This window comes from Pinus tabuliformis, chromosome 1_2 (genome assembly GCF_031772625.1).
Source record: "Pinus tabuliformis cultivar Carrire ecotype Pingquan chromosome 1_2, CPIR1, whole genome shotgun sequence".
Taxonomy (NCBI): Eukaryota; Viridiplantae; Streptophyta; class Pinopsida; order Pinales; family Pinaceae; genus Pinus; species Pinus tabuliformis.
The window spans coordinates 173,043,322-173,187,500 of record NC_142298.1 but is presented as its reverse complement, the minus strand read 5'-3'; the positions used below and the strand labels follow the sequence as shown (position 1 = coordinate 173,187,500).

At 39.0% G+C, this 144,179-nt stretch overlaps 1 protein-coding gene across 1 annotated transcript; it reads left to right on the top strand.

The window, feature by feature from the left end:
* The first annotated feature begins 31,228 nt into the window (after window positions 1–31,228).
* LOC149205037 (putative pectate lyase 22) lies at window positions 31,229–141,110 on the top strand. The gene is made up of 5 exons (XM_089397278.1): window positions 31,229–31,606; window positions 137,906–137,995; window positions 139,805–140,215; window positions 140,306–140,409; window positions 140,963–141,110. Exons 1-5 carry the CDS (start codon window positions 31,229–31,231, stop codon window positions 141,108–141,110), a joined length of 1,131 nt encoding a protein of 376 aa, XP_089253404.1.
* The last annotated feature ends 3,069 nt before the right edge of the window (window positions 141,111–144,179 follow it).

Genomic DNA, 144,179 nt, shown 5'->3' with positions numbered 1-144,179 from the left:
CTTCCACATCAGGCATTGATTCTTCATCCTTTTCTTTCGATTCCCTGGTGTCGGCTTCTTGAGAGCTCCTCAAAGTTGGAAGATTGTCCACCTTGCTGACAGCCATATCTTCATCAAAGGTGACATCATGACTAATCACGACTTCCCTTTGACCGACTACATAGATTCTATAGCCCTTAGTATTTTGACCATAGCCCACGAAGATTCCTTTCTTTCCAGATGCACCCAATTTATTTCTTTTCTCTTTCGGCAAATGAAAATATATAGGGCTTTCAAAAATTCTAAAATGAGATACACCAGGTTTCTTACCGGTGAACATTTCTTCAGGAGTCTTGGAACCCAATGCTTGATGACGGCATCGATTTTGTACATATACAACAATGTTTTCAACTTCGGCTCATAGAAACTTCAAAAGACTTTGATCATGGAGCATGGCACGGACGGCTTCCACAATCATACGGTTCTTCCTTTCTTCCACACCATTTTTTTCAGGAGTATATGGTGTAGTAGTCTTCCTCTTGATGTCAGCCTCTTTACAAAAGTCATGAAACTCGTTAAATACATATTCAGTCCTATTATCAGTCCTTAAGATCTTGATCTTCTTTTAGGTTTGATTCTCAATCAAGGCTTTGAAGTGTCGAAACCAAGATAACATTTCATCCTTCTTCTTCAAGAAGTATATCCAAGTCTTTCAAGAATACTCATCTATAAAAGTAAGGTAATATAAATATGCTCCAAAGAAGTTCACAGGCATCATACCAGATATGTCTGAGTGAACCAGTTGTAATATGTTGGAGGTCTTACTTTGGCTTGAGGGGAATGGTCCCCTTTTGAGCTTTCCTTTGGCACATCCTGGACATACACCTTTTTCTCTACTCAAAATTCGGGCATCCCTGTTACCATTTGTCTTACATCAGGTAGAGCTTTATAATTAAGGTGGGAAAACCTCCGATGCCAAAGTTCGGACTGAAGAGATGTGTCACAAGACATGACACCTAGCGGACTTCCACTGACTTGATATAATGAATCAACTCGAAACCCAAGAGTGAAGGCATATTTAACATTGTTTTTCCATATACGTACCTTGCCATCACTGAAGTTCACCTTGTAGCCTTTGTCTTCCATTGCCGAGATGGACACCAGGTTATTTTTGAGGTCAGGTACATATAATACATCCTGTAAGTGCATCATGCTACCTTGATTCAATTTAAGAGAGACATTTCCTACTCCTTTCACGGGATATTTCATATTATCTCCAAGGGAAGTTTCCAGGTCAGTTTATTTCTCTATCAGATTATGGAGAACTTATTTGTAACCAGTGAAGTGCCTTGAGGCACCACTATCAATGAGCCAAATTCCCATTGAGTCTGAAGGAGTAGAGGTAGATAGAGCAGCTGGTAGATAATATTCATCCTGCTTATTTTGAACAATGTTGGATTCATACCTGGAATTTCTAGCCTTCTTGAATGGTTGTCCTCTTCCTTGATTACCAACACTCCTTTTACCTTTTCTATTGAATTTTCCATTCCTTTGATTGCCATGAGAGGGATTTTGATCATCTTCCTGGTGTGAGTCCTTTCTATCAGGGCACTCCCTTGCATTGTGACCTACTTTATCGCAAATGTAACATCGTCCTTTTCTTCCACCCTTAGGTCCAACCTTTATTTTTGATTTAGTCCCAGAATTTTTCCTTTTCTTAGCATGAGAAGAAAAAGCAGCAAGAGGACCTTTAGGCATGGACATTTCTTGCTCTTCAACCCTTGTTTCTTCTTGAATGCATATAGCCATTAATTCCTCGAAACCAGGAATTACATTATTGTTCAGAAGAGTGGTCCTCAACACGTACCATTCAGACAGTAATCCTCCAAGATTCATGAGTGCCATTTCCCGATCAGTAATAGTCTCCCCAATATATAGGAGATCGTTCCTGATCTCAGTGATTCTTAAGAAGTATGCTTGCATACTCTCATATTTTCCCTTCTTAATTTCCTTAAGCTTATTTCTAAGAGACAAAACTTGATTTGCATCATTAACTTTAAATAAACTCACCAGTCTATCGTAGATTTCCTTGGAGGTGTTCAAGTCAGAGATGTAGGCCACCAAGCGCTTGTCGATAGAGTCCTGGATGATCTTCTTTGTTTTGACATCACCAGTTTTCCATTTGTTCTTGGTAGCAATGGTTGCATTTGATGGAGGCTCAACAATATTTCCTCTCACATGGTCCAATACTCCTTAATCTTCTAAGGTTAGATTGATAGACATCTTCCATCCGTGATAGTCAGCTTTCTCACGGAGCTTGTCTTTGGCAAAAAAGAGTGTTGAGGACCCCATAGTTCTTTTAGGATAGCCTCGCCAATCTTCTCTTCGGTGATTTCTCTTGCTCTTGCTCAGGCTTTGTCTTCACCTCAGCTTTGATACCATGTTAAGTTATGGTATGTTCTATGCTTGTAGCAGTTTACTTATCTTTCTTATTATTATCCATAGATTAGCAATCACATGTACATAAAGTAAAGTGTAGATAGAACATTAAATGATCGACAAAAAACAAGCCAAGACAAGAGACACAAGATGTGGCAGCTAGCCAAGGACAAACCCCAATATGGGGAAACCCTTTGATCAAATCTTCTTTTATCTTCAATAATTCAACAGAGAGAAATAGTAAATAAATCTGATTTACATCAGCAGCAGCAAACCCTAAATCAGCCAAAGTAGGGCAGACAATATCTTGCAAATCGACTGTTAGATCGGCTTGATTCCACCACCAAAAAATGCGGCCTTTAGAGGAGATCTTGATGGACCTAAAGTGCAGTTCTGAGGAGGGAGTCTTCTGGTCAACGCTGGTCAAACTTTGGTTCTGCAGTTTCAGCCCTAAATTCTGCACCTTCCTTCCACACGTGTGAGAGAAGAGTCTCTTTCTGTGTAGTAGGAGAAGAGCCTATTTTCTGCACAGGAGAGAGAGAGAGATGTGATGAGTGAGTGAGTCCAAATGAGGAAAAGACCTCCTGTATTTATACACAACTGTTGATGTTTGAATAGATGTGACTCTTGGGCTTCTGAGCCTACATGAGTTGCTGGTCGGCTTGATAATTATTCCATAATCAAAATAAATTCATATCTCCATAAATACTTATCGGAATTAGATGATCTTTGGATCAATCCTACACCTCTCGATGAGAAGAATCTAATAAAAATATTATAAGGCATGCATAAGATGACTCACATGGAGTTGGGCCCTAGTTGCCAAATTTAAAAATATGTTATTATGGTTATGTTGTACATGGATCACGATGATTTGATGATCTTATAGACAAGGTATCCTCCTTGAGTATGCTAAGGTACGTTGATTTATGGTGATTTGGTTTAGCTGATATAGTATGCCTTGCAGGAAAGAGATCAGATGGCTAACAAGGTGGTAGACTACGTAGAATCTCCCTATGCATCATATGGGCAGCGTGGTTTAGGGTACTCTTCGGACTTGTCATACACATTGAGAAGCCTGAAGGAAGAAATAACGAGTTGCAAAGAAGACAATGAGAGAATCATGCAGGCACAAGAGAATCAAGTAGAGGTGAATGTGATATTACTTCAGAGTTTGCCAGAGTTGCAGTGAAAGGGACCCCTTCGAATGAACCATGGACACGAGGAAAAAAGTAATGGGGCATATGGTAGCAGGTCACATAGTAGACATAGGTCAGATATATCTGACACTGTTAGATATGGACGATGTTGGACACTCTGGATAGGAGGGGTGACCGACACAAGTATTACTCTAGTTTTGTTTCTGATAAACATCATGATCATCATCATTATCATCTGTACATGAGAAATAATAGGGAATACTTGCTGGATGAGTTTGAGAAGGAAAACCCAACTACCTTTGATGGAGAGATGAAGAAATCTTAAGATGTAGAGGCTTGGTTGCTTGGCATGAGGAAATTCTTTAGATTGCATGATTACTCAGAAAACATGAAAGCAAGGATAAACCTTTTTCAGTCTCAAAGGTAAAGAAAATATTTGGTGGGAAGATGTGGAAGAATGTCAAATACATACATGAGGATGATTTGACATGGAATTCATTTGAAAGGCTCTTCATGAAGAAGTACTTGTCTGAGAGGTACTATGATGATAGAGCTAAGGAGTTTTATGAGTCACAAATGGGTTTTATGACAGATGAGGAGTATACTAGCAGATTCTTGGAGTTGTTAAGATATGTGCCTTACCTCAAAGAGGAGAGTGACCAAGGTTCAAAGATTCATCAAGGATTTCTAGTTGCATACGGATATTGGATTGAGTTCAATGAGCTTAGATCGCTGGAGGAGGCCGTCCGAAAGTTGAATTATTTTTATGAGCAGTCGAAGCGCAAAGTTGAGACGAAACATGACTTGAAAATAAATGAAAAAGCTAAAGGAAAATGTCCACCAAAGAGAGGAAGACATTAAGATGAAAGTGGGAAAGATAATGTAGTTCCTTACAAGAGATTCAATACAACTAAGAAGGGACATGGAGAGAAGCAGGCTAGAGGCAGTGGTAGGGAAACATTGTAGTGTTGGATATGTGGTAAGGATTATAGTAAGAGGGATTGTTCGCAGTATCAGAGTGGTGGTAGACCTCAAATCTATAGTTCTTAGGAGGCGCATATAGTTGGTGATGTTGGTCATAACATTCTTCGGATTCATGCAGCTGTGGAAAATAGGCAGGTAGATCATCAGGCATCGATCATTAAGATGGATGGTAAGATTTGTGATCAAGTTGTTTCTATTTGGATTGATCCTAGATCTAACTATAGTTATATTAATCCTGAATTGGTGGATAAGTGTGGTTTGAGTAAAGAAGTGCATGCAGAATCTTGGTTGGTACAGTTGGCTACATGTATAAAGAAGAGAGTTCACCATTGGGTAAGAGCTTGTGCATTTGAGTTGAATGGTATGCCTACAACAACACATTTGAATGTATTTCGATTGGGATCATATAGTATGCTTTTGGATATGGATTGGTTATACCTTCGTAGAACCAAAGTGGATTTCTTGGACAAGTCCATTGAGGGTGTGGATGATAGTGGGGAAAAGATGACCTTGCAAGGAAAGAAGAAGCCTACATTAGTGAGGATGGTGTGGTGCAACTAAATTCTTAGTGTGCACACAAACAATTCCTCTAGCCCGAGAGAGCAGGTATAGCTATAGACAAACAATCTATGGAAAATCTCCTTAAGCTAGAATCAACTAAGAGGGCCTACCTCTTAGAACGCTATTCTGCTTGGTGATGATCCTGCTTCCTCACTCCATCTATCTTTCGTTTCCTTCCTTCAAATACCTGAAAGAAGCAAACAATGGCAACAACAAACGTGACAACATGCAATATTGTATTTAGCCTACTTAATAGGTCAAGGAACATTAATCCATAAAGATGTAAAATGACACTTCATGTAGGAAATCAATCGATAGTTGCATCAATATAAATCAGAAAGAGATTACAACTGGTGCCTTGACGTTGCTGGTCTCCTCTGATGTATCCGGGTTCTCACACTTCTGCTTGCACTTCATGGATAGCCCCAATAATGGAAGTTTTGAGGCTTCTTTCCCTCTAGTCTCAAACCAAACCAAAATCAAACTATTCTCCCTCAAACACACACTAGAAAGCTACAAGCTATAAATGACTTGTTGGTTATTCAAACTTGCTCCAAAAATCCAACTAGCTTTTGCTTGGGAAAAAAGAGAGGTTTTTATAGCTTGGATGGATGGGAGATGGTTCCTCTCATCATGGGAGAAGGTCTTATCTCTTGAGGTTGTTCAATCCTAATAGGGGAAACGAGCCCAAACTAATTTCCTCGGCTCTATCCGGCCCAACCATCTACCAGACTTTTGTTACGAAGCTTCTAGACATGGAAGCTTCAACTCCTTATTTAAAAAACCTTCCAAAAGAGGATCGACGCGACTGGAAAAGGGCTCAATCAATGCAATCAGCATGAGGGTTAGTTTTAACCTTTATAAATCAGCGCGAGGAGAAAGCTGGTCAGTAGCGTTGGTCTTGTAAACCGGGATAAAAGGAAGATTCTTGGGAAATGATGCAAAGGGGAATTATTCTTATCATGAAGAGGGACATACTAGGAGTTTCTTCACGATGGGAAAGCATGTTGGGTACACTGTAGAGTTCCTACAGGATCGTAGATGGGGAGTACAGGGATAGTGACAAAATGTTGTGTAATAGATGCCCCCTAAACCGTGAAGGCTGAACTAGAGTGAGGGGTGAAATGCTTTACAAGTGGAAGTAGGGAACCAGAGTGTGTCATAAGAAAACCTGCAATCAAGCATAGATACATATACATGACTGGAAATTCTGAATAATGATACATGAATCGTGGTATGGACATAGCCATCCAGAGAATGATCACGTAAAGTGATCCAAGGTTTAGGCGCAGCCATCCAACAAAAAAGATCATAATGAAACCAAGGTATGGTCACAACCATCCAATAATGAGAAGGATCACATATAACAACTCATGGTATGGTCATAACCATTCATATGAAACAGACATGTATATTAACATGACCATGTCACATCACCTCGCAACCTGGACTTATGTAATCTTAGCCCAGGGTCTTGTGCTCCAAACGACCCGATCTAAAGTAAAAATCCTAAAGGAATGTGTTGAAGTCAAACATGCTAGGAAGTCGCTTTATTACAGTCAATGATGTAAACCATTAAAAAGCACAAGAGAAACCACCAATCATGACAATGGTTCTCAAGGTACTGGCATCACAGTTCACAGAATGTGAATAAAAGAATGGATGTCGAACACTCGTGAAATCACCCAATCGAAAGCTAATGATGTGAACTTGTCATCGAGTGCGAAGAACTTTCCATTAGGGCATGCAAGCTCTGAGGTACTAGAAAGGAGTCTCTCGGCTAGCCTCCTAGATGATGAGCTGAAGTTGATAGGAGGTGACCGCGTCAAAGAAGGGCCATGAGACAAAGGGATGAAAATGTTTTCAGATGATATAGAGAATCAGGAGTAAGTGTAACTGCAGAAGGAATGACTCTTGAACATATCATTGACACGATTCTGGAGTTTGGCAGCTGTTGGATCCATAGGATAAGTGGTCATGATGACGTGGTAGAGATCAAATGGAGGAAAAAATGAGCAGCCCACCCCAGGAAGCTCAAATGAAAAGGACGATATCCCAACCCGACACGAATCATAAAGTGTGATGTTCAAGAGTGAGCTGCCGACACACCTGATAGAATTTCAAATTTTTTCCACACCATTTCTGGCAAGTACCCCAATTATTTTTTATTGCGAGCTTGAAGGGGATAGCATATGCTTGCACTATAAGTTCATCCTTCGGACGAATCTGACCTAGTACATTTAATGAGCCCTAGGAAGGAGAAGCTCACGTTTGTCATGGTGATGAATCTAATGTCGTTTAAAGTTTTAACGAGTCCGACAAAGGTGTAACTCAGCATCTTTTTCATGTGTAGAGAGTTTGAAAAAGACACGGAAAAGAAAACTCCACATGGTTTTTATAGACATATTTGGGCACTGCAACCCCAATCTCATATGTCCATAAACCAAGGGCTTCTAAGCCCCTAAAAGTGTTATTTCATACCCTAAAGGAACAAGGTCAGCTAATTACATCATCTCCCAGAAGTTCTCCTTGAAAAACTACTCAGAACTGGTCAAAACTGGACCATACAGACTACTTAGTACTAAGGGTGCGATGCATCTCACCTACTACATGCAAAAAGTGTGATGCATACTGAAAATCCCTTCTGTAGGGTGCGATGAGCGAGAGCAGAAAAATGGCAGAGGCAGTTGGCTAGGTGGAAACCTAGAGAATCTTCTAGAAACTGCCCATTTGACACTTGCCTCTCTGAATTTTCCCAGGGATGAGTAAGAGATCATGAAATCTCCAAGTGAAACCAAGAACTATCAGAGAAATGACACTAATCAAAATCCCAGAAGCTGACTCACCCACCTGCAAATATCTATATATGGATCCCTCACCTAGAGATCCAAAGGCTGGAATTTTGTATTTTGTAAGGAAGTGTTGTTGGTTTCTCTGTGAAGCATCATAGTTTTGGGTGATCTAGCTTTTCATGAGGTGAAGAGGGCTTTCTTATTAGGAGGATGGAACTGGGTTAGACCAATGGGTTGTAATCCTCTCTTCTACTACTTCTATCAATAAAGCTATTTGAGTTGTCCTCCATATTCTTGTATATTTCTGAATCTCATAATTGATATATGCATTTGTATGGTTAATATACAGCTGATCCTATATTGTTTATGGTTATAGATCTCTATGCTTTGATGGTATTATGCTGCTTTGACTCTACAGGTGTTCTTTGAAGCGGGACAAGTAAGGAAGGAGTGTCGTAGCTCTGTCAAAGGAGGGAGGAAACAAGCAAGGAGCCAAGCGAAAGACTGAGGTTGGTACTCTCTACTTCTCTCTCATCTATCTCTCATAAAGGAAAACACAAGTAACTTTAGTTTGTTTGTTTCTAAGATAACTACCCATCTTAGTGGGACTAGCAGCTTTGAATGGACACTAGCTTTCCTGATAACTATGGTCCCTTTTTGTACATTTGTGTCTCTTGAGCCCAAAAAGGTAGAAAACCATACTCGAGAGAACTGCTTGACTATTTCAGTCAAGGAGTACCTTTTTCGTAAATAGTGCATCCTAGCTCGAAAAATCGGTAAACATATATTGGGTGCATGACATTTCATAGCCTTTTATGAGTTCAAAACAACAAGAGCTCGGAAAAGAGCTTGAAAGTAGATCCCACATTTTATTCTCTTTTACGAGTCAAAAAGGGAAAAATACTCGTTGATCTTTTCATTTGAGTTTTACGAGTCGAGAAAAGAGCTGAAACATGACTCTAGTACCATCATCAAGAATCCATTACTTGTTGCTACACAACAAAGGTAAATGCATTATCCAGTTCTGAGGCAAAATAGGTCAAAAAATACTCAAAAACCCTAATATTTCATGAAAAATTTAATAAAATGATGCAAAATTAATAATTTTTTACCATTTACCATTTTACCTTATGTGAAGAGATTTTTACACACTTGTGCTCTCATTGTTCTAGAGTAGATTGCGGGAGATCTGGGAGGTCATTCGCCGAGCTGTTAGTTGCAGGTAAGAGCCAAGACCTTAAGCTCCATTTTTCATACTGACTTTTGCTATTTTTATCCATCTTTTTGGGTTTCATGGGGAGATTTTTGCAAAACGTTTTCACCCTTGGTTGGCATGATTTCCGGGCAAGGATGTTTCGGGAATAAGTACTCTAGGGCTTTGGGTTAGAATCCCAACAGAGCAGAAGCAAACTACAATAAGAAACACTCATAAAAATCAGGAAAAATGCTTATATAATCAGACTACGTAATAGCAATTGTACCTAGATTTCCTTCGTTTGAGTAGGTCCCGTAGGGTTCAAACCCTCTGCAACTCCCGATGTTCTTCAAACCTGAAAGTCATTCAATTCGAACATACATAGCAGTATAGAAGTAAAGCATATTCACGAAATTTGACTTTATATCATATAAACAAATGATTGATCATACATCAAAACAACATTCATATATGAATTACGACATAATTTGATGCATAAACAAAGTTAATTTTGGAAACAAGACAATGTTTCTTTTATTGCAGTAAGCTATAAATAACATGAAGAGAATTCACCTGAGTCTTCTTCTTCCGGCTCCAAGCGGAACCATCCTCTGAATTCGTCCTATCCCAGCCTTCAACAATCTTCTTCCATAACTAACACCATGATATCTCAAGCAAGAGGGAGAATATCTATAATCAGGGAAACAAGGGTTTCCTAAAGCTTGGGGAAGTGCATGAGGCACAAGGATTCATTAGACCCAGTCAGGGATAATCTCAGTATAATAACTCTATCTCTTCTCTGCTTTAGGCCCTCCTATAGAAGTCTATTTATACTTCTCCCAATTAGTTTTTTAGTTGGGAAATAGTTGGGCCACGAGTAATAGGAGGTAATCAACATGTAAAACCCATGAACTCCGCCCATAATTAAGCAAATTTAAATTTCTAAGTGTTTCAACACATATACGCTAGTCGGGTATTGACTAACCCACGTGTACACACTTTTATCTCAGGGAAAAGTAGTGTACAGGGAATAAAACACTGTTTTTAATATATTTGGACCAAATCTGGAAAGAGGGGTTGCCTTAGGCCATAAACCAAGCATCATAAATACCAAGGGTGGTAAATGGTGCTATAACAGATGCCCCCTAATATATGAGGTCAGAAGGGGTACATGATGGCTGAAATATATTAAGTGTATGGAAAGAATCTTGTCGAAACTAAGAAGGACTTCACCAGAAGTCAGCTTGCCAAGCCATCAAAAGAGATCAGAAAGAAACTACTATCTGAGGTGGGCATACTCATGCTCAGAGGAAGTAAAACATGTCTGCATATTAAGTACAAGCAGATCCAATATGTATACAAGTATAAAGAACTGAAAGTACATGATGGATCATCTGATCGTGATTAAAAAAGTACATGTCTGAATATCACATATAAGAAGACGATCAATGATGTTGAAGGATGACGCTGATCAGTGATGTCAAAAACTAATCCCAACAGTACCAAATGAACATGATGGAATAAAATGATACTACATTGCAACTCAGACGCCAACATATAATATGTCGTTGTGAAGAACTACAACATATAAGGTTGATGGTTTCAACTAGCAGCAATAGGAGCAACTAACAAGTGAACCAAAACATGTTGATGCAACCCAAGGTCTTCACCGACTATCGTAGTTCATTTCTACACAATGGGAATAAATGATCTGAGGTGGACCACGTGAGAAATCATTTGATTACTGGTCATTGATGTATATGTTAACAAACACGAGACTACTCATCGATAATGATAATGAGAGTCAAGGAATCCAGTACAATCTAACAAGTGCAAATAAATGAGCCAAAGTAGAACACCTAGAAGAATCTATCAATCAGGGGACAATGATGGTTTCCCACTATCGATAGTGAAGGAATCTGCCACTGATGATTGCAAACCACAAGGTGCTGCCAAATGGAGTCTAGATCTTTGTTCTAGAGCAAATGAGCTGTAGTCGATAGGAAAAGATCTGCTAGAAGGAAGGCATTAAGGCATCCTTCATCAATCTAGTGCGAGTGTAACCCGTAGGCCAAGAATGTGGAAGGAATCGAATGAAAAAGATCTAGTAACTCAACCGAAGCATGTTTCCAGCATACACAAGATGTAGCTAGCACACGATAGAAACCCTCTGAACCAACCAATAATGAAAGCTGACACAGAGGCGAGGAATCCACCAATAGGGTCAAATGGAAACCAAGGTACTCCACGAATCCCAACGTGTGATAATGAAAGCTGATATCGAACACAAGGGAAACCACTCAGTCAAATACCCATGATACTAATCGATGTTGAGCACAAGGTGACCTATCAATAATGAAAATGGGGCCAGGGTGCAGCTCTAGGCCTGCCCTCAGAGCAATATGTCGTCGTCAATAAGGACAAGGCCTGCCAGCAAGAAGTCAATGGAGACCTTCTCAAATCTGCACGAGCAAAGGACCAATATAATGATGTGATGACAAACATGACACTAACAAACAGGGACGACTTACTAAAAAATAGGTCAAGAGACACCGCAGAGAATCCAACTCAGGCTTACTTCCCTTTAACAAAAGCACGACTCAATAATGACTATATGGAAACATATGATAACTCTGTATAAGTTCGTCATGCAAGAGGCACGAGAAAACTCTCCATATGATTGGAAGAGGTAACCAATCGGAGGAGTACTAACTCAATAACAAGGTTAAGGCGTACTTAAGTCAAACTAAATCCTGCCCAAAATGGAGGAGAGACTTTCTTTTGAGTGCTTTGTTCAAGGGTGACATGACTGACTCTAGCTGCCAACAAAATATGGAAATGTTGACCCGTTCCTGCTCTTTTTGGAATATATATATATATATTTTTTTTTTCTTTTTCTTTAAGCTGGAAAAAGAATAAAAGAATGTTATAGTACATTGGAAAGAATGAGTGTCAGAGAAACAGATGATCTAGTTCCTGATAGGGGAACATTCCTATGCTCTATGCAGGGAGGCGAAACTGGTCAAGGACACTCAAAGGGATGCTATTTCCATGGGTAAAAGGATGCGTCAACTTGTAGAAGCTAAGTGATTGCATGGTTTATTTTGCAGAAGACATGGTCAAATAAGGGGCTTAAACATGAGTCCAAGTGAAGCCAACTAAAGGCCAAAAAGGTGTAAATAGTCAAAATGCAATGTAGTAGTACAACTCAACACAAAGGAGCCTCTAGGGTATAAGGCTAGAAATTAGCATATAAGAAAGGAGAATGTGTCTTCAACGCATAAGTCATGGCGGGACTAAAGAGGACTCCCGAGCCTACTCAGTATAGCAGCATGGGCAACCAATGTCAGCGAGGTTCTAACTAAGATGCCCATGTAAAGGATGGCTCTACCATTGCATCATGATTTAAAAAATCAGTGAGTGAAAATGGTTTGATAACTAAGATACGATGGGGTCGACCCTATGGCTAACATATCGCTGAATGGAGGCTAGTATGAAAGATGCAGCGGAAAATTGGTTTTCCTTAACCTAAATGCCAGTGAGTGAATGATACCTGCCATGACGGGTCAGCAGTCATGGGATGAAATAACATCTTGAAGAATTCACCAAAATATCTTGAAAAGACAACCCACTCTCGATAATCCAAGCCCACTGGTCAAAAAATCCACGAGACAAAAATCAATTTTTGAAAAATTATTTTGCAATTTCAAAGTTATATGATGAATTTTGGACTCACAATTTTTTCATTTCTGTTTGGAGCAAAGAGTTGTGGAGAAAAAAGGGAGCAAGCTTTCCTCTGAACAATTGGACCGTTCAAATCGCCCCAAAGTTATTAGGTAACCCGCAAATCATGCTTGTAATGTTTTGTGATAGTTTTTATAAGTTTTCTTAAAGTTATGACGTGGGAAATTATGCCCAAAAATCCAACTCTGCATACACGCGGGTTGGATGTGATCAACCCACGTATACGATGGCCCTACATGTGACTGTGTGTAAAGGGAACCCACGTGTACGTGAGTTAAAGTTTAAACACAAAAACTAATGGTTGAAACTCAAATTTTTTGCAAGATGACCATCACATGGAGGGAAGGAGAGCATACCACAATTGATAATGAGGTAATGAATGACCAAAAGGCACTAGTTGCTATGAGAGGCTGTGGCTTATTAAAATTCTTCAAAATTCCAAACATGAAAGCCAACACATCCCTGCTCAAACCACTGATCCACTATTGGAGTGCAGAGGATGATGCCTTCATGATAGACTAGATGCCTCTACAGATTGAGTTTGATGAGATCTACTTTATTATAGGTCTCTCCTGAAGATGGGAGGTCATGCATTTAACTGGCAGGACAAGAAGTAGTCTTTTAGTAGAAGACTATGTACATATATATATTGTCATGGAAACCCAGAGAAGATTGGAAGTCAAATTCCAATCAAACACGTGGAAAGTTTATCTCTGAGGATTCTACTATTTACCATTGCAAGGGTAAATGGATCAGCTTCACTGCATCAGGCATCATGAGTGTCCATGAGCCTGGTAGTGGAATGCCTTACCACGGTATTTGACTGGTGCACGCCTCTTTTGACCAACATGAAGATCCAATTGACCTCTATTTAGAAGGGTCAGATGAAGAACTTTGGATATGGGACTATCTTATGCTCATTCTTCTTCGAGAAGGTACCTGGGCTACATCCCAAAGTATCTGTCTCCATCAACAGCCCTAGAGATCCACGGATGGGCAGATGGGCAGACTTGATGAAACGCCTTGGAGGCGGGGATGTGCCTAGAATGACTTTTGATGATGAGTTTTTCACCTGCTGGGACCAACAGATCATCGTAGTCGATGACTACCGGTATGCTGGTATGGATTTCCAAGGAGATCCAAACTTAGTGTTACCACCAAACGTAGCATGGGGAGACATAGGTAACAATTTTTTAAGTTTTTTTAAATGTTTAAGATTTTTTGTATTTTTTAACATGAAATGAACTTAGAAATATTTTCGATGAGACAGAATACTGACAAAATTACCATGTTCTAGATGTGGGTCCAGTGAGACTGAATGGATTTCTGAGGCACATGCATTGCGGAAGAGGAGCCGAAGAGGTAGCAGCTGAGACAGAGAGAGTCTTATATGCAGTTCAGAGAAACTTGGTGAGACTAACTCACCGGGTACCTATGATAGCCATAGAGGATCTACCTGAGGAGATGTAGCGTCACGTGGTAGAAGTACCACAGGACTGTGTCCGCATACTTTGACCTGTAGCCAATGCAGTGGTTAAATTTTTAGCTGCTCATCCTGAGCCGGGTCGATAGACATACCTATGTATGACTGGACATGATTATGGGCATGAACCCAAATTTTGCGGGCATCTTATCCCAATTTTGTATATTATTTTTTGAACACTTTATCTATATATAAGCGATTTTATGATATATATACAGATTCGACTTTTGATGTTATTTAATTTGATGAATGATTAATATGCCAATCTAATGCTTGATTAGCAATAGAGTCTACTAATGAATTCTCAAATTGTGGAATGTGAACATATGTAATATAAACAAATGATCATTGCAACATTCTCACTCTAAAAAATTGGCGATATAAATAAGGATCACGAACCCAATAAATGGTATTTAATTGTGACACCACCAGTTGTGAGTCTAGGTAAAATACCAATGAATCAATCCCATAAGAAATTGCTTCAAATATTAAATTAAGAATGAAAGTATATTCGGCAATGTTATTCACGGCAGGGCCAATACATACTCCCCTTGACACCATCAACTGGCCAGATGGATAATAAATCACCCAAGCTGTGGAAGTGAGATTCCGAGTGTGCCAACTAGCACCATTGGCGAACCTGAAATATATCGAATCATCCATTAACATCTGCCAATGCAGATAAAAAAATGTCGATATCACAAAATTCCAAACAAATATGTACAAAGATACAATATATACAAACAAGCAATTACTCAGCCAAAGCCTAAGAAAAATACTTCTTAAGTTAGAGCCCATTTCAGGGCTCCACTAGCTTATTCCCTTCAAAATAAATTAATTCATATGCCCCTTTTCCCAAAACTCGCTTGACTATAAAGGGACCATACCACATAGACTTGACTTTTCCTGGCCCCAGGGCATCTTTGTCTTGGTCATAGACTAAGACAAGGTTGCCTTAAGAAAAAACCCGAGGACAAACAGCTTTCTCATACTGAGTTATAACCCTCTTCTTATGGGCTTCGTTTATTATGGCTACATCTCGATGTTGCTCATCGAGATGTTCCAAATGAAGGAGGCGTTCTTCGAGACTAGACGGCTCTGGAAGAAGTTATAAAGCTATATTAAGGGAAGGAATTTCACATTCAATAGGAAAAATAGATTCCAGCCCATAAACTAATTGAAAAGGAGTAAAAATCGGTGGCAGTCTTCACTAAGGTTCAGTATACCCAGAGTGCCAGGTACAACATGATGTGCTAATTGGATTGATTTTTGTCAATTGTCCTTTGCAGGATAGTCTTAAGGGACTTATTCACGGCTTCGACTTGCCCATTGACCTAAGGATAATATGGAGACGAATGCTCCTACCAGAAGCCCAATTTGAGAGCCAATTCAATCATCAGTTGATTCTGGAAGTGATTGCCATGGTCAGTGACAATCTCTATTGGGATACCAAATCATGAAATAACCTGGTTGAATAGAAACAAGGCTGTTGTTTCACTATCGTTTTTGTAAGTAGGCATGGCCTCAAACCACTTCATAAAGTAGTTTATGACCACAATGATGTACTTGTGATTCGTCGCTGAAGGTGGATTGCAAGTAGTAAAATCAGTGCCCCACTTAATAAATGGACCGACAGTGATGACAGGAAAAAGTGGAGCTAGATGCGCATGCATTTTCCGAGTATAGATTTGATAAGGGTGGCAACATTTGACCACTTCAATACAGTCTTTGAAAATTGAAGGCCAAAAGTAGCTTGTATGCAAAATTTTATGGGCTATTGCAAGCCCTAATAAATGACCGCCACAAGCTCCACTGTGGCAATCATTAAGTACAAACTCAACTTCTTCCAAAGTTAAGCAACACCTAAGGATTGAGTCAACCCCTCTGCGATATAATGTATCACCAATGATAACATAGTTTTTGGCAAGGTGACATAACTTTCGACGCTCATCTTTGGAGAAAGCAGGTGGGAACTTCGAAGTCTGGAGATATATAATGATATCTCCGTACTAGGGATCTTGTGAAGAAATGAGGAATAAATGTTCGTCGGGAAAATTTTCCTCATAAACAATGGCTTCCTCACAAGGCAGCTCTGAAATTAATTCTGCAAAAACCAATGACTTCTTAGATTTGGCTGACAAGAACTCGAGATCGAATTCTTGCAAAATAACAATCCATCGATTATAATTTCCCCTAATCACTCGCATGCTGAGGACAAACTTAAAAGGATTGACAGCCGCTAAGATGAACATTTTGTGCAGCAGAATGTAATGACGAAGCCACTGAACAACATGGACAGTTTCCAAGGCCAATTTCTTGATGGGAGAATAGCGTAGTTCAGGTCCTACTAAGCCTTGACTCAAGTAGTAGATTACATGCTCACTGAGAGCATCATCCTCCTGAACCAGAACAATACCAATGGTTGATTCTGCCGTAGTGAGAATCATGCTAAATTGGCAACTAGGGCCAAACTCCATGCGGTTCAGATTATTTATGGCAGCTGATATTTTTATTGGATCCCTCTTGTCGAGAGGTGTAGGATTGATCCAAACATCATCCGATTCCGATAAGTATTTATGGAGATATGAATTTATTTTGTTTATGTAATTATTATCAAGCCGACCAGCTCTTATGTAGGCTCAATAAGCCCAAACATCATGTCTATTCAAACTATACATTTTTTGTATAAATAGATGAGGATTTGATGTCATATCACAACACAAATTCTTGAGTGATCTCCTCCTCTCCACGTCTTGGGTTTTTGGAGAAGGAGAGAACAAAAGAATATGTTGGCCTTAAATGATGCCCTAGCAGCAGTACAATGCCCTAGCTGCAATGAAAAACATGGTAAAGGAGTAGGCATTAAATGAGCCCTAAATAACAGTCTCATGAAGCCCTAAACTCACCGAAGGAAAAGTACGCAGCCACTATATGCAAAATGAAAAGATATGTTGTCATCTATATGCACAACAATCTCTAATCCATTGGCAATGGAGACCTAGACGCATGACAAATTCTCTATACGCTGTCATGCATATACGTAAGATCAGGAAGACTCACATGCTGGAGACTTACACGCTGTAAAGGTAAACGCAGTCATGATTGCATATACGTTGGGCATTATATACGCTGTTCAATACGCTGTGTATGAGTTCATATATACGCTGGAAATGAATATGTATATGTAGAAAATAGAAATACAGTCATACGCATAGCATCTGAACACGGAAAATAGCAATACAGTCATATGCATAGCATCTGGATGGAGCAAATGGCAATACATTCATACGCTGTCATACGCATAACATCTGAACGCAACAACTGACAATATAGTCATACGCTGTCATGTCATCTGAGCACAGTCTTATACATGGAACATAGTCACTGGAACGCATACATGTATACGTAGCATATAGGAACACATTCATATATACACGCAGTCACATGAGGAATATGGAACCAAGTTCATATATGGAATATGGAACCACGTTCATATAATCTATATAGTATAAGGAACACAATGTAATGAACGCTGTCAAGGCAGTTAGGTAAGGAACATGCAGTAAGGAAAACACTGTAGTGAACACGGGACATAAAGGTTCTATACGCACCTTGAAGAATCATACACGTTATTCACATGCTGAGAAACCCTATAACGTTGTAATAGAAGAAACCTGTTAACACAGAAAGAAAGTTTAAGAAGTCTGCTAAATAGGATCTATAGCCTAGCTGTTTTGCTAGGCTGCAATCCATAGCAAGCAGCTAAGGCTGATATCAATAGAGGCAAATTGTTGCAGCATGATGAAGCAACGAAAAGGCAGAGGCAGCAACATGGTGGGCAACACTATGAGATCATGTGCATGGGCAGTACAATGACACATTAGCAGGGGCAACAACATGATGATGATGCACATTAGTTTGAGCAGCATTATGATGGATAAGAGCATGGACATGGGTAGCAACATGGTGTAGTATGCAGTGGTGCAACTAGAGGACTAGATGCAGCACGATGATAGGTATCAGCTGAAGCAGAATGTCTTCAACTGATCTCATCGTTATAGGAGATGATCTATGCTTAGATCTAGACAAGTCAAAGTGTTGACTTCTGTTGTAAATGTACTATCTCTCTCTCTCTTTCTCTGCTGAACTTTGAAGATAAAAGAAGATTTGATCAAAGGGTTTCCCCACGCATTCTGGGGTTTTTCCTTGGCTCACCCCACATCTTGTGTCCTCTTGTCTTGGCTTGTCTTCTGTGATTTATATTTATGTTCTATCTGTAGTTTACTTTATGCTGATGTGATTGCTAATATGGAAAAGAAATTAAATAAATTGCTCCAGCATAGAACATACCAAAATTTAACATGGTATCGAGCTGAGGTGAAGACAATGCCCAAGCAAGAATGAAAGAGCAATCACCAAAGACAATTGGGACAAGACAAAAGGATCAATGGTTTCTTCACAATTCACTTAGGGTGAAGTCGAAGCGGAGCATATTATCAGAATGGCGTAGCAAAACTTCTGATGGCATACCTAAAGATCACTTCATTGGGAAGTTCGGATCTAAGGGTGGAAGGAAAGGTAGATGTCTTGGTTATGAGTTTGGCCCTTATGCGAAGGAGTGTCCGAATGACAGAGATGCAGGTCATCAAAGACATGGCCGACTCTTCAAGGAAGCAAGGAACCCTAGGTAAGAAGAATCAAATATTGTTTCTGATAAGATAGAGAAGTGTTATCTTCTATTGGCCCTCTCCTTTCGATTCTTTGGGAATCTGGCATATTGATTGTAGTGCTTCAAGGCACTTCAATGTATAGAAGGGTGCACTCTCTAATTTGGTAAAGATGGAAACAATCGTGGGATTACACTTGGAGTCGATGCCACCTATCCCGAAAAGGGAATGGAAGTCAAAGGTTTTATGGTGGCATTCGTCAATGGAAAGGTACGTGTTTGAAAATTGAATTTTCGAAGATGTTTTTGAGTTCAAGGTTGTATCAAGTTGCAAGAAGTCCACTGGGGACCATGTCCATTGACACAACACCGGAGGTCTGTGAGTCAGATGGTGACAGAGATGCCTGAATTCAAAAGGAGCATGAAGGTACATGTTTGAAATGTATCGAAGGAAAATCTTACAAGGGGACCATTCCCCCTCATGTAGTAGGTCCACAGGCTTGGAACAACCTGTGGAGTTTGAGATTCATGAATAGGAATCTCATGTATACAGGTGGAAGAAATTCCTCTATGGCTTGAAGCAAAACACCCCGGGTGCAGTATGAGAGGATTGATAGCTGTCTGATGAAGCTGAGATTCACTAATCGATCCAAAAAATTACTCGAAGGTTGTGGATGATAGACCTCTCATACTGGAACCTATGTCTGACAAGTGTAGACCTTTTCATTTGTAGGAGACAGAGGGAGTTGGATTCCATATGTGGAATGATAAACTGTAAGCCTATGACTACCTCAAGGATATTAACTTTCAGAAGCTATATGGTAGTTCGCACTGGAACAAGATAATTCGCTCTCTTGTAGGGCAAGATGATTCGCTCTCTTGTGGAATAGGATGATTCGCTCTCCTGTGTAGCAGGATTGATGTGTTCTCCTATGAGGCCTGGATTGATGTGTTCTCCATGGTGATTATAGCAGGATTGATGTGTTTTCCTATGAGGCCTGAATTGATGTGTTCTCCATGGAGGCCTGGATTGATGTGTTCTCCATGGCGGCCTAGATTGATGTGTTCTTCATGGCGATTATAGCAGGATTGATGTGTTCTCCTGTGAGGCCTGGATTGATGTGTTCTCCATGGCGGCCTAGATTGATGTGTTCTCCATGGCGATTGTAGCAGGATTGATGTGTTATCCTGTGAGGACAAGATTGATTAGTTCTCCTGTCGAGGCATCCTACCCATGCAGTCTGGGACTCATGGGAAGTACCTCTTATATGATCAATGAGTAGGGAAATGAAGTTAGGGACCATAGTAGTACTGATGGATGCATCGTTGTATCTACCGTACTCCCTAAGCTAGGATGACCTCCATTGATCTGGGATCAATGATACTGGTCTGGGACCAGTGGTAGGAGTTGTAACATACTATGACACTGACTTCGGGTCGGTTGAGACTGGTTTGGGACTAGTGGTACATACTCTGAGACTGACTTCATGTGGTACATATTGTGACGCTGACTTTGGGTTGCTTGAGACTGGTCTGGGACCAGTGGTACACTCTCTGAGACTGCAATACTGGTCTGGGACCAGTGGTAGGAGTGGTACTTACTATGATGCTGACTTCGGGTCGGTTGAGACTGGTCTGGGACCAATGGTACACTCTCTGAGATTGTGATACTGGTCTGGCACCAGTGGTAGGAGTGGTACTTACTATGAAGCTGACTTTGGGTCAGTTCAGATTGGTCTGGGACCAGTGGTACGCACTCTGAGACTGACTTTGGGTCAGTAGAGAATGGTATGAGACATTCTCGATCAATTCTTCTTCTTCATAGTTCAGCAGAGCTAAGTTGAGCAGAGCCAGAGCTAGCAGAGCAGAGCCAACAGAGCAGAGCAATGCAGAGCCAACAGAGCTGAGCCAGAGTCAACAGAGCTAAGCAGAGTAGAGCAAAGCCAGCAGAGCTGAGCAGAGTAGAGCAGAGCCAGCAGAGCTGAGCAGAGTAGAGCAGAGCCAACAGAGCTGAGCCAGAGCTAACAGAGCTGAGCAGAGCCAACAGAGCTGAGCAGAGCCAGCAGAGCTGAGCAAAGCTGAGCAGAGCCAACAGAGCTGAGCAGAGCAAGCAGAGCTGAGCAAAGCTGGGTAGGGCAGTGCAGGGCATTGATGGCAGAGATAGTACAGTCGGACTTATGGATCAATGGATGGAGTTCTCCCTAGTTGAGAGGGAGTGTTAAATTGGAAACTAGGGCCAAACTCCATGTGGGTCAGCTTATTTATGGAAACTAATATTTTTATTGGATCCCTCTCATCGAGAGGTGTAGGATTGATCCAAATATCATCCGATTATGATAAGTATTTATAGAGATATGAATTTATTTTGTTTATGTAATTATTATCAAGCTGACCAGCTCTTATGTAGGCTCAAGAAGCCCAAACGTCATTTCTATTCAAACTATACATTTTTGGTATAAATAGATGAGATTTTGATGTCATTTCACAACACAAATTCTTGAGTGATCTCCTCCTCTCCACGTCTTGGGTTTTTGGAGAAGGAGAGAAAAAAAGAATACACTGGCCTTAAATGATGCCCTAGCAGCAGTACAATGCCCTAGCCGCAGTGAAAAACACAGTAAAGGGGTAGGCATTAAATGCAACCCTAAATAACAGTCTCTTGAAGCCCTAAACACAACGAAGGAAAAGTACACATCCACTATACGCAAAATGAAAAGATACACTATCATCTATACGCATAGCAATCTATAATCCGTTGGCAATGGAGACCTAAACGCACAACAAATACTCTATACGCCGTCATGCATATACGTAAGATCAGGAAGACTTACATGGTATAAAGGTAAACACAATCATTATTGCATATACGTTGGGCATTATATATACGTTGTTCAATACTTTATGTATGAGTTCATATATACATTGGCAATGAATATGTATATGCAGCAAATAGAAATACAGTCATACGCATAGCATCTGAACGCGGAAAACAACAATATAGTCATACGCATAACATCTGAATAGAGCAAATGGCAATACAGTCATACGCTATCATAGCATAACATCTGAACGCAGCAAATGACAATACAGTCATACGCTGTCATGTCATCTAAACACAGTCTTATACATGGAATGCAGTCACTGGAATGCATACATGTATATGCAGTCATATAAGAACACGTTCATATATACACGCAATCACATGAGGAATATTGAACAAAGTTCATAAATGGAATATGGAACCACATCCATATAATCTATATAGTATAAGGAACACAACGTAATGAACGCTGTCAAGGCAGCTAGGTAAGGAACACGCAGTAAGGAACACGTTGTAGTGAACACAGGACATAAATGGTCTATACGCCCCTTGAAGAATCATACACATTATTCACACGCTGAGAAACCCTATAATGCTGTAATAGAAGAAACCTGTTAACACAGAAAGAAAGTTTAAGAAGTCTGCTAAATAGGATCTATAGCCTAGCTGTTTTTCTAGGCTGCAAGCCATAGCAAGCAGCTAAGGCTAATATCAACAGAGGAAAACTGTTGCAGCACGATGAAGCAATGAGAAAGCAGAGGCAGAAGCATGGTGGGAAACACTATGAGATCATGTGCATGGGCAGTACAATGATACATTAGCAGGGGCAGCAACATGATGATGATGCACATTAGTTTGAGCAACATTATGATGGATAAGATCATGAACATGGGCAGCAGCATGGTGCAGTATGCAGTGGTGCAACTAGAGGACCAGATGCAGCATGATGATAGGTATCATTTGAAGCAAAATGTCTTCAACTGATCTCATCACTATAGGAGATGATCTATGCTTAAATCTAGACAAGCCAAAGTGTTGACTTCTGTTGTAAATGTACTATCTCTCTCTCTCTCTTTCTCTGCTAAAATTTGAAGATAAAAGAAGATTTGATCAAAGGGTTTCCCCACGCATTCTGGGGTTTGTCCTTGGCTCACCCCACATCTTGTGTCCTCTTGTCTTGGCTTGTCTTCTATGATTTGTATTTATGTTCTATCTGTAGTTTACTTTATGCTGATGTGATTGCTAATATGGAAAAGAAATTAAATAAATTGCTCCAGCATAGAACATACAAAAATTTAACAAATCAACAATGGAGCAGAGGTTGATGCCTTTTTCAAAGCATCAAAAGATTGTTCACAAAGTCGTCCCATAAAAATGGAACTCCTTTCTTAAGCAAACACATAAATCCTTTGGTAATCTCGGCGTAATTTGCTATAAATATCTTCAACAAATTTTCCTTTCCTTGGAGACTTTGAAGTTAACGAATGGAATATGGGTGAGGTAACTGAATTATTGCCTCAACCTTGAAAGGATCGACACGAATCCCTTCAGTTGATATGATGAATCCTAACATCCGACTAGATGTGACCGTGAAATCACACTTATTCAAATTCAAACGGATTTTATAAAAATTACATCTCTCAAAACTAACTGAAGGTGGCTGGGATGATCAATTATCTTTCGAGAATGAGTAGCTAAGTCATCCAAGTATGCTTCGATAACATGTTTGATGTCGTGGAAAGCATAAGACATGGCCCGCTGAAAAGTAGCTCCAACGTTTTTAAGACCAAAAGGCATCCTCTTGTATGAAAACGTGCCCCAGGGACAAATAAAGGTTGTCTTGTGCTGGTCCTTTGGACGGATAGTAATTTTATTGTAATTAGAGAATCCGTCCATGAACGAAAAAATTTCATTACCCGCACATTCATCAACAATTTGATCAATAAAAGAAGTGGGGTAATTTTCCTTTGGACAAGCTTCATTTAAATCCCCGAAGTTGATAAATACTCGGATCGTTCCTTGCTTCTTATCTACCCGGACTGGATTGGAAACCCACTTAGTTAGAGGAACGGGGTATATGGAACTCGCCTTAAGCAGATTTTCAACTTCAACTTTAATAGCTGCCACTTTCCAAGGATTGACCGGTCAAAGTTTCTGATGAATAGGTTTGGCGTTTTTGTATGTCTTGATCTCAAGCTGGACTATATATGGATCAATTCCAGGCATTTCCTCATAAGACCAAGCGAACACATCTCAAAAATATTTAAAGAGCTTAGTGTAGTTTTGGATTTATTCAGGGGAACAATCAGCTCCAATGAAGACATTTTCTATGACATTAGGATTCCTAGAGATGTTTATAGGCATAGTTCGTGAGATAACCAACATGTTACCTTCAGTAGAAAATTGTGCTGGATCCAAAGGGTTTGAAACTGTACAAACATCGCTAGTAAGTAGATTGGAGAATCTAGATTCAACTTCATGCAATGGAGGAAGAAAATATGAATGATGATGTAAATATTCCCATGGTCGATCCACACCCATCATTGCCTCCAAAATTGCTTCTTTAGATGGTAAGACTATATCCAAGCAATCAAGAGCTGAAGTAGAATCGAGGGTCCAAGCTGGAGCGACATCGCCATCTAACTCCTCTTGTGAAAAAGGAGTGGGATGATTTTCTGTAGATTTAATGACATATTGACAACTAAGTTTGTTGTAGACATGGGAAATAACATTCCACCAACCTGCTCTCCATCTAATGTGGTGGTAGATGAAGGTAAGGTCCAAGGGTCTGAAAAATAATAAGTTCGAAAGAACTCTTTCCGTGAAGGTCCCCTAAAGGATGAAATTGCACTGATTCTAGCTGTAGGAGCATGAAGGTCAAATATACCAATTAAAGAAGAGTACATCTCGACTCCTAAATTCTCAAGAGGTTGACGGGGATTTTCCACCAATGGATCGGTAGAATCTGAAATTGTGTGGAAGTCAACTGGAGAATAATCTAACTGATCAATTTTAATAATCCTTCCCTCATGAAGAAAACAGAGGATGCAGAATAAAGATGAAACTATGGCATCCATCTCATAAATCCAATTCCTGCCTAAGAGGAGGTTATAATCCATGTTGGCATCAACGATTTCTACCTCAATATTTATGACCTTTCCCCCAACACATATAGGAATGTCCGGGACAATCCCATGTGGCCTATGAGAATGTCCATCAAATGTTATCAAGAGAGTCGTTGAAGGAACAATTGAAGGTGATCCAATGGCCTTCCAACATGACATAGACATTACGCATGTGGAATCTCCCTCATTGGTAACTGTTTGAAAAATATTGGTCTTCGGTAAGTGGACTTTATCTGGAAAGTCATATGGTGAGGAAATCTCTTTTTGACATTCAGCATATCAAAAGTGAGCACTAAAGAATTCTTTGGATCTACTGCACCGATTGTCGAAAGAAAAGCACTTCTCTTAGTAGGACATGACTGGGGTACCTCCAATGCAGACATAGCACAAGGACTTTGAGCCAGATCTTCTACAATCGAGTAGTTCTAGGCTGCCCTAACATTAGGGTTAATAGTTAAGCGCTTTGCAGAACCTTTCGGTATCTAAGGTATAGACTCAACAGAGGGTCGCTCAATATAAAGTGGGTCTGTGGCTTCGAGAAAAGATTTAGCCTTAGATGTTTCCATTTCACCATAATCGAATGCTCGCGTAGCAACGTCGACATGAGAGTTCATCATATAAACATTTGAGGAATTTTCCCTCTCCTGGTTGCCCCCTGCAGAGGTACCAATGTTTGAATTCACTAACCCTTGGGGAAAAGGGTTAGTCAGAATAGCTTGGGAGCTAGAGGACCCTTGCTGCACTAATAAGCACTAAGCATATTGTATTGTAGGGTAGAGGAGAGTTAGATGATCTCCATTGCATAACTTGCATGGAAACTTTATCCTTTTCTTGGACTCTTTTCTTCCTTCACCGACACCATTGCAAGGTTTGTTTGCATTGCCTTTCCCTTCCTGGTTCTTCTTCTTACCTCGTCCCTTCCTCTTCCCATCGGATTATTGATTTCCTTTGGGGTTAGAGGCCTGGACGACGTTTATAGAGGTAGGTTGGGAAGGTGTAGGTGTAGACGGTGCTGCCTGGTTAGAAGAAGCAGTTTGTAGAGACAACTGTTGCAATTGATTCAAAAGGTTCACCGTATTAATGTCAATTGATCCAACTATACCATCGGCGTGGGGGCCTGGTTTTGGTTTGGCTAAATCTACCTTAGACCTCGGAGCATCAGGTAAAATTTTCTGAAGAGTCCCAGACTGAGAGTATATCAATTCTAATTTCTGGGTTTGAAAAATAGCTTGCTCTTCTAAATAAACACCGGAAAGAGAAACATCCTTTGAGATATCAGGCTGTAAAGATTTGAGAAACCATTTGAGAAGGAACTCTGGTGGAATTTCAACTTTGATAATCCTTTTCATCCTTCTCCATTCCTAGATGTGATCTGAAATGTGAGTTGCGGTGTCTTGCTGAAAGTTAGCCAGAAGTTCAGTTCCGGCTTCATAGTAGACATGCAACTGAAAATGGTTCAAGAAGATATTAGCCAAATCAGAGAAAGAAGTATAGGTGCCCCCTGGAAACTCTATATACCATTTGGCTGCATTTCCAATTAGGGTGCCTTGGAATAACTTCAACCTGATGGAATCATCTATTAGGGAGTTCGATGAGCACCATAAGTGAAATGTGGTCACATGGTCTCCTGGGTCTTCACCACTCTTCCCTTCAAACTTTGGAATATCCGAGGGAAGTTTAGTTGGGACTGGAGGCCAAGCCGGATTGTACCGAATCAGATCATTCGTTAATTTAGTTAAGTCTCAAAAGCTAGAAAAGGAAGTCGTGGGGGACCTCGGGAATTCCATCCAAAGCGAGTGGGGTTCCCAAAGGTATGAAAAGAATGACCTAGATTTTGAAAGGAACCAGGTTGCCCAAAGTAACTCATAGAGCCTGCTGAACCAAAAGGTGGTCCTTATGGTCCAGCAAAATTTGGAGTTTGACTAACTTCTGCCGAAAATCCTCCATAACCATTGAAGTTACCCCCTAACGAAGTATTGAAAGGAGCTGATAGCCCTTGATAAGGGTTCCATGCGTTAGCAACGGGTGGAAAAATCTGAAACGAATTAACTGAAGAATATGACACATTCCCTTGTTGGCCAAAAAATTGATTCCCAGCTCCTATCCCACTAACTGCAGGGTTTGTCCAACTCTGGAAGGGGTTACTACCTTGACTTGTAAAAGGAAAAGGCATTGACCATACTGTCAGATTGGAATGTGGTATATGACCACTTCCAAATGGGAAACCCTGAAAGGAAGTTGATCCACTAATCATGGATGTAGAGGCAGTTGATGGTATGTTCAAAGGAACTGAGGGAATCTCTTGAGATGACATTCCAAAAGAGAAAAATCCAAAACTGGATGCAGTAGCTTGAGAACTTCCACTTGTTGATGGAATGGAAGTAGACCCAAATATAGTCATGCTGGGGTTAATAGAAGGGATGGAAATAGTTCCTCCCCCTTGTACAGATATGGTAGTTTGCATGCTCAAAACACTCATCGTAGATGCCATGCTTCCAGCAGTGGTCATCGAAGAAATAGATGTATGTAAACCTGGGCTCGAAGGCCTATGAGTTGGATTTCCAACGTGTAACAAAACGTCCAGATGATCAAGATGAAGAGGAGAATTTGGAGCCTTAACTGACTCTGAAATCTCTTCAACGACGATATTATCTTCCGATTGGAAGAGTACTCGAGGAAGAACTGGTGTGTTCCTCTCTAACTCTGTACTGGTGCCAGGTCTATCTTGTGAACTAATGCCCCCAAGCAAAGGATCAATCTCCAATGTGCCTGCTGCCATTGGCTGAAAACCATTGGCAAAATCGATCCTATGTCTTCTAGGAGAAGGTTCCGGACTCGTAGGTGATAGCCCACGAAGTCTCCTAGATCGTCGAGATAGTCAGTCAGCCACTTTGAATTATTTAAAAGATCTACTTAAAGACTCAATTTTTTTTATAAAGCTAGGCTGACTAGGAGCAAAGAACACTCACTAAAATGTCCCTAAAGATATCAGCAATCCAACAACTCTCATGTATTTCCGCTCCGGGTGATTAGGACTGGACGCAGAAATACAAAAAAGTTAATAACAAGGGCCTTCCGAAAATAGACTGGGGTAATTACACTCCAGGCCTACTAGTGAGGGTATTAGAGGTAGTTATGCTGACCTACAGACAACAACCTTTGTCAGTGTAAGCCCCCAAGCTTCGCAAGGGTGCCCTCCGGAAGTGTTGCTGAACATGATACAACTTCAACCTCAGGTGCCATGGGATTCCCCTTTGCAGCCACTTGTGTGGTCCCTAGGATAGGCAACTATGGTCACCAAATCGTATGAGAATCCGAGCGGAATAGTCATGAGGTAGGATCCAACAAGTAAGATAGGGGGTATCTCTCATCCTTATCTTCAATAACCCTCATGCTTTACTCCTAGTTATGGATCTTTCCTGGTCTCCCTAACGCTATTGGATTTCGCTCATTAATCAAACTTCTATTTTTTGTAATTTAGAGTGGCCTTAGAGAGTTAACTCTCCTCTCGCCTAATCCAAGGCCCTAATAATTCTAAACTTGATGTATTCTAATGGCAATACAAAAGTTCTAGTTCATTTTAATTAAGCACTTGATTTTAATGGTTGTTCTTTTAAGTCAAGGGTATAGATGGAAGTGAAACCAATGGTGTTTGTATGATGCAAAAGAAACCAATGGAAAACTAACTACATGAATGCAATCATTTGTTCTTTGATGAAAATAGATCTCTATATGGGTTCTACGAGACTTCTATAATGCAAAATAATTTTTCTTTTCTTTTCTAGAAACACACTTCACACACTCAAAAACTAAAATACTACGAATGCTTTAACAATGCAAACTACTCTAATGCAAGATATAATGGAGATGCAAGATCCTAAATTACTCTAAAAAGCAAAAGCAATTGTTTATAACTATAAATTAGCCAACTTAAGTCTTGAAGAGGATATAAATTTTTAACATAAAATTCTCTCCAAACAAGAAGGACAAATCGTAAAAGATCACAATTCACTTTCAAAAACCAAAAGAAACCAAAATCAAACTTGGAAAAAGAAAACAAAAAAAAAGTTTTTTGAGATCTTTTCTTTTTCAAGAAACAACCAAAACAACTTTTTGAAATCACTCAAAATGCTACTAAAACTCAAAGATCGAAAAGAGAGCACAAGGAGTCTTTGAAAGTTACAAAATCGCAAATGAATGAAAACTTGAGAAAAAAGGCTTCAACTTGTACTAAATGACCCAAATAGCTGCAAAGAGCTTGACAAACTGACCAAAAAGCTAGGAAAGAAATACTTTCAAATTCGTCAAAAAGACTTTCAAAAAGCAAGAAAATCTATAAGGCCACAAAAACGAAGGAAAGCAAAGCAAGTAGATTAAAAATCGAGCTTGACACTCAAACTGAAAATAATCTCCTGTTCTAGAGGACCAGAACAATCAAGAACTTCTGAATGAAGTCTTGTGTGCCAAAACACCAATTACAAACTCGCTCAAAAAGCAAACCTAGGCCAAATATTTTCAATGAGGAAGAGACTTTGAAACAGTAAGCTTGTAGAATAATGAAATTCTTCAGACAAAAAATGACCACACAAAGACTAAAAAGACTAGGCAACAAATCTATCTGGGCAGAGAGATTTGAAAAAACAATGCAAAAATTGGTATACGCGACTGTGTTCAAGAACAAAGGCATGTACACATACTTCTGATATAGGAAAATCACGTATACGTGGGTTCACTTCACAGAAACTAGCGTGTGTATGCTACTGTAAACATAGTAAAAGGCGCATACAAAGCTTTGCAAGAAAAATAAAAAACAAAGCTAGATCAAAAAGATCAGACTTAAGGTCTGAGACTCTAGTAGACCAAATAAGACTATAACAACAAGAAAACCAAAGACTGAGCCCTGACACTGAACAACCCAAAATAGGAATAACAAGATTGTTATCCCCAGTGGAGTCACCAATTCTATTTCAGGAATAAGTACCCTAGGGCTTTGGTTTAGGACCCCAATAGAGCAGAAGAAAACTACAACAAGAAACACTCATACAACTCAGGAAAAATTCTTATATAATCAAACTACGTAAGAGCGAACGTACCCAGATTTCCTTCGTTCAAGTAGGTCCCTCAGGGTTCAGACTCTCTGCAACTCCCAATGTTCTTCAAACCTGAAAATCATTCAATTCGAACATACATAGTAGTATAGAAGTAAAGCATATTCATGAAATTTGACTTTATATCATATAAACAAATGATTGATCAGACATCAAAACAACATTCATATATGAATTACAACATAATTTGATGCATAAACAAAGTTAATTTCGGAAACAAGACAACATTTCTTTTATTGCAGTAAGCTATAAATAACATGGAGAGAATTCACCTGAGTCTTCTTCTTCTGGATCTAAGCATAATCGTCCTCCAGATTCGTCCTATACCAGCCTTCAACAATCTTCTTCCATAACCAACACCATGATATCTCAAGCAAGAGGGAGAATATCTATAATCAAGGAAAAAGGGTTTCCTGAAGCTTGGGGAAGTGCATGAGGCACAGGGATTCATCATACTTAGTCAGGGATAATCTTAGTATAATAAATCTATCTCTTCTCCCCTTTAGGCCCTCCCATAGAAGTCTATTTATACTTCTCCCAATTAGTTTTTTAGTTGGGAAACAGTTGGGCCATGGGCAATAGGAGGTAATCAACATGTAAAACACGTGAAATCCTCCCATAATTAAGGAAATTTATTTTTTTAAGTGTTTTAACACATATACGTGGGTTGGGTATTGACTAACCTGCGTGTACACACTTTTATCTCAAGGAAAAGTAGCGTACAAGGAATAAAACATTGTTTTTAATATATTTTAGGCCATAAACCAAGCATCACAAATACCAAGGGTGGTAAATGGTGCTATAAAAATAGAATCGCGCTGATAGGGGGTTGCTAAAATTGTTAATCGCACCGTCGGCGCCACTATTTTTAAAACAGTTGCATCGGCACTGTGACCAAAGAATTTGCATATTTTTTGCTCAATTCAACCGTTTGAACCCAAAATTTTCAGACCAAGGATGATCATTGACTTGATTACATGGTTTTTGCAGGAATAAATCGTGAAAAATGGTGGATTGGAAAGAATGTCAACATGAGGATATTGACACTCAAGCACTAGCTGACCCAAATTTCTTGGAGGATTTGAGGAACTGTGGGCTCCTTAAATTATTTCTTACACCAGGTTTATGGGCCCAACTTGAGTTGCTACGGTACCTGATTAGTCTCTAGGACATGAATCAGGAAATTTTCATCATCGGTAACCAAGAGTTGGAGTTGGAAACGTCAGGCATTTATTTCATCATAGGACTGTCCCAGATAGGGGAACTGGTCAATCTATATGAGTCGATTGGGGAAGGTGTTACCATGCTACTTGCCGAACATTGCCCAGAAGCTCTCAAATCCAAAAGTGGCAAGATCAAGATTATGACCGTTCTGGATCCTGTGTTGAGAGTGCTACTGTTGACGATCAACAGAGTGGCTGGGTCCCAAGTGCTGCATGAGATGAAAAATTCAAAGTTTCAGTACGCTATTGACTGCATGGCGCCCACCATCTTTAACTGGGCAGAAGCTATGAAAATCAACATGAAGCGCCAACTATCAAAAGCTAAGGTAGGAAACCTGAAGCAGTTTTTCTTCGAATCTGTGCTAATGACCTTCTTCCTGGAACAGGTTCCGTTGTTCCAATATAGATGACTGAGGTAGATTCGTCGATGCCACAAGACCCACGGATGGTCAATTAGAAAGAGTTGATGCCCAGGGTTATGGGGGGCCAATAGATGTCCTATAAGCCCACCTTTTCTCATGGCTATGATGACAAATGATCATAGTGGAGGATTGGCCTTACAACGGTACCAACTTCCATGGAGATCCGGATATGCCACTCCCAGAAGGGGAGGGTTTTGATGATGGAGGTGAAAAACAAACAATTTTTAATTTTTTGACGTTTTTTATTGTTTTTGAGATATATGTGTTCATGACACTTTGATTTTATGAATGGAGATGTTGGACCAGAACGCCCCATTAGGATGTCCCCGATTGCCAGGCGCGTTGCTTGGTAGTTTGATGTTGCTCCTTATCAAGAGGGGAGTTACAATGAGGAGGAGATTGCACGAAATCTTGAGGGTTTAACCCATGTGATTCCAGAGTATGCCTAGATGGGTGATGTCCCACTCTAGTACTAGAGGCATACGGTGGGGGTGTCAGATCAAATTTGCCGACTGCTGACTCACATAGTCCAAGCAATTACATGCTATCATGAGCATCATGTTGTTTAGTGCATAGGTCTAGCATTCCACATTTTTTAGTCCTACGAGACACAGATGTATAAACCCTGCGAGCCATTGATGTATTTCGAATACACATATTATTTTTTTAGGTTTTGATGTATGACAAAAATTTTTGGCATGCACACACACATGTTGTATTTCCTTCCTTACTATGCTCCAAATGTTTTTTTTGAGCTTCTACATGTTTCACAAATGTCTATCCAACACATAATTAGCTAATGCATATGTTAATGTATTCATGTGTCTAGGAATATGATGATATATAATGTAATCAAAATTTCTCCCTAGCAGACGAATATGTAGATGCATTCTCAATATCTGAGGGTTTCTGATGGAATATTGCCCGCTAAGTTGAAGAACAACAAGCTGCGAATCAAGGTTGACAACCACTTCCCGGATGCGAAGGGTAATAGCTTCTGACAATAATTCGATAACGCACTATACTCAGCGATGTTATTAGTTGTTCAACCAAGAAATATACCTTGAAGATCAATCAACTCACCATGGGGGTCATAAATGGCCCATGCCGCGGATGATATATTCCGAGTACTACGGCAAGCACCATCAGTGAAACTGATGTGAGGAGACATCGACATCTACAAAGCAAGAAAAAACATAAGAAGCAAGAAAGCTGCTTGCAAAATAACAACCAAACCACACTGTACAAAAGTGAATAACACACTATTGTACAAACTCAACCACGCAAGATGACCTAAGCATAGTACTTTTTGAGATAAAGCCCATTCTAGGGCTTGTCTAATGGATTTCCCTCATAGTCAATAAGCTCATAGGCCCCTTTTTATAACACACGATTAACGATGTAGGGCCCATGCCACATGGGTTTGAACTTTCCTGCACCCATCTTATCATTAGCTTGGTCATACAGAAGAATCAAATTGCCCTCGGAAAAGTCTTGAGGGGAGATAGACTGATCAAAATGGGACTTGACCCACTTTTTCTATGCTTCGATGACCAAAGCAGCAAGACGATGAGTCTCATCAAGTCATTCTAGGTACAAGAGATAGTCTTCCTGGGCAAGGTCTTGGGGATAATTTCGACAGCTAGCTTGAGGGATGGAATTTTACACTCAATTGGTAAAGTCGCTTCTAGATCGTAGACTAGCTAGACTGGTGTGAATCTAGTTGCATCCTTGGTTGAGGTTTGGTAAGCCCACAAAGCTGAAAAGAGCATGAGATGCCAATTTGACTTGTGCATCCCAATGGCGCGCTTAAGCATCATGACCAGAACTTTGTTCATAGCTTCAACTTGGCCATTGGCCTGAGGGTAGTATGAGGTTGAGCCATCGTGGTGCAAGCCCAACGTAGAGGTCAGCTCACCCATCATGTAATCTAAAAAATGGGAGTCATGGTCAGTGATAATGGCTTGAGGCACTCCAAACCTAGAAAAATGTGATTGAATATAAATTGAGTCGTTATTTTACAGTTCACAGAGTATGTAGGCATTGCTTCAACCCATTTGGTGAAACAGTCCACAATAACGATAATATACCCATGCCCACCGACTGAACGAGGGTTACAGATCATATAGTCGATGCCCCATTTGGCAAAAGGATCGACAGTAATAACAGGGTGTAGGTGAGTGGGTGGGGTGTGCATCTTACGCTGATAAATTTGGCACTCATGGCACTAGCGAATGACAAGGATGAAATCCTTGAAGATAGAGGGCCAAAAATAACTAGTGCGAAGGAGTTTTTGAGTGGTAGTATATCTAGTCAGGTGACCACCACATGCACCAGAATTGTAGTCATTCAAGACTCTCTCAGCCTCCTCGAGAGTGAGACATCGATGAAGAATGGAATCGACATCGATGTGATATAAGGTATCTCCAATGATACGATAAGGTTAAGATTGATTCCGAATGCATCGGTGATCATCCTTAGTCAACGTAGACTAGAAGGTGGATGTCTGGAGATATACGATTATATCACCATATCAGGGGTCGAGAGTGCTAATTAAGAAAATAATCTCATCCAGGAGCTACTCATCGACACTGACAGGGAGACAAGTGGAGGGAAGGGAGAAAATCAACTTAGCAAAGACCAGTGATTTCTTAGATTTGGCAGTAGTAAACTCCAAATCAAATTCTTGGAGGATAAGAATCCACTTCGATTACTTGTCCCCTAGCAACTAACAAGTTAGGATGTAGGTCATGGAGTTGCATTCCAAGATCACAGTGGTAGTGCAGAGTAGAATGTAATGCTAAAAGCGCTGAAAATCCTGTACGGTAGCCAACACCAACTTCTCGACATGAGCATAACGCGTTTTGTTGTTGAGGAGATTATGACTGAGGTAGTAAATAACATGTTCATTGCCTTCGTCATCGTCTTGTACTAGCACCATGGCAATAGTACTAGAGGTTGCAGCTAGATAAAGGAAGTAATCACAATGATAGTTCAAGGGATGCAACAAAGGAGCATTGATGAGGACAGTCTTTAGGTCATCGAAATACTTTTGAGCAACCTCATCCCAAACAAACGGGGTTCCTTGCTTGAGCAACTGGGTGAACCCTGAATCTAGCTCAACATAGTTCGGTATGAAATGATGAAGGAAATTTTATTTTCCTTGTAGACTCTATATTTGATGCAATGAAGATGGAGGGGGTAAATTAACTATGGCCTTGACTTTGAGAGGATCAACATGAATGACTTCCTTTGAAACGATAAATCGAAGGAGTCGTCTGGATTCGATGAAGAGGACACATTTATGTGGATTCATCTCGATGTTGTAGTGTCTACAACGAAGAAATATTTTCCGAAGATGATCAGGGTGATCATGGCAGTTACGAGAATGAGTGGGGAGATCATCCAAGTCAGGTTGAACGATGTTTCGAATGTCGTGGAATGCATAACACATTGCCTCTGAAATGTGGCCCCAACATTCTTAAGGCCAAAAGGGAGATTTTTGTGTACAAAGGTTCCCCATGGATAGATGAAGGTTGTCTTATCTTGATCAGCCAGTGCAATGTTTATCTAGTTGTAGCCAGAAAAACAATCCATGAAAGAAAAGAATTCACTCCTGGCACATTCGTCAATGATCTAGTCAATGAAGGTAGTGGGGTAATTATCTTTAGGACAAGCATGATTGAGATCATGGTAATCGACACAAACATGAATAGTGACTTGTTTCTTTGTCACCGGTACAATATTCGACACCCAATCTGTAAGAGGGATCAGATAAATAAATCCAACTTTTAGAAGTTTTTCAACTTCACCCTTAATGGTGGTCGATTTTCTAGGGTGCACTGGATGAAGCCGTTGCTGAACAAGTTTCACATGAGGATAAGTTGGAATCTCGTGCATGAATATACTTGGGTCAATGCTAAGAATTTCTTCATATGACCATGCAAAAACATCCCAGAATTCTTGGAACAGACGAGTATAGATCTTGATCTCTTCTGGAGAACAAGTTACCCCGATATGGACATTTTCAACGACACCAGGTTTGACAGAAATATCAATTGGCATCATTTGGGTAATGTTACCCATGTTCCCTTATGACCAAACTTCATGAGTCATGATCGGTGTTTGAAGTGGCAAGGACGGGAACTGAGAAGAGAACTCCTTGAGACAAGTAGACATGACCATCGGGTTAGGCAAGAACGAGGAATGATGATGAGCGTCATTCCAAGGTACTTCCTCTAGAGACATTGCTTCCATGATACTCTTATCAGAAAGAAAAGTCTTGGCTAAGGAACCAGGGGATTCTGAAGAACCAAGCCACGGGGATTGAGAATATGCATCGAGAGATGTTCTCGAAATAGGATGATCAGAGGATACTAAAGGTGAAACCGAAACAATTTACACGTAATCAATTTCGGCGGGACTTAACGAAATAACCGCATGCCATGTATCAATAAGATCCAGTGAAGGAATGACCCAAGGATTAGACTTGACCAAAATATTGTTGAAAGAGGCAACATGAGGAGGTGGGAGTGGAAATATGCCCATCAAGGCAAGATCTTTGAAAAGTCATGCACCCACACCCTCATAAGGAGCACTGGTGTGCTTGACATACAAAACATTGCCATCTGAGGAGGAAGAGGAAAATAAGGACAGTTGGTCGACTGTGACTATCTTCCCTTGATGGGGAAAATGAATCACGTGGAAGAGGGAGGGGGCTACAGCATGCATGGCATGGGTCCAACTTTGTTTGAGTAGAAGATTGTAGTTAAGATTAGCGTCAACGATCTCTACTTCGACATGTACCATCTTTCCATCCAACGTAATGGAAAGTTTGGGAAGGACATCGAATGGTCAAAAATCACGCCCATCAAAAGCTTCTAGAGTGTTAGGGGACTGGTTCAGAGTAGGAGAACCAATTTCCTTCCAACAAGTGACATACATGATGCTGGTACAAGCACCTTCATCGATGACGGTCATATGAATAGTTTTCTCATTTATGATTTACCTGAATGAGAAAGGCGATTTGATGAGGTAAACGCGGAACGTGGTTTTCCAGGTCAAAATAGATGAGATCAGAGTCAGCTGGATCACTACCCCCAATAGCCAATAATAGTGATTTCCGCTGAGAAGGACATCTTTGAAGGACCTCGAGAGTAGACATAGTTGATAGTGCTTGAGCCAAATCTTCAACAATGTTATAATGTTGAGTGGCTCAAGCGTTGGGATTGTACAAGGACTTTTGAAGCACACCTCGAGAAGGTGTTCGAATGGCAGAATCAAGATTAGGTTTCTCTATATGAAGAGGACTAGAATTGGATGGAGCGAAAGAAGAAGGGGTACCTTCTTTTTCTTTCCTTGTCGACCGGGTAGCAGTTTGATAATCATTTGACCTAGTAGCCACGTTGATTGGGGTACTCATCATGAACACTTGTGAACTCGAGGAAGAGGATGATTGAGGCTAGTCTACCATTTGAGTCTGCTGGGACGAAAAGGGCTATTTTAGGACAACTGGGGTCCCTTTGAGCAAACGACTAACTTCGAACCTTCTGGGACAATCCTTAGTATAGTGATCCTCCTCAGAGATGAGGCATGGATACTTAGGTTTCCATTGGGAAGCATCACCAACAGTTGACTTAGGAGGACCCTGTTTTGGAGCATCAAATTTACCCTTGCCTTTTCCTTTCTTCTTAGCTTTATAGGATTTGTCCACTGCAGTAGACTAGACAACGTGAACCTCTGAGGTTTTACTAGGGCTGGGTGCATTGCGAGAGGAATCATTGGGAGCAGTGTTGGAGACCGACTTCTGTTTGGAAGAAGATTTTGCAGGGGTCTGAGTCACTGAACCAATTACTCCATCAACAAGAGGGGTAGCGGGAGACTTAGATGTTGTCAGATCAGACGATGGTCTGGGCACATCAGGTAACACATCATATAACGTGCCAGACTATGAATAGACAAGGTCTAGATACTAGGCACACGCGATGGCTTGTTCCTCAGTGACACATCCACCCATAGCAATGTCCTCAGCAATTTTGTTAACAAATGATTTAGTAAACCACTTGGTCAACAAATGATCAACAATTTCAAACTTAATGAGATGGCACCTACGTCTCCATTCATTGATGTGATTGGAGATGTGAGTTGCAGTGTCTTGCTTGAGCGACGTTAATAGATGGGCACCAGTTTCATAATGAACCGACAACTGGAAATGTTTGAGGAAGGCCATGGTGAGAGTGTTAAAGTCATGATAGGTATTTCAAGGTAGCTCGATATACCATTTAGCTGCAGCCCCTATAAGAGTTCATTGGAAAAGATGAAGACGAATGGAATCATCAACGTAGGAATTCGAGGAGCACCAGAGGTGATATGTCATCACGTGGGCTTGAGGATCCTCTTTTTCTTTTCCTTCAAACTTTGGACAATCACTTGAAATCTTGGATGGAACCGGAGGCCAATATGGCGAATGAAGAATCAGGTCATTTGTGAGTCTAGACACATCTAGTAATTCCAGCGTAGCCAAGAATGGCAATTGAGTATTGAAAGGAATTTGAGGTCGATAAGGGGGCCCAACTGTCGGTGCCCATCCTTGCTGGTAAGTATTTTGTGCCCAAAGTGGAGGATTTTGTCCATAAGGCATTTGATTTTGCCCCCACTGTAGGTTACCTTGCCCGTATGGAGGATTTTGACCTTAGAAGCCTTGAAACTGTCCGGCTAGAGGCTGTTGATAAGCAACATACTAGTTAAAAGGCTATTGAGCGTACTGGCCTTAGACATATGGATTTTGCACCTGATGTCCCTGAGCATAAGGGTTTTGGACCTGCTACCCTTGGACGAATGGGTTTTGGACCTGCTGCCCTTAGATGTAAGGATTCTGCACTTGTTGTCCTTGGACATAAGGATTTTGGACTTGTTATCCTTGGACAAAAGGAGGTTGAACTTGTTGCCCTTGGACATAAGGATTCTGTGCCTGCTGCTACAGGACTTGACCTTGGCCCTACCCTTGCAAGGGTTGACCCTGTTGATATGAGTATAAGGGTTGTTGTTGCTCGGGTTGACCTTGTGGCTGCAATTGTTGACCTTGCGACTGTAAAGTTTGTCCCTGCGGTTGCAGAGGTTGACCTTGTGAAGGCATAGGTTCGAAGGATTATGGTGCATACTACATTTGCGGCTGCATGGTTTGCTGCAACTATTGTGAGGGTTGCCCCTGCAGTTGTTGTAGTTTTCCTTATTGTGGCATGATCTAGCCTTGCTACTGCATTGATGGCCCCGACTACAATGAAGGTTTCCCTTATTGCTACATGGATGGCCCTTGCTACTGCAAAGAGACTTGAACAGTTCCGGAATGACAACTTGAAATTTCCTGAACTGTATATGGCCATACCCACCGGGTGGAGCAGATGGACCAAGCTACACATAAGGTCCAGGCTCAAGGATGTATGATGGATTATCCATTGCTTTTGAACCATATGGAACATAAGGAGGTTGGTACTGACCTTGAGCCATATTGGGCTGCTGGTACTGGACATGACTTGACCTAGACGAACCAACATTGGGTTGTTGGTACTGGACATGACTTGACCCAGACGGACCAACATTAGGTTGTTTGTACTACACATTACTTGATCCAGCAGGACCAACAGGATTTGAAATGGCACCTGAAGAGGGTTGGTTCATCCCAACCATGTGAGGTTGTGATCCACTCACATTAGTTGTACCAGACATCATAGAAACATTCAGACTCTGCCCCCCAGCAGGTGGAACACCTGTCCACTTACTGGATGGATCGAAGAACCGACAATGACATGACTCGAGATCATCGGTTGAACTGGATGGGTCACTTGGACAGACGAAAAAAGAGGATTGGGAATGGTGGGTTGCACCAGGACTGAAGTAACTACAGAAATCACCGTCTGCTGGTAGGATGGGTTCTAAATGAATGGACCTGTGGTAAGAATAACACCAGATGCCCAAATTGGGTTGTGATACAATGATGAGGTAGTAGGCATGCATGAAACCAACTGAGCTAAATTCACATAATTATGTGGTAACTCAGGATGAACACTAGTCAGAATGCTTCCCGTATAAGGGAAACCTTCAGGAGGGAAAGGATATTCCTGCTCCTCGAATATATGCAGAGTGGAAACCTCTGAGTGACCCGGAGAGGATACTGGGATTTTGCCTTCTGATTCCATGGGTGAAAATAGACGACGATGGACTACTAAATATGTTTGAGGGGATAATTCCAAAGGAATAACCATATGATCGTACTGACTCTACGGACACTATGGTGATATCACAATAGGATAGAACAAAGGATTCGAAGGATAAAAAACTAGTCCAAGCTAACCTTCAGAAATCGATGGACTCTCGGTAGTCTGTATAGGGTTATCCAGAGATTCCGTGCCAATGTGAGAAAGTGACCCAATATCTGAAGGGGGAGGATGAGATGACAAAGGTTGAATACTTAGAACAATTCCAAGCTCAACACCTTGGTCCTCAAGTGACTGTGGCAATTCAGGGAAAGGCTCCTCAGACAATCTTTCAAAGAGAGGAGAGGAAGAGGAGCTAGGAAAACCAATTGGTTTAGCCACGATGATCTTGTCTCAAATAACCAAAAGAGAGATTGATTTCAAGGGCTTTAAAATGTTTTTAAAGGGATAATCATGATGTGGTCTAAAAAAGACTAACATGGACATTATAAGTGTTGGGTGTGGAGCCTGATTATCTTCTTTATTCAGAGGTATCGCTGCATTGGACCCCAGTTCGTAATGGGGCAGCAACGCCGCCTGTAATATTTGTGTTGCAGGGGGGTCCAGGGGGGCAGCTGCGACCTTTGGGTGCCACCCCCTGGCGGGGGATCAGGGGCAATGCCCCTGAAGCTAAAAATAGATGTAAAATTGCCTTGTAAAATGTTGTAATTTTGTAGTCAATCTAGGTCATTCATTAGGCAGAGATCTAACGGTAGAAGTTATGTTTAATTTAGGGTTTTTTCCCTAGAAGGAAACCCCTCACTATATATGAGGGAATTGTATTGCATCTATGTAGATTTGTATTCTGGGTGAGAAAGAGAGAGAAGATTGAGAGTGAAGAGGGAATTACAACAGATCAGTTGTAGGTTGTATCTCTTCAATTTGCTGGATAATATAAAAGGAAGGACTGGCTATTTCTCCATGGACGTATCCCAAACTAGGTGAACCATATATATCTGTGTCTCTCTTGTTTTATGCGTTTTCTATGTTTATATTTCTACAATATTTTATGTGTTCCATTGCTCTATAATATATAATTTTCTAACAACAAGATCATGGGAATTTTTTTTTTAAGACGCAACAACAAATTGGTTCTCTTTCATGTTTTAAGAGTCGAGAAAGAAGCAAAGGTGACTCTATCACTTTCGGTTTGAAACGAGCTCAAAAGGACAAGCGCTCAGGTGATATTTTATATTTAGGGAGTCAAAAAGATCAAAATGACTACTCAGGATCATCTAGGTAAAAAGGATTACCAGGTAACCGTGAATTGTAGAATACCTCCCAACAAACCAAGAAGTACGGGTAGGCAATCTCCCCAAATGTTGTGTTCGGTGTATCACATTTACAAGGCGAAAAACTCGGCTTCCTATGGATAAAGTATTGCAACCTAGTGGGGTCTCCATTTATATGCTCGATGGTACAGGGAGCAGAAGTCTGTACTAGCACTGTGACAGCTGCTAGGTTTTAAGATGCTGGAGCACATCTCTAGCCTGGACCTTCTAAGATGTGATCATTAGATTTCAAATGTGCCTTAGGTTAATTGAGTACATTTTAGAATTTATCTTGAAATTATGTCTCAATTTTCATGCCTTACCGATGTGACTCAAAAAGACCTATATGCAGCTAAATGAGACATGACCCTTTCAATTCAATGAATTGTCCACACTAATGAGAGTAGAAAACACACTCAAATGCAACAAAACAAGCAATTGAAAGCAACATGATTTTTCACTATTTCACCTTTTGAAAAAAAATATGATGAAAAACTCTTTCCAATTCCTAAATTTCCTATCAAATGCAATTCAAGTAGCCCTTTCACTAGTAAAGATAATTCATTTCTTTTCCAATGCAAGTGATGATGCAACTCTAGCCTTTAATGATGCTAACTAACGTAACATATTGATTCAACAAACTAGAATAATGTATTTTTCAATGAAATGACAGAATGAATCTTTCACAAACACTTCACACTTCAATGAAACATTCACAATACAATCAATCACAAGCGAGCACAGAAGAGAATTCCTTTCAAAACTAATGAAGCAAAGATTGAACCAAAGCAAGATGGGCAATGTGATCTATGCCCGAGAAGAGACACTCTAACGCTAAATGAAACTTTTCAAACTTGTTAAATGGAAATTAAAGCAACAAAAGGACTAATCAAAGGAAATGCAAGGAGAAAATTTGACTATTAGCTTGACTTTCTGAGCAGGAAAACGAGCAAATGGGTGATGACCTAGATTCCCTAGGGTTATACATCATCCAAGAACTCAAGAAACCAAGTGAAGGAAATGCAAATCAACCAATCATACAAACCAAGCTAAAAGAGATTTATAGCCAGGGAGAACACAATCAAAACAAGCTGAGAGATAGAAATCAGAAGGGCAAGACACACTAGCTATGATCTAGGGTAAACCTTGATCTCCACCTACAAGAATCAGTGCGATTGCCTAACTGACAACACACACCAAAAGGAGGTTGACGTGACTTTGTTTGAGAAAGTCGTGCTGATCGGCGCCACTGTCAGAAAAATAAATGCGCTGACTGAGGATTCAAGGAAAAACATAAAAGTTTTCAAAGGCTAAGACCAGACTTGCCACTGCAAATTTAAGGCTCAGAGCAGTAAACGAGGAAAAGAAGAACCTTAAATGGAAATGGTGATACTAGAAAAGTTCAAACAAAACCAGAAAATGAAAATCAATCAAATAGAAGGATTGGCTACCCAGTATGGTTACCAATTTGTGGTGTGTTGTGGTCACCAACAACCCCCCTCTTTGTTTGGTATTAGCAATAACACCAAGCAAATGGGGACCCTTAACAAAAAATCCAAAAAAACATTTTATCAAAATTTTTGTATTTTGACTCCCTAAAGCTGTATCGCATCGCGAGAAGAGAGAAGCGTTTTCCTATGTGCATAAATAAGCTGCGAAGAAACGACGCGAAATTCATCGCATCGCATATATTGTGAAGCGCTCTTAAATGAAAAAATTAAGGAATCGCCGACGGCCGATATGCGACGTCGCATATTGCAACATCGCATAAGCAGCACACGGTGATTGGACGATTAAGCGCGATTTGCGATTCGCGATCTGCGATTTGCAATCTACGATGAATGCGACCATCAATTCCTACGATGACACATCTTGACATCGCAATCCTCGATACTGCGATACGAGTCACAGAAATCACTCATCGCAAAATTTCCTCGACATAGTGTTCAAGGAAAGCTGTCTGTAGACCAAAATTGGGCGCGCGCCTTAAAAGAAATTAATGATTGTACGCCAAAGTATCCAAGAAGGATTGTGTTGTGTTTTTCGAAGAGTCAAGTCATTATGAGTGTCATGATTATGCATTCATTAGAGCTTAAAGCTTTCATGTCAATCTTTTCGTCATTACTCTTTTCCTTTGCGTAAACTGTAAGACAACAACTAATATAAATCAATGTGCAGGAAACATCTAAGGAAAAGGGGAAAGCGTCAATACTCGGAGAACAGAGAAGAGATGCCTTCACAAACGGATGCCGCATGCAGTAGGACTGCGGATTCCAGAGTATCACTCAACAGATATTGATGGAAATAGACTATCCAAGACTCAGAGTCAAAGACGCACAAAAGCAGCATGTTTACAAAAGATCCTGAAGCTTAGACTGGGTAAAGCAAAAAGAAAAACGCTAAAGAGGGAAAACGCTCCAGAAAATCCTGGAACAAAGAATGGAAGCAGTTTTCAATACAGAAAATTGTTCAGAGAGCAAAGTCCCTAACTTATTCAGTCATTCGCACGGCCGGAAACCGAAATAGCAACAACACAATCAGTTTGAAAGAAATTTGGGTTATACCAAGTATACACACAGTGAATACACCAAGCCAGAGGAAGATTTTCGAAAATATCTTCTAGTTTGTCAGAAAACGGTGTGAGCTCTTGTTATTTCTATTTTCATAGCTCAAACGAAAGGAGAAGACAACCAACCGACTCTTCCCAGGCGAATGTTGCATTGCTTACAGCACTAAGGAGCAAATACAGAAATGGTTAGAAATTAGATTCAATTTTTAGAAATAAATTTGCTTTAGTAGAAGGGCGGTCATTTGAGACCGTGTCCTAATTTATGTAATTAAGATTAATTAGTTAGTAGTATTTAAACCCTTCTCAGGCATTTGGAGAAGGGTCCGGAAATTTGTCAAAAAACTTGTCCTCAGAACATGCACTTTTGCACCCTCGGAGGGGGTTTTTGATGAATGGATGGATCGAGATTTATCAATGTTTGCATTTTAATGTCTGCTACTGATGTTGCACTTTTGTACTCTTAGTAGACGTTAGAACAAGTAGAGATAAATCGTTATTGCTTGAAGCTTATGAGTGGAACCAGTCATAAATGGTACTTTTATCTCTTGACCAATTTCTACTTATATTCTTAAAGTGATATGCAGTTTTTAGTTGTTTATATGTTAATGTATGAATGTGTGGGTTACCATTTGGCACTTCTGTACGGTGGAGTCATTTATTTGTGCTTGACATATGAATAACTTATTATGCGATATGCTGTTCACAACTGTTTTGCTTAACTTTTTATGTAGAGTGGTTTATCTTAATTGATTTCTATTCTTATGATAGCTGAATGATCTTTATTACCAGTTATTGTTCGAAATCTCTTTAGATCGCATAATAGAAGAAATACACCCGGGTTAGCGTAGATTAGATGTGTTGTTTCTTATTAGATTACAATAGCATAGAGTTAGTTTAGAAGTTTGAATTAAATTAGCTTAAAATACTCCTAGATCAGCATCATCCAACTCTACACACACACACACCCCTTAGATTGGGAAACTGGTCCCATTATCCCTAGTCAAACCCGCTATACCAAATGGATAAGGAGCTGCCAACCGAGGTCCGGACCGGATGGGTATCCCCCTTATTGTCGACCCGATTTTCGGGGTTTCAACATGGTGTAGGAAAATTCTCAGTGCAGACACAAACAATTCCTCTAGCTCGAGAGAGCGGGTCTAGCCACAAACAAACAATCTATGGGAAATCTCCTTAAGCTAGAATCAATTTAGAGGGCCTAGCTCTTAGAACGCTATTCTGCTTTGGTGATGATCCTGCTTCCTCACTCTAACTATCTTATGTTTCCTTCCTTCGAATACTTGAAACAAGAAAACAATGACAACAACAAACGTGACAACATGCAATATTGTATCCAGACTACTTAATAGGTCAAGGAACATTAAGCCATAAAGATGTAAAATGACACTTCATGTAGGAAATCAATTGATAGTTGCATCAATATAAACAAGAAAGGTATTACAACCGGTGCCTTGATGTTGTTGGTCTCCTCCGACATATCCGGGTTCCCACACTTCTGCTAGCACTTCATGGATAGCCCCAACAATGGAAGTTTTAAGGCTTCTTTCCCTCTAGTCTCAAACCAAACCAAAATCACACTATTCTCCCTCAAACACACACTAGAAAGCTACAAGCTATAAATGACTTGTTGGTTATTCAAACTTGCTCCAAAACTCCAACTAGCTTTTGCTTGGGAAAAAGAGAGATTTATATATCTTGGATGGATGGGAGATGGTTCCTCTCATCATGGGAGAAGGTCTTATCTCTTGAGGTTGTTCCATCCTAATAGGGGAAAGGAGCCCAAACTGATTTCCTCGGCTCTATCGACCCAACCATCTACTAGACTTACGTTATGAAGTTTCTATACATGGAAGCTTCGAATCCTTATATAAAAAGCCTTCCAAAAGAGGATCGATGCAATTGGAAAATGGCTCAGTCGATCCAATCATCAGGAGGGTTAGTTTTAACCTTTGTAAATTGGCGTGAGGAGAAAATTGGTCAGTAGTGCAGGTCTTATAAACTGGGATAAAAGGAATATTCTTGGGAAATGATGCAAAGGGGAATTATTCTACTCATGAAGAGGGACATACTAGGAGTTTCTTCATGATGGGAAAGCATGTCGGGTACACTGTAGAGGTCCTCCAGGATCGTAGACGGGGGAGTACAGGGACAATGACAAAATGTTGTGTAACAATTGGTTATAGCTATGCAGGTTGAGCGTAGTTGTAGAAAAGGTTGTGTGATTTTTGCAACACAAATTTCCAGTGACAAGGCTAAGGAGGTTGAGGATGCTGATGTGTTGAGTAGGTACCCAGTATTGCAATAGTTTCGTGATGTATTTCCGGAGGGAATTACAGAGTTTCCACATCACAGGGAGGTAGACATTTCTATTGAATTAGTGCTATGGGAAGCTCCAACATCGAAAGAATCTTACAGGATGAGCATGCCTGAGTTGGTAGATTTGAAGTTGCAGTTAAAGGAAATGTTGGAAAAAGGATACATCAAACCCCGTGTATCACCTTGGGGTGCACCAGTGTTGTTCATAAAGAAGAAATATGGTACTCTTAGATTGTGTGTTGACTAGAGGCAGCTGAACAAAGTGACCATCAAGAACCAATATCCGTTGCCAAGGTTTGATGACTTGTTCAATTAGCTAAAGGGATCAACAATGTTCTCTAAGATCGACTTGAGATCAGGATACCATTAGGTACACATCAAGGAAGAGGATATCTTTAATACTGTGTTCAAGACTAGGTATGGGCATTATGAGTTTGTTGTTGTTCCATTTGGTTTGACTAATGCTCCAACTACATTCATGCATTCGATGAATAGTGTTTTGCATCCTTATTTGGACAAGTTTTTTATTGTATTCATTGATGACATACTGGTATATTATAATAATTATGAAAAACATGCCGAACATTTAGTATCAGTGTTGATATTTATATGAGAACATCAGTTGTATGCTAAGCTTAGCAAGTGCAACTTCTTCCAGACTGAGGTACACTACTTGAGGCATGTTGTCTCCAAGGATGGGATAGCATTATATCCAAAAAAGATAAGGGCCATCATGGAATGGGAAACTCCTAAGAATTTAGATGAGGTGATATCATTCATGGGATTGGCAGGTTACTATAGGAGGTTCATTAGGAACTTCTCACGCATTGCATATCCTATCACATCATTGCAGCAGAAAGGTAAGAAGTTTGAATGGATGATGGAATGTGAAGATAGTTTTGAGCAGCTTAAGTAGTTGTCGACACATGCACCATTGCTAAATATTGAAAATCCAGACAAGGAGTTTGTAGTGTATAAAAATGCTTGCAAGAGGGGACTTCATGGAGTTCTCATGCAATAAGGACAGGTAGTGTGCTATGAGTCATGGAAACTGAATGAGAAAGAGAAGAACTAACCAATGCATGATCTTGAGATAGCAGCGATTATACATGCATTGAAGATGTGGAGACATTATCTTTTGGGTAGGAGGTTTACATTGATGAGCGATCATAGTGGGTTGAGGCATTTGTTTGACTGGCTGAATCTAAATTCCAATCAAACTAGATGGTTGGCTACCCTTAGTGAGTTTGACTTCGAGATCAGATACATCAAAGGGAAGGAGAACCGGGTTGCAGATGCTCTTAGCAGGAAGGCATAAGTAAATCATATAGCATCTATAAGCTCCTATGGGACAAAGTTACAAGATAGGATCTTGTAGGCAGGACAACGAAATGACAAATACATGGAGATCATGCATAGGTTACAATAGAGTATAGGCACGTGTATATGTTTAGGTGAAAGTACATGTACAAGTGGTGAGGATGTAGACTATCATCTCATGACAGATGGCTTGGTGAAGTTTTGAGGTAGGATCTATGTGCCGAATTGCAGTGAGCTCAAGAAGCTTATTTTGAGGGAGTTTTATGTAAAACCATATTCAGGGCATCCAGGATATCAGAAGACATTGACAATAGTGAAGAAGTTTTACTATTGATAGAATCTAAAGAATGAAGTGGCAGAGTTCGTGGCTAGATGTCTATATTTTTAGCAGGGAAAGGTGGAATGCAAGCATCTAGGTGGTCTACTACAACCTATTGCGATTCCAAAATGGAAATGGGAGGTCATTTCCATGGATTTCATCATAAGTCTTCCAAGGACAGTGCGACAACATGATTCTATTATGGTTGTGGTTGACAAGTTGAGAAAGGTAGCTCACTTCATTCCAGTGAATACTGCATATTCATCCAATGAGGTAGCACACATGTTCATCAGAGAGATAGTGAGACTACATGGTGTTCCAAAGAAGATTGTGTTAGACAAGGATGCCAAGTTCACCTTCAAATTTTGGAAGGATCTATTTGCAGGCTTGGGTACAGAGTTGGCTTTCAGTACAACTTATCATCCGTAAACAGATGGTCAAACAAAGAGGATCAAAAGGATTTTTGAGGATATGTTAAGGATGTACATGATGCACCAACAAAGGAAATGAGAGGAGAGGCTTCCATTGGTAGAGTTTGCATACAATAATAGTTATAAGGAGTCTTTGAGGCTGATTCCTTTCGAGGCATTGAATGGACGAACTTGTAACACTCCCATCAGCTGGAGTGATCCAGTAAACATGGTACTTATTGGGTCAGACATGTTGATGGACATGGAGTAGGAAATGCATGTTATAAAGAAGAATCTAAAGCCAGCACAAGATAGATCGAAGAGTTATGCAGATCAACACAGGGTGTTCAAAGAGTTTTAGGTTGGGGAGCATGTGTATTTGTGCATCAAGCCCAAGAAAAGATCTTTGAGGATTGGTTCATGTGCCAAGTTGGCACCACGGTATTGTGGGTATTTTGAAGATCCTTGAGAGGATTAGACCAGTGGCATATCAACTTGCACTGCCTCCAACAATGAACATCCATGATTATTTCCATATTTCATTACTTAAGAAGTATATAAAGGATGTTGATCATGTTATTGATTGGTCTGTATTGCAAGTGGAGCAAGAAGGTGTGTTCTAGACAGAGCCTTAGTGCATATTGCAACCAAAAAATCTCATGCACAAGAACAAAGCCATAAAGAAAGTTAAAGTGCAGTCGAATCACTTTGGGCCTGAAGAAGCTACATGGGAGATGGAAAATCAGATGGAGGCCCTATATCCTTCATTGTTTTCCAGTTGAGGAAAATGAGTTTTGGTTTGATGTTGGTTTATGTTTGGCATATGTTTTGCCGATGTTTTGATATTTGTATATGTATATGTATATGGATGTAAATACCAACATGAGATAAGTTATAAAGCTCCAATAATCAGTATGGTTATTATCTTGTCATGATGTTTTTCTTTTGAGCAGGTTCTTCATTGTAAATACTGCAACAAGCTAAGTTATAAAGCTCCATAGGTAGTATGTTTTCTTTGTAGTGGTTTTGCGGAGGTTTTGGTGTGGTTTAACACCGAGGATGGTGTTCCCCAAGGGGGAGGTTTCTGTAACAACCCTAGTGGAAAATTCATGTAATAAAACTTAATAAAGGCAAAATAAGACCACGGGTAAGGGACACTTATTCCAAACTGAATGTTGGGAAAATATACCCTAATGGGCATAACTGGATGTGTGTTTTGGCTAAGGAAAATTGGCAAAGGTTATGACAAAGGCATTTTGGCAAATTTATTTATGAAAATAAAAGAAATTAGGAGAAAAGTAAGGTGAAAGGTCACAAGTTGCATGTGAGGAGGAAATTGAAGGAAAATAATGGAAAATGAAGAAATTAGAGGCCTCATGCATAAAATGGCTTTTGAGGATCAATTCATGGCTTTTGTCAAGTTCAAGTTTGGAGGTTTCTCATACCTTTCTGCAACATACCTTTCTTCTTGTAACTTCTCTCTAACCCTGACATGATATGCTTCACACGAGTTGACACAATTGATTCCACATGAATCCATCTGAAACTTTGTCCATGAATTTTCTTTTCAAACCCGTTGCTCCTCAAAGATGACTAATATTTCTACCCTGCTAGTCACTACTTTGACTTCTTCACATCTACCATCTGTCAACCTGTCAAAAGGATAAATATTTAAATCTGTAACTGTTGCTACATAGACTCCCCCTCTTCAATGTTTAAAGGGAGTCAACGAGCTAGATTCTTTAGAATAATGTATGAACCAAATCTTTGGTTGGATCATCCCGAACCTTTAAATCTTTCATTGGATATTCATCATGACCTTTCAACTTTACAAAACATGAAAGCATGACTACAAAGACTTTTCCATTCACTTGACCTTCTTGCATTTGTTTTCTTCTCTAGACCTTCCTGTACCTAATGTTAAGGTTGTCTTTCATGGAAGATTCCATCTTGTACCTATAATAATGAGTTATATGCCCATAGTTATGGAATTTGTAACATTCAACATTAGGCTCGAATGATGGAGGAAATGGCATATACTTTCTATTGGCAATGTTATTTCAAAATTTGTCTTATGATTATGTAAAATTTCTTATAGGGTTTTGACAAAGTCTTTGATGATCATCCCTATCATACTTTTTGCAATCACTGGCCATATTCCTAAAGTTAGAACATGAGAAACAATAACCATTAAGAAAACTAGGGTACATGGATGAGATGCCTTGTCTTGATGATATTTTATAAACATTCATTCTTGGAAGTAGTACAAAATTTCATTGATCCTTTTCCTTGAATCCTTCAACATTGATTCTTAGAGCCGAAATTTTTTTAACCATATTCCATCCTTCATTTCTATTTTTCCTCTAGGGATCCTTCTATTAGGCTTCTCTTCAATCTTACTCTGTGAGGACTTCGAGCTTGTGCTTTCATTGCATGGAGCTTTACCTGCTTCTTTTTCCTTCATCTTCAACTGAGCCATTTCTTGATATTTCCTTTCAATATCCTGTAAATGTTCCTTTTTCCATTCCTTGAGCATGTTGATTTCAGCTAGATTTGCACCAATTTCCTTTTTCTTTTCATTGATTTTTTCCACGTACCTTCAAACCGAATCCTCTAATTTTCTTATCAAGATTTCATTCTTCTTCTTGCTTCCTACACTTGAAGCCTTAGAAGGGAAACTTCTCCATCAAATATTTGATTTCACTTCCTTTTTTTCTAAGCTCACATAAGGCACAAATCAATTCCACCTTCATGTTAACTACTCCATTTTATTCTCCATCATTGTGAGATTCTTCGTCTTGAGAATCATATTAATTTGAATGATGATGATCATCATTATTTTAATCTTGACCTGAATGCTTTTTTTTAGTAGAGACCAGGGAGCTTCTTCCAAATACTTTTGGTTGATGAGCATCGATCAAATTTAGATTTTACAGAGACTGGAATAACATCAATAATGACCTTCATGATTTTCATAACGTACCTTTTAGATTCGTCAGTATATATCTCTCTAGAAAAAATAGAATGCCATGCATCACATCCCTGAGCTTTCAAATAGACTTCCATTTTGGATTCCCATATTTCATATTTGGCTTCATCGAACTTAGGAGCTGGATAACCAAGTTGATCATCTACAATACTAGAGTCTTCCTTTGATTATTTTTAATATTTGGTGGCTTGATTCTTCGACTTTCCCATCTATACACTTTGAGATCTCCCTTCCAACTATTAAGCTGCAACTGGAGGAACCGACTTTGATACCAATTATTGGAAATACTGAAGGGGGGTGGGGGGGGGGGGGGGGGGTGAATCAATATTTATCTTCAATTAGTATTTTTAACATTAGATCAAACATAAATCAACATCATAACACCATTCAATAATGCACGATAATTAAGAAAATAGACACGATTTTTAGGTGGAAACCCTTTCGGGAGAAAAACGACTAAACGCCTCTTAATATTTGTCTTCAATAAAATTACATAAATTAGGAAGCTCCAACTTCCAAGATTTTTAGCTCCAAATGAAGGAGTATCCAACCTCCTGATTTACTAGCTCCAACTAGAGGGACACTCTAACGCCCTGGTTTACAGGCTTCAACCTAAAGGATGCTTCAACACCCTGTTTACCAACTCCAACTAGAAGGATGCTTCAATGCCTTATGTAGGTTGTATCCTACCCTAGCACCACCCTGCCACCTGTTGTAGCATTCAGAAACCCCCATTTTTTATATTTAGTTATCAATAAATAATGTGGACCCTTCATTTTATACGTTTTAATTTATTTTAATGAAATAGTTGATTTTTAATAAAGTTGGAACTTACTTGAATTAGTTGTAAGGTTTAATAGGCTTGAAGTCTTTCCTTTATCAAAACTTCACATATCGGAGCTGCACCTTAAAAAAGTTATGATAAACGTAAACTCTGATAGGCCCCACTCACAAAGTCAAAGCTATATCAGAAGACTTCCATCAGAACTCTATTATATCATAACTTCCTTTTTAAGAATGTTACGATAAAACTCCTCCTCGATGTCTTTTCCCCGATGCCTACTTTATTAAAAGAATCATATAAAGGGCTTTTACCAATGTTTATAACAAGACTTGTGCTCTTTTATATAAATAAATATTATAATTATCTGTTGGCCCCACAACTATTATTTATTATATCGGCGCATTTGTTATCGTAAGTTTTATCATGTGACATCTTCAATATCCCTCACCTCCAATATCCAATATCTCTGATATTTCCATTGAAACTCTTTAGCAGAACTCTTTTATCAGACGTCTTTCACTAAAACCCCTGATATGAAACCTCCGATATGACTTCCCTGATATGCTTCATGCCTCTTTCATCAGAGCATTTTTTTCTGATATCTATCATGACCGTTATTATATTGGAATCCTTACACATCAGAAGTTTAGATTATCGTAACTTTATAATGTTGTCCTTCGATATATTCCTCTGATGTGATGATATGGAATTCCCACGTGATTTCACATTCGCGCACTTAATGTTTGATAGTGGAGATTTATTGTTTTCAAAATTTTAAATGCTTTCATTCATTTTACCTCGATTTTATGAAGATTCGCTTTAAAGTAAAGATTGGAATTGTGAAATTTCATTGTTTGCGCTAAGTCCTCTCTGAAGAGAAGTGTTTCACTCAACCCTGTGTTTTCTACTACAGGATAGCTCTAATCACTGTAACATTGAAGAAATATTGAAAGAAGGGAAGGGCAAGAAGAAAACCGCAACACAACAACAATCTGCCACTCCTTCAATTGAAAGCATTGAAGAAAAGAATGCTACGCCAGGGTTGTTCTCTGATACAATTTGTTCTAAAGACTCTGGGAAATGTTCATGGGAAGCGATATACGAACTCTTTGAAGATGAAGGACCCAGGGTTACCCAAAGGATAGCTAGCTCCCTGGTAGACCAACTATATGATATTAAAACTTATTTTGAAGATATAGAGGAGAAAATTGAAGAATCCCATAAAGAGATTATCTTTAGAGAGTGGGAAATTTGCATTAAGTATGTGGAAGCAGTAGTTTATCATGCGAGGGATATTTCAAATAATATTATTGAAGAAGTCAATGATAATTGTTTCCAAGCTAGTCTCATCTCAAGTTGTCCCGAGGGGGCATTACCCAATATAAAACTTCTGACTAAGATGTGGCAAGAATCCTCCAAGAAACGGATCGAGATTATCGATCAACTGAACAAAACCAACTTGGAGAGTAATTGGAAATTTTTAGTGAAACCACACAATCAGTGGCTTATGCTCCGATACTTATCAAACACCACCTCAAAGATGTTGCCACCACTGAGGGATACGATATTCACTAGAAAAAATGTGGATACAACCCAAGTCTCAACTTGAATTGTAGAATATGATTGATATCTATGAGCTTCAACAGTGAATTAGAGGACAATATTCCACCCAAGCTTAGATAATCTGTTGTGATTGATTCTAAATATCTTCCTTTTGGTTCCTTTTAGTTACTTTTCTTGAAACTGCTTGAGGTTTTTATTATATTTTCTATCTTTTTATTTTATTATGAGACTATAAATCCCCTTTGAGATAAGAGAAGGGATTCTAAATTTTTGAAAGAGAAATCTTAAGCTGCACTATTGTAACTAAAGTTTTTCTCAATATAAAGTTGGACCATTTCCTTTATATCATGAGAAAATCAATGGTATATCGGGCACTATTATCCTTATATTGTTCTTTTTCTTAGAGTAGAATGGAATTCTGATTTTGTTCATAATATATGTGTTGAAGCAATCATTCATTATCACTATTGATGTGTTTGATTGGAATTATAAATTATATATGAACAATGAGATCTCAGTATATGTGGCAATTTAATGAACTAATTTAATTAACTATTTAATTAAATTAGTTATCTTTATCTGCATTAACTTCATAGTTGCAAGATGATCTACATTGTTGTGACAATTATGAAATATGTATAATCACATATACCAGCAGCATACCCGGGATAGATAATAGTATATTAATCTTTATTTCAGTTTATAGCTATATTAGAGCATTATATTTTTATTCAATCCATTCCATATAATTCTATATAAAGGGAAACTAGTCCCATAATTCCAGTTGGAGCCATCATCCCAATCAGAAAAGGATTTGTTCTAAGGTCCCGACCAAGTGGTCTCCCCCAATGTTGATGCAGTCATTCCAGACCATCAACACCACCCTATTCTACTGGTGGACCATGTTTCATATATTTTCAGACGGGATCCCCCCTATGCTCAATAAAATAAACAACATCAAATAGTTTATTGGATTTTGTTGCTCTACAGTACTAGCACAAAGTTGTTATCAAATACAACAACTTCTGCACAAAAAATCAAACCCTAACTATAAACCCTGGCACACATCCTCTACTCACTCAGTCCACTATCACAGAAAAGTATGTCTTTGCTCAACATAAGTACCAAAACCATGTAACTAACTCTGCTTCCTCTTTCATAACACTTGCTCATTATAAATTCACATCAAATCATCTTCTTAGTAGTAACATGTACAATAACTTCAAACCATAGTATCACTGCATACAACTCTGACTTCAACAGTAGTATCATACACGCATCAATAAAGCCTCAATCGGTTCATCAATGAAATTAGACCTTAGTTGCATACTCACAATAACAACAATACAAACATTTTCTTCCAATATTCTAGCTTCTCATGATAGTAGTGTATAAGACTAAAAAACCATAGTTGCATAGATTTAGTATACTACAAGTCATATGAAGATACATAATACATGGTATTGCACACAAGTTATTGTCATATGTAATAGGTTTCATCTACAAGATATGGCATATAACAAGAAACAACACTACATTATAAACATGGCAGCTCTCTACATCAAATCATTGTAGCTTTGGTACAAAATCCTCATTCATTGACACATTCATACAGGTGTATGTATATTTAGTGCTCTATCACACAGATTTTTACATTAGTCTATACTCTACCTAAAGCAATGTTTCTAAAATGATCTTGCTGGAGATGAATCTTTGACTTGTGCATTCAATAGTAATATAATCTAGATTCAATCCCATTGCAAGCATATTAGTGTGAAATTTCTATCATAGAAACATTGAAAACCCTAGCTCAAAAGTTTGCCAAATATATTACAATCATGACCAATCATATTAGTGTGTGGATGATACAACATTTCACTCAACAATCCAATAGAAATTTATCAACTTGTCATCATAAGATGTATATCCCAACATTAATATACTAATAATAATCCAAACCTTTTTATTGTATCAAACCCTAACATAATTTCTCTGGCCATTAATCTATAACTAACCCCTTTGTTTCCTTTTGTAATACTTTGTTAACCTTTGCTTACACAACAGCACATACTCTATCCTTTTGATCTCACCTTGCCATACACTCTAAAAAGAAATTGTGTAGCTACAACAACAAATTAGTAATAAAACTACACATCAACAACATAAACAAACATATATGCTCTATAGAATTCACACATTCAGATCAATGGCTACAACAATTAAACAATTACAGAGGTTGTTCCAGGTTGGTTCATTGCCCAAGAGCATAATTGCGTTGTTAACTCAACCTCAAATTTCCATGTTTTCATTACATAGATTTGGAGCTTAAAACCAATACACACTCCTCACACACAATCGATATTTCTAGATCACACAACTGCACTAAAAAATACGTTCCAGTAAAGATGTTACACTTGGCAATCATAAAACACACAAATCACTTATGCACTCTCTCATTCCACACACACATAATTTACACAACAGTAGTCAAATCAAATGCATTTTTTCGAGTCACGTGTTTTAATTGATTTGTTGTGATGGATCTGCCTGGGTATTCAACTACTTTCCATGAGATTCGACATGCTTCAATATATCCCCATACAAGATTTTTGTGGGGACCATGCAAGTATTTTGACCAATATTGTGAATCGATCCCAAGAAGGCACAAAGAGTTTTAATTTGTCCTTGTGTATGCATGAAGTGGCCTTGACTGCTATTGGCATTGACAATAATGTGGTTTTGTGATGCCCTTCAACTCTGCCTCTTGATACAGGTCGAAATGGTTGTTTTCATGGTGATTATTGTAGAAATTATGTGTAGATATGAAACTTCTCATGAAATTTACTAAATCACAAGACTAAAATATACTCTACTTCTCTACAAAATTCAATTCACAATCTAGAACACATATCATAAACATGCATCAAGAAATCATAAAAATACACAAATATTTATCTAGGGGAAAGTAGCTGCTAAAAACCTCTTCGCATTAATCAAATAATATGGATGAATACATATGTTTTCTCAAGCTCGAGCACAACCTACAAGTGTATAGTTTATCCTCTACCCGACTGACTGACTATGGCCAACACTTAGCCAATTTTCAAGCCCTCCAAGCTCCTATTTATTTTCATTGTTCCTTAAGGAATTAGGCCCCTATTAATTAGGAAATTCCTCAATTGGATTGCACAATTCCTTTAGGCTCACCCTCTGACTGCATGCACCACCTGTACACCTTGGAATAGTCTACAACTGATAGTACATGTTGTGCCCTACAACAACCCCCCATTTCATATCATTTATATTTACAAAATTATCATATGAAATGGGTCCCTTTAGAAGTTAATTGGTATCAGTATTGCATTATTTGAAAAAGGTCCGCAAACCAAATGAAGACATTATATAAAACCTTTTAAAAAAACCCATTTTTGATCAAATAAAACAATCTTTTATCATTGCGATAAAGCGATCGCAAGATCGCATATCGCAATGACATAGAAAACACAAATAAGTGACATATGGGTTCCCGCCGATGCGATATTGCTATCGGCTATCGGCGATACTCTTTACGCAGTCTTAAAGCACCCCAAACCTTTCACCCCGATGCGATGCGATATCGCAATCGACAATCGGCGATACACTATCTATGCACATTGTTATGCCCATTCACCCCGATGCGATGCGATTTCGCTATCGGCAATCGGTGATATGCTATCCATATGTTTATATAATACCTATTCTCCCGATGCGATGTGATATCGCTATCGGCGATCGGGGTTTCAAAATTGTCAACATAAGGATTTAAGTGTTCCCGACGCCCGATTATGATATAGCGCGGATTTCAAAAAAGCCGTTAAATGGAGGGATATTATGATCAAATCATATTTAAAGCTTAATCTGCTAAGCAATGATGCACCTGCGCCCAACCGTCAAAACATCCATAGCATGCTTAAACGGGTCATTCGGCCGAATAATGGTATAATGGGCATTTAAGGGGTGGCAGGTTTTAAACGGCCATTTAATGTAATTGTAAGATCTTCCCATGGATTGTATCCGCGGCCACTTTTAAGAGTTAATCTCTCAGCACGCTTTGATCAATATATCTTTCCCATATTGGATTTTCATTGGCATATCTCTGTGTTACGTTTATTTTTGCCTCTGTGCAGAATTCATCCAAAGGAGAAAGCTCAAGCAAAATGGGGAAGAAATCCAAGAAGACCACAGGCGCTTTCGCTACACCAGCTGCAGGACAAGCTGTCGTGGACAAAAAGAAGGGATTGATATCTGATACTACATGTTTGGGTCTCGTCAGAGTTACTTGGCAAGGTACTTACAACCTGATTGAAGCCGAAGAACCAGCAGTGACAACAGTAGAAGCTACTGTGGATTTAACCCGGAAGTCTAAGGGTACTCTCAAGGACTTAGCTGATTCCTTCCTTCACCGGATAGCAGCTAGGGAGCAAATTCTCCCATACACAGACGTAGTGCGATGGGCGATTGAAGAAATCCCAATCCTGGATAGAACCTTCAGCACCAGAGACGGGAGAATTTTCGGGTCATTCAGGGCGGATGATCTAAGGCAAATGTATCATTTGCCCGAGCTAGAGAAGATATATAATAAGGCGTTCCTGGAGAAATTCACAAACGAAAATGAAGTTGAATCCGAACCCATCCGGGATTGGAGACAAAATCCGGCAAAGCACAAACATGAATCTTCCGGTACGTACTCGGTTGATTCTCTGGCTTCTCCTTATTGGTATGCTGGAATAATGATGTGTAGATTATGGGGATTGCATGACTCTGCTAATTTTACCATAGAAATGGTTCCCCTAATGGAAGCAGCATGCAACAGTGTAATTATGGATTGGGCCACTATCCTCTCAGAAAAATTAGCAACAGCTGTGCTTGAGTTTAGAAGAAAGACCCGTATTTCTGAAAGGGTAATTCCCCCATTCTACTACAGTGCCTATATTCTAGATACCCTGTGTTTTAACTCTGAATTCCCCGTACTCGGCTGGAGGTGGACTGCACAAGACCCCACGCCTATTCATATATATCATCAGAAATTGTGGAAATCTTCTTATAAACATCATCTATACCAAGTCTGTAATGGCTTTATGTTGCCTATTTATTATTCCATTTTCGATAAAACTGCTCCCAAGATTTCTTATCAAGCCGGATTTGATTTAACCGCAATAGGTAGATGGTTTGGAGAGGAGAGATTTACCTACATAAGAGTTTTCGACAGCCAAGCCGACCCCCATGTCCTCCCTTTATACATACCTGATAAACTGCTGGCAAGGGAAATCGCTTACCAGATTATGGCTGAGAGTGTTACACAGACTCTCAAGAAGGAAAAGAAGAAGGGCTGGCCCTCTTTTCCCTTGAGGTGTGGTGTCTATACTCTGCATGATCTCAAACATGCAAAAAAGGAAGCCACAAAGATTCAATCCTTAACTCTGGCGACTCTCCCAAATAGGCCATTTGATCCAAACAAAGTTGTCTATAATGCATTAGAACAGGCCAAATTGACAAGATTTGACCATAAAGAAGATATTTTTGACGACCTGTTCTCTTCAGCTGAGACAATAAATCAGGTTAAAGAAGCTCCAACTTCCAAGATTTTTAGCTCCAAATGAAGGAGTATCCAACCTCCTGATTTACTAGCTCCAACTGGAGGGACACTCTAACGCCCTGGTTTACAGGCTTCAACCTAAAGGATGCTTCAACACCCTGTTTACCAACTCCAACTAGAAGGATGCTTCAATGCCTTATGTAGGTTGTATCCTACCCTAGCACAACCCTGCCACCTGTTGTAGCATTCAGAAACCCCCATTTTTTATATTTAGTTATCAATAAATAATGTGGACCCTTCATTTAACATTTTAATTTATTTTAGTGAAATATTTGATTTTTAATAAAGTTGGAACTTATTGAATTAGTTGTAAGGTTTAATGGGCTTGAAGTCTCTCCTTTATCGAAACTTCACATATCAGAGCTACACCTGAAAAACGTTATGATAAATGTAAACTCTGATAGGCCCCACTCACAAAGTCAAAGTTATATTAGAAGACTTCCATCAAAATTATATTACATCATAACTTCCTTTCTAAGAATGTTACGATAAAACTCCTCCTCGATGTCTTTTCCCCGACGCCTACTTTATTAAAAGAATCATATAAAGGGCTTTTACCATTGTTTATAACAAGACTTGTGCACTTTCATATAAATAAATATTATAATTATCTGTTGGCCCCACAACTATTATTTATTATATCGGCGCATTTGTTATCGCAAGTTTTATCATGTGAGATCTTCAATATCCCTCACCTCCAATATCCAATATCTCTGATATTTCCTTTGAAACTCTTTAGCGGAACTCTTTTATCAGACGTCTTTCACTAAAACCCCTGATATGAAACCTCCGATATGACTTTCCTGATATGATTCATGCCTCTTTCATCAGAGCTTTTTTTTCTGATATCTATAATGACTGTTATTATATTGGAATCCTTACACATCAGAAGTTTAGATTATCGTAACTTTACAATGTTGTCGTTCGATATATTCCTCTGATGTGATGATATGGAATTCCCACATGATTTCACATTCGCGCACTTAATGTTTGATAGTGGATCGTTATTGTTTTCAAAATTTTAGATGCTTTCATTCATTTTACCTCGATTTTATGAAAATCTTCTTTAAAGTAAAGATTGGGATTGTGTAATTTCATTGTTTGAGCTAACACCTCTATGAAGAGAAGTGTTTCACTCAACCTTGTGTTTTCTACTACATGCTAGCTCCAATCACTGTAACATTGAAGAAATATTGAAAGAAGGGAAGGACAAGAAGAAAACCGCAACACAACAACAATCTGCCACTCCTTCAATTGAAAGCATTGAAGAAAAGAATGCTACACCAGGGTTGTTCTATGATACAATTTGTTCTAAAGACTCTAGGAAATGTTCATGGGAAGCGATATACGAACTCTTTGAAGATGAAGGACCCAGGGTTACCCAAAGGATAGCTAGCTCCCTGGTAGACCAACTATATGATATTAAAACTTATTTTGAAGATATAGAGGAGAAAATTGAAGAATCCCATAAAGAGATTATCTTTAGAGAGTGGGAAATTTGCATTAAGTATGTGGAAGCAGTAGTTTATCATGCGAGGGATATTTCAAATAATATTATTGAAGAAGTCAATGATAATTTTTTCCAAGCTAGTCTCATCTCAAGTTGTCCCAGGGGGCATTACCCAATATAAAACTTCTGACTAAGATGTGGCAAGAATCCTCCAAGAAATGGGCCGAGATTATCGATCAACTGATCAAAACCAACTTGGAGAGTCATTGGAAATTTTTAGTGAAACCACACAATCAGTGGCTTATGCTCCGATGCTTATCAAACACCACCTCATAGATGTTGCCAGCACTGAGGGATGCGATCTTCACTAGCAAAATGTGGATACAACCCAAGTCTCCACCTGAATTGTAGAATATGATTGATATCTATGAGCTTCAACAGTGAATGAGAGGACAATATTCCTCCCAAGCTTAGATAATCTGTTGTAATTGATTCTAAATATGTTCCTTTTGGTTCCTTTTAGTTACTTTTTTTGAAACTACTTGAGGTTGTTATTATATTTTCTATCTTTTTATTTTATTATGAGACTATAAATCCCCTTTGAGATAATAGAAGGGATTCTAAATTTTTGAAAGAGAAAGCTTAAGCTGCACTATTGTAACTAAAGTTTTTCTCAATATAAAGTTGGACCATTTCCTTTATATCATGAGAAAATCAATGGTATATCGGGCACTATTATCCTTATATTGTTCTTTTTCTTAGAGTAGAATGGAATTCTGATTTTGTTCATAATATATGTGTTGAAGCAATCATTCATTATCACTATTGATACATTTTATTGGAATTATAAATTATATATGAACAATGAGATCTCAGTATATGTGGCAATTTAATGAACTAATTTAATTAACTATTTAATTAAATTAGTATCTTTATCTGCATTAACTTCATAGTTTCAAGATGATCTACATTGTTGTGAAAATTATGAGATTTGTATAATCACATATACCAGCGGCATACCCGAGATAGATAATAGTATATTAATTTTTATTTCAGTTTATAGCTATAATAGAGCTTTATATTTTTATTCAATCCATTGCATATAATTCTGTATAAAGGGAAACTAGTCCCATAATTCCAGTTGGAGCCATCATCCCAATCAGAAAAGGATTTGTTCTAAGGTCCCGACCAAGTGGTCTCCCCCAATGTTGATGCAGTCATTCCAGACCATCAACACCACCCTATTCTACTGGTGGACCATGTTTCATATATTTTCAGACGGGATCCCCCCTATGCTCAATAAAATAAACAACATCAAATAGTTTATTGGATTTTGTTGCTCTACAGTACTAGCACAAAGTTGTTATCAAATACAACAACTTCTGCACAAAAAATCAAACCCTAACTATAAACCCTGGCACACATCCTCTACTCACTCAGTCCACTATCACAGAAAAGTATGTCTTTGCTCAACATAAGTACCAAAACCATGTAACTAACTCTGCTTCCTCTTTCATAACACTTGCTCATTATAAATTCACATCAAATCATCTTCTTAGTAGTAACATGTACAATAACTTCAAACCATAGTATCACTGCATACAACTCTGACTTCAATAGTAGTATCATACACGCATCAATAAAGCCTCAATCAGTTCATCAATGAAATTAGACCTTAGTTGCATACTCACAATAACAACAATACAAACATTTTCTTCCAATATTCTGGCTTCTCATGATAGTAGTGTATAAGACTAAAAAACCATAGTTGCATAGATTTAGTATACTACAAGTCATATGAAGATACATAATACATGGTATTGCACACAAGTTATTGTCATATGTAATAGGTTTCATCTACAAGATATGGCATATAACAAGAAACAACACTACATTATAAACATGGCAGCTCTCTACATCAAATCATTGTAGCTTTGGTACAAAATCCTCATTCATTGACACATTCATACAGGTGTATGTATATTTAGTGCTCTATCACACAGATTTTTACATTAGTCTATACTCTACCTAAAGCAATGTTTCTAAAATGATCTTGCTGGAGATAAATATTTGACTTGTGCATTCAATAGTAATATAATCTAGATTCAATCCCATTGCAAGCATATTAGTGTGCAATTTCTATCATAGAAACATTGAAAACCCTAGCTCAAAAGTTTGCCAAATATATTACAATCATGACCAATCATATTAGTGTGTGGATGATACAACATTTCACTCAAAAATCCAATAGTAATTTATCAACTTGTCATCATAAGATGTATATCCCAACATTAATATACTAATAATAATCCAAACCTTTTTATTGTATCAAACCCTAACATAATTTCTCTGGCCATTAATCTATAACTAACCCCTTTGTTTCCTTTTGTAATACTTTGTTAACCTTTGCTTACACAACAACACATACTCTATCCTTTTGATCTCACCTTGCCATACACTCTAAAAAGAAATTGTGTAGCTACAACAACAAATTAGTAATAAAACTACACATCAACAACATAAACAAACATATATGCTCTATAGAATTCACACATTCATATCAATGGCTACAACAATTAAACAATTACAGAGGTTGTTCCAGGTTGGTTCATTGCCCAAGAGCATAATTGCGTTGTTAACTCAACCTCAAATTTCCATGTTTTCATTACATAGATTTGGAGCTTAAAACCAATATACACTCCTCACACACAATCGATATTTCTAGATCACACAACTGCACTAAAAAATACGTTCCAGTAAAGATGTTACACTTGGCAATCATAAAACACACAAATCACTTATGCACTCTCTCATTCCACACACACATAATTTACACAACAGTAGTCAAATCAAATGCATTTTTTCGAGTCACGTGTTTTAATTGATTTGTTGTGATGGATCTGCCTGGGTATTCAACTACTTTCCATGAGATTAGACATGCTTCAATATATCCCCATACAAGATTTTTGTGGGGACCATGCAAGTATTTTGACCAATATTGTGAATCGATCCCAAGAAGGCACAAAGAGTTTTAATTTGTCCTTGTGTATGCATGAAGTGGCCTTGACTGCTATTGGCATTGACAATAATGTGGTTTTGTGATGCCCTTCAACTCTGCCTCTTGATATAGGTCGAAATGGTTGTTTTCATGGTGATTATTGTAGAAATTATGTGTAGATATGAAACTTCTCATGAAATTTACTAAATCACAAGACTAAAATATACTCTACTTCTCTACAAAATTCAATTCACAATCTAGAACACATATCATAAACATGCATCAAGAAATCATAAAAATACACAAATATTTATCTAGGGGAAAGTAGCTGCTAAAAACCTCTTCGCATTAATCAAATAATATGGATGAATACATATGTTTTCTCAAGCTCGAGCACAACCTACAAGTGTATAGTTTATCCTCTACCCGACTGACTGACTATGGCCAACACTTAGCCAATTTTCAAGCCCTCCAAGCTCCTATTTATTTTCATTGTTCCTTAAGGAATTAGGCCCCTATTAATTAGGAAATTCCTCAATTGGATTGCACAATTCCTTTAGGCTCACCCTCTGACTGCATGCACCACCTGTACACCTTGGAATAGTCTACAACTAATAGTACATGTTGTGCCCTACAACAACCCCCCATTTCATATCATTTATATTTACAAAATTATCATATGAAATGGGTCCCTTTAGAAGTTAATTGGTATCAATATTGCATTATTTGAAAAAGGTCCGCAAACCAAATGAAGACATTATATAAAACCTTTTAAAAAAACCCATTTTTGATCAAATAAAACAATCTTTTATCATTGCGATAAAGCGATCGCAAGATCGCATATCGCAATGACATAGAAAACACAAATAAGTGACATATGGGTTCCCGCCGATGCGATATCGCTATCGGCTATCGGCGATACTCTTTACGCAGTCTTAAAGCACCCCAAACCTTTCACCCCGATGCGATGCGATATCGCAATCGACAATCGGTGATACACTATCTATGCACATTGTTATGCCCATTCACCCCGATGCAATGCGATTTCGCTATCGGCGATCGGTGATATGCTATCCATATGTTTATATAATACCTATTCTCCCGATGCGATGCGATATCGCTATCGGCGATCGGGGTTTCAAAATTGTCAACATAAGGATTTAAGTGTTCCCGACGCCTGATTATGATATAGCGCGGATTTCAAAAAAGTCGTTAAATGGAGGGATATTATGATCAAATCATATTTAAAGCTTAATCTGCTAAGCAATGATGCACCTGCGCCCAACCGCCAAAACATCCATAGCATGCTTAAATGGGTCATTCGGCCGAATAATGGTATAATGGGCATTTAAGGGGTGGCAGGTTTTAAACGGCCATTTAATGTAATTGTAAGATCTTCCCATGGATTGTATCCGCGGCCACTTTTAAGAGTTAATCTCTCAGCACGCTTTGATCAATATATCTTTCCCATATTGGATTTTCATTGGCATATCTCTGTGTTACGTTTATTTTTGCCTCTGTGCAGAATTCATCCAAAGGAGAAAGCTCAAGCAAAATGGGGAAGAAATCCAAGAAGACCACAGGCACTTTCGCTACACCAGCTGCAGGACAAGCTGTTGTGGACAAAAAGAAGGGATTGATATTTGATACTACATGTTTGGGTCTCATCAGAGTTACTTGGCAAGGTACTTACAACCTGATTGAAGCCGAAGAACCAGCAGTGACAACAGTAGAAGCTACTGTGGATTTAACCTGGAAGTCTGAGGGTACTCTCAAGGACTTAGCTGATTCCTTCCTTCACCGGATAGCAGCTAGGGAGCAAATTCTCCCATACACAGACGTAGCGCGATGGGCGATTGAAGAAATCCCAATCCTGGATAGAACCTTCAGCACCAGAGACGGGAGAATTTTTGGGTCATTCAGGGCGGATGATCTAAGGCAAATGTATCATTTGCCCGAGCCAGAGAAGATATATAATAAGGCGTTGCTGGAGAAATTCACAAACGAAAATGAAGTTGAATCCGAACCCATCCGGGATTGGAGACAAAATCCGGCAAAGCACAAACATGAATCTTCCGGTAAGTACTCGGTTGATTCTCTGGCTTCTCCTTATTGGTATGCTGGAATAATGATGTGTAGATTATGGGGATTGCATGACTCTACTAATTTTACCATAGAAATGGTTCCCCTAATGGAAGCAGCATGCAACAGTGTAATTATGGATTGGGCCACTATCCTCTCAGAAAAATTAGCAACAGCTGTGCTTGAGTTTAGAAGAAAGACCCGTATTTCTGAAAGGGTAATTCCCCCATTCTACTACAGTGCCTATATTCTAGATACCCTGTGTTTTAACTCTGAATTCCCCGTACTCGGCTGGAGGTGGACTGCACAAGACCCCACGCCTATTCATATATATCATCAGAAATTGTGGAAATCTTCTTACAAACATCATCTATACCAAGTCTGTAATGGCTTTATGTTGCCTATTTATTATTCCATTTTCGATAAACCTGCTCCCAAGATTTCTTATCAAGCCGGATTTGATTTAACCGCAATAGGTAGATGGTTTGGAGAGGAGAGATTTACCTACATAAGAGTTTTCGGCAGCCAAGCCGACCCCCATGTCCTCCCTTTATACATACCTGATAAACTGCTGGCAAGGGAAATCGCTTACCAGATTATGGTTGAGAGTGTTACACAGACTCTCAAGAAGGAAAAGAAGAAGGGCTGGCCCTCTTTTCCCTTGAGGTGTGGTGTCTATACTCTGCATGATCTCAAACATGCAGAAAAGGAAGCCACAAAGATTCAATCCTTAACTCTGGCGACTCTCCCAAATAGGCCATTTGATCCAAACAAAGTTGTCTATAATGCATTAGAACAGGCCAAATTGACAAGATTTGACCATAAAGAAGATATGTTTGACGACCTGTTCTCTTCAGCTGAGACAATAAATCAGGTTAAAGCATTCGCCAAAGCGAAATATAAGGATGAAGGGTTGACTGAATTTAATAAACTTAGAGAACAGAGGTTGCAAACTCTGCCTCTAGATTTACTAGCGACAACCCTAGCAACATCATCAAGTGAACCTGGTCGGTAACAATCAAAGGAACCTCCGGTTATAACAAAGGATCATAAGAAAGAACAGGAGGAAAAGCAGAGGAGAGAATAGGAAGAGAGGCAGAGAAAAGAAAGAGAAGAGAGCCAGAAGAGAGCACAGGAGGAACAGCAGAGAAAAGAGTAGGAGGAAAGGCAGAAGAAGGAACTGGAAAAGGTGCGGAAGGAGTCCCAAGCCGAAAAGCAAAAACAAACCACCATTGATGTCAATATAGATACTCGTATTGACCCTAAATTGCTCCAGGAATGGAAGCAATTTGATTCCATCATCAGTGGGTTGGAATGTTCAAAGGATACAGACACTTCCAAGACAACGGATACGCAGGACATCACTTCACCTCAGGTTCTAAGTGGAACCAGCGGCCCACCCATTTCTAAAGAAGTTGAGATAATACCGAAGGACCCCTCCGACCAAATCATTCTCCAGGTAGAAGATATTCCTCCCTTGGATGTCTTCTACAGCCCAAGGCATAAAGCAGTGGTTAAACGATAAAGGAAAAGAAGAAGGACTGATCAACCTTCCCTTTTCCCAGAACAAACTGTTACGGGCAATGTGGTTTGGAAGGAGGAATTTGACCCCTCCGACGACCTGACAAAACTGTCGCAGTATGCGGGAGCCTATTCGGCAGCTACAATTGATAAGGCATCGGAGGTAAGTCTTCTACTGAAAACCAAGGATCAAGAGATTTTCTCATTACAGGCAGAGTTAGCTGAGACAAAGCAGAAGGCAGAGCAGGCAGAGCAGCAATTGTTGACGCAACAACAATTAAATAGTCAACTGACTCAACAATTGTAGGCGGAAAAGCAAAGGATCGACCAAAGTGCGATCCAAAAACAAAAAGAATTATCAGAGGCATTGGCACAATTAAAGGCCGCGAATGAGCAAATGCTGAAAACAAAGGATGAGCAAATCGCTCAATTATCAGCACAGGTTGAAAAGACAAAGGGCGTTCCACAAGTGGCTGAATTTAGAGCAGAAGAATTACAAATAAACACTGCATTAATATCCCAAATTAAGCTTCTGTGTCAACAAATCGCCCAGGCAGAGCCACTGTGTGAATTAACGGCATCCATAAATAAGCAGGTAGAGAAGGCCAGAACTGAATTGGATCAAGCCGAAGAAACCATAGCTGCATTTCTTGACTGGCAAGATTCTAATCAAGGACAAGCGGCGAATTTGCCCAGGATCCTAGAAACACATAAAAATATACTCTTTACGGAATGGCAGTCCCAGTTAATGAGAGTAGAGAGGGCAGCTTCAAGATGTAAATCAACTTCCAGCAATCTAGTTGAACTGGTTAATAACACTCTCTATTTATCAAACATGATCTCCCAATGCACACCAGGAAAGTTGACAACAACAAACACATTGGAGCAATCATGTTATCCTGATTTAGAGGAAAAGGGGAGATTAATCGCTGGGATTAACAGTTTAACCTGGGACACATATTGGTTCTTCCTGGTAAAGCCGCATACACAGAGAGCCGCCCTTAAGTGCTTAACAAATGCAATCGGGTATATGATTCCTGATATTCAGGATGCCACCTATGCCGCCCAGCTCAGTTCGCGCCTCAACAAACCTCCTGAAGTAGAGCCAATGCTTGCGATAAGTCAGCTCAGATTTAAAGGCAAGCATCCTACTTGATGAATCATGGCGCCGAGTGCCAGATCGCTAAGAAAAATAGGATCAAAATTTATTGATACCGATTTAGTAGGATTTCAGTTTATTAGATATTTAGATTAATTTAGTATTTATAGACCCTTTCATTGTTTTGGAAAGGGTCGTAAAGTTTTGTACCAGACTTAAAGACTGAAGTTTGCACTATTGTGCTTCAGTCAATATTCTTTTATGAAACTGGACCAGTTGTTCTTAATTCGATAAGGAAGCTTTTTATGCAATTGTGCACTATTGTCTTTGTTGAGAATGTTTCTGCGTTGAAGGAAGAATTACAAGTAGCGATTGATATTGGGAGTGTCAAGCAGCTCATATGGTATTTCTATCTATGTCTGAATTCATTCCTTTCATATGAATTGTTATGTGATTATTCTTGCTATTATTGATTATATGCATGCGCTGTAACAGCAGATCTATATTTCTTCCACTATTGGATGTTTTATGATGTGCCTTTCTTTTAATCATGTATATGTCAATGATATAAATGATAAGTGTAGTAATATCCCTTTAATCGCTTTGCTTAACTATTTAAGCATAGTAACCATGAATGAAATAATGTCCATGTCTGTTAAATAGAGTCATCTATATGCCTTTTTATAGACACAGATCATCAAGCGCTGCACTTTAAAGCTCAATAAGTTCCCGGGATAAATTATAGTTTATGTATTCGTGTTAATAGTTTTATTTATTCGCTCACCGCTAGCTTAGTTTATAAATCATCCATTCATCCTGTTTATCCACTTTTGGGAAACTGGTCCCATTATCCCCAGTCGGAGCCACTATTCCAAACGGAAAAGGAGCTGTACTAAGGTCCGGACCGGGTGGTTATCCCCAATGTTGTTGCAGCGATTTTCGAGGCATCAACAATACACTGACTTGGAACCTCCAGTTCAACTAGGTTACTCTAATTCTCTGCATGAAAAAATTATTTTCGGTTGATTGATCAACTAACTGGTTGATCACTTAGTGTGATTGAAGTCACACTGCACAACTTGACCTTCCACTAGTTCCTCTAATAATTAGAACTAGTTTAACTAACAATAACTCAATTTAACTGAAATAGATTGCTACAAATTAGAAATCACTCATGCTTAACTGAACTCAAGTCTTCCAACTTGAATTATCTAACCTAACTGGGTGACACAAGCCATGTCACTCAAGTTAACTCATCCAAGTTGTCTAGTGAAATGGAAATTCAAATTTTCTTTAGTTTGACCAAGGAAAGTCAAACTGAGATTTTTCTTGTTGCACTTTCAACACTTGCTCTTAGCAAGAAAGGGATTATCAGATTCCCTGATCCTGCCTCTATGGAGCTTCAATTTACCCTTTGACAAATCCTTTGTCAAAATATTTGCATCTTATTCCTCTATTGGAATGTAATCTAACAACATTATCTGCCTCTGCACACAATCCCGTAGATGGTGATACTAGATATCGTTATGCTTGGATAAATTGGGAAAGACTAAATTTTTAGAGAGCTTGATACAACTCCGATTATCATAGTATATCATAGTAGGATCCATCATCTGACAAAACAATACCACAAGAATATTTCTCATCTAGATTGCCTCACATGTTGCTTGACTTGTAGCCATGTATTATGCTTCTGCTGATATGAGTGCCACTTATCTTTTCTTCCTGCTGTACTAGGAAACCGCTACAGAATGAACACTGAAAACTCCTCCTGGTGTACTCTTCCAATCTGATGGAATCCATGCCCAATCTTCATCTATGAATCCACACAGCTTCACTCCCTCTGTTTGTCTATACCATAATCCAAACTAGGTGGTGCCTCTAAGGTACTTTAGAACATTCTTAGCTTCCCTCCAAAATAATTTGGTTGGCCTAACCACAACTTGACTAAGTTGGTTGATTGCAAAGCTCATGTCTATATGGGTGTTCACAAGATACAATAGTGGACTTGTTGGAAAAAATACTAAGGGGAGGGCGATGAATCATTATTTTCAAATAAATAACTTTTTCTTTTCATATTTAGATTTCTATACACAACTTTACTGAAAGGAACCCACGTGTCTACGCGACTGTTATTAAGACAACTAGCATACATCCAGTAAACTTATGATTTATTTAGTTCATCATATGTTGTATAACACCCTCCTCTCACATCTACCTAAGCAATTGGCCAGTCGAGGTAAACATGCGACGATAGGTCACTATGATAAGATTCAACCTCCTTGGTGACTTTAAGGAGATGGAATCAATGGAACATCACATACAGTCATCCCACATCATCCAAATAACCTTCAGGAGACAAGTCAGCCACTCAGATTGCTTGTCCCTAGGTCCTATTTTTGTTTGAGAGACTTAGGGCACGATAATGCTCCCTAGACATTGCTCAGGCGAGTTAGTTTCAGGACTAACACTACCCAGACACTTCTCGAGTTCTTTATAATGCTTCCCATACACTGCCTAGGGGAGTTAGTCTTAGCACTAATGCTAGCATTCCAGGATTTGAGCCACCTTTCTTGACCCAGAGCCCTGGACACTGCCCATAATGGAATGATCATTTAGAATTGGTAAGGATACAAGGTAACAATGATGCAAAGCAATAATATGAACAAAATCATAACCAGACCCCTACTAGCCATGACAGGGATTTCGTCAAACATATCAATAACATGTAACCTATAGGTGTAAACAACAAAATTAAGTGTAGGGATCTCATACTTATCTGAGAATTGCCGTGAACCATTGTTTCCTCATGTCTTTTCTGCCGTATCAGTTATTGGGTCATAAATACAATATCCATTCAAACATAAGTAAAAACATGTTGAGAGCCAAACATAGATACTGCCATAAAATGTACATATAACTAGCATAATAGGAACAAAATTATAATGGACATGTCAGCCATCAAAATCCATATATATATATATATATATATATATATATATATATATATATATATATATATATATATATATATATATATATATATATATATATATCACTACATTTTCACATGAAAATCAAGGGAATGAATTTCTCATTAGTAAATGCAATGAACCAACTAGTGATGGGACTACCACATTCCACACGACCATAGATTGGCTAAGCCAAGTTTCTCTTCAGCCAATCACCCTCGTGCCATATTCCATGCATGAATGTGGGACTCATAGAACACCTCAAAAACACCAATCAATGTGGATGCCACTAGAGTTCTTTGCCTGCACCGTGAGGAATTGGAGTGCCTCTTAGTCTCTCAGCCTTTACCATGCATCCGCAATCTAGTTCAGGGATCACTAGGCCCTACACTGAGACATACTGTCCAGAATTTACCATGCATTCCATCCCGGAATCACTAGGCCCAACGGAGAGAAAATCCACCTCTTCGCTTTACCGTATATCCCACCATTCACTGGCAAGGATTCCTAGGCCCATCGAGGCACACAATCTGGCTTTATTGCAACCCATAGTCTGGTTCAGGGGTTACTAGGCCAGTGGCTTCGTGCATCCTCAGTCTGGTTCAGGGACTACTACCACCATGTGTTTGTCAATTTGGAGATCCACCCCACTCAGCTTCGAATCCAATTTGGCCATCCCCCACAAAACGCATGAGAGAACCCTTCTCATCAAAGCTATCAAGAAATGGCAAGGCTAGGCTGAAAATGATGTCAAACCTAGAAAAACCCATGCCATGGTAGAAAAGAAACACATGCAATCCCATGCATGCCAAATCTAGCAAGGAAAATACACATGTAAGTTGATACTTGCAATGAAGCCTATTGTAGTTGCTTGATATTTGCTTCCTCTTGCCTTCTTTTCCTTTCTTGCTCCAATGCCAAAGTTATCCAAGAAAATTCTAAGTGACCAGGAGTATGAGAGATAGAGAGAATAATGAGAGAGCTCCAAAGCTAAACTGACCAAGTCTTGCTCACTGATCCTTAGAAACCTTTATATTAATGAGGCCTCTATGTTCTTCATTTTCCATTATTTCCCTTGAATTTCCTCCTCACATGCAACCTATGACCTTTCACCTCCTTTTTCTCCTATTTTCCATTATTTTCCTTCATTTTCCTCCTCACATGCAACCTATGACCTTTCACCTCCTTTTTCTCGTATTTTCCATTATTTTCATAAATAAATGTGCCAAAATAATTTTTTTCCTCTTTAATGCCTTAGCCATTGCCTTTGCCAATTTCCTTAGCCATAAAGAACCAAATGAACACACACTAGGATGTCCCACTCGCCATTCAGCTCAGAATACGTGTCCCATCATCCGTGGTATTTATATACTTTTACATGGAATTTTCACGAGCACTGTTCCATGTTGGTCTTCATCTAATGCAGTAGTGCTTTATTAAACATTAGATAAATAGTAACCATGCGCTATAAGAACAAAATAAACCATCACACATAAGAAACACACATGAAGACCAGGATTTAAGGTGGAAACCCAATGCGGGAAAAAAACACCTACTGTTGTCATCTGTGTCTTCTTTTTAATATAAAGAAAAATATTTTTACAATCTTGTATTGATGCAAAGTCATACTAGTATGCATGCAGCCACCTATTGAAGGCTACAACCTTTAATCATTCTCCAACTCCTACTGGAAGGGAATTCCAACTCCTTGATCTAATCACCAGCTACTACTATTAGGAAGCTTCGACTTCCTCATTAAAGGCTCCAACCCTTAACAACATCCATGGACCACGTTTCATCTAATTTTCAGACTTGATCCATTAACAATACTTAAGCTCAATATCCATAATCAAAATTTAAATCATTACTGTAATATAGTCATCAATATCTGACAAAATGAAATCAACCAATCATTGAAACCCAATCATCAATCTCTGGCATAAATGAATCAATCACTAAAACCCAATCATCAATCTCTAACACAACCGAATCACCCAATCATCAATTTCTGATACAACTGAATCAACCAATCACTGAAACCCAATCATCAATTTTTGACACAACTGAATCAACCATTCACTCAAAACCCAATCAATTGACACTTAATCAAAACTCACCCAATCAACTGGAATAGTCAGATCAATGTAACCAACACATAGAATTAAACTAAAAATGTTGCATCAATAGACAAAATCAACTGCAACCCTGATCATTCATTTTCCAAAATGTATATGCTACTTCTCTTAAGGCAACCCACGTGCATACATGATTTTATGTAGAGAAACCCGCGTACAAATATTAAAATACTAAAAGCTGAAAACTTGACTACTACAATTCTGAAAAGAATGCTGAGTCATACTCAGATCTACTGCAACACTCTGAACCAATCACAGATATGCGTCTGAACTTCAATCACAATCAGCAAGTTATATTAACATTCTTCAATCCATTTATAACCACATTCAACTTCATCATTCAATCAGATCTAATTCAGACATTATCACTTAACCCAAATCAATCATGAGGACATCATTGACAGTTATCAGAGAAGCAACACTACTAATCAATTGATCAGTAATATATGAACGAAAACCCTTACTTTCTATACACTACTTTGTAGAATCCAACCCGCGTGTATATGCACTTTTACCGAGACAAACCAATGTATAGATTTGCAAATTTTGACCTAAAATTGTGCAACTCTTCAGAACTTCAGAAAGACCCAGATCATAATATTTAGAGATAAAAACATGCGTCAGTACTTTGATCTAGTCAATCCATGAGTAGATCATACAATGAAAAGTCATTTTAGGTCTCATGATCCTGATACATCATTGCATTCATTAGTGCATAATTATTTCATATCTATTGGATCTCATCATCGAAACCTCAGGTGCATACTTAGTTTAGATCAAGAAAAGCATAAAAAACCCATAACATGCATATTTTCTGTTGATCTATATCTTCATAATATTTCCATCACTTGCAAATCTCACACACTTTGATCTTCATCACTTTATATAGTTTTAGCCTTTTTCAATACCACAGTCAAAACCATAGTTATGCCAATGGTATTCTTTGACAGGATCAATATTCTTTGTCGCGCTCATTACTATGGGCCAATATCATGGTAAGAACCCCTGGTATTTAGAATACCATGGTTCGAAACCCATACGCTACTTTGATTCACTAAACTTGCGTGTATACGCGACTTGGCTTAACAGAACCCGCGTATAGTTCTTGAATTTCCCACTTTGTCATTCCGCATTCTGTCACATCTGTAAACACAACTACCATGCATTATGTCAAATCTGTAAACACATCATGTTTATACCTTTAGCAAGTAGATCAAGAGACAACTTATCAAGTAGGATTCCATTTCATCATATAGGTTGTCATCAAGGACAACTCATCAGGTAGGTTTCCATCAAGGACAACACCTAATTCATAATTCCAACAATATCCCGTTATCAAACTTTTGATTATGAGTTGTAAACCTTTGACCCATTGTTTTCCATCATTATGTCACCTATGAATTGACCTGTGGTCTCATTTAGTTGCCATAAACTTGTTCTATTACAAGTGAGTTTCCATCAAAGACAACACATGCATCATAATGCTAACAATATCCCCCTTTGGACTTGATGGAAACCACTTTGGTGTTTGGTCACCACAAAATGTAAAAACATCAAGCCAAGCACCAAGCTTTTCAAAATATCAAGCTACTTTCCAAACACCAAGCTACTCTCCCCCTTTGACATCAAGGGAAAAGGGGTGACCAATGTTGAATGAAGACTTCCATATCTGAATTGTTGAATATTAATATTTACCATGCTTCCCCTGAGCACATGTTGAATTATCTGATCATGCTCCCCTTAAGCACATGTCGAAATATCTGACAGATGTACAATTAAGTACACAACTCTATGACTGATAGAACTTGTCCCATCACCACAAACTTAAATCAATCACCCAACCATGCGGGGATACATATTTGACATCATTATTACATCAAATTCCCAAACACAGTGGGGTTTCATAATTCATCATATGTCCAAAAGGACTTGACCTCAATAGTCCATACATGGCTGAATTTTACAATGAGTACATCATAGGTCTTTACATGACCTTTACATCAAATGATATACATGAAATTTATAAAAAAGACCAAATACCTAAACAGGATCATGATAGTTATTAGCCACTATCATACACCATATATGATATGCACCATAAGCATCTGTCAGCAACATCAAGAACAACAACCTGTATATGTCCATCATCAATTCACAAGAAAAGACAATGTAGCTTTAATATCATCAACCTATGACTAAGTATGCGCATATAGATTTTCATATATATCTACTATCAAATTCATCCTCTTGACCTTATCAAGATAAATTTGCTCTTTTTCTTTGGTAGAAAAAGCTTTTATCTATGTTCATCAAAAGCATAGCCTTTCATGAACCAACTAAGCATATACCATATCTCCAAGCAGTAATGTCTATACATTCACAAAACTATTCACATCATATAATATATATGTGAAAGCACCATGTTGAAAATGGCAACAAGAAATGCTAAAATAGAAGTGCTAAAAATAGCATTGCTATAAATAACAGTTCAGGTACCAATGCTGGATTGAGCAACAAGGAATGAAAAATGGAAGTGCTAAAAATAACATTGCTATTTTAGCAGTTTGGGATAGATTCCTATTTTAGTTAGTCCCTGAACTAAAATAGTGAAGTAAAATTCCAATTTGATCTTAGCATCTATTTGTAAAATAATTAATTCATTCATCTTGAGTTAATTAGTTAAGGAAAATCAAACATGAAGTCTATGTGGGGACATGCAATAGTTTCTCCATTAATTGAGGAATTTATCCATTAGTTAAAGGATAAGGATGACTTGTAATTATGAGTTGCAATTAGTTGGCTCAGTTAGCTGAGTCAAGTCCAGTTAGATTAATTCAAACAGTTTGTTGAATTAATTGTCAGTTCAGTTAGGTAATGCTTGCATGCATGTAACTGCTGCACTTCAGATAACTAAATATTCTCTCATAAATAACTCATGCATGTTAGTTCAGACAGAGACCCCATTGAGATCAGAGGAGGGACAGTGTACTATCAGTTGGATGGATTTTTCCTATATAGGAAACTCATCCATGCAGAAGGAATCATCCCCTTCAGGTTTTCACAGTTATTTCTGAGCCAAGTGAGCTATGTGAGGTGGGAATTCACACAAGTGGAAGCACTGGACCCCAGGAAAAACTGTGCAAGGAAATAGGAGGCTTAGAGGGTAGAGGAGAAGGTTGTGAGAGCCTTTAACTATTTATGAGTAGTATTGTGGTTAGTGCCAGCATTGCAGCAAGAATGTTGCAACTCCTGGGTTGCCAACTTTACTTTTATCAACCCAGTAGTTCGTAACAAATTTGGAAGTGTCGGTGCTATATGCACAAGTACTAGTTCTCACTGCAGGTTGTCACTTGGTCAGCCAGCGCGAGATCACTAGGAGCTCAAGACGACTTCTATAGATTTCATAAGAAGCTCTATGTGTGATGAAAGGAAAGGAAGATTACTCTATAGATGCTATTCTGACTGCAGAAAGGAGAAATATTGGAATGTAAAGCAAAACCTAGTAAACCCTAATTAACAAGCTAATTCTACTTTTGCCAAAAACACTATGAAAACCATGAAAGAAATGGCATTACTTACTCAAGGAAGTAAACAACAATTAACCATGCTATTTCTAGAAGTAAATAAGCAAAAAACATATTTTTGGATTTTTATGTGTTTTTATGTGAATTTAACATGCATCTAATTTATTGTGTGTGAGTGTGGCAACGAACAGGTGGCGTTAGAGGGTGGATTTGGAGCTTGGAAGGATGTAGGATGGTGTGGATGGGTCCTAGGAGATCTTAGGTGGCCTTCGGGAGGCTTTTCCCACACTCAGCCTTCAAAAGAAAGCTTACAGGAAAAACTACAGGAGGACACAGGAAAACTACAGGAGGAAAATAGGCAAACTACATGAGGCCTATAGGAGGAGGCCGAGAGAAATTTTCACTATTTTGAGGGTGTGAGAGTGGGTGGAAAAGGTGGATGAAGGTTGGAATAATGTCTTAGGATGCCTAAGGTCTATCGTGAATCACCAGGAGAGAGAAAGATGATTGGGTTTGCTCAAGGAGAGAGGAAGAAGTTCTATGAAAAAGGAAGGGAATTAGGGAAGAATTGAGGTGAGGTTTGGGAGACCTATATGGTATGGATCAGATGGAGGGTGTGATTTCTGGTAATATGGCCTACTGATGGAAAAGATTTGCTACATAGAAACTGACAGTCAACCAAGAAAATCAAGCAACCAATGAAATGAGTGCATCCTAGGCAAAATAGAGTTTTGCATTAAAATGGCCTAAACTATGATGTATAGAAGGAAATTCTAGGAAATGTTGTAAGAAAGGAAAACATGAAAAATTCTGTTACAAATCAGGAAGTGAACATGATAAAGAAGATCTAACACAAAGCAAAACTGGACTATCTACCTACTAGAGAGCTGCAAACACTAGAAGTCCTAGGAATGAGGAAAATCTGTTTTTTTGGGGCAGCAAGAGAGTCTTTGCCTCAAATCATGGTCCCAGAGGGAGGAAGAGAGGCCAAGGCACTATTGCTAGCATTTTGAATCTTCTATGATCACTGCTTAACTTGCTACAGAAAGCACAAATGGAAGCAAACTATCAAAAGCAACCTATTCTTAACCATAAGAGAAATACATCTAACAACAAACTAATCTACAAATTGAAGTAAAGAATACAAATAAAAGTAAATAGGAGCTTGGCTTCTTGGATTGGGTCCTAACCCAAGAGATTTAGCCCTCTGAGGTAACTCAGTGCTAGCTCACAAAGGATTCCATCTCCATTATCAAAAAATAGCAAGATTACATAAAACTGTCACAAAATAGTAAGCTCGAAATTTGAGCAGAGTTTACACAAGAAACAAATCTGACCCTAGTGAGGCCCTTGGCCTCTCTACTCATACATTTGAATCTACCAACAACTTCCTTAAAATTAGGGAGGCTTGGCTCCCAAAACTCGAGATAACTATCAATCATCTTCCACTTGCTCGACTGCCTTCTAGTGCATGATTCAGCTGCTTGTACTCTGAGCTGAATGAAGGGGAATTCGAAGTGAGGAGCAATAAATGAGGGGGATTCCCTCCTATAAGTCCTCTCCTCTATCTACTTCGAGTTATTGCTACAGTTTGACCACTAGATCCTTGACTTTGACCTTGAAATCGATCAATAATTTGCAGTAAATACATGTTAGACCACATGGCATAATAATTAACTCAACTCACCCTATAAGCATAAATATAATAAGAAAATCATACAATAAGCTAAGAGAATGGTTGATTTGACTATGTAAGGAGGTAAAATGAGCCCATATAATTACCCATTTATGAGGCTCATCATCACCCCCCTACTGAAGGTGTTGCTCATCCTTTGAGCAACCTAGTCAATCTCTTCACCTTTTATGGCCTTGGTGGCCTCCCTAGCATTCCAAGGTTGTGATGTGGTCTGCTCACGTTCTCCATAAAATCTTGCCTTTCTGTCTATGTCCTTCCATTTCTCCTGCTCTTCTTCTTCTCTTCTTCCTTCTAGCATGCCTAACCTGAGTGGAGGAGTCAGTTTGAGGCCAATCCAGTTGACCTTCAGCCTTTGCATGGAGCGCTTGTACATTGGCACTCTTCTCAATGCCTCCTTCAGCTTCATGGGGGAATGGTATTCCCTGATCTACAAGCTGTGGGGTAGGGTGTTCCATCTTCTCATGCATGCATTCACATAGCCCTCCCCAAGTAGCCTAAACATATCTTCAAAGTGTGCAATGGCTTGTTCCTGATTAGCTAGATATTTAGGGACAATCTGAGGGTCATTGGAAAGCATTTTGTGTGTGCTGATGAGTGCCATAGGATCTAATGGCTCAGATCTTATCATCGATGGCTCATTCTGCTCTTTTATTAACAATCTTTTCATTTCTTCTGCCCTCAATTCTTCACGGTTCATCCATGACCATTAATTGCAGATCCCCTAGCTTGGCATTGGGGTCCCACACATTCAGGTCTGTGAGGGCCATGTTGTGTAGATAGAACTCTACCATCTCTGCTTTGTCCTCGGAGGTGCTTTGGTCACACAAATCCATGAACTGCTTGTAGTCTTGGAAAGGCATTGTGCCTCTTTGTGCCAAAGTTTTTATTTGGAATTGAAGCCATTGATCCTTCAGATAGAGGCCATAAGATTTAACTGGTGTTCTACATTGTAATGCTTCTATGGATAGGTTGGCCATGTATGCCAAATGAGTCTCTTTCTCCTGGAATTGCCTCCTTAGTAATTCATTCTCATTCAAGAGGTGGCTTCTTGTAATGGATTCCGTGTCTCTGAGAGCACTCAATTCCCTACACATTTCCCTAAGTTTGTTTTCCATATGGCCAATATCATCAACTCCTTTGGACTTGGCTATCTGCATCCACCTATGCGTTCTCACTCTCCCTTTTTCCAATTCGAAAAACAGTGGAATTGCCAATTTCTGTCGAATTATCTTGCCTCCCTCAAGTACAATATAATAGGAGTCAAGATTAGGTTGGGGGTCAGGTTCTTGTAGCTCTTGTGTTTCCTCTTTCACCTCTGGCTATCCTCCTATCTTTTCCTCAAGTTTTTGTGTCTCTTGTAGTTTGGATAGTGTCTCCTGTAGGACTGTTTTAGCCTCCTGAAGGTCTAGTTTGGGGTCCTATAGAATTTACTTTCCATTCCATGTAGAAGATCATGGAGTCCCCCTTGGCTTTAGAACCGAAAAAGAGGATGAGTGCCGCTTGCAAAGGATATCAATCACTATCAATAAAACTCATCCAGAATATTATTCTTTTATATTCTTCCTTTTTCATTCCAACATGACATTATGCCTGTGTAGATGAACGCAATTTTAATGGGAGTCTTTGATGAGGGCTGAGGTTTGCCTGTTTTAATTTTGGTACTCTTCCTTGCCCTGAAATACATGGAGGTTTTTCTTTTCCTCTTCTGCTTCTGCTTAACTGGTGTACTAAGGGCAATGAGGGCAGTTGTTGCTTCTCTTTCCAAAGTTTCAAGGGACTCTTCTCTTTGCTCTGCCCTCTCTACCTCCTTTTCTCCCTGTTCCGTCTTTTCTTTTACCTCCTATTTTGTCTCTTCAACTCTCCCCTCCTCTATTTATTTTATTTCCTCCTTCCTCTCTTGCTCTACTATGTCACCACTGGCTTCATCTTATCCTCCTTATTGTTCTCCCTCCTCACTGACAGTAGGACTGACATCATAGGTTAATTCCTTGATGTCATCTTCAGCTGTCATATTTCTGAAAACTTCCCATGCTATAAGGATTGTAAGGGTATGGAGGGCTTCTTCTACTAGGATCTTGATTAGGCCATGGTGAGCTTGTTGTTGTGAATTTCCTGCTTGTACCTTGGTGTTGGAGTCAATGAGGGACTGAAGGAGAAAGTGAGGGATACTAAGCTTTTGATGTGCTGGGGTATCCATTGCATATCTCAATTCTTGGAGGATTCTAAAATGATTTCCATAAACAACGTTGTGCCTCCCCTCACAAGAAATGTATTTGATCACTTGGTAGCTAACCTCATCTGAGGGATATGATATACTGGCTCTCCTAATTCCATTTTTGTCTTCAATAGGGTGTCATTATCTTGGAAACATTTCCTCTTGGCAGCTTGGCCAATTGGTTTCTCATCTTTACTCCAAGGCAGCCCAAGAGGAAGGGTAGTGACCCTACTGATGAATTCAGGGGTTATTTCAATGGAGAGGCCTCTAATGGTTATAGTAGCATGATTTCTTGTGTGAGGGACCAGAGAGAGAAAATTCATGGGCAATTTCATCATCAAACCCTATAAACTTCTCAAAGAAATTCATTTAGTTTTCCCTTGTAATTATCTCAACCACTTGAGGATGTGCATGGAGTCTAGTGGAGTTAGTGGGCTCTTTTCTCATAAACCCCCCTGTCATACTACCTGTACTTCTTTTGAAAAACCAAATATGGAGGTGGAGACAAAGAATTTTGAGTGAAATAGAAAAATAGAGGAGACTGTGTTTTTTTTTTAAAACATATATATATTTTTTTTATGTATTTCTACCCTCTTAAAGACTCATTTTATCTTCAATTTGAGACCAATTCTTTCACATTTTGACATTCAATAGAGGGCATTCATGAACCCTACCTCCTCAAACTGAAATTCGTGCCCAAAAATCACGTTTTCTCCCTTCAAAATGACTCACTACCCCTCCTGTAGAAGCCGACTGTCCCTCTTGTAGATTTCCTGTAGGTGCTCCTGTAGAAAATGCTGAGAGCAAGAATATGGAGGAAACCGATGGAGGATGGTGGATACGAGGCTATGGGGGATAAGAAGACTACTGTGTGGCTGAATTACAAGGAAAAATGGAAGAAAAGGTGGTGAGAATGCGCGGGGAGGAGTGCTCATTAACTTTTATGGCTATTTTCGGTTATGAGTGCTAAGCTAGCAAGGTGTACATTGCCCAGATTAGGACCGTTGGTCCCCACCTACTTTGTCATCATGACCCCCCTCATAATCATCCCCTCATTATGGCATCGGAGTTAACTCTTCCTCCCACTACCTGTCCTTCGCATCTTTTGCTTGAGTTGACTATGTGCACGTGTCGCCATATACCTGACTCCTCATATCTTATTACATATACCATACTCTGATATACCAACAGTCCTCCCGCTCAGTCACATCTCTACGTGCCATACCACCATATGATATTATGCGTTCAATGAATCTGGTTCCACTCTCGTTTTAATATTGCTGTGTTTTTTTAATACATAATTTTTAATACATGTGTTGGCCTCCATATCACCCTCCCTCCATATATACCTCCCCCATACGTTGAATACTCCCTCCACCACATAACCCCTCCCCCAATTAATAACTCTAATATATTATCCCTCATTATTTTTTTTTCAAAGTTAATTAGAGTTTGCCACAAGAAGTACAATTTTTTTACAGTATATTGCCAGGAGTATTTTTTTTACACTACATAGATTTTACAATGCATTCAATCATATCTATTGTAGGAGTAGTTCTCACTGGCAAGGAGAACTATCTTGAGTGGTCTCGAAAGATAAAACACACCCTCATTTTCAATGAGTTGTGGAAAGGAGTGTGTGTTGGAGACGAAGACAAAGAGCCAGAACAACTTACCTCAGAAAAAGAGTTCATCATTTGGGAAAATAAGAACAACAAAGCTATGCATTAATTGTAGCATCTGTAAGTGAAGAGGTGAGTCGACATATTTCGCCATTTTCAAATTCTTTTGAAGCCTTACAAAAGATGAAAGAACTCTATGACTCACACTCTGCAGTTGAAGTTGTTCAACTCATGATTAAACTCTTCACTCTTGAATTACAAAATAATGATCCTCTTGCTCTTGCATCCGAAGTAAAATCTATAATGCATGATATCAAAGCCACTAAGGTTGAATTAGATATTCCTCTTATTGCTTTTCTCAAGGCACTTTATCCTACTTACTCCAATTATCTTGAGTCATTGCAAGAAAATGGAAATCTCAAAGATATTACCTTTGACTCTCTTGTGAAAAAATTTGCTGAAAGAGAGAAAGATTTTGGAAAGAAGACAACCCTTGAATCTTCTAAAGAGGTTGTGTGCCTTGCTCATAAAGAAAATAATCTTGCCCAAGATTCTTCAAGAGGAAGAGGAAGATATTTTAGAGGCAATGGGGGCAGACACTCTCAAGGAGAAAAGTCAGATTTGCACTGCATACGCTGCAAAATAAATGGATCACATGATGCCTCTACATGCAAGTTACCTTGAGACAAAATTGAGTAGCAAAGAAACCAACCCAATGGTAAAAATAATGACTCAGACAAAGGTAAAGCACCTGAATCCACTCATTATGTTGTGGCACAATGTGATATTGGAGTAAATGAAGCCTTATTTAATGCTTCACTTGCTTCTTGGAAAAATGATTGGTTGCTTGATTCAGGAGCAACTTGCCACATGACTCATAGAAAATATTTTTTTGAAGAATATACTGACAATGTTGATGGAGCAGTATACTTTGCAGACCAATCAAAACTCAAGCCATCAGGGCTTGGCACAATCAGACTTAAATTGCTTGGTCTTCCAGACTTCCTTTTGCATCATGTTCTATCTCTCCCACAGCTAAAGAGAAACTTGCTGTCCTTGGTCCACATTCGCCAGCAAGGTCACTCCATTCATATGTTTGATGGCAAGCTTGAGGTGAGAAAAGCATCTGACCACTCACTTGTCATGAGGGTGATAGAAGAAGAAAGGCTTCTCAAGCTGTAGGGTACCTGTGCTCGTGCACAACATTTCTCATACAACTCTCATTATGAAGAAGGTACACTTCCATCAAGTTTCTTATGGCATGCTAGATTTGGACATTTGAACTATGACAGACTTCTTGTTAAAGAAAAATGGTGTTACTGGTTTGCCTACAATTCCTAGGAAGCTTAAGCAATGTGATGCTTGTATTCTAGGAAAGCATAGCAAATAGTCTTTTCATGATTCACATTCAAGAGCACAAAAAACTTGAACTCATTCATTCAGATTTATGTGGTCCAATGCTTGTTCCTTCTGCAAATGGAAATAAATATATGATGAAATTTATTGATGACTACACCAGAATGTGTTGGGTTTATTTATTGAATGTTATGAAACCAGCTCACAAAAAGATAGAAAAGATAGATCAACGCCTTAGAATTCAGCCTCTTCGAGGGGACAACCTCCTTTACATTACACAAATGAATGATTCTTTGATGATTCAAATGACAAAACCTCCTTTCTATATATAGGAGTCTAAGGAGTCACAATATAACCCACCCGACCTAACAATAATAATATAAAGCCACAAAAATAACAATAGAGGGATTCTATGGGGCACAGTAATAACAATATGGGAACAATAGGGGCACAACAATATTAATAAGGATACGACTACAATAGTAATGGGGTAATCACTAGTATTATAGGGACCTAACATGCCCCTCTCCTTCAAAAAAGTGTTGTCCTTAATGCTTGAGTAGTTCTGGATGCTTCTGTATAAAATTCTCATCCTCCCATGTGGAATCTTCAACAGATAAGTTCTTCCACTTAATGAGATACTCCGAAATTGATCAATTTCATAGCTGTCGAGTTCTTGTTTTTGAGACTACTTCTGGTTCCAATATAATTTTTCCTTCCTCGTCAAGTTCTGGCAATATTGTTTGAACTGGGAGCTTTTCACCTATAACCTTCTTTAAACATGAAACATGGAAAACTGGGTGCACTTGAGAAGCTGCAAGAAGCTCCAATTTGTATGCCATAGTACCAATCTTTTGCAACACCTTGTATGGACCATAATACTTTGGTGATGATTTATTATCCTTCTTAGCTTGCTTAAGGGACATTTGATTATATGGTTGTAGCCGTAGGAATACCCAATCAGCTACATCAAAACTTCTTTCGCTGTGACATTAATCTGCTTGTTGTTTCATTCTATTCTGTGCCAACATGAGGTTATCCTTTAAGAGTTGGAGGAGTTGTTGTTGATGTTCAATGTGATGTTCCACTGCTTGAACCTTAGAATTTTCTCTTAAATATGATGTTATGGATGGTGGTTGATATCCATAAAGTGCCATAAATTGGGTCATTTTTGTTGTTGTATGGAAGGAAGTGTTATACAACCATTCAGCCAGAGGCAACCATTTGACCCATTGTGTCTGTTTATCAGATACAAAGCAACAAAGATATCATTCCAAACATTTGTTTACTATCTCAGTTTGCCCATCAAATTGAGGATGATAAGATGAGCTATGAGCTAACTGAGTACCAAGACAAGAAAATAATTCTGTCCAAAAATTTCCAATGAAAATGGGATCTCTGTCACTTACAATAATCTTTGGATTTCCATGTAGCTTTTGAATTGTTTCCATAAATGCAGTAGAAACTGTACTGGCTTTAAATGGATGTGATAATGCACAAAAGTGTGCATACTTGGTAAGTCTTTCAACTACCACCATGATGACACTCTTTCCCTCAGACTTAGGTAAACCTGTGATAAAATCCATTGAAACCTCCTCCCAACATTGGCTTGGAATGGATAAAGGTTGTAATAGACCCAGGGTATTAATTATTTCAACTTTATTTTGTTGGCAAACCAAACATTCCGCCACAAACTTTTGAATATCCGATTTAAGGCCATCCCAAAAAAATTCCTTCTTAACCCTGTGGTAAGTTTTTAAAAATCCTGAGTGCCCTCCTAAGGGAGAAGTGTGCAATTCCATAAGAATCTTTTGTTTGAGTTGGGAATTCTTACAAAGGTATAAGCGATCTTTGTACCATAATGAATCATTTTTCCAGCTAAATGTATCAGCTGTACTGGAATTTTGTTGTAACTTTCGAATAAGTGCCCACACTTCTTCATCATTCTTCCATTCGTCCCTTGCTTTGTTTATCCAATCTGGTTGGATAATAGAAATGGCGCACAACAATGCTTCCACATCCTCATCCTTTCTTGAGAGTGCATCTGCCACCACATTTTGCTTCCCTTTTTTGTAGATGATTTCAAAGTCATAACTCAACATCTTTGTGACCCACTTTTTTTGCTCTTCAGAGGATAATCTTTGTTCTAAAAAGTATTTAAGGCTATCATGATCTGTTTTTACCTTGAAGTGTCTTCCCATTAGGTAGGGTCACCATTTCTTAAGTGCATGTAGTATTTCCAACATTTCCTTCTCATAAATAGCTTTGTGTAAAAACTTTCCCTTTATTTGACGACTTTCAAAAGAAATGGGTCTTTCATCTTTCATTAAAACAACACCAATTCCATTTCCTGAAGCATCACATTCCACAATAAAGGTTTTTGTGAAGTCCAGTGTAGCTAAGACTAGTGCTTGGCACATTACCTCTTTAAGATGTTCGAAGGCCTTTGTTGCTTCTGGAGTCCATGAAAATGCATCTTTCTTCAATAATGTTGTTAGAGGTGCTGCTATTCTCCCATAATTCTTAACAAACTTGCGATAATACCCTCTCAAACCGAGAAATCCTCGCAGATGCTTTATGGTTGTGGGGATTTTCCATTCCTTAATGGCTTTAATTTTTCTAGGGTCTACCTTAACTCCTTCATGAGATACAATATGACCCAGATATTCCACCTCTTGTACTCCAAAGAAAAATTTGGATCTTTTTGCATATAATTGTTTCTCCTCCAATAGTTGTAGCACCCTATCAACATGTTCAACATGATCCTTCCAAGACTTGCTGTAGATTAGTATATCATCAAAAATACTAACACAAATTTTCTAAGGAAGGGTTTGAAAATGGAATTCATCAAACCTTGAAATGTAGAAGGTGCATTGGTAAGGCCAAAAGGCATGACCAAAAATTCATAATGACCCTCATGAGTTCTAAATGTTGTTTTTAGAATGTCTTCAGTCTTCATTATGATTTGATGATATCCTGAACGAAAATCCAACTTGGTGAAGTAAATTGATCCATGCAATTCATCCAGTAATTCATCAATGACAGGAATGGGAAACTTATCTTTAATAGTGAGCTTGTTGAGCTCCCTATAATCTGGACACATGTTCCATGATCCATCCTTCTTGTGCACCAATACTACTAGAGCAAAGAAAGAGCTTTGACTAGGTTGAATTATACCAGCCTCTAGCATTTCTACAACCATACGTTCAATTTCACTCTTTTGGGCATAGGGATATCTGTACAGCCTGATGTTTGGAGGAACACTTCCTGGAATCAGATGAATAGCATGATCATGATCACGAATAGGTGGGAGACCTTTGGGAGTCTCAAATACCTTGGAATGATTGTCCAAGACTTTTTGGAGATATGGAGAAATAGATGATTCTGATGTGGAAACATCTAGCGAACATAATTGTACAATTACACCTCTTTGTTCCTGTTTTAGAAGCTTTGTCATATTGTTAGAGCTGATTCTTTTTCTCGGTTTCCCTGCAATACCCCTTAATTCAACTTCCTTTCCTTTCGTAGGAAATTTCATGAAAGGTTCTTGAAAATTAAAAGCTATTGTACCCAAGGATTGTAGTCATTGGACTCCTAGTACAACATCAGCACCTCCCATTGGAATGGAAAGAATTGGGCTAGTCAATACATATTCTCCCATGGATAGCTTGATATTATGGAACTTTCCAGAGCAATTTATCGTTCCTCCATTTGCAACCATCACTTGACACTCTGGTGCTGGATACAGGAAGCAATTCAATTCTTTTGCTACCTTACAATGAATAAAAATGACGCAGGACTATCCTGCAAATAACCAGGACCTTTTCCTATTATGCATATACAAACATGCGCTACAAACAATTTTGATGTGCCCAAATCTTAACCATTGATTCTGTCCTTAACATATGAACTAGTTAAGAAAATACACAACCAACGCTTAACTCATAAATTCCAATATCATGCGCCCATGTATTAAATCTCAATCTGGCAATTACAAAACTCCATTTCATTGCATTTAACTTCGTTCACACATTTCTTCAAACAGTCTATGGCAACTATAAACTCAGATTTTAAGCCACAACATACCTTTCCAGAATTCAGCAGCACTCTTCAACTCCTTACTATGCGCTTTTCATCACTGTAGATTGATTCTGCATTTACTGTACGCCATTTCCAGACCCTGTTTACCCACTGCTATTCATCTCTCTCCAATAATCTGCGTCCTTTATTACAACATTCAATCGATTTCTCCCTGCAACTATGAAACATTCAAACATATATAAACGCAGTCTTGGATTTAATAATGCCGGCTATTCTGCAAAATAATTCTAAGTGACAACCATCCTTCCGGCAAACAGATCATTCCAGTGACAGGATCAGTTCAGGGTTAACGCATTAACTTTCTGGTTCCATACCCCAGCAGACCGATTTTTAAAACTGTGTTATGTAAATTATGCCAACAATTTGCATTCGATCCATCATCAATTGACATAAACAGCGTTCAATTAGCATTCATTCTGGCACATTCTAAATACAGCGTTCAAGACACTCATAGATTTGATTTCAAATCTGCGTTAATCATTCAAATGTAACTTCACCACTGTCAATCGACTTTTACAGCAATTTATGTACAGAATCTTCCCACGTTCACAATTCAACATTCAACTTCATATTCATACCCATTTGAACCAATCTTTGGACTGCGTCATCTCTGGACTGCACCTTCTGCTATTTCTTTCTCACTTTATTCCAACCCGCAATACGCATTATTAAATCAGCATTCAACGTTATTAGACATTGAATTCTTCCAGCACTGGCATTCTACCACAGGATTCAAACGCAGACTTTAATTAAAGCGTTTTTCAATAAAGAATGGTTAAATTCCTGTTATTTCGACCCCACAGATAACTGGCATTTACAAACAGATCTTATAAGTATGATTTTAAACTTGCATACCACCCAAACCTGCATACGTTCTGATTTCATTTAAAACATCTTTCATTCCATTTTTAAATCGACTCACATTCCAGTTTGTAATTAAATAACCAACGTTTCATTAATGCTCCATGCGTTTGTTTCAAGGACAACGTACTGCATTTTTCAGAGACGGTCATACAAAATTCTTGGCAACGCCCTCTTTCAAACAATAACTAACACTTCACTGATACGGGAAGTTTTTCTCTTTGAAATCGATCCATAGTGATCGAATTTCCAATTCTATGAATTCAATTAAATTTACATTTTGGATTTCAACACAAATGTTTATCGATTTCCACAAATAATTGCCAGCAAGTCTACTACCACAGATTCATCACTTCACTTCTTTATTATGGATTTCAATCATTCATAAAGACTCAGCTGAGGCGCATGATTTAACAATCTCAAACCATAACCAACATTCGAAAGCTCACTTATGCAGAATTTAACCATACATAAACCAGTCCATTAAGGCACATAACTCCAATCACACTTTCATAAAAAAATTAATATACTTACAAACTGATCTTCTTGACCAAATATTCAACATTCTTGGCCCTTACAAATTGCCAGAGGCTTACAGCCTTGGCTGTTCAAAACCAGCTCTCTACCACACTCTCTCACAATCTCAATGTATTTTCCTCTAAAACTTCTTCCTGTTTATACAATTTAAAAATGTCATTAAATTAAATGCTCAATCCCTTCAATTCCTCAACAAACCCCTAAATCTCTCAACATCCCTAAAGGATAGCTCTTTATCCCTAAAATCCTTCCACTAATTAAATTCCCTCATATCCTTTTATTAAATAAAAAGATATTTACAATAGATCCTCACATTTTCCTATTTTACTCAAATTAATTTAATAAAATATTAAAAATCAACACACCCCCTTTTAACATATTTACAAAATAAAAAAAACACCCTTGATGCTCCTGCATCAAAAATTGTGGGTACTTCCTGAATCAATCAACACTATTACCTTTTTCTTCTTGATTTGTCCTTCTATATTGATGATTTGAGCATTGGTAATTCCACCCAATGCATTACAAGATATGGTCGGATTCATTTCTTCTTTATCTAGGCTTTGTTCTTGGAGTATATCCTCTTCTTTTGACCTTTCTTGCTCCTTTTCTTCTTCCTCTTCACAATCTATGTAGAATAATTTCTTCTCAGCACACTTATGACCTTTAGTGTATTTGCTATCACAACTATAACAAAGCCCTTTTGCTCTTTTTTCTTCCGATTGTTGTGGTGTCAACCTTATAGTTGTGGAAGAATAGGAAAAACAACACTTCCATCTTTATAGTTGTGAGTGGTATGCTCCCTAGTTGCCATAATTTTGCTTTCCATTTTTCTTGCTAACCTGAATGCCTTCTCTAATGAATCAGGTTCCCAAAGGCGAACATCATGTTGGATATTATCCTTTAAAGTCCCTATGAACACCTCAATCCTATGCTCCTCTGGAATATTTTTTACCCTTATGTTCAATTTTTGGAACTCCTCAATATGCTCCATTATTGAACCCTTTTGTTTGAGACTTATCAATTAGCTAAAAAAGTGTTGCTTTTTGTATCCTATTAATGTGCTGTCAATTCTTTCGTAAAAATTTCCGAAGTGATAATTTGTTTACGAGAGCAAAGCCATTGATACCATACAAAATGATTTTGTCTAAAATATAAAGCTGCAATACGTACCTTTTATGTGTTTTTCACATTCTTGAGATTGAAAAATTGCTCCATCTGCAATATCCATGTTGCGGGATCCTTGCCATCAAACTTCCTCATATCGATTTTTGGAATATGGTGGGTCTTCAATCCAACATTAGAGTCTATGAAATCATGATTAACATTTCTTTTGTTCTCATCATGAGTTTCCTTTACTACCCTTTCACCATTAGTAAGCATTTCTTGTAGAAACTTTGTCAAATCTGTCTTCAAATCTATCTTCAAATCTTCCATGCCTGTCTTCAAATCGTCCATCTTAGCTCCACGTCATTCATCTCAGTTTCTATGCCTTTCTTTGAACAATCCATCTTAGCTTCTACGCATTTCTTTAAACCATCCATCTTAGCTTCTACATCCTTCTTTAAACCATCCATCTTAGATTCTATTGCTTTTTGTGCAAGTGACACTTGTTGCACTTGGTCTCGTTTTTGATATATCATGTTGCATTTCTTCCTCTTCTTCATGAGTCATGCTAGAGCTTTCAGGTTGCTTATTAGGTGTTTGCATTTTCTTTCCTCGGGGCATCAACTACCGATAATAATGCTTTACTATGCCCTTTGAATTCCTTCAAACTAATTTTTCAAACCAAGCTTATGCAAAAATTTAAAAAAAACTACACACCTTTTTTCACTTTGTAGGAGCTTGATATTGAATCTGATGTATCTCTGTAATTTCGGATCATCTAGTTCTGAAATTGTGACCTGTGGTAGCCTCTATGTCCTCTTTCGAATGCCACCAGTCTGATCCAAATTGGATTCTCTAGGGAAGAGTTATGCCAAATCTCCCACATCGACCTGATTATAGACTAGTCCAGTAGAGCGAACTTGTACGACGTGCCACGAGTCACTGTTTCGATCTTTGACTATGATTCTACAAGAAACTACATTCCTTCCTCCTTCTGTACCTTCTTACGAAATTTCAATCCGATGCTCAGAGATAAAGTCACGACGATTTTCCGCAAGTCACCTATTCGGAATGTAATTCAGGAGTCTGCAAAAAGACAAAATTCCTTAGATCATATCCCCGCAAATATAGTGTGAAATTCTCTAAAATTTGGACTCGAGGTTCAGTGTGATTTCGTGTCAAATGGGTTTTTTTTTTTTTTTTTTTTGCTTCTGAAACATCACAGAAAAAAAATTATAGCGAAAATGCCACGATGACCTATTTGGAGCAGTGAAACCCTAGAATCCAAAGCTCTGATACCAAATGTTATGAAACCAGCTCACAAAAAGATAGAAAAGATAGATCAATGCCTTAGAATTTAGCCTCTTCGAGGGGGCAACCTCCTTTACATTACACAAATGAATGATTCTTTGATGATTCAAATGACAAAACCTCATTTCTATATATAGGAGTCTAAGGAGTCACAATATAACCCAGCCGACCTAACAATAATAATATAAAGCCACAAAAATAACAATAAAGGGATTCTATGGGGCACAGTAATAACAATATGGGAACAATAGGGGCACAACAATATTAATAAGGATACGACTACAATAGTAATGGGATAATCACTAGTATTATAGGGACCTAACATTGAAGAACAAATCTGATGCTTTTCAAACATTCAAGAACTTTCATACATGGATTGAAAATGATGCATAATCTCATATTGGTTCTATTCGCACTGATAATGAAAAAGAATACACTTCAAATGAATTTTAAAACTATCTTCGCCAACATGGGATCAAACACCAAACAACTGTGTCTTATAATCCCCAACAGAATGATGTAGCTGAAAGAATGAATAGGACAATCTTTGCGCTCCATGATGTTTTTCAAAAATGTAAAATTGATGTTTTGTCCTAATGCAGTTCTATGTGTTGTATATATAAAGAAGAGATGTCCATATAATGCTATCAAACACAAGACTCCCTATGGAATGTGGTATGGGCACATTCCTTTGGTAAAGCATCTCAGGGTCTTTGGTTCCACCTGTTATGCCTTGATACCAAAGGTACATAGAAACAAACTTGGTGCAAGGAGTTGTAAGTGTATCTTCCTGGGATATTCAAACACCTCCAAAGCATACCATCTCTATGATGAATTCAATAAGAATTTTGTTGTATCTAGAGATGTAATCTTTCTTGAATCATCCAAAATTGACAATGTTGTTGAGCAACAACTTGATCGCTTGGGTAGATTTGCAAATGCAAAATCATTTCAAGAATTTGATAATCAAATTCCACATCTTGAAGGGGGGATTCCTATACTAGATTAATCTACGGAATCTTCTTCTGAAGCACTCTATCCCCTGCATGAAACTCCAACAGCGGATGATACTTTAAGTGATGTGATTAATAGAATTGGGAGATTCAATCTTGATTTAGTTCCAACTCAATCAACGGAGTAGCATAGACCATCTGAGAAAGGTCCCACAAAGTGGCTGACAAAGACACTTGAAAGTGTTCATCTTGATGAGGTTGGAAAGACAAGAACTAGAAATTCAAATTGGCAAAATGGAGGTGATGTAGATGACTCTGATTCACCTATTGATATGGATGTTTCTTATGATTGTGAATTGAATTTGTCTACAGATTTCGAACCAACTTCCTTTGAAGAATCTACTTCTCATGATGAATGGAAAGAAGCGATGCAAAAGGAGTATGATGCCCTGATAAACAATGGCACTTGGAAGCTGGTTGATCCTCCATTAGGAACCAAACCAATTGGCTGCAAGTGGGTCTACAAGAACAAGTATAAAGTTGATGGCTCACTTGACAAGCACAAATCCAGGCTTGTGGAAAAATGTTTTGCACAATAGGAAGGGGTCGATTATGAGAAGACTTTTGCCCCCACAGAAAAATGGGCTACCATCTGGACACTCTTTGCCCTAACAACTCAGAATGGTTGGAAAGTCCATTAAATGGATGTAAAACTGCTCTCTTGAATGGAGATCTAAAAGAGAATGTTTTTAAGTCCCAGCCTGAAGGATTTGCTGTGAAAGGACATGAACATAAAGTATGCAAACTCGTGAAATCCTTGTATGGCCTCAAAAAAGCACCGCAAGCCTGGTATGAAAAACTAATTGAGCATCTTCTGAAACTCAATTTCAAACATTATGATCTTGATGATGCAACTTTATTTGTCAAGAAATTTGGAAAAACAATTGTTTATCTTGTGGTATATGTAGATGATCTTTTGATGACAGGGAACAATGAAAGCTACATTGCATCCATAAAGAAGGAATTAAGGAAATATTTTGAAATGACTGATTTGGGCTATGTTCATTACAATCTTGGTTTTGAAGTAACTCAACATTTGAAGTCCATATTCCTTTCTCAAAAGAAGTACATTGGAGATCTGTTGAACAGGTTTGGCATGACAAAATGCAATCCTCTTACTACTCCAATGGAACAAAACTTAAAGCTCACATCCATTGAAGGAAAAGAATTCGAGGATGCAACAAAGTATAGACAGCGTGTAGGAAGTCTCAACTACCTAACTACTACCAGACCAGACATCTTGTTTGCTGTTGGAATCCTGTCCAGATTTACGAAAAAGCCCTGTGTGGGACATTGATCTGCTGCAAAAAGATTTCTAAGGTACTTGAAGGGAACTCAAGACTTTGGAATCAAGTATACACAGGTGGACGACTTCAGCTTGATTGGATACTCTGATTCAGACTTTGATGGAGACAAAGAAAATGGGGTATCTACTTCAGGTTATGCTATGAGTCTTGGATCAGGAGCTGTCTCCTAGATATCACGCAAACAATCAGTTCCAGCAGATTCCACAACAGAGGTAGAATATGTGCCAGCAGCTGAGGCAACAAAAGAAATTGTGTGGCTCAGGAAAATTCTTGAATATTTGCAGGTAAAACAAGTACAATTGACTCCACTCATGATTGAAAATACCTCGGCAATAAAGTTGGCCAAGAACCCAAAGTTCCATGATTGAACGAAGCACATCAATACTAAATATCATCTGATTCGACATCATGTTGAGGCTAAAACAATCCATCTCTGCCATTGTTCCACTAATGAGCAAATTGTAGACATCTTCACCAAAGCGCTTGGAAGAGAAAAGCTTGAAAGATTTAGAATGATGCTTGGACTCACCAACATCCCTTCAGATTAAGGGGGGGAATGTTGACACCTAATCATCAGGATTGGGTGAATAACTGAAATTGATGTAAATAAATAATATAAAATATGAATAGTCACCGAAAGATGAAATGAACAGTCTCTCCCTCATGTATATAATAAAGACCAACCTGAATGAATATCAACAAATTGTTTTTGAGGAGTTACCTCCTGGTCTAACAGATATCTCAGGTAAGTGGAGTCAACTAAATGAAGGTGGCCAAGTTAATTGGCCACCTTTCACTCTTTCGATTTCAACCATCTTGTTGCCTTCGTATGATTTCTAATTACACAAATGCAGATAGAGGAGTGACTTAGCTACTTACCTGTGATCCGAGTGTATTTGCTACCATTGACTGTGAGGTGTTGTGGCTTTCTCTACTGCATGCCTTCATTTTCCTTCATGCATGCTATCTCTACTTGCTGATGTGTTGTTGTGTGTTTTTGCAGGGTTTTCTTTTGCTGGAGCTAAGCTGCATGTGCTTTTTCAACCTTTAGATGTGTTTTCCCTTGTTGTTGGTGTTGGACTTCTATGGGATCAGTTGCTACAGGAATTCCTACAGGAGCTCTTGTAGCTGCTTCTCCCCTTGAAACTTCAACTATTCCCTATGCTTGGAGCTCAAGAATGATGCCAAAGGTGGAGATGAATGATGGAGGGATAGTAGGTAAGCTTCAGGTAAGTTAATGGTGCCTTTTCCTCATTTTATTTTTGTTTTTTCTCAAATTTGAAAAACTGTTTTTCTGTGTTTTTTCACGGAAAGGAAAAAAAATAACGATGCTTGGAGTGTGATGCAGGCTTGGAAATGATGGAAAAGAGGTTTGAAGATGGTAAGAGGGATTATAGGTTCCTCATGAAGCTTTTCTTGTCCCTCAAACTGCCTCCTATAGACACCTTTGGCTCTCTATAATTCCTACAGGAGCCTCCTGTAGAAAAACCAGAGCCTCCTAGACAACATAGTTTTGGAAGAAGAGGTACAGTGGGGTGAAAGAGATGCCAAAAATGATGGAGGAAGGTGTGGAGAAGATGAGATGGATACTAGTATGAATGTCAGGGTCCCCTTGGCACCTTCTTCTGCTCCCTGTAGTCCCACTGCAAACCTACAATGCAATAAAAAATCATTTTTCTTTCTCTTTTTTTTCTCTTTTTTTTTTGAAAACAACTAGGGCGCCTCAGAGAGGTTTTCACCTTAATTGCCTACCCTGGGTCCCTCCAAGGGAGGTTTTCACCCAGGGATCTTATTCTTTTCCATTTTTTTTTTGACATCACTGGGCTGCCTCAGAAGAGGTTTTCAACCCAACGATGGGACTCAAGCGCCTCATGGAGTTTTTCACTTGAGTCCTTATTTTTCTTTCTCTTCACTGTGTGTGAGAAGTGGAATCTAAGACATGCTCCACTACCATCACCATTTTATTCAAATCTTCAATAAAGTCTCACTTGGAGAGGGGTTTCTTGTAGACTTTCAACCGATGTCCATTGAAAAGCATGGGGATGGCTTCATCATCAATGGTTCTGATCAGAACTGAACCACTGTCATTGCATTTCTCCATAGTGTAGGGTCCCAGTCATCTTTTGCTTAGCTTTCCTTTGAAATCCTTGTATCTTGAATCATAGAGTAGTTCCCAATCTCCCTCTTGGAATTGCTTCTCCTTGATATTTTTGTCATGCCATATCTTTCTCGGAAGCTGAACTACCTCTGTATGGAGAAGGGCTTGCAATCTGTATTCATCCAATCCATTGAGCTGAAGTAATGTCTCCTTTTGTGCATGGTTGAGGTCTAGGTCCAGCTGAGCTGCCATCCTTAGGGTATTGAATTCAAATTCTATTGACAGCAAAGCCTTCTTCGCATAGACCAGTTCATAGGGTGTGAACCCGGTGGTGGTCTTCCATGTTGTGTTGTAGGCCCAAGTGGCCTCAACTAATCTGTCTTCCCAGTCTTTTATGCTGCTGCTCACTACCTTGGTTAGGATCCCTTCCAGTGCTTTGTTAGTGACCTCCACTTGCCCATTGGCTTGTGGATGGTAAGGGGTGGAAGTCCTGTGCTTGATCTTATGATGTGTGAGTAGGTCTTCAATCAGGTTGGAAGTGAACTGACTGCCTTGGTCTGTGACCAATTCTCTTAGATACTCGAATTTGTAGAATATGTTTTCCCTCAAAAAATCAGCTACTTTTTCCTCTATCATTGCTTTCATTGCCTTTGTCTCCGCCCACTTTGTCAGGTAGTTGATGCACACAATGATTTACTGCTTCTGCTTTGAAGGGGGTTTGATAGGCCCCACAAAGTCCATGCCCCACTTCTTAAATGGCTCAAAGGTCACTTGAGGTTGCATGGGCATTTCATCCTTTGGAGTGGGTTTCCCCATCCTCTGACACCGATCACACTGGCTCGTGTATCTCCTCACATCCTGATGAAGAGTGTGCGAGTAGTAGCCTGCTTGCAATATCTTGAAGGTGGTCATTTTTGCTGCAAAATGACCTCCACAAGGCCCGTCATGACAGGTCAGGATGATGTCAAAGACTTCCTCCTCCCTGACACATCTTCTCAAGATCTGATCTGGGCCAAGTTTAAAGAGATTGCCTCCAATCCAGGTGAAAGGGGCGCTTTTCCTTACTATCTTGATCTTCTCTTTTGAGGATAGGCGTGGTGGGAACTGTGTTGAAACCAAGTAGTTTGTTATATCAGCAAACCATGGAGAGAGTACTGATATGGCAAATAGGTGTCCATCTGGAATCTGGTCATCCACCATTCCTTCTTCACCTGCAAGAAAATTTACTCTAGACAAAAAGTCAACAACGACATTCTCTTTACCAGGCTTATCAATAATGGTCAGATCAAACTGCTACAGTAAAAGCAACCATCTAATAATGCGAGCATTTACATCTGGTTTGTTCATTAAATATCTAATTACAGCATGATTAGTGTGCACAAAGGTTTGATATTCTGTGATATAATGGCTGAATTTGTTTAAGGAATGCACGACAGCTAGGAGTTCCTTCTCGGTCACTGTATAGTTTAACTCTACCTTTGACAAGTTTTTGCTTATAAAGTATATGGCATAAGGTAATTCATCAATTTGTTCTAAGGCTGCTCCTATTGCTTTGTTCTAGGCATCTATGTGAATGTGAAAGGGTAGGGCCTAGTTTGGGCCTCTGAGAATTGGGGTAGTCACTAGCTTGCTCTTCAAGGTATCTAGGGCTTCTTGACAATTTTCTGACCATATGAACTCAACATCTTTGCCTAGGAGGCCAAACAAAGGAGAGGCTAACTTGCTAAAGTCTTTAATGAATCTCTTATAATATCTAGCCAAGCCTAGGAAGATTCTGAAATCTCTCACCTTTTGAGGAGGTGGGACCCTTTGGATGATGGCAATTTTGTTGGGCTCCACCTTCAGTCCCTGTTGAGATATTACATGACCTGGTACGGTCCCTTAAGTCATCAAGAATTCACGTTTTTCCAGACTGAGGGACAGGTTCATCTCAATACACTTATCTAGAACTTTTCCTAGGTTAGATAAAGCTTCCTGAAAGTCAGAGCCATAAGGAGTAAAATCATCCATGTATATTTCTACTGCATCATGAACCCGTTCAGAAAATATACTCAATTCCACTCTTTGGAAAGTGGCTGGAGCATTTCACAAAACAAAAGGAAGGACCCGGTATGCAAAGGTACCCTAAGGACAAGTGAAAGTGGTCTTATCTTGGTCTTCCAAGCTGATTTGAATCTGATTGTACCCGGTAAACCCATCTAGGAAGGAGAAAAAAAATTTTCCCTGCCAGACCGTCTAACACTTGATCTATGAAAGGTAAATGAAAATGGTCCTTTTTAGTGGCTTTGTTCAATTCCCAATAGTTGACATAGATTCTCCACTTACCATTTTTCTTTGGCACTAGCACCAAAGGAGAGAGCCATTCACTCTCAGAGATGGGATAGATGAATCCTGCATCAAGCAATTTCTGCAGTTCCTCCTTAACAATATCTTTAAGTGTTGGGTTAATCCTCCTGTGAGGCTGCCCGATTGGCTTGCAATCTTCCTTGATGTATATATGGTGAGTACATACTGACGGGTGCACTCCCTTCATTTCCTTGTAACTCCAGGCGAAGGCATCTAGATGTTTTCTCGGTATGCTACATAGTTCCTTTTCCTAGGAAGTAGATGGGGATGGATTTATTTTCAATGTTCTTTCTGGGCCGAACTCTATATTTTTAACACAGAGAGAAGTGGGGTCAGATACACAAAGATCAGTGGAGGGGTTGTTTTGGTTTTCTCTTACTATGTCTTCTAATGGTGATACACTGGGAGGTGGATTCTGAATCAAATTTTCAATCATATCATCCTCATCTTGCAGTTTCCCCCCCATGGTGATTTCAAATGTGCAAAGTGGTGCAGAATAAACTCCATCCTCATCCTCCTCCTCCAACCAGAGAGGTAGATCATGTTCTAGCAAGGGTTGGGCAAGAGGATATAGGATTAACTGCTTAGACATGTGCCCATTTTTATGGTCATGTTCCCAGCTCGGCAGCTGATGTAGGCATCGGCCGTAGCCAACCAGGGTCTTCCCAGAATGAGAGGATACCTAGTGAGCTTTGCCTTTGGCTGGAGAACTAAGAAATCAGCTGGGTACTCCCAAGAATCAATGGAGACCATCACATCTTCCACAATCCCCTCAGGGGTCACTGTGAAGGGGTCTGCTAGCTGCAGCACTGTTGTGGTCTTCGTCAAGGAGCCTTGGAGGTTAAGTTTGAGCATTGAGTCCTTTTTCATCACATTAATGGAAGCTCCCTGATCAATCAAGGTATGTGGGACCATTGTGCCATTGATGTGGACATCAACTACTAGGCTTCCAAGGTCCAGATATTTTGGACAGATTATCTGCCCCACCATCAAGTCAGATAGTTGTCCTATGACATTGATGGTTGGGGAATCTCTATTGCACCTTCCTGGATGCCTAAATCACTTCTCCTTGATCAACCTATTGTAGACAGGCACATCTTTTATGGCTTGGATAAGTGGTATCTTCACACATAAATGTTTCAATTCTCCTAGGAATTCAGTCTCTTCCGGGGTAGGCTGGATTGTCATGGATAGTCTCTCAGGAAAGGGTGTATTTGATTTAGGATCACTTTCCTCTTTATCTTCCTCAAACTACCTGGGTGGAGGTTGGCTATCTGGGAGAACCTTCCCGGATCACAAGTTAATTTCTTGAATCTCCACAGCATAAGTTGGGCATGATGGTTGCCCACTATACACTTGTTGCGTCTGTCTGTTGTTCAGGTTGGGATTTGGCTAGGTAGACATTTGGGGTTGCCTTGGTGGAGCAGAAGGTAATGGTTGTGGTTGGGCAGGTGGTGGAGGCAGAAGAGTAGGAAGAGAGATATATTGGGGCCTCCACCCCTGATGAGATGCATTCCATTGAGGTTGTGGCTGAGCATAGAATTGAAATGAATAGGTGGTTGGTTGGGCATGATATTGAGATGTGAAGGACCAAGGAGGAGGCGTGGACCCGGAAGGATGAGTAGGGGGCCCAAAGATGATATGGAGGTGACTTGGTTGGGGTTGTAGTATGCCTGAGATGTCCCTTGTATCCCCTGCTAGTATGGGTTAGGTCCATGCGGCCTCCTTTGGTTTATGTAATGGATCTGTTCAGTGAATCCTTTGGCCCCTTCGTATACAACTTTAAGTCCGGGTAAGGAAGGGCACTTATCTGTAAAATTATCTTCTTCATAGACTGAACAAAGCTCTATAGAGTTCAATGGGCATTCATTCCTAGGATACTTCCTGGTGCATCTAGGGAAAAAAATGGCCAAAGACCTCTCTGCTTCCTCTTGTTTTCTTTTGATATGTAAGGTATCCATTTGCATGGCAAGAGTCTTTAGCATCTCACTCTTGAATTCTTCCAGAATGTTTCCAATTTCACCATTAATGGATGAATTGGAGGAAGATGCACTAGCTATGGGTTGACTCCCCCTACCTTTATTTCTGGCTACTCAGAATGGTTTCTAAAAATAGTCTTTATGTCCTCATAGGATAGTTGGTAGATGTCTCCCCCAGCCAGTAGATGGAGGGTGTCTAAAAGGTCTTCCCGAATTCCCTTAAGCGGGACCAACTTTAGAGACTCAGGGTCAATTGTACACCCAACCCTTTTGTAATTGAGCTGGAACCTCTCTTCATAGTCTTCCAGGGACTCATCACTTCCTATGGTCATTCCGAAGATTTCTTCTTTAGTATCTTTGACCTATAATAGTCTCGATACTTGTTTTTAAAGGATCGCTGCATCTAAGCCCAAGTTGTGATGCTATTGCCAGGTAATCCCATGAACTAGCTCAGTGCTGCGTCCTTGAGAGTAGAAGGGAACAATTTCAACTTTTGCTCATCTTCTGCATAGTCATAAGTTCGACAAATGACAACAAACTCAAACAAGAAGGTGTTAGGATCTTCTGTAGTCAGACTGGAAGTGAGGTAGGGCTGAAGGACTTATATTCTTCATTTTCTTGTCCCCATTGGTCTCTTGAATGAGGAAGGTATCCTCTATTCTCTCTCCATTTTACCTAGCATTTCTATTTTCAGCCATTGACTCCAGAGGAATGTTTTCTTCTTCTTCTTCCCCTATAGGTTCTTCAAATATGTCTGGCTATTCACCTAAGGGTTCTTCTTGATTGTAGCCACCGAAGAAGAGAGAAGGTTGGTTGTGTGAAGTAGTCGGGGTGTTGGGCAAAATTTTTCCTAAGTTATCTCTACTCCTACGAGGCATGAAAGGAAATATTTTTGGTTGTTTTTTTTTGTTTCTTTTTCCCCACACTGAAAGTACCTACAGAAACTGAAATTGTGATTGAACAAAACAAATTGCAACTAGCTGAAAGGAAATTTGCAAAATTGAAAAGGAAAGCAAGGAAATGCAGAACTGAAAGAAAAGAAATGACTAGTCTACTTTTGCCGAAATAAACTATTAGCAGAATGTTGCAATAGGAAATAGAAGAAAGCAGTAATCATAGAATACTCTTATGCTTCCCTGGCAATGGTGCCAAAAAGTGGTGAGCACCAGTATTGCAGTGAGAATGTTGCAACTCATGAGCTGCCAACTTTACTTTTATCAACCCGGTAGTTCGTAACAAACTTGGAAGCGTCGGTGCTATATGCACAAGTACTAGTTCTCACTGTAGGTTGTCACTTGGTCAGCCGACACGAGATCACTAGGAGCTCAAGACAACTTCTATAGATTTTAGAAGAAGCTATATGTGTGATTAAAGGAAAGAAATATTACTCTACAAATGCTATTCTGACTGCAGAAAGGAGAAAGACTGAAATGTAAAGAAAAATCTAGTAAACCCTAATTAACAAGCTAATTACACTTTTGCCAAAAACACTATGAAAACCATGAAATAAATGCCATTACCTACTCATGGAAGTAAACAAAATATAACCATGCTATTTCTGGAAGTAAATAAGCAAAACACATATTTTTGGATTTTTATGTGTTTTTATGTGAATTTAACATGCATCTAATTTATTGTGCGTGAGTGTGGCAGCGAACAAGTGGTGTTAGAGGGCAGTTTTGGAGCTTGGGAGGATGTAGGAAGGTGTGGATGGGTCCTAGGAGGTCTTAGGTGGCCTTATAGAGGTTTTTCCCACACTCAGCCTTCAAAATAAAGCCTACAGGAAAACAGGGAAACTACAGGAGGCCTACAGGAGGAGGCCGAGAGAAATTTTCACTATTTTGAGGGTGTGAGAGTGGTTGGAAAAGGTGGATGAAGGTTGGAATGAGGTGTTAGGGCACCTAAGGTCTACCATGAATCACCAGGAGAGAGAAAGATGATTGGGTTTGCTCAAGGAGAGAGGAAGAAGTTCTATGAAAAATGAAGGGAACTAGGGCAGAATTGAGGTGAGGTTTGGGAGACCTATAGGGCATGGATCAAATGGAGGGTGTGATTGCTGGTAAGTTGGCTTATTGCTAGAATAGATTTACTGCATAGAAACTGACAGTCAACCAAGAAAATCAAGCAACCAATGAAATGAGTGCATCCTAGGAAAAATAGAGTTTTGCATTAAAATGGCCTAAACTATGATGTATAGAAGGAAATGTTGGGAAATGCTATAAGAAAGGAAAGCATGAAAAGTGCTATTGAAAATCAAGAAGTGAACATGATAAAGAAGATCTAATGCAAAGCAAAACTGGACTATCAACCTACTAGAGAGCTGCAAACACTAGAAGTCCTTGGAATGAGGAAAATCTATGTTTTTGGGGCAGCAAGAGAGTCTTTGCCTCAAATCATGGTCCCAGAGGGAGAAAGAGAGGCCAAGGCACTGTTGCTAGCCTTTTGAATCTTCTCTGATCACTTCTTAACTTGCTACAGAAAGCACAAATGGAAGCAAACTACTAAATCATCAAAAGAAACCTATTCTTAACCATAAGAGAAATACATCTAACAACAAACTAATCTACAAACTGAAGTAAAGCATACAAATACAAGTAAAGAGGAGCTTGGCTGCTTGGATTTGGCCCTAACCGAAGATCTTCGGCCCTTTGAGGTAACTCAGTGCTATCTCACAAAGGATTCCATCTCCATTATCAAAAAATAGCAAGATTACATAAAACTGTCACAAAATAGTAAGATCGAAATTTGAGCAAAGTTTACACAAGAAAAAAATATGACCCTAGTGAGGCCCTTGGCCTCTCTATTTATACATCTGAAGCTACCAACAACTTCCTTAAAGTCAGGGAGGCTTGGCTCCCAAAACTCGTGATAACTATCAATCATCTTCCACTTGCTCAGCTCCTTTCTAGTGCATGATTCGGCTGCTTGTACTCCGAGCTGAATGAAGGGGAATTCAAAGTGAGGAGAAATAAATGTGGGGGATTCCCTCCTATAATTCCTCTCCTCTGTCTACTTCGAGTTGTTGCTGCAGTTTGACCACTAGATCCTTGACTTTGACCTTGAAATCCATCAATAATCTGCATTAAATACATGTTAGACCACATGGAATAATAACTAACTCAACTCACCCTATAAGCATAGATATAATCAGAAAATCATACAATAAGCTAAGAGAATGGTTGATTTGACTAGGTTAGGAGGTAAAATGAGCCCATATAATTACCCATTTATGAGGCTCATCATATTATTTGATTGCAGAGAGAGCAGGATAGCTTTTGAACTAATTCTTTTTGTAACTTGAACAATATTTCCACTTGAATGATAATACAAAGTTGGGTTTTAAGGTGGTGCTTTCCCTTGGTTATTTCTTTTGTGTTATGTGTGATTGATTTCTTCTTATCAGTTATATGTGTTTAATTGATTTTGCTCATATTCGATTAAGCTTCCGCATAATTGTTGGTAGAAGTAGATCAAGTATTTTTCTTTAGTATATTGCATTATTAGGTGATCTACAGGTGGGAATTTCTACATGGTATCAGAGCAAAGGTGATCAAAGCGAAGAACAATATACGAAGAAGAGAAATCGAAGTAAAAAAATTGGGCCGCAAGTTTTCAGAGCAGATCTGAAAATTTTTGTGCAAAATTTTCAGAAACAAATAGCACATCTAGATTCCTTGCGAAAAAATACCCAAATTCAAAAAATAATCAGCTAAATCGGAGTTCGGATGAGGAAGATATCGTTGATTTAAAATCATCTCTTTTTCCAGAAAATTTCGTGATGATGAGAAAGATGAAATAGATTGGTTTGCTAGCCAAGAACTTGTATGCACTTGAGGTACAAGATGCATGCAAAGCCTTGAGGAGCAAGGCAAAGGTTAGATACTTGGTGGTTGAGAGGGAGAGTAAATTACCTCTCAACATGCAGTGCCAGAAGAAGTCTTAGACAATTGTGGAGGAGCCACAATTGGTGAAGCAACTTCAGGAGGTTGTGGAACAGCCACAACTGGAGAAGCCGAGAGGAGACTGAGTGGAGGCATCCACTCATGCAGAGACCTCCATTAGGGGGAAATTTCCAGCCAAGTGGGCAGAGGGATCACATGCATTCATACCTCCAGGTGTGAAGTGGGGCGATGTGAAGTGATTGTCCTAAGAAGGCTGGAATAGGGGCAGGATCATTGAGTTACCCAACCTCTTTGATTAGACCTTGCTACGGGAGCCCCGACGAGGAGTAGCAGGACTAGCTGAGTGGGTAGAGACAAATGCGGATGGAGTGGCAGAGAAAGCTACAGTGCAGGAGTCCAAATACTGTGTAGAGCTAGCAGGCTGCAGCAATGCAAGAGGCACAGGAGTGTTGCACCAGTGCAGGATGGCACAAAGAGGTGTACAACGGTGTGAGATGCATGGAGTTTTGCAGTAGCTCAGAGGTTAGAGAGGGAGCACTTGCCAGTGTCAGAGGGAGCTTCAACATCAGAGTATGTTTCCAGCCCAACAAAGAGGTCAGTTGGGAGTTTTTTTTGTTTCTAGAGTTGCTGGAGCATCCACACTTGGAAAAAGTGTTGCATGTAGAACATTCTAAAGGCTCAGGATTGGGTTCGAGTTGAATGCCTTTCTTTTTGAGAGGGAGTGCTGAAAATGGAAATAAGAAATGCTAAAAATAGCACTGCTATAAACAACAGTTCAGGTACTAGTGCTGGATTGAGCAACAAGGAATGAAAAATGGAAGTGCTAAAAATAACATTGCTATTTTTAGTAGTTCGGGATAGATTCCTATTTTAGTTAGTCCCTGAACTAAAATAGTGAAGTAAAATTCCAATTTGACCTTAGTAGCTATTTGTAAAATAATTAATTAATTCATCTTGAGTTAATTAGTTAAGGAAAATCAAACATGAAGTCTATGTGGGGACATGCAACAGTTTCTCCATTAATTGAGGAATTTATCCATCAATTAAAGGATAAGGATGAGTTGTAATTAGTTGGCTTAGTTAACAAAGTCAAGTCCAGTTCGATTAATTCAAATAGTTTGTTGAATTAATTGTGAGTTCAGTTAGTTAGTTCTTGCATGCATGTAACCGTTGAACTTCAGAAAACTGAATATTCTCTCATAAATAACTCATGCATGTCAGTTCAGACAAAGACCTAGTTGAGATCAGAGGAGGGACATTGTACTATCAGTTGGATGGATTTTTTCTATATAGGAAACTCATCCATGCAGAAGGAATTATCTCCTTCAGGTTTGTGTAGTTATTTCTAAGCCAAGTGAGCTGTGTGAGGTGAGAATTCACACAAGTGGAAGCACAAGACCCCAGGAAAATCTACACAAGGAAATAGGAGGCTTGGAGGGCAGAGAAGAAGGTTGTGAGAGCCTTTGACTTTCTATGAGTAATATTGTTTGATTACAGAGAGAGAGCAGGATAGCTTTTGAGCTGATTCTTTTTGTAACTTGGACAAGATTTCCACTTGTATGATAATAAGAAGTTGGGGTTTTAGGCTGGTGCTTTCCCCTGGTTATTTCTTTTGTGTTATGTGTGATTGATTTCTTCTTATTAGTTATATGTGTTCAATTGATCTTGCCCATATTCGATTAAGCTTCCGCATAATTGTTTGTAGAAGTAGATCAAGTAATTTTATTTAGTATATTTCATTATTAGTTGATCTATAGGTGGGAATTTCTACACACCATAGTCAAGATCATCATTAAATCATCGTAGAAAGAACTACATTTTATTTCCTCAATATATTAAGCATGTATCATCACTAGGGAGTTTTCCAACATCCCACATCTAATAATCATCAACCATGATAATCAACATATGTGAGAACCAAGCGTATCATCATAAAGTAAGAAATCATCATTATGTGACTAAGTAAGCCATGTCTCCAAATAACCATGTCTTCATGAAACCTGCAATAATACCATTCTCTTGGCCAATTTTTCTTCATAAGAAGATATTTTATACCAACATCATTTACCAATATGAAACTTAAGTAATCATCCATGTATCAACAAAGAGATAGAAATATGTATCTAGCTTCTCATCAATGAGAAAAGCAAACCATGAACTCACAGTGTCAAAATTTCTTGAAACCATCAAGAGAAACCATCCTCAAATAATATACCATGTGAGAGCCAAGAACTATAGGAATCCTCATCAATAACTACACCATATGAAATTTATGCATATTTGAAGGCATGATGATAGCAGAATAAAAGAAATGAGTGACACTTATCATCATCAAATAATGAAGTTGTGTACTCAAGCTTTTTTCTTCTCCTTGAACTTATGAAGATCACCATGTAAGAAACATAACTATATGCATCATCAAAATAATCATCCATAAATCTGATTAGAAGCATCAAAACAACTGTGTGGCTCAAGCAATATGGTATCATCTTTGATTTCATCATAGGCAACCCATGACCATAGCATAGCATGATGCATCATTTAATCACTTCAGAAACATAAGCCTCATCACCATTGATAAGCCTCATTACGTACCAAGGACTTCTAAAGAAAACATAATGCCAACAATGCATTATTAGAAGCATAGCAAATGCTCCCCCTGAACCTGTGCCAACTGTTCACTTTCAGATCTAATCATTGCATATATCAGTAAGAATCATCAAGGCATCATCATCAACCAATTATACATCAAGTCATCAGTAATTGATGAGGGCCAAAAGCACTTCTAAATAACATCAACAAACTGTAATAATCAATCATCAAAACAAAAAATAAAATTGATAATTGATTGAACCATATCAGACCCTTTTTCTGAGTTTGTCCCGTTGTTTCTTCATCAAACCAACATATACACAACTGTGCAATTTCTAACTCATGCATATACATGACTTCTCTTCATAAGATCCGCGCATGAAAAGTGGAATACTGAAATTTCATACTTTGAGTTCCCCTTGAGTTTGTTTTGACTATACCTGATCCTAGAACTTTTGTTGAAACATCAGTTCCAAGAATATCGTTACCATGATGGTTCTTCATCTGAGACTCCGTTTTACTCGTCTCTAGTCATGTGATGAGAACATCCACTATTTATGTACCATTCATCTTTGTCTTCAAATGAGCAGAAAAAAATACCACACCTTATCTGATCTTCCTTTTCTTTCCTTTCGGTGGATCCATCTTTTTCATATTTTCTGATATTAATGTTCTCATTTGGTTGCTTACCATAATGTATACGACGATCCATAGACTTGTTCCTACATTATTTTTCTATATGCCCAAAGTTGTTATAAACATAACATATTATATGTTTCATATTCCTTCTATAGAAATCAATGGATTTGTGACCAAACATATTGCAAGAAAAAAAATTATCCCTTAAAGTACCTAGAAGCTCATGATCTTTCTGTGAGACAGTTATTAGCTTGAAACATTCTACTTTTGCACCTGGCTGCAACATGTCCAAAATTATGACATATAGAACATTCAACATTAATGATTAAAGGAAAAAATTGATTAACTCTTCTATAGTTAGGAGTAAATTATTTTCTTTGAATACTTTCTTTCCTTGGTTGTTGATGGGGTTGACTTCTTATCTCCTTGTTGAGAATTTCAGATTTTGCATTAGAATTTCTTGCCTTAGTTTGTGAGCTAGATTCACCTTTAACAGTTTCATGAAAACCAAGACCAGATTTGATGGTAGGAGACCTTTGACTACTAAGAATATTATCCAAAATCTTATTACTATCTTGAAATCGTAAAAGTTTATCCTTTTCTTCTAATTTACCTTTTAGGATATTTACCTCAACCTGATATTGCTTTTCCTTTTCTAGATACTACTTCTTCATGATTTCTTCAACTTTTCTTCCTTCTTCCACTTGTTGTTTTAATTTGAGAATCTCATTTTCTTGTTCTTCAAATGCTTGAAGTAGTTCTTCATTCTTCTTATTTGATTTTTCAAGATCTTCTTTTAGAGAGACGACCTCAGCTTCAAGACCTTCACAGTAACTAGTTATTTCTTTAAGTTCCTTGGTTGTTGTATCCTTTTCATTCACTTGATTTCTCAATGATGTTACTTCATCCTGCAGCCTTTGATAATGGTCTTCCTTTTCCTTGTACTGCTTCCTTATTTTGATTCCTTCCTCCAACTAAGTTTTTAACTTGGTAACCGCTTCTTTGTAGGTACATTCCCTTTCATTAAATGTATCTTCTTGATCTCTAATTTTAATTGTGAGCCTTTTAACTTCTACTTCTATTAGATTTCTTTCACTTCCACCCATAAGCAAAAATTCAGTTGTTTCATTGCCATTTTCATTATCTTCAATATTGCAAGAATAGAGAAAGGTATAACCAGAGGACCAAAAATCAGTACCTGATAATTCTTTTGATTGTTTATCTTCATCATGAGGTGATTCTAAATTTGAATATTTGCTTCCACCTGATAGCCAATCATCTGTAACAATGTTACTAACTCTTTGAGATTTCTTCTTGTTTTGAGGTGTTTTCTTCTTTTTCTTCTTTCCCAATGTCTCGACGAATCTCCTTCAAGCGATCAAGCTTCTGCCAAAGGACCTGCTCTAATACCAATTGTTGGGAAAAATATTGGGTTGGGGGGGGGGGGGTAATCAATATTTTCAAATCAATAAATTTTTCTTTTCATATTCAGATTTCTATATGTGACTTTATTGAAAGGAACCCACGTGTGTACACGATTTTTCTTAAGACAACTAGCATACATCTAGTAAACTTATGATTCAATAAATTCATCATATGTTGGTCTTTAGGCATGATATCAGTACTTTATTCAACATTAGGTAAATAGTAACCATATGATGTAAGAATAAAATAAACCATCACACATAATCACCACACATGAACACCATGATTTAAGGTGGAAACCCAATCCAGGAAAAAATCACATGCTTATGTCATCTCTTTCCTCTTTTTAATATAAATAAAAATATTTTTACAATCTTGTACTAGTGCAGAGTCATACTGATACACAGGTACCCACCTGCTGAAAACTACAACCATCACTCATTCTCTAGCTCCTACTAGAAGGGAGTTCCAACCCCCTGATCTGATCACCAACTATTACTAGATGGAAGCTTTGACTTCCTCACTGAAGGATCCAACCCTCAGCAACATCCATGGACCATGTTTCACGAATTTTCACACTAGATCCACCTACTTCAACACATCATAACTTGTAGGCCACGTTTCATCTAATTTTAAGACTGGATCCATTATCAACACTTTAGCTCAATATCAATAATCAAACTGTAACTCATTACTCTAATACAGTCATCAATCTTTGACACAAATGAATCAACCAATCACGGAAACCCAATCATCAATCTCCGCCATAACTGAATCAACCAATCGCTGAAACCCAATCATCAATATCTAACACAATTGAATCACCCAATCATCAATTTCTAATACAACTGAATCAACCATTCATTGAAACCCAATCATCAATTTCTAACACAACTGAATCAACCATTCACTCAAAACCCAATCCACTGACACTTAATCAAAACTCATCCAATCAACTAGAACAATCAGATCACTGTAACCAATACACATAACTGAACTTAGAATGTTGCATCAACACATAGAATCAACTGCAACCCTGATAATTCATTTGCCAAAATGTATACGCTACTTCACTTAAGGAAACCCACATGCATATGCACTTTTATGTAGAGAAACTCACGTAGAGACCTTAAAATATTGAAAATTGAAAACTTGACTACAGTAATTCTGAAAAGAACATTGAGTCATACTTAGATCTACTGCAACACTTTGAACCAATCATAGATATTCATCTGGTCTTCAATCAAAATCAACAAGTTATCTTAACATTCTTTAATCAATTCATAACCACATTCAACTTTATCATTCAATCAGATCTACTTCAAACATTATCACTTAACCCAGATCAATCATGAGGAGATCATTGACAGACATCAGAGAAGAAGCAGTACTAATTATATTGATCAATCATTTGTGAACGTAAACCCTTACTTTGTATACGCTACTTTGTAGAAGTCAACCCACATGTATATGCAATTTTCTCGAGATCAACCAGCGTATAGATCTGCAAATTTTAACCTAAAATTTTGCATCTCTTCAGAACTTCAGAAAGACCCATATCATAATATTCAGAGATAAAAACATGCATTAGTACTTCTATCTAGTCAATCCATGAGTAGATCATACAGCAAAAAGTCATTTCAGGTCTCATGATCTTGATCCATCATTGTATTCATTAGTGCATAATTATTTCAGATCTATTGGATCTCATTATCAAACTCATGTGCATACTTAGTTTAGATCAAGCAAAGCATCAAAAACCCATAACATGCATAATTTATTTTCATCTAACTCTTCATAAGATTTCCATCACCTGCACATCTCACACACTTCGATCTTCATCACTTTATATAGTTTTCGCCTTTTTCAATACCATGAGTCAAACCATAGTTATGTCGATGGTATTCTTTGGCAGGAACAATACTTTTTTTCACGCTCATTACTATGACCAATACCATGGTAAGAACCCCTCGTATTTAGATTACCATGGTGCAAAACCCATACACTACTTTTCTTCACTAAACTTGCGTGTATACGTGACTTGGCTTAACGGAACCCATGTACAGTTCTTGAGCTTCCTACTTTATCATTCCTCTGAATTGATTCCATGCATTCTATCACATCTATAAACACATCCTGTTTAAACCTTTAACAAGTAGATCAAGAGACAACTTATCAAGTCTGATTCCATTTCATCAAATAGGTTGTCATCAATGACAGCTCATAAGGTATGTTTCCATCAAGGACAACACCTAATTCATAATGCCAACAATATCCTCGTATCAAACTTCTGATTCTAAGTTGTAAACCTTTGACCCATTGTTCCATCATTCTATCACCTCTGAAATGACATGTGGATTCATCTAGTTACCATAAACTTTTTTTGTTACAAGTGAGTTTCCATCAAGGACAACACATGCCCCATAATGCCAATAGAACCCATTAGCTACTAATAAATGGTAGCCTCCACTACTTCACCTAAAGTAGTGATCCAGGTGGCTCTAGACACAAGCAGAAGTCCTAGAGGACTCAGAAAGGGGTAAAATCCAAAGTGGTCAGATTGTTCCCAACCTAGCACCAGATCGAAGTGCTCATCGCCCTGATTCCAATAGTGTGAACGAAACTCAAATCCGAGCTTGTATGAGGGAAAATGAGCTAGTCAAAGTTTTGGTCAAAGTTGGGCAGTGGGCCAAGTTTAAGTATCCTACAATTTGACCGACCCCAAGGCATGAAACCTAGCTCCTGAAAGCGGGAGAATTTGTTGGATCATTAATTTGTCTAATATCCCCTATATTAGACAAATTCAAAAAAATGTGTTATTATCTAAAAAAATAAAAAATATATATTATAAAATGGGTGGTGGGCCATGATCCCCACCACCCCCACCAGAACCCAAAACTATAATTAAAAACACAAAATTTTAAATATGGCCAATGGGCCATGACCCCCATCAGGCCCCAACCAAACCCACATAACATTAATTATGGGCGGTGTACGGGCCACCTCCGGTGGACTCGGACCACGCCCAACGTCCACTACACATATATGTGCCATATATAAAAATGGGCGGGCAGGAATCAAACCCACCCGGCCACGTGGTCGGCCCACACCACGGGAGACCCAACCAACATTACAACAAATTGCATACAACCCAAACCACTCCGCCATTTAATGCATTAGGTCCACCCTTCATTACAGTGCGCCCAAAATTAAATATTAACCATTGTTAAGTTAATACAACACGCCAAAAAAAAAACAAATGAACTATGCATATATTTGGAGGGGAGAGGTTGGAACCCCTGACTTCTCGCTTCATCACCTCCGTGCTTAACCAACAGGGGAACAACCTTTTCATTGTAATATCCGCCACAAAATCTTATATAAACCCATTTTTGTAGTGCGCTCGGGAGGGAGATAGAACCCGGTGCAGAACATGAGACACAATTTTTTTAATTAATTTTTATTGTAGGTGGAACCATGAACCTGGGAAAAGAGCAGGCGGAACCATGATTGAGCCAAATTTCCAGGAGGGCGAAATTTTGTCAGTGTCCAAATTGGACAAATTTTATGTCTATCCTACACCTCTCAGTGACATGAACCTGATGGCGTAGTCATAATTTTGATCTGAGTAGCAGATCTTCAGATGACCCGGAGGAGGGAATCTTTAAGGAATCTAGGGGGAATCTAAAAGATTCCTTAAGCCCCAGATTTTCACTTTGTCAGAATTCAGAAATTTGACAGTCGATTTTACACTATTCGATGCCACGAATCTGATGGTGCAATCATATTTTCCATTTGATCATTTCATTTTTCAACCACTTTTCAAAGTGGAGTGCAGGTGTTAGCATTCATGTGCGAGCAGTGATTTCCATGAGATTCGACGCCGCGAGATTGATGGTATGGCCAGCTTCAACAGTTTGACATCCTTTTCTTCAAATGGCCCCAGCATGTGAGGTATATGCAGTGCATTCATGTACTACCTTTTTCTATGAGATGCATTGTTCTGCATAGATCCCTGTTTGATGTTTGATGTGGGATCTTGTTTTCTTACTTGTTTCATGATTCCTGCTTGATGTGACGCAAAATCATCTGTGGGATGTACTTGTTTTCATGATTCGTCATATTTTTTTTGAGATCCCTTTGTCATCATGTTGATGGGATAGTCATGTTGTCGCCATGTATGTCTGAATCGAGATCCCTTTGATGCCATGTTGGCGGGATGCTCATTATTGTCATATGTGAAATTAGGTTATACTAATAGGAGTCCTTTTTTTTACTGAGAGTTCTTGTGGCGAAACATCTTGTGGAGCCACTCCTGCGTGAGGGATTTTTCCTTGTATGATAGCAACGTCACCACCTATGTACATCATCACTATTGACAACACTTAATGCAATGGCCTACGCCATCTTGACACCAGGCCCAGAGACATAGTCCCTCCTGGAAAAACTCCATTATCAACGTCTTGTGTTTTATGTTGTTGATCCTTGTCATGTTCCTTTTTCATTACAACATGCATATATGTTCACTTATGCTATTTTAAATGCAATTTTAACAACATCACGAAAGTAAAAGATCTTGGTTAAATCCGGGTGTTGAGTCAACTCGGATCAAGTTTGGTATCAATGCGGTCTTTGTGTGGATGTGAATTGCAAGCGTGAACAATGGAATGTGCAGTGATAGAGGATGAAAAAGCGATGTACAAGACCATTCTCAAAATTTCCCAAATGGTGGAAATAATGTATGAAGCTCTACAAAAAGAGACTAAGGAAAAGGAGCGATTGTAGCTTCAGTTGCAAGCCATGGAAGAGGCCCTGGAAGAACTAAAGCACAACAAACATAATCTTCAAACAAAGAATTCTGAGTTGAAGATGTTTCTACATGAAGAGAGAGAGGAAAAACAGAGTTTGCTACAACAGCTGCAAGCTAAGGACGAGGCCTTGGAAAAGCTACAGCGTGACCCATGTGAGGTAAAAGGTAGTTCTCCGAATTCATGTATGTTTCCTGATGATGATTTCTCTGTTTTGAAAATCATACCACAGGAATTGGCTCTAAATTGTTGAAGATAATGGGGTATGAAGGAAACTTCGTGGGAATTAATGGCCAGGGAATGTCAACCCCATCAAATTAGAAGAATTACCCCGTTAGGCAGGACTTGGGTATGTCAGGAAAGAAGTTGGGGAATCTGCCAAGACACACATCGAACCACCAACAACAAATGATGAGAAAATCTCATTAGTTCTTTCCAACTCGATAGTGGAGAGACCTCGATTTGCAGGCTTGGGATACACCGAAGGAGAATGCTCGACGTTGTCAGATTCTTTCGAGACATCGTCGAAATTGTCAAGGAAAGAGAATGATGGGAAAACATCCCCATCATCCCATGGCAATTCTCATTGCAGGGAAAGAGCTGAGGCAAGCTCTCATCACCATAATTACACCAGAGGTAGCAAGGAAAGGTATAACCAGTCTTGATATTCAAATGTTCATTTCGATTATAATCATGTTGTTAATGATGAACGTAAAATATGGCATTAAAAAACATGTACCTTTTGTGGATTACATAACCATACATTTTCTAAGTGTTGGAAAAGAATAGTAGCACCCAAAAGGAGGAGGCATGAAAGACCCTATCAACAGTAGGTAAAGAAACATGTTAAGAAAATCTGGAGGAAGAAAACCTATTGTAGTCATTGCAACAAAGGTGGCCATCAAAGAGCCACATGTTGGAGGATAAATCCAGAGCAACGCCTTAAAGACAAAGCATCGTTGCATGAGCCAGATAAAACGATTGCCCGACCAGCGAATGCGCCAACAAGGAGGCGACCCATTCACATTCATAAGTGAAAAATGGTTTCTAGATATGTTAGCTTGTCATGGTCGTGATTTTGTAAATCATTTTGTAGCAACCTCCGGGGTAAATGTGCATATAAAAAAACATAATAGGAATAGAAATACAATAAACATATCAACCATAAAAATCCATATATACATCAGTACATTTGCACATGAAAATCAAGGGGATGAATTTTTTTCATTAATAAATGCAATGAACCAACCGGAGATGGGACTACCACGTTCGACCTGACCATAGATTGGTTGAGCCAAGCCTCTCTTTAACCAATCACCCCCATGCCAGATTCCATGCATGAATGTGGGATCTCATAGAACACATCACTCAAAACTCATACAGGGCTTTCAGAGGCCACCCACCTCAACCCATCAAATAGTGATTCCACCTCACGGTTAGACATCACCAAAAAATATCATCAGATTGGTCTCCATCCAAGCCTTCCAGGGCTTCCAGAGTGTTTGTCCAACCAAGGCTCCTAGAAATAGTAACTCAACCCACAGTTTATACAGGGCTTCCAGAGCGTTTGTCCAACCAAGGCTTCCAGGACTAGTAACTCAACCTGCCAAGGGCTTCCAGAGCATTTTTCCAACCAGGGCTTCCATGACTAGTAACTCAACCCAAGTTTTTACAGGTCTTCCAGATCATTTGTTCAACCAGGGCTTCCGGGACTAGTAACTCAACCCAAGCTATGGAAAATTGAGAACCAACAAAAAAATAGCAATGAAAGTAAATCGACGATCACCATGGCTATCCAGGAAATGGAAAGGCTAGGCAATCCACTGTCAATCTCGACCATTCTCCATGATAATTACAGATCATAACCAAGAAACCACATGCATGTGCCATGCATGCCAAAACTAATGAAGAAATCATACATGCAAATCAATACCTGCAAGAAAATCTGATGTAGTTGTTGATGTTGATGCCTTCTTTCTCTTTCCTGTTCTTCGTTTGCCTTCTTGCTCCAAGAACCCAAGTATGCCACTCCCTCCAAGGGTGCTCCAAGAAAGCTCAAGTAACCAAGGGTATGAGAGAGAGAGAGAGAGAGAATAATGAGAGAGCTCCAAAACTAAACCGACCAAATCTTCACTCTAAAAGGAAGAAGCTTGCCAACTAATCCTCAAAAGCCTTTTTATTAATGAGGCCTCTATTTTCTTCACTTTCCATTATTTTCCTTCACTTTCATCCTCACATGCAACCTGTGACCTTTCACATTCCTTTTCTCCTCATTTCCATTATTTTCATAAATAAAATGCCAATTAATGTCTCATGCCTTTTTAGAGCCTTAGCCATTGCCTTTGCCAATTTCCTTAGCCATAAACAATCAAATAAACACCCACTAGGATGTCCTTCCCACCATTCAACTTGGAATATGTGTCCCATCATTCGTGGTATTTATATATTTTTACATGGAATTTTCACCCGGGGTGTTATAGAACCCTCCCCCTTGGGGGAACACCGTCCTCAATGTTCAATGACACCTATTTGCCAATGACTGCTGAAAATAAAATATACTACCTATGGAGCTTTACGACATAGCTCGTTGCAGTATTTACAATGAATGACTCGCTCAAAAGAAAAACATCATGACAACATGACCAGATAAAAACCATACGTCATATTGGAGCTTTATAACACAGCTCATTATGGTATTTACAATGTGTTGCACAAAATATTGTCACCATGACATTCTGCAATCAGTGTGAGTCTATCACCACTCATACTTTCCTCCTTTGCAAGTCTTAAACCTCAGCTCTTCATGTCAAGCCTTGAAAAATAAGAGAAAGCCCTTAAAAATCTCTAAAACTCTAGTTCCGCACTTTCTCTTAGCATTACCTGCGGTCCCGCACCCACTGGTCATGTCCCCTGCGGACCTGCCCACTCTGTTTCTGTGTAATGGGTGCAGACCCCTGTAAAAGTAAAAAAGGCGCAAGTACATTCTTAAAAACTCACTTTGGGTTATTTCTGGAAGCTTCTAGAGGGAATCTTGAGGTGGCAAGTTCGCTCCTTTAAGGTGTATGCATCCCATAACTAAAGGAGCTAACCCCTTGATGTGAGGAGCTTATCCCTTTGAAGGAGGACTCTATCCCTTCATAGGTGGACTTGTAACTTCCTTCCTCTACACTATAAAATGAGGCATTGGGCTGGTTACTAAGGAGGTTAAAAAGCTGAATATTTTTGAGGGTAAATGTTGTTGGAATTTAGACTTCCTAATTGAGCTTGAGAGGAGAGATTACATACCTTTTGATCTTATTGGGAAGAGTGTGAGGCTTGTCAAAGTAGAGGAGATTTTTTCTTGGACACTGGGAGGAGCTTTTACAACATCAAGGCACCAAAGGTTATAAAGTTTCTTCTTATTTTCAAAGTTAATACAATCAAGTTTGTTTTTCTCAATAAGCTGTGCTTCATGGTTTATTTCATGGATTCCTTGATCACCATGATGAATATGATTTATTATATTAGCTATGCAGGTGTTATTTTATGTGTGCTTGTTTGTGTTTGCAGATTCTCAAAAGGAAAGTCATTCAGACGGTCGAAGCGTGGTTGCCACAAACTAGCGTTGGACTTAAGGTAGGGTCTAAAACACCTCTTGGTTTTTATTTATAAATAGCAATATATTTAGAGAAAGGTAGATTTTCTTGTTCTGCTTGTCGCTAGATATCTATTGATACTAGGGAGATCAGTCTTGTCTGCAAGAACGATTTATCCGGCTAACAAATTGGCGACTCCGCTGGGGACTTGAATTTTGGTTTTTTCCTTTACTTTTACTTTGACTTGAGAAACTTTTTCTCTGTTTCTGGCTTTTGGTTGATGTGTGTGGGATTGGGTAGTTTTTTAGATTCTGAATTGTTTTTTATTTTTTCACATTTTTGAAAGAGGACCACACGTTCTGTTTGTAACACAGTGCAGACATCCCCGCACTGTTGCTTTACTACACAGAGCGGTACCGCATCTGGTTATACCAGAAGCCTGCGGACCCTGTCAAATTTTTGAAAAAACCTAAAATATTTTCATCCAGTTAAGCTTAGGATTTGTTTACGTTTTTTAGCCTCTGCCCAGATCTGCATGTTTCCTGTCAGAAATTTCTTGTAAGTGAGTTCCATTGGCATTTTGGTTTTAGGTGATTTTCTATAAGTTTTGCGTGCCTGGTTTGATTTTCGTTTGGTATTTGTAGTAACTCAGAGATTAGAAGCCTAAGAAACCTCAGATTACCTGGTATTTTTGGTCTTCTTAATGAGTTTGACTGATTTGTGAAATCTGCCTTTGGTGAGGAATAGATCTTGTTTTCTCTTTGGAAAGCTTTGAAAGAACTTGTTTGAAAGTTGTGAATTTCATTTTAAAAAAAGAAAACATAGCTGGGTGTTTTTTGATTAATTTGTTATTATAAAAAAATTAGTCCTTAGTTTGCTGAGTAACTAAGTAAAACGTCCTCAAAACGAAATTTTTAAAGCTTTTACTTCAATTAGGTTTTTAGAAGTTGTAGATCTCAAGATTAGATTTTTCATAGTTTTGAGTGTTTTCTAGAAATTTTAAAATCTCTTTTGAAAGAAATTGTTTTTTGTAGTTTTTGAGTGTTGAAAAGAAAGGGATATTTTTCGTGAGCATAATTAGAAGTCTCGTTTTTGAGTTTATTGAAAAAGACAAAAAAGATTTTCTTTTCATTTATATGTTGAAGAAAGATTTGTTTTTCAAAGAATTGCATTCTCAACTCTTTCTTTAGCTAGAAATTCATTGAAGAAAAAGAATTGTTTATCATCTTAGGTGCATTTTTAGTGTTTTGGAGTCGAGTCTTCACACCATAAAGTTTCATCTCCATACCTTTTTACCTAAGAAACAACCAATAAAAATAACGCTTAAAGTAAAATTTATCTAGCAATATTTTTATTTCTAGGGCTCTTTATCACCAACATAGCTTAGGCTAGTATCTTGGAGTAGGGAGTAATTAACTCTCCAAGATAGTTAAAACAAACAAGTAGCTATATCTTGTGGTAGGAAATAAATTCCAATTGTTACATCTATGCTCTGGGAAGCTCCTCTTAAAGGAGTCAAGCACGAGATCATATCCGAACCAGTGAGGTAATCAATCCTTCCTCATTGGGAATGATAGCAGATATACATGTATTAAAAACGGTAAACCTCGGATTAGTTAAAGATTTTGGTTTACTAGGAACTTTTTCCTTTCCTCCTCCTAACGTATTGCCTTCTACTGTAACCATTCATATGATCTTATCAAACACTATTGTTTTGGATGATCCTTGGATCGTACCTTCCGAATCTAAGGTGGATTCATTTGGTGATGCGATGCCTTTGAGTCCCTATGAAATTGCGTATCAGGCTGTATAGTCACTTTCCGACCCTTGTTCAACCAAAATTGATCTAATGAATGTCGTTCATGGAGAATCACTTTCAACATCAAACTCAGATTCAACAACCTTTTCTGAGCATGTTCATACTGATGAGCAGATTCGTGAAATTTTGTCTGTTGATGACTTACCATGGGAAGATCTTCATCATCGATCTTCATTCTTACCTGAGCTTGATCACTTTGAGAATGATTTTTCATCTATTTTTACTACTGATTATGTCAAAGAACCACATAATCCATTGCAAAATCATGATTCTGAGTTAAATTTGGGAAATATTTTTCGAATGGTTCCTATTGACATTTCAGTTAAACCTAGAATTGTTGAAAACATTCATATAGGTGCCTCCTGTACCGAAAATGAACTCCAAACTTATAAGGCCCTATTTCAAGAATTCCGCGACGTGTTTGCCTGGTCATATGAAGAAATTCCAGGAATTGATCCAGCAATTATTGTTCATGAAATCAAAACTTACCCGGATGCTAAACCCATCCGGCAACGTTTGCGTCAGATCCACCCGCAAAAAGCTGCTACTATTAAAGCAGAAGTTGAGAAATTACTTAAAGCAGGTTTCATTTATCTAATTCCCTTAACGGATTGGATATCGAATATTGTTCCCGTTAACAAAAAGCAAGGAACAATAAGAATATGTATCGATTATAGGGATATTAATCGAGCTTGTCCCAAAGACAATTACCCAACTCCCTATATCGATCAAATCATTGATGATTGTGCTGACAGTGAAATGTTCTCATTTATGGATGGTTTTTCCAGTTACAATCAAATCAACATTCTACCTGCTGATCAACCAAAAACGGCTTTTATTTGTCCATGGGGGACATTTGCTTATTGCAAATTACCTTTTGGGTTGAAAAACGCCGGAGCAACTTTTCAAAGAGCTATGTCTTGCGTGTTTCATGACATCAAGCACATTGTGCAGCCATGTCTCGATGATTTACCTGCCCATTCATTACGTAAAGCCGATCATCTCACTCATTTACGGGCAATCTTTATGAGATGTAGGCATTATCGAATTAGGCTGAATCCACACAAATGTGTTTTCTGTATAGAAACAGGCCGTTTACTGGGATTTGTTGTTTCGAAAGTCTTCATTCGTGTCGATCCCTCGAAGGTTGAAGCTATTGTCAAATTACCTCCTCCTTAGACTCTTCGCCAACTCCAAAGTTTGCAAGGGAAAGCAAACTTTTTACGTCGATTCATTCCTAACTACGCCAAGATAACAAAGGGGTTTTACCAGGTTGTTGAAACAGAATACTCCATTCTTTTGGGATGAGATAGCTGACAGATCTTTTGATGCACTTAAACATGTGTTGACCCATGCACTGTTATTGCATCCCCCCAACTACAACCAGGATTACTTCTTGTATCTCACCGCTTCTCATTCCACCGTCGGGATGGTGTTAGTTCAGGAAGATGAATTCAATAGTGAACATATGATTTACTATCTTAGTCGAACTTTGCATCTGACTGAGCTAAAATATTTGCATGTGGAGAAATTGGTCTTGGCAGCTGTTCAAGCTGTCCAAAGATTTCGTCATTACATATTACTACGCAAAACTACCGTAATTTCTGACTGTAACCCTATGACCTATATTTTGACCAAACAATTGCTGGGGGGAAAGTATTCCAAATGGATTGTTATCCTGCAGGAATTTGACTTGGAATTTGAAAAATCCAAGTCAAAGAAATCTTTAGTTTTTTCGGAATTGATGTGTGACTTCCGGCATGCTGATACTGAAACTGTGGCAGAATAGCCCATTGCGGAAAAATACTTGTTTCTTATCAACACTCTTGATCCATGGTATGGAGATATCATAGTTTATCTCCAAACCCAATCTTTTCGGCCTGAAATTTCACGATCTCAGCACCGGAAAATACGTTTCAAATCCCAAAAATACAAGATTATTAGAGATACACTCTATCATCGTGGGGTAGATTTTGTTTTCCGAAGTTGTTTAACTCATGAAGAAGCTGAAAAGGTTTTAAATGACTGTCACTCTGGAGCATGTGGCGGTCATATGTCTGGGTATGCCACAGCCCAAAAGATATTGCGCGCTGGCTATTTCTGGTCGTCTTTATTTAAATATTGTATCTATGCGGTCCAAAAATGCCACAATTGTCAATTTTTTGATCGAAATATGCGTGCTCCACCTGCTCCTCTCCACCCTATAATTGTCGTCGGTCCTTTTGCAAAATGGGGTATTGACTTTATTACATGTAACCCTCACTCGGCTAGGGGGCATGCGTATATCATCCTTGCGGTAGATTATTTTACCAAGTGGGGCGAGGCGATGCCTACATTTTCGGCAGATGGCAAAACTCCTGCAATTTTCGTTTTCAATCATATAATTACTAGATTTGGTGTTCCACAAGCGATTATCACAAATCATGGGCGTCATTTTCGAAACATCATGATGACTGAACTAACATATCAACTTGGCTTGTGTCACGATAGTTCTACTCCATATTACCACAGGCTAATGGTCTGGTTGAAGCCATCAACAAAGTTCTAGTCATTATGATCTGACGAATCATTGGTATTCATAGGTCGAATTGGCATAACATGTTATTTTCAGCGCTTTGGGCGTATCGAACCTCAGTAAAACATCAACTGGTTTCACTCCTTTTCAATTGGTTTACGGTTTAGAAGCTGTGTTACCCATTGAATGCGAAATCCCTTCATTGCAAATAGCCATACAGTTACTCCCAGCCACTTCCGAGGAGGAGAAACGTTTGTTGTACTTGGCTCAGCTAGATGAGAATTGACATGATGCTGCACTAGCAATCAAAGCTCATGCCAAATGAATTAAAGCTCAGTACGATCGAAATGTTACACCTCGTAATTTTTTGGAAGGAGACCTAGTCTTACTATACGATCAAGCAAACGATAAGCTAGGGGCTAGAAAATTCGTACCTATGCGGCATGGTCCTTATGTTGTTAAGCGAAAGCTGGAAAAAGGGGCCTATGAATTGGTAGATTTTGACGGTGTCTCTTTAGGTAAGCCCAGAAATGGTCTTTATCTGAAGAAATATTATGCTTAAATCTGGGTGTGGAGATTTTAGTTATATTAGTTTCTTTTTAGCTAGTGTGTTTTAGATTAGAAAAGTGTGCTTAGTTTAGAGAGTGTTTTTGTCATTATTCTTGCTTATCTTGATTTTACTCTTGATATTGCAGATGTCAACGTCTCTTCAAACATACATTGGTTTCACTAATGGTGCTTCTCGTAATACACAGAACATTTCTTCCGCAGCTTGGGTCATCTATTCACCCTCTGATGAGTTGATATCTATGCATGGGGTAAACCTCGGTCAAACAACGAACAACATTGCAGAGTATAGTGCAGTGATTGAGTTATTATCTGAATCCATCTCATTTGGGATTCGGAGTTTGATTGTTAGGTTAGATTATGAACTCGTTGTATTATAGCTTAATAGAGTTTATGCCATTAGAAATCCACTGTTATTAATATTATTTTTGAGAGTTCGTCTCTTGGAACGTGAATTTGACTACATTGAATATCAACATATTCCAAGATCTTTAAATACATTAGCAGATGTAATTGCTTTTCGAATGTTAAATAGACATTTGCAATAACCAAACAGTAAATTTAAAAACATTCCATAACATGTTTTACAAGATAGCCAGTAATAGTGATATAGCATAACATAGAAGTGTGTCAAATATACATCGTCTTCGATCATAGGTTGAAAAATGCCTTATGATCAGCAAAAATGATAGTACAAAAAGAAAAAATTTTGTATCAAGTCTACAAAGCGATCATCCTATCACTGGTGATGATCACAATAAGAAACCACTGCTTGGGCCACCCTACAAAGGAACCTCCTGAAAGGTCCTAGGACCCCAATCACATAGCGCTGTAACCTAAGAGGGATGTCATCTATGCTAGTCTCCGGAATGTTTGTTGTCAAACACTCTAGATGATTTTCCAATTCGGTCAGGGTCTCTATAGATTCGTCCCATGGGGCTGGTACTGCTGCAACTGGGTGTCTCCTCTCATAAGGCTGGAGAGTGGCTGGTCGTTGTGGACCCACATCTGCATTTGAAACTTTTTACTATCAGTTTTGGATGATTTAAAAACAAAAAATTAAAACTTAGAAAATGTTGAGAATGATTTTACCTGAGTCATCCCATTGCTCTCCTGGTGGAAGAGTCATGTCTGGGTCACCACGATAATCCATCCCAGCATAAGGAAAATCCTGAATAATGAAAATTTGGTTCTCCAAGCAACGAAAATACTCAGGAGGAAATCGAACAACCTCTGAACCCTCCTCAGGATGACGGACCATAACTGCAACCCAACGCATCAGCTTAGGCTCTCGGGGAAGTCCAACTCCAACGGAAAGATGCCGTGGGACCAACATCGGGACCCTCTCTAGACCAAAGCTCACAACTAAGAAACCATATCCAAAGTTTTTTAGTTGTCTATTCTTTGCTCTAGTCAGTTGGCCTTTTACATTCGCCAACATAGCTTCGCATCAGTTGAAGATGATGCCTCGATAACAGTCTACTGCCATTCGCATTTGGGATCTGGTAGCTACATGCAATGCTGCACTTCCACAGAGTCTGGTGACAGTAATGCAATCACTTTGAGTTCAGGACGCGAGATGGTTTTGATATCAATCCCTTTGTCCTTTGTTTGGTCATTACAAAACTCTAGTCGGAGACTATCGACAGACTGGCCACCTCGCCTAGTCCCGAATAGAGATAATCGTTCACCTCTCTTAGGCAAACCAGTCAAGAAGTAAATGTCCTCTAGCTCCATTTCGAGCTAGTGGCCACCAATAATGAAACACTGGTCCTGCATACTCCATCTGTCCACCAGTCACTGCAAAAAGTCTACTTGGGCCCTCATGCCAGGTATGGCCCAGAATTTAAATAGCCCGCATGCCATCAATGCATCTATTGAGGGTTGATGATTAATTGCAGCAAGGTCCACATCTTCGTGCTCCCATTCCCGCCAAATGAGCATTGTGTATATCCTACATTGTAAAAAGGCGGATTAGAACATTTAAATTCAAGAGTTTTTGGGCGAAAATTGAAAAAATTTAAGTTTTAAAACCTATATCGCGGGGTCCGCACTCTCAAGTTAGGGACAGTGCGTAGGTCTGCACTCTACCCAAGCAACAGGTGTGGGCCCCTGGCTCTTTCCTTTGTGGAAAAAATTCGGGCTCTGCAGGTTTCGCATGTTGCGCCTGCGGACCCCCACGAGCGGTCTTTTAAACTATTTTTTCTCTAAAAAATCAAAATGGAAGCCTAAAAACAAAATTCAAACGGTTGAAATGCAAGATTAAAGTGATGTGGATTACCTGGAGGTGACGGTTTTCGATTCCAAAGGATGGATTTTCCGCAATCTTCACATGATGTTTCTTATCCAAAAGCTTTCTTTTCTCACTCTGAAGTCAAATGGTAAAAAAGAATTTACAAAAGCCCTTTTTATAAGCTTTCTTGAATAAATGAATTTTTAATTTGTTTATTTTTCACTTTAAAAGGGTAAATTTTGATGCATTTTTATTTTAAACAGGTATGAGTAATGTTTGAGTTTTTTGTGTAGAATATGTTAACACTCAGGTTGTCCCTAAAGCTCCTTAAAGGGATACGGCCGAGGTAACCACAAATCGATCTTTGGAATGCAGGTCCTAGCCTACCTGCAGTCAGAGAGGGCTCTCTCTTTATGATTTAGCTTTGTTGAAGATGATATTAGGCTAGTTATTGAGTTCAAGGGGTTTTGTTTATGTTTGGTGGGAAGGAGGATGTTTTCACGTAGAGAGGCAATGCATAGTGTGGTAAGTTTCAAACCATTGGGCATGGAGTCATGGAGTAGGACTGCTGGTGCATTTTCTTGGTCACAAGAGGAATGAGGAGCAAGGTAGCTATTCATGAAACAACACTTAAGTTTTAAAAGGATAGAATGAGGGCTAAGGAATGAGAGGCAACAAAGAATCTCTCACTCAGCTTAACAAAGGGAAGATGAATGAGCTCTATCTAGGAGCAGCTAAGAATTCTTAAACAACAGTCATTCATATGTGAAATAGATCAAACATGAGCCATAAAGGAATTCATATTTATGCCTAAATCAAGAGGAAAACATTAAGAAGCCACAGAAACTGAGCATAGAGTGCAGTCAAGCAAATTCTAAGCCAATCTTTTGTTTTGTGACTTAAGCATGTATGAAATTGAGATAACAGAGGTGAGAGACACTTATTGATCCATATGGCAGCACATGAATTCCATCATCCACTCTTCAACCATTAACAACACATCAAACAGTCCATCCTCCAAGCTTTTAGCAGTCTTTGATTAAAGAAATTATATCAGATACAGAGCGAGTCTCTAGAGGAGTCATACAACCAACCAACCCTTAAAACAGTGCAGAGGGTGGTATATATAGAGGAAATGTCTACAAAATATCTATCAAAATAGATCAAAAAAGATCTATGCAATAACTTCTTCTAATGCTAAGTCATGCTGGAAATGAATGCATAAAATAATTTAAAACAGCTGCGCATGAGGGAGCAGCCTCATCAAAATGGCTCTTTAGGGCTGCACAGGGTCTTGCAGCTTCAAAAATGGACTGAAAGAGTGCCTTGAGCCACGCGCTGTCCTCTGTGTGATAACTGCACAATTAAGGAAGCATCGCTGCTCCAAAATGTGACTGGGACCATTGCACTTGTCATAAATCTGCATTGAAATCCTTTAATCTACCTTCAAGTGGTCCTGTTGCCTTAAATGGCCAAAATCTGTGAGTTGGTGAGCTATACGGCTCAATGACGGCTTGCTAGATCTGCTGGGGCCATTTTGAATTCATCTGCTTTGAACCGCAATACTGATACTCTCTGCCGCTTTCCTGATACTCTTTGGCATGCACCTGGTCCTTTCTTGACCTACGAATGCCTTTGAACTGTCCAATCACCCATTTATGGCCACTGCTCGGCCTTCTGCCGCCTTTGGAGTCGTTATCAGTCTTTGCCGATCAGAAAATATTCTTTAAAATGATAAAATGTTGCAAAATGATGAAAAAGGGATCGCCCACAGACCACCGAAGAGCAACCCTTCATTTGGATGTATTATGGGCCTCAAGTGATTTCAAAATAGCAAAGGAACGCATCGTTCCTTTGAAACTGGGTGGGCACGGGCACCGCATATAAAAATGGCCCTTTTTCTTCAAAGTAGGCAAAAATGCCTTTAAACGTAAGAAATCCTCGAAATTGGGCGCAGGCGGAAAACTGTTCATCTCTTTAAATTGTGGTCGTTGGATCCGGCGCGGGCCGATCCAACGGCCCAAATTTCATCGCTATATCACATCAAGGCGGACCAGGGGGTGGCACATAAACAATCGCTGAAACTGCGTGGACCCGATATGCTATAGGCCCTTCCTTTTATTTGGAATCGCGTCCGGCCCATCGGCGATGTCATATCGGCGGATTTACAAGAATTTGGTTTGCGGACCCGAAACGCTAATATACCATGCTTTATTTTTATTTTCACTCCGCCAGTTGGAGCGATACATGGGGAATGTTGCGATTAAATCAGGGCGATTGATCTGGGGGCCCAATCCGACGGCTGGCGCTAAATCGCATATCGGCAGTCGGAGGGACCGGAGGGTAGCATGTGTGATCGCCGAAAAATGGCGGACCCGAAATCCTTTACAGACCCACTTTATCTCTTTTCGGATCCGACCCATCGGGACCCTCATATCGGCGGATTTACAATTGAAACGGGTCCGTGGACCCGAAACCCTTAACACTGTATTTACATACCATTTCGGCTCCGGCTCGTCGGGAGCCTTCCTTTCGCTGCACAAGGGGCCCTTACAGACCCGAAAACCTCATAAGCTGAGCCTTTATAATATTTCGGCTCCGCTGGTCGGAGCCATGTACAAGGGGTGATCATCGATTAAATATGGGCCGTTGATCAGTGCAGGGCGATGGATGGCTGAGATTGAGTCGGCATTTCGCGTCGGCGGGGAGCATGGGGATGGCCACATAAAATCGCCGAAACGCCACTGGACCCGAAATGCTTTATTGGCCCTTTCTTTATTTGAAATCGGGTCCGGCCCGGGGCCATATGTGATATGTAATGCACGAGGCCCGATCGCCGATCGCCGACATGCGATCGGCGATAAACAATCAGAGGCCTATATTTATGATGTTTCACATGTGACTGCCCCCTCCCGACAGCGATATCGCATCGGAGGGGGACCAAAAGGGAGCTTTTTGCATCGGAGCAATGCTTTTTGATAAAAGAGAAGCTTTGTTGAAATTAGAGGGGTCTCCTTTGGCATTTCAAATGGTTTGTGAGCCATCGGAAGGGGTCCGACGGCCCAAAAAGGAAGAATTTTATGCCATTTGAGGGATTTTCATGGTTTTTTGCATGTTAAATGGCCCAAAAAAGGGGTTTATGCCTTTGAAAAGGAAAAACAAGGCAAAAAGATGGTTTTATATACATATGAATGGAATTTTATGCTTTGTGAAGGAGTCAAAAAGCATTTGGGAGGTTTTATGGAGTGATGAAGGGCTTTATGCATTGGAGGGAGTCCAAAATGCATGAGAAGATGGTTTGAGGGGGGTAATGAGGGTTCTTGCTAAGTTTCAGATAAACTTAGCAATTCCCAAGGATGCATATGGTTATTTTTCAACCAGGGGGAGGGGATAAGTATATAGGGGAGTTATATACCTAGTTTTAGTAGGTGAAGGGGAAATAGATAGGGAGCTACATAGTAGTGTTAGTAGTTAACATGACAAGTGATAAGAAAGCGCTAAGTATGTGAATCTTAGGCTATTAAGAGGGAAAATGACTTATAGAAGGAGTATGGACATTCCTTGAGTGAAGCAGATCTTCACCAAGGCAAATGATATGGAACATGATGAATCTAAAAGGTATCAAGCAGATCTTGACCTCTTTTAGGGGAAGTTAGTGAGTGATTTGGGGAAAGAGGAAGAAGGGGAAGTTAGACATGCATTTCTTGAAGTCCTCCAACTGAAAAATTGCCTTCAACTTGTGATATGATAGATATAACACTTGACAATATGAAATGGATCACAAGCCATGATTCTGCAACCACAAAGCTACCTACCCGACCTACTCACCTAGCATTTTCTCTTCTTTTGGTTTGGGTGCACTTGAACTAGCATACCCAGCTTTTCACTCTTTCTTCTTGCTGTGCTCCTATCTACTTCTACACTTATTTCAGCCAGGGGCTTAGATTAAGCTGTTGAGCACCCTTGTTTCTCTACCTAACTACAAATCTGCCAAGATTAAGCTATTTGGACAGATGTTCATTCTCTATATTCTACAACATGAAATTGAAACCCAGGGAAGCCAAGATTAAGCTGTTTGGCCTTCCCATACTTGAAAATTGATCAAAATGGATTACTCATCAAAACTGGAACAAAGAAGTAGCATTAAAACTGGCACACCTTCATGGATACTTCTCTGGTCATCTGTAGCAAATATGGAGCATTGCAGCATGCATAGTACGACATATTTGGCATGTAAAAATATCGATCATGAAAGATGATTAACCTGTTGCAGTAGGAGGCTAACAATGGCTCCACTTGGGGATGGCCTTCCCTTGTGGAAGGCCAAGAACAGCAGGTCAGACTGCCTTAGTGTTCAATTGCTTCTGTATTCTAAAAAAATTTACTTTGCTGGGTACTTTATTGTATATACAACAACAGGGTTGAAGAGCTTAGGGCCTTCACTTCGAGCATCAACTGCTTCAAGCTACTATACCAACAGAAAACTGAAATCCTACCTACCTACCCTAATCAGCACTTGTTTGCTGGTTAGGTAAAATGAAACAACCAGTGCAACCACTTGAGCACTTGTAGAAAGAAGCAAACTGTTTGACTGATAGTCGATGAAATCAAAAACATTGTCTGGTCATGTGCTCCCATAATCAAAGTTGTGACATATGAAGGTATTTTTTGAATGTCTTGGTCTTCATAGAGAAAATATTTTGAAGATTTTGAGTTGAAAAGATCCTCGATGTACTCTGCTACAGGATCTACAAAAGCATGATGTGGGAGAGTCTCTTCTAGACTTTCTTTGTCTGATGGAACAACTGCATCCTCAGTAACCACCTCTGCAGCCGGTACATCTTTCTTTCTCTTGAAAGCATGATCATCTTTAATTTGTAAGTCAAAAGATAATCCAATTTCCTTGGGACTAGGAGAAGGAAGATTTTGGAAGAACTCTTTAGGATTAGGAAAATCATATGACTGAATTTGAGAATGCAAAAATTCAATCTCAATCTCATGCTCTTCAACCACTAGTTCTAAAAAACACATTCTGATCTGGGGCTGCTCTATTGTTTTGAATTTTAACAACACAAATCTAACAAAATCTTCATCAAGCTCATATTCTGATAATAACTTTCTGAATTCATTTATAGCTTGCTCTGCTGCAAGATCTCCCATACATCCAGTCATCCTGTCTCACTTATCAACTCTTTGACATGGGATTGCTTGGCATTCTCTATTCAGGTTCGCTCCTCCAGTGCAGTATTTCTTGAAAATAAGGTGGAGTCGCCAGGTGGATGATTCAACTCTAAAGTGCCTGATCTCTGTCCACCCTCACAGATAAGAACTGAACTTGTAATAATGCTTCTGAAGGTCTGGTTGTCTCAGTGGAGCTTTCTTACCTTCTTTGTGAGACTTTGTGAAATTATCTGAGGAAAGTCCCCAGTGGAGTCACCATTATGTTAACACTCAGGTTGTCCCTAAAGCTCCTTAAAGGGATACGGCCGAGGTAACCACAAACCAATCTTTGGACTGCATGTCCTAGCCTACCTGCAGTCAGAGAGGGCTCTCTCTTTATGATTTAGCTTTGTTGAAGATGATATTAGGCTAGTTATTGAGTTCAAGGGGTTTTGTTTATGTTTGGTGGGAAGGAGGATGTTTTCACGTAGAGAGGCAATGCATAGTGTGGTAAGTTTCAAACCATTGGGCATGGATTCATGGAGTAGGACTGCTGGTGCATTTTCTTAGTCATAAGAGGAATGAGGAGCAAGGTAGCTGCTCATGAAACAACACTTAAGTTTTAAAAGGATAGAATGAGGGCTAAGGAATGAGAGGAAACAAAGAATCTCTCACTCAGCTTAATAGAGGGAAGATGAATGAGCTCTATCTAGGAGCAGCTAAGAATTCTTAAACAACAGTCATTCATATGTGAAATAGATCAAACATGAGCCATAAAGGAATTCATATTTATGCCTAAATCAAGAGGAAAACATTAAGAAGCCACAAAAACTAAGCATAGAGTGCAGTCAAGAAAATTCTAAGCCAATCTTTTGTTTTGTGACTTAAGCATGTATGAAATTGAGATAACAGAGGTGAGAGACACTTATTGATCCATATAGTAGCACATGAATTCCATTATCCACTCTTCAACCATTAACAACACATCAAACAGTCCATCCTCCAAGCTTTTAGCAGTCTTTGATTAAAGAAATTATATCAGATACAGAGCGAGTCTCTAGAGGAGTCATACAGCCAACCAACCCTTAAAACAGTGCAGAGGGTGGTATATATAGAGGAAATGTCTACAAAATATCTATCAAAATAGATCAAAAAAGATCTGTGCAATAACTGCTTCTAATGCTAAGTCCTGCTGGAAATGAATGCATAAAATAATTTAAAACAGCTGCACATGAGGGAGCAGCCTCATCAAAATGGATCTTTAGGGCTGCACAGGGTCCTGCAGCTTCAAAAATGGACTGAAAGAGTGCCTTGAGCCACGCGCTATCCTCTGCGTGATAACTGCACAATTAAGGAAGCAACGCTGCTCCAAAATGTCACTGGGACCATTGCACGTGTCATAAATCTGCATTGAAATCCTTTAATCTACCTTCAAGTGGTACTGTTGCCTTAAATGGCCAAAATCTGTGAGTTGGTGAGCTATACGGCTCAATGGCGGCTTGCTAGATCTGCTGGGGCCATTTTGAATTCATCTGCTTTGAACTGCAATACTGATACTCTCTGCCGCTTTCCTGATACTCTTTGGCATGCACCTAGTCCTTTCTTGACCTCCGAATGCCTTTGAACTATCCAATCACCCATTTATGGCCGCTGCTCGGCCTTCTGCCACCTTTGGAGTCGTTATCAGTCTTTGCTGATCAGAAAATATTCTTTAAAATGATAAAATGTTGCAAAGTGATGAAAAAGGGATCGCCCACAGACCATCGAAGAGCAACCCTTCATTTGGATGTATTATGGGCCTCAAGCGATTTCAAAATAGCAAAGGAACACATCGTTCCTTTGCAACTGGGCGGGCACGGGCACTGCATATAAAAATGGCCCTTTTTCTTCAAAGTAGGCAAAAATGCCTTTAAACATAAGAAATCCTCGAAATTGGGCGCAGGCGGAAAACTGTTCATCTCTTTAAATTGTGGTCGTTGGATCCGACGCGGGCCGATCCAACGGCCCAAATTTCATCGCTATATCGCATCAGGGTGGACCAGGGGGTGGCACATAAACAATCGTCGAAACTGCGCGGACCCGATATGCTATAGGCCCTTCCTTTTATTTGGAATCGTGTCCGGCCCATCAGTGATGTCATATCGGCGGATTTACAGGAATTTGGTTTGCGGACCCGAAATGCTAATATACCATGCTTTATTTTTATTTCGGCTCCGCCAGTCGGAGCGATACATGGGGAATGCTGCGATTAAATCAGGGCCATTGATCTGGGGGCCCGATCTGACGACTGGCGCTAAATCGCATATCGGCAGTCGGAGGGACCGGGGGGTAGCACCTGTGTGATCGCCGAAAAATGGTGGACCCGAAATCCTTTACAGACCCACTTTATCTCTTTTCGGGTCCGACCCATCGGGACCCTCATATTGGTGGATTTACAATTGAAACAGGTTCGCGGACCCGAAACCCTTAACACTGTATTTACATACCATTTCGGCTCCGGCTCGTCGGGAGCCTTCCTTTCGCTGCACAAGGGGCCCTTACAGACCCAAAAACCTCATAAGCAGCGCCTTTATAATATTTCAGCTCCGCTGGTCGGAGCCATATACAAGGGGTGATCACCGATTAAATATGGGCTATTGATCAGTGCAGGGCGATGGACGGTTGAGATTGAGTCGGCATTTCGCGTCGGCGGGGAGCATGGGGATGGCCACATAAAATCGCCGAAACGCCACCGGACCCGAAATGCTTTATTGGACCTTTCTTTATTTGAAATCGGGTCCGGCCCGGGGCCATATGTGATATGTAATGCACGAGGCCTGATCGCCGATCGCCGACATGCGATCGGCAATAAACAATCAGAGGCCTATATTTATGATGTTTCACATGTGACTGCCCCCTCCCGACAGTGATATCGTATCGAAGGGGGACCAAAAGGGATCTTTTTGCATCGGAGCAAGGCTTTTTGATAAAAGAGAAGCTTTGGTGAAATCGGAGGGGTCTCCTTTGGCATTTCAAATGGTTTGTGAGCCATTGGAAGGGGTCCGATGGCCCAAAAAGGAAGAATTTTATGCCATTTGAGGGATTTTCATGGTTTTTTGCATGTTAAATGGCCCAAAAAAGGGGTTTATGCCTTTGAAAAGGAAAAACAAGGCAAAAAGATGGTTTTATATACATATGAATGGAATTTTATGCTTTGTGAAGGAGTCAAAAAGCATTTGGGAGGTTTTATGGAGTGATGAAGGGCTTTATGCATTGGAGGGAGTCCAAAATGCATGAGAAGATGGTTTGAGGGGGGTAATGAGGGTTCTTGCTAAGTTTCAGATAAACTTAGCAATTCCCGAGGATGCATATGGTTATTTTTCAACCAGGGGGAGGGGATATGTATATAGGGGAGTTATATACATAGTTTTAGTAGGGGAAGGGGAAATAGATAGGGAGCTACATAGTAGTGTTAGTAGTTAACATGACAAGTGATAAGAAAGCACTAAGTATGTGAATCTTAGGCTATTAAGAGGGAAAATGACTTATAGAAGGAGTATGGACATTCCTTGAGTGAAGCAGATCTTCACCAAGGCAAATGATATGGAACATGATGAATCTAAGAGGTATCAAGCAGATCTTGACCTCTTTTAGGGGAAGTTAGTGAGTGATTTAGGGAAAGAGGAAGGGGAAGTTAGACATGCATTTCTTGAAGTCCTCCAACTGAACAACTGCCTTCAACTTGTGATATGATAGATATAACACTTGACAATATGAAATGGATCACAAGCCATGATTCTGCAACCACAAAGCTACCTACCCGACCTACTCACCTAGTATTTTCTCTTCTTTTGGTTTGGGTGCACTTGAACTAGCATACCCAGCTTTTCACTCTTTCTTCTTGTTGTGCTCCTATCTACTTCTACACTTATTTCAGCCAGGGGCTCAGATTAAGCTATTGAGCACCCTTGTTTCTCTACCTAACTACAAATCTGCCAAGATTAAGCTGTTTGGACAGATGTTCATTCTCTATATTCTACAACATGAAATTGAAACCCAGGGAAGCCAAGATTAAGCTGTTTGGCCTTCCCATACTTGAAAATTGATCAAAATGGATTACTCATCAAAACTGGAACAAAGCAGTAGCATTAAAACTGGCACACCTTCATGGATACTTCTCTGGTCATCTGTAGCAAATATGGAGCATTGCAACATGCATAGTACGACATATTTGGCATGTAAAAATGTCGATCATGAAAGATGATTAACCTGCTGTAGCCGGAGGCTAACAGAATATTGGATTTTTTAGGAGAAATTGATCATTTTCAACAAAAAACAATGTAAACTTTGAAACGGGAACTGATACTATTACCCGTTTCGTAGAGATAGCAAAAAAATGATCCGATTTTCAAAAGTGGTGATGCAGAATACACATGTTTTTTTTAGAACATGGTTTTTGGAACTTTAATTTTTTTTCATGTTCAAGGATGAAATCAAGTTTTAGATTGGTAGTGATTTTCATGCTGATTTTAAAAAGTGAGTATTCTGCATCACACCCTTTTTTTAAAAGACCTATTTTTTGACTTTTAATTTTCTAGTGTGTGAAATGTAAAAAATTATTTTCTAAATTTGATAGTTTTTGAAGTCGTCATTTTATTCATATTTTCTTGTTCTCTATCTTAATTATTTTTTTTAAGGGGGTTTTTTATTGTTTTGCGTTTTTAAATTAGAAAGTCGATAGTTTGAATTTTAGATAATCTACATATTTATACATCCTTAATTAATTTTTCAATCCACATGAAATAATTGTTTCTAAAAAACAACATTTTTTAACAATGGACATAAAAATAACCATTTTTAACATAAATATAACAAAAAAACTAAACGTTTTGATAATTTTTTGCTAGAATTAACATGTCAAAATCACAATTTTTATACAAAAATATTAACTAAGAATGGTCAAATAATAGTTTTTTTTATGAATTTCATGTCAAAAAAATAATAATAACAACTTTTTTTTTCAAAAAATAATAATTAACTTAAAAATCAATGCGAAAATCACAGTTGTGCTCTCTCTTTCTTTCACATACCAGACTCTTGATGGAAATTTCACCTCTTTTGAACTTTTCCAATCTGAGATTAGCTTCTTATCACTTAAAGCACTTGAAATATTTGTAGGCATGAGCTCAGGTGGAGTTTGTTCACCAATGTTTTTTGAAGATACACCTTTAAGACTCTTTGGTCCAGAAAGATTCACAGAAATTTTCCTTGATGCCATTTTCCTAAAAAAAAACACATAAATTAGTAAATAAAAAAACATATTAACTTAAATTAACAACAAAAATATACCATAATTTTTTTATTTGTAGAATCAGAATTGCCCAGCCACCTCTAACGGGCAGGCGGGTCGATGGGCGAGCGGGAGGTCAAGTGAGGGATAATGAGACTAAGTGCACAATTAGGCAAGTATGGGCGAGCCCCTACCCATGCGCCCCCCACAACCCCCTGACAACTACATTGAAGCCCCGGCCCCATTAACTTATTCCTCTCACGAGAGATCTCTTGTCTGGATTCACTACACATTAATAATTAAAGTAACACACCTGATCCAATCTCCGAAAATGATGATGATGACAAATCACTCGATATGATTACCAAGTTATTGTACTCCCTGCATCCATCAAATCTGTGTTTTCTCTTTGTTTCGCTTGCCAACTCTGTATTTCTTCGTGGTCCATCTTTTGCATGCCACGCTAAATGTTTGTTTTCAGCTGAATTTTCTGTTTGAACGAAGCTTCCCCCCCCTCCCCGGCCCCCTCCCCTTCCCTCACCCTACCCCCTACCGTCCCCCCACACTCCTGCGCCCCATCCCCCCAAACCCCCGCCCCCCTCCCCCCCCCCAAACCCCCTACACCCCCCAACCCCTCCCCGAGGGAGTAAACTTGTTTGAATAACAATAGAAAAGGTGTTTGGTTTTTTCAATGCATGGATAGAGAGTGATTTGTTGTTGATATTTAAGTAATGATATTTTGTTTATGATTGAATTTCAACTTAATTTTTACGTCTTCCATTGTGATAAGAACACACATGTTTGACATCATATTCTACTGTAAAAATGTTGTTTCTACATTGATACATAGCTTAATCTCAAGTCTTTTACAAGTAGTTAAAGTGCCAAAAGGCACATGCAAGGGAGGTTGTGGGCTATTAGCTATAGAGCAATGAATACTACCATAGAGGGACACAACAATCACAAAAGGAGTCATTTGTGAGGAGATAATTGAGACTTAAATAAATATGGATAAGTAGGTGGCAATCTAAAACAACTTAACATATCTTCTTTATTGTGTGTAGAAATCAATTTTAGTAATGTGATTGCGTGCATAAAATGAGTAAATATTTCCTTCAAACTTAAATCATTTAAACATCAAGCTTTGCATAGATGGTTTGTTTATTGAGTTATCAACATCAATAGTGCATGGTTTATTACCTTTTGCAAAGATTGGCCTTTGAAGAAATTTTGTATGAAATGTTTTGACAACATTTATCCTTCTATTAAAAATGTAAATATTAGAAGATATACTTCCATTATTTTGGAGTTCCACCTAGGTTTCCATTGTGTCTTTTCTAAGCCATTTTTCCTTCAGTGTAAGCATGTGTACAAATTTATTTATTAGAAAAAGTCAAAACAACAATTAGAAGCCCCACTTCACTCTAACAGTGATAATCGTAATAATTAGAAAATATGATGGTATTTAACCTTGATTGAGGAATCCCCATGTATGGTCCATGTATTAGATATAGAATATGGATATGCAAGCATTGAGAAACATTTCTTGGAATTTGAATTGCTCAACTTTTCATTCCTTTTGAGCATGACCTTTTTTTTTTTAATTTTTTCAAATGCACTCAGGAATGCTAAAGTAACAGTGTTTTCTCAAATTTCAAATATAAAATGTTATCCTTTGCTAGACATTCATATGCATACATCAAATTCACATACTAACAAATAAATGCATTTTTTCCAACACATAAATGTAAAGACCTTATTTTTAAACATGTGTTTTATTTAATATTATCCTCACATTGATGAGTAGGGAGCCATGTAACATTAATTCCGATGTGATTATTCAACAAGAGTAAACACATCATTTGCTTTATAAATCGTTATTAAAAGAAAAATGGCATAATGTCACTACTTTTGGGATTGTGTTAATCGATGAGACACAACTCTATAGTATTGTTTCAAGGTTTCAGATAGAGTATATAAATAATTGCTTCTCCAATCCACTAATAAGTATGCCTTTCTTATTTATGTAATGCTATGATTTTCGTATATGAATGTTCAACTATGTTGCCATTATTATATGGGTTAAATGGGTGATTTCCAAGTCAAATATGTGCAACAAAATTTCCTACCTGTCAACATTGTGTGTTAAAATGACAAACCGACCTGAGAGTTGCTGAGACCGTTGGTTGCTTTAGATTTGAAAATCCTAACCTGTACGTATGTTTCTTTGAATTTCTATTATTTTATATAAATTAAATTAATCAATAAATCATAAGTTACTTCTGTTAATGCTCCACTTCTTTTATAACATAAATAAACAGAAAAACCATAAGTTGACTCTTCGAATTCCCAATCCGAATTCTGAGTGATCTCATCGTCCGTGGTACACCAAACCCATCTGCAATGGTGTTATACACCACGTATTTTGAAAAGGACAACCCGTCAATCAACAAAGGAGCAAATTTCGTTATGAAATGAAGCTTTGGGCGGGCAACATGGGAATAGAATGAATTTGCGATATTATAATAGGAACAACTAAGTTTAAAGATCGGTTATAGTTCGGAATCAGTACACAAAGATACGACGCGTAGTTTCAAACTTTAATGTTATTTTTCTGTGCTATGCACAAAACCATATAAAACTGTATGACTTCTGGCGGGTCGATTCCGGGAATCGACCCGCCGCCGGTCGGGCGGGGCGGGGCGGCCCGGGGGTAGTAAGATTGGCCATGTACTGCAATTTATGACAACAACCGCGGTAGTACCGCCGCCCTTGGGAACCCTGGTACTACGCCTGCACTCTCACCCTTTGAACCATTCATCGGCCTACCATTTAATTCGATCTTTCTTCCCTTTCTCATCACTTTCCATGGTTGTTCTATTCTTGAACTATCTATATCCCAATTTCTTTGTTTTCTGTGCAGAATGGCTCTCACAGAGTTACTCTCTGCAATATTCGCTTGAAAGAGAGGAAAGAAGGGATGAGGATTCAAGGAGTTCCACGAATCGGCCAGGCATGAATATATTAAATCTATATGTGCACAGGCATGAATATATTAAATGTATATATGGCATAATGGTAGGCAGACAATAGAGACAGGGATGAGTTAGGGCATGGGAGTTGCATATGCAGAAACGTCTGCTTCTGCCATTCTCATGCACTACCTCATTATTGAACCATCGTCATTACTGAACAAACGTTAAGCCATCGTCGTTAAGCGTTAAACCAATATTTTTATTTACATAATAAAAAAGTAATGAGCCAAAAACACCAACTTAAAAATCATATAAAGATGATTTAAAATCAAAATGAAAAAGTAGATGGAGACTATTGAAACCAAAGAAATAAACTTTGAAATCATTTAAAGAATCAAAACCGATAGTCATACAATAAACGTTAAACAGACACAAACAAATTTTGGCTATTATTTATTTATTTATTTCATTTTCAAACAATTTCATAGAAAACTTGCCGCTTCATTACGAAACTCCAATCACACAGAAACTTCTGTCTGTAGCCAACTAAATGAAGCAATGTGCCATAAAATAATTCGGTGTCATAATAAATTCATTAGGGTAGGCCGGCGAACATGATAATATTTCAGGTGATTCAGTTGTTTTTTTTGTTATAGGAGCATAAATATTTAAATCTTTATCTCTCCAGTGACATTAGATTGTCCCAATTAATCTTCCAGTTTTGGAACAATATAATATAATGAGTTTATCGATGCCTTAATAATTCTCTGACAGAAGAGAGGTTTAAACTTTAATCTTCTTCATTCTGGATGCTACCATTGCCAATGGAGGTTTAAACTATGAGAGGTTTAAACTTTAATCCTCTTGATCACAATTGCTACCATTGCCAACGGAGCAGCGCCACCCCCGGGCCGCCCCACCCCGCCTGACCGGCGGCGGGTCGATTCAGGGAATCGACCCGCCACCGGTCGGGCAGGGCGGGGCGGCCCGGGGGTGGCGCTGCGGGGATGAGTTTATCGATGCCTTAATAATTCTCTGACAGAAGAGAGGTTTAAACTTTAATCTTCTTCATTCTGGATGCTACCATTGCCAACGGAGGTTTAAACTATGAGAGGTTTAAACTTTAATCCTCTTGATCACAATTGCTACCATTTCCAACGGCGCAGCGCCACCCTCGGGCCGCCTCGCCCCGCCCGACTAGCGGCGGGTTGATTCCGGGAATCGACCCACCGCCGGTCGGGCGGGGCGGGACGGCCCGGGGGTGGCACTGCGCGGCCGTAGCGGCACCCCCGGGCCTCCCCGCCCCGCCCGACCAGCGGCGGGTCGATTCCGGGAATCGACCCGCCGCCGGTTGGGCGAGGCGGGGCGGCCCGGGGGTGGCGCTGCTCTGTTGGCAATGGTAGCAATTGTGATCAAGAGGATTAAAGTTTAAACCTCTCATAGTTTAAACCTCCGTTGGCAATGGTAGCATCCAGAATGAAGAAGATTAAAGTTTAAACCTCTCTTCTGTCAGAGAATTATTAAGGCATCGATAAACTCATTATATTATATTGTTCCAAAACTGGAAGATTAATTGGGACAATCTAATGTCACTAGAGAGATAAAGATTTAAATATTTATGCTCCTATAACGAAAAAACAACTGAATCACCTGAAATATTATCATGTTCGTCGGCCTACCCTAATGAATTTATTATGACACCGAATTATTTTATGGCACATTGCTTCATTTAGTTGGCTACAGACAGAAGTTTCTGTGTGATTGGAATTTCGTAATGAAGCGGCAAGTTTTCTATGAAATTGTTTGAAAATGAAATAAATAAATAAATAATAGCCAAAATTTAATAGAAGGATAAATGTTGTCAAAACGAGCTGTTATGGATTATATTTGAGAGCGACATGGTCATTCAGCTCAAAGAAGAGCTCATCATGAATAGTTTCAAGACAATCGATGGCAGAGGCGTTGATGTCCACATTGCCCATGGTGCCTGCATTACGATACAGTATGTGACCAACATCATCATTCATGGTGTTAGCATCCACGACTGCATTCAAACAGGCAATGCCTTGGTGAGGGATTCCCCTGAGCATTATGGTTGGAGAACGTTGGCAGATGGCGATGGAATTTCAATTTTTGGAGGACGCTATATCTGGATAGACCATTGTTCTCTTTCCAACTGTAACGACGGCCTAATCGATGCAATTATGGGATCCACTGCCATCACCATATCAAATAATTACTTCACTCAGCATAACATGGTATGGGTTCCCTTTACTAATTTGTTGTTTTGGACTATTAAATTAATCTGTCACAATCAGATAAAACTTGAAACGATACTTTCTATGCAGGTCATGCTTCTTGGTCACAGCGACAGCTATGTGCAAGATGTTATAATGCAAGTAACGATCGCCTACAATTACTTCGGGGAAGGGCTTGTCCAAAGGATGCCTAGGTAAACTTTCATTCCCCACATGAAACCATCATCCCTTAATGTCTGTGATGTCCTGGTATTCTGGTATTTTATTTCATTACAGGAGCATTCTAATCCTGAGAAGCTTAAACTTTCATTCCCCACATGAAACCATCATCCCTTAATGTCTGCGATGTCCTGGTATTCTGGTATTTTATTTCATTACAGGAGCATTCTAATCCTGAGAAGCTTTTGCCTTTTTATTGGAATTTGAGAAGCTTTTGCCTTTTTATTGGAATGTGATATAGAAAATTGAAAAATTTAGTGAGATTCAAACTTATCCTTCTCAAAAACACCAAAAATTTCCATTTCATTATATATGCAGTTCACAATATTAGATTGATCATGTTATTAGTTCAGATGAGTCCTTTGAATACCTTTAAATAGTGATATTATGCAAAGAATATTCCATTGTGACCATGTGACCGTATCGCATGGAACGCGTTATAAACTTTAGTGATTTTCCTGTACTTCAAGATGATCCTGTTCTCTGTGTCCACTGGTAAATAATGGGAACTTACCCTCAATATTGCAGGTGTCGACATGGGTACTTTCACGTGGTGAACAACCAGTATGTGCACTGGGAAATGTATGCAATAGGTGGGAGCGCTAACCCAACAATTAACAGTGAAGGCAACATATTCATAGCGTCCGATGACGCCAACGTTAAGCAGGAGCGCTAACCCAACAATTAACAGTGAAGGCAACATATTCATAGCGTCCGATGACGCCAACATTTAATAGAAGGATAAATGTTGTCAAAACATTTCATACAAAATTTCTTCAAAGGCCAATCTTTGCAAAACGTAATAAACCATGCACTATTCATATTGATAACTCAATAAACAAACCATCTATGCAAAGCTTGATGTTTAAATGATTTAAGTTTGAAGGAAATATTTACTCATTTTATGCACGCAATCACATTACTAAAATTGATTTCTACACAATAAGGAAGATATGTTAAGTTGTTTTAGATTGCCACCTACTTATCCATATTTATTTAAGTCTCAATTATCTCCTCACAAATGATTCCTTTTGTGATTGTTGTGTCCCTCTATGGTAGTATTCATTGCTCTATAGCTAATAGCCCACAACCTCCCTTGCATGTGCCTTTTGGCACTTTAACTACTTGTAAAAGACTTGAGATTAAGCTATGTATCAATGTAGAAACAACATTTTTACACTAGAATATGATGTCAAACATGGGTAAAAGGGGTGCAGGGGGGGGGGGGGGGGGGAGGGGGGTAGGGTAGGGGGTTGGGGGGTTGGCGGGGGGGTTTGGTGGGGGGGGTGGCAGGTGGGGTATGGGGGGGGGTAAGGGTAGGGGGCAGGGGGGTTGGGGGGTTGGGGGGGTAAGGGTAGGGGGTGGGAGGGGGGCAGGGGGGAGGGGGGGGGGGGGGGGGGGGGGGGGGGGGGGGGGGTAGGGGGGTAGTGGGGGTAGGGGTTGTGGGGGGGTAGGGTAAGGGTAGGGGGGTGGGGGAAGGTAGGGGGTAGGGGTAAGGGTAGGGTGGAGGGGGGTAGGGCGCGAGGCCCATGGGGCCGGCATTAAGGAATGGGGGGAGGAGTTGAGATTGGAGGGGAATGGGAGTTAGGGGGTGGGCTTATGGGGAGGAGAGTTGTGGGGTAGGGAAGGAAGAGTTGGGGAAATGGTGCATGGGTGGGTGAGTTGGGGGTAGCAAGGGCTGGCGCATGGGTAGGGCAGAAGGGGGAAGAGGGCATGGGTGAATGGGAAAGATCGATAATGGGTTGGGGGAAGGGGGCACGACGACGACCTACCCACGGTTATTGGGTGATTGAGTTTGAATAATTGTTTAAGACAGTTTATATAACTGATGTATGCATCGTATCATCAAATAAAATTAATGTTTTCCATATTTTGTTAAATGAGAAGTTATGAAGCATTTTTATGTTGTTGGATTATGTCTTAAGTATGATAAATTGTATTGTTTAAATATCTACAATGCAATATCAAATTAGAGATATAATGTCTGTTTTATTCAGTATACAAATAAAGACTTTTGAATTCATTCAGTGATATAATTTGTTCATAATGTCATGTTTTTTTAGTTTTATAGTTGAAAAAATTTCAATTTCTTTTGTATCTAGCATGTTGTGGTTGAAAACATGTTAAATTTATACTTAGGAAAGAAAAATGATATTCTACCAGAAACATTAATGTGTTTTTTCCTTAAAATTTAACTTTGTTTGAGACATAAAAAATTGGTTCTATTAGAATTTTTTAAAAAGTTTGAAAATTGACCCTAAAAAAAAAATCATTATTCCAGTATCAACACTTTCGTTTTGAAGCTATATTTTGCACGAAAATTTCGTAGTAAATTTCGTAGTCACTGCCATTTTTAAAACACGTTCAAAATTGACACCTAAAAAAAAAAACATCGTTCCAGTATACACACTTTTCGTTTTTAGCACTGTTTTTGATGTTTTTTTGGGGTTTTTTTGGCCAGAGTTCCCGTTTTGAGTTTATAGTTCCCGTTTCAAAGTTTACATCGTTAAAAAACAACGGAGTCCTCTTTAAGCTCTTTTATGACTCGTAAAATATGAAAAGATTGCCGAGTTTTTCTTTTTAAGCTCGTTAAAAAGGAATTAAAAGGACGGTCCACTTACAGCTCTTTTCTAACCGTATAAACATGAAAAGATTGCCAGACTTTTGTCGTTTCAAGTTCGATGTTGGTAATAAAATGACGTGTCTTTGATCGCTTTTTTACTTTTTCAGATCAGAGACACTAATTATGAAAAGTACTCCTTGATCGTAATGGTCAAGCGGTTCTCTCAAGTATTATTTTATACTTTTTCGGGCTTGGGAGACACAAATTTACGAAAAAGGACAACCATGGAGTTTTCTTAAGTTTTTCTTCTAACTCCCTAAAATTGAAAAACACTGAGTTTCTCCTATACCGGGCTCGTTAGAATTTAACAGTAAAGGATCTGTTCAATTTCAAACAGGAATAGACCACTCCTTCTTAGGGTTCGAATTTTAAACTAAGTTGGACTCATCCGAAGGATGAGCTTATAACCAAGCAAATGTTATCCTCCTCAAGCTTGTAAAAAATAAATAGGTACTTGCCAGAAATGGTGGGGGAAAAGAGAGAAAAATGAACCTGTTTGTTATACTTTGTGTCTCAGAAAAGCATTCAACCACTCTTGAACACGACACTCTTTGTTCACTTGAGTTGGGAAATCCTTTGCCTAACAGTTAATCAAACCATATTAAAAGTCTTCATCCGGTTTCCGGGTATTAGCTTTGGGTCAATTGTCACCAAACCATCTGCAGTGTCGTTATGTGTTCAAGAGGTCAGTTCAAATAAACCATTCATCTACAAAATATCTGTCATCCATCTTGACCATCCCTGAGTTAGTCCTTGCAAATATATTTCTTCAAACTTGATCTATGATTTCGAGTTGTGGGCTTGCCTACGATGGATTGCTTTCTATCGACTTCAGTTTATGATTTAGAAATCGTCAGTACCTTGGAATCTGCATGCCTCAATGGAAGGTTTCTCGCCTTCGACAACAGGTTGCATCATTGACCTTCGATCAAAGGATTCCATGACATGTTCAACATCAACTCATCTATTCACATTTCATGGATTATACTGAGTACTTTGAGAGCCATTGACATTACTGGTGGTTTCTCTCACGCTTGTTAACAGTTTACATCATTGACTGGTAATCAAGTGGTTTCTACCATGTTCGACTTCGATGCATTCATTCACATGGATAGAATCGTA

Bases quoted from the DNA above. Each gene is read 5' to 3' on its own strand.
- LOC149205037 (XM_089397278.1), top strand. From the start codon at position 31,229: ATGAATCAGGAAATTTTCATCATCGGTAACCAAGAGTTGGAGTTGGAA. The intron at 31,607-137,905 runs GTAGGAAACCTG...TTTTCTGTGCAG, and splicing joins GCCAACTATCAAAAGCTAAG to AATGGCTCTCACAGAGTTAC. The intron at 137,996-139,804 runs GCATGAATATAT...AAAATTTAATAG, and splicing joins GAGTTCCACGAATCGGCCAG to AAGGATAAATGTTGTCAAAA.